Below are 144179 nucleotides of genomic sequence, written 5' to 3' on the forward strand. Positions count from 1 at the left end.
CTTCGCATTTGGTCCATAGGGATGTGTAAATGCTAACATAAATGCTGTGAAGAAGGATAATTTTTAATTTAACTCTCCTCAGTCCAGAAGCTTCCAAAATGAATAATCTTGCCTAATAACATTTTTAAGGCAGTTAGCCCAATGGCCTTACACTTGAGTGTTACTGTACTTTGTCCAGTTGGGAATGTGGACTTCTTCAATCATTCTGATAAGTAGTGCGTAACTGTTCCTCAGTGTTAAACTAATGGGCCTTATTTTTTCTTTGTTCTGCAGAGTTGAGTGATGCATTAAGATGATTATATTAGAATCTCATGTTTGGTTTTTAATCTTTGTAAAATGAACTGCACTACTTGTTTGGAACAAGTGTACTGGTGAATATGTTGTTGCTATTAAGGCTATAAACAGATCTCACCTTTGTCCCAGGAGAAAGTATTTTGTCCTACATCAAAGTGTGCACTTCCAAATATACAAGTCCACTATCCTGGGTTAACTCCCACCAAAGTAAGTGGCATAAAATTCTGTCTGCCTCACTTTCTCCCAGCACATTGTGGAGAGTGTCTGTGTGGTTATCCTCAGACAAACTGCATCCCACAATAATTTCCATTTGGAGAGGTGGAGAACCAGGAGGCACTTGTTCCAGCCACCATAATCAAGTAGTCTTCTAAAAGATTACTGCGTAAATGTCAGCCTTCAGGCACAAATGCCATGGGGAGCAGATGCTCAAAGTCTTAAGGCAGCAGTCCCTGAGGACCTATGACATCAGCTGTTTCTGGAGTGCCCAGAGTATTATGCACCTGCAACGAGGGGTTGTCCTGCATCCTCTCACTGAATGACACAGCTTTGTGATGGCCCTATTTTCACAGACTCAGACAGTGACTTGGATTTGCTGTGGCTGTGGGTTTTTACTGAGTTACACCCAGAAGACTACCATGATGCTGAGCCAGGCCAGGGACTCCCCACCTCTCTACGACCGTAGTGTAGATGTAGAGCTGAAGTGACTGGCCCCAGTCTTCTGCTTGTCACCAGGCTGCCAAAATGGGCTCTCAGCCCACCCATGCCTGTTCAAACTTTCCTGGCATAGTTCCTTTTCTCCCAGCCCCAGGGACCTTGCCAGTGACAAGGAACACACACAAGCTGGACCTTGCCTATATGCAAGTTTGCTCATGCCAAGGTGGGAAGCCCAGACTCTTGCCTTTGTTTACTGCTGCACGGTGGCTCGTCACCATGCGTGGTGAGTGTGAGGGGTTGGGCAAGGGTTCAAAAAAGGAACGAGACTTCATTCCTGGGAAGGGGGTGGGGGGCCATTCTGGTGTGCGTGTGCACAAAGCACCTCAGTTTAACTGGGCAATTAAGTACTGTCATTGTTTTATGGAGGCATGTCCACGATGGAGAGAGCTTTGCTTTTGTGTGCTGTGCATACCTCTCCTTTCACCTTCAGTTGAGCAGATATGATAATAGCCCAATTGACACTTTTGGCATTCTATGGTTGCTGTGATTGTGTGCCAGTCTATTGCAGACAGATAACTATAGTGCTTAATATATCTCATGGGTTGTGACCTCATGTTCCAGGGCAGAGCCTTCCTCCTTGAAGCGCTGTTGTAGGTGGCACAACTCTCCCATGATTCATAGCTATCTGGGGCCACCATGTCCTTCAGTAAAAGGACAGCAAATACTGGTGGGTTTTCTCAAAAGGTAATAAGATAGCTCTCGCCTTTGTCGTGGAATCAGGCTTATTAGTCACATTGGCCAGGTTGAACAGGTCTTTGAGCAAATGTGGGGGATAGGTCCTTGACCTCTCTCCTGCCTCTCCCACAGCCTGCTGATTACACTTGGTGGCATTGGAGCAAATGTACTGGTGAATATGTTGCTACTGAGGTTATAAATAGATGCCACCTTTGTCCCAGGAGGAAGTGTTTTGTCCTCTATCAAAGTGCACGCTTCCAGGTATTCTGGATTAACTCCCACCACGGTGTGTAGGATAAAATGCTAGCTGCCTCACTTCCTCACAGGATGTTGGCTTGCATGACTGGCTATTAACAGAGATCCAGGTGTTGATTTCCATGGCTTAGACTGGGTGTTGTTACCTGGCAGGCCCCCTTTGGATTCCTGGGGTAAGGCTCAGTCCTTGGACTGGTGCTATTCAATGTCTTTATCAGTGATTTGGACGAGGGTGTGGAGAGCACCTTGTCCAAGTTCGCAGTTGATGCCAAATTATGGGGCAAAGTTAACACACCAGAGGGTAGGGAATGGTTTCAGGTGGATTTGGACAGGTTGGAAAAATGAGCAAAATGAAATCGGATGCAGTTCAACAAAGACAAGGGCAAAGTGCTGCACCTGGGCAAAAAGAACCACCAACACACTTACAGGCTGGGGGATGACCTTCTCAGCAGCACTGCAGCAGAAAGGGATCTTGGAGTCATAGCTGACTCTAAGGTGAACACAAGTCATCAGTATGACAAAGTGATCAACAAGGCTAACTGCATTTTATCATTCATTAGCAGATGTGTGATGAGCAGGTCCAGGGAGGTGATGCTTCCCTGGCCAGTACTGGCCAGGCTGCAACTGGAGTACTGCATCCGGTTTTGGGTGCCACACTTCAAGAGAGATGCCGTGAATCTTGAGACAGTTCAGAGGAGAGCCACTTGTATGGTCAGAGGCCTGTAGGCAAGGTCCTATGAAGAGAGACCTAGATCTCTTCAGCTTTTGCAAGAGAAGGCTGAGAGGTGATCTTGTGGCTGCCTATAAATTCATCAGGGGATGGCAGCAGGGAAGAGGAGATGCTCTATTTACTATGGCACCCCCTGGAGTAACTAGGAACAATAGCCACAGATAGACAGAGAGCAGATTTAGGTTGGACATTAGAAAGAACTGCTTCACAGTAAGGGTTGCCAGAACCTGGAATGGGCTTCCAAAGGAGGTGGTGCTGTCTCCTACCCTGGGATTCTGTAAGAGGAGTCTAGATAAATACCTAGCTAGGGTCATCTGACCCCAGCGTTCTTTCCTGCCCAGGGCAGGGGTTTGGACTCAATGACCTACTGAGGTCCCTTCCAACCCTAACATGTATGGATCTATGTTTCGCCACAGTCTGTGGTGCTCTCAGTAGTTAGCCACTTGATAGGGGGCCAGCTCAATGCAGATCTCCGTGAAGGTAGGCTGGAACATGCTCATCATCCCAGATGGCCATCCCAGTGACTGCTCCCACCAGTTGCCATTCATCCACCTGGCTCAGAAATGGTCCCTCATGGTTTGGAGACACTCCCACAGTAGAGCAGATGTATTATATGTGCATTGTGGCCATCACCACTTCAGAGAAGTCAATGCTGGCAGCAAGAGAAAGCTGGGTATAGCTATGCTTCTGCCTTTCTGTGGACTCCAGCAAATTCATGGCCACTTTCCCATGAGATGCCTGTCCTTGTTCATTTCATAGACCGCCAAAGTCAACCTGGCCTTCCTGAGCCGGGACTGGCACCTTGCCACATAACTCAGACTGCAGCCTCCTGACACTGGGTGATGATGGCCTGCAAATCAAGGAACACGTACAGGTCCATTCAGGTAGTAGCACACAAACAGCACTTGTAGCACAGGACAATGGCAGTGGCTGAAACAATGGGCAGTCCTCGCACATGAATCTGGCCTGCTCCTACCCAGCTGGTCAGCTAATGGGCACTATCTGCTATATTGGGGAATCCCTAGGGAACCTCTGGAAGCTAGGCATGTGCGAAGTGGCTAGTATTCACTTTGGATTCGGAGTGGGCTGATTCGGGGGACAGTGATTCGATTCGGTGATTCAAATCACTGTCCCAAATCAGTTTGGTCAAATCTGATTCAGAGATTCGGCTGCTGCCGAATCTCCAAATCAGCCAGGCCCATCTTCTGCCTGCTCTCCCACCCCAGCAATGGCTGCCCCAGCTCCTGGCTCTGGGAAAAATAAAGCCCCGGTTCACTGGGTGCTTCTGAGTGTGAGGGGGGGGGTGATCCCCGCTATTCCTCACTGCCCCATGTTGCATGGGGGGCTCTGCATGAGCCCCCACGACCCCGCCTTGCTCCCCCAGGCCCCCCTATGGGTGCCCCGCCCAGGTCAGCTCTGGCCCTTAAAGAAGAAAAAAAAAAATGAGAAAACCCCCAAACTCACTACTCCTGCTGGCAGAGGGCAATCCCTGCTGCCCCATGCCACATGGGGGGTGCTGCACAAGCCCGCCCCTCCCCCCCAGATCACTGTAGGAGCGGTGAGTCCCAGGGCTTTTCCCTGTTTTTTTTCCTTAAAGGGCCAGAGCTGGCCTGGGCAGGGCACCCATGGCAGGGCTTGGGGAGCAAGGGGGGTCTGAGGGCTCATGCAGAGCTCCCCATGCAGCGTGGTGCAGTAGGGATCTCCCCTCCCCCCCAACCTGGCAGTACCTGGTGAGCACCGAGGCTTTTCTTTAAAGGGCTGGGAGCTAGGGTGTGCAGGGCAGCTGTGTGGGGGTGGGGAGAGGGGGCTGGCAGGGGTCCCCCCCATGGTTCCCTCTCCCCTTCCTTAGCTCCCCATCCCCCACCCCCTACTTACCAGCTCAGAGTCCAGCTGCAGCTCATGTCTGTAGCTGTGACAGCATATTTTCCAGCCATCAAAAAGAGACTTGAGATTTCAAAGATAAAAACAATGTAGAGGAAGAACTTCTGAAAGCTTTTATCTTTGCCCATCAGAGATCACTATTTGTTTAAAATTCTTTAGAGGCTACCTTTTAAAAACATACTTCATATGATGTGTGACCATGCTAAAGAGTACTATTTTACAGATGCTAAACTATTAACAATTTACAATTTGCATTTATGAGCTTCAGAGGCCTTTCTAGGAACATGCTTCACCTTTGCCACTGTTGCACAGTGTCACTGCAGATGTGACCTTCAGAGTGTGTGCATGGGTATGTGCATAAGTCAGTTATAGCTGAACTAATGTTTTAAACCTCCAATCTTGTTTGGAGGTTATTCAGGTCTGCAAGCTCTGCTGGCTCCCATTATCCTAGAGGGGACCAGGACTGTTGAACAGTAATAAAGTAATAAAGGTATGAGGAAGAGCTTCAGGAGAGCCTATAACTTTGTGGGGGCAGGGGATGGTATGTTCCTCAAAAGATAGACAAGCTTGCAGAGGAGAGAAACTATTAAGAAGCAAGTATGGTTGCTGTGAAGATGAGGATAGAGGCAGGAACAGTAGAGAGATGTAGTGACCAGCATTAATCTTAAGTCAGGAGGAACAAAGGCTAGATATGCACCTTGCGGAAGAAATCATCTGCAGGCTGGATTGTGTTAAGTATGGTTTAAACAGAGACTATGGATTCTTATCCCATTACCTGGATGAGCTTTTGTTCCTATGGATTCTTTGCTTGTTTTCCTCTCCCAGCACTGCCCTCTTTTCCCTTCTCACCTTTTGTATTCAAATCACTCGTTCCACTTTGTCAATGTTGTATTGTCCTTTCACAGCCCCTGAAGAAATGAGCTCCAATTCATAAAAGCTTATGCTATATATGTATCTTGTTTAGTTAGTCTATAGGGTGCATATCCACTCTGCCTTCTGCCTGAGACTAGAGCTAATGCCTTACTTATGTAAAAAGCTGAGGGGTGGGGAGAGGAAGAAAATAATACAGCCCTCATTTCCTTATTGCTATAGAGAAAGTAGGAGGGAAGTGATGGCAGGAGCTGTAGTAATTCTGGAACAAATCACCTATGTTAAGATCTACTCTCAAGGCTTGACTGCTGGTTTCCTTTTTTTCCTGCCTTAACAGCCCTTTGATGTCATCCAGAGGTGGGCAGCAGCCAGGTTCTAGAGGCCCTACTGCCCAGAGTCACACCTCAGAGAGAAATTTTAGAAATAGCACATACATTTGCAAGGCTCTGTTGCATTGCAGTAAGTTTTCCTCACCTGAATTCTATTTTCTGTATTGAATAACTGGCATTTTGAACTGGCATTTTCTAGGCTCGAAAATAATTTTGTCCACAAAATACCAGTGTGTGTTTGATGGGGGGGAGGGGGATCTCTTAATATGGGGGTGGGGGAAAGATTTTGTTTATAGAGGAGTATTGGTATGGCTTCTGGGCACAGAAGGAAATGACCAGCTTCTATTAAAGTAAATGTGAGTTGCATCAAGCCCTTAAATTCAAACCAGGTCATTAGTTTGACTCCATAACAGTAGTTCTCAACCTTTTTAGATTCAAGGCACCCCTCATTTGACTGGAGGCACCCCTTGGAAAATTTCAGCTCCTAGTTTTGACTCATTTTTTGAGTACCGAAAAATAATAGAGCAGTTTTTTGTTGCAAAGGATTCAGAAAGACCACAACAGGTCAGAATGTTTTTAAAACTATGAATTCCTGTTTGAAATCTCTGGGTTTATCTTGTGAATCTTGTTTGCACACCTCAGTGCTAACGTTGCATTGCATCCTGGAAAGGATTTCAAGGCATTCCAGGCTGCTGTAGTTCCTTGGCTGAGAATCGCTGCTCCATAGAAACAGATACCAACAGTGCTAGAGTTATCTTTGTCAAAGTACATTTGATGATAAATCCATCCACTGAAATAGAAAACTGCACTTTAAAAAGGGTCAACATCTGCTACTTTGAAAAGGAACATCCCTGCCTCAGCCGATAACACAAAAGGAATCTGTTAGTAATCTGTTACCTGTGAGTGAAAATAATTACAAAAGATTGACAGATGCTGGGCTGGACTCTGATCCTGTCCACTCTCTGGTCCATGGGCATCTTTCCTCAACTTCAACAAGCACTTAAATTAGTTGGAATAAGTGTAAGTATGGTATAAATGACCTACATTCGAGTTACCTGCTCCCAAGTTGGCCCTGCCTAAGTCAGAAAGGGCAGGCTGTAAAACATTCATTCCTCACTAAGTAGCTGGAGCCCCACTGGCCTGCTAGGGTAGGGCAAACATGGAGTCTTCTCCATATTTGACCTTCAGCCCATGTCCTCTGACTAGCAAGCAAACTAGGCATAAAGCTCCAGTGAACTTGAGGTAGAAGTATTCATGTGTGGCCAGGAACCAACACAGGGGCACTACTCAAATTACAGTCTGAGCTGTGTTGAATATAAACCCTAAGAATTACAGGGATGATTGGTTACTGTGCTAGGTGCTTTGTGGATGCAGTCCTTGCTCTGAAATATAATCCAAGGCCCTGATTCTGCGTACAGATCTCTCAGCTTCTTGCACTTGATATCAATGGGTGTTGTGAAAGAACAGGAACTTGTCCATCTCAAGTTGGTTGCAAAATCCAGGGCTGAAGCAAATAGCAGCTTGGAACTGCATTATCTTCCAGGGCTAGATTTTCTTCACATATATTTGGTCTATTTGCCCTTGGAAGAGTTTTTTTGAATACCTTATACAAACTTCTGCTTTGCTTAAACACCAGTACATGCAGAAACTTTATGTTAGTTTACAGGTGACTAACTATGGCTGTGTTGCTAGGGTTTTTAATGCCATTTCTTACTCTAGGATTTTCAGCTGTCATTGCTGAACGGTGGGGGGGGGAAATATTTACATGTCTGTTCAATTGCTGTCTACAGAATTGAATTGGTCATATCTGATTAAGTGAACCCAAGTTCACGAAAGCTTGTGTGATCTCTGTCTATCTTATTTAGTGCATCTGTAAGGTGCATATCTACTAGGTCTGTGCAAGGCTTCACACTGTGCTTCAGATCCAGAGAAGCTTCATACACTTCGGCATCCGAAGCAGCTTGTCTGGATCGAAGCGCTGACTCCGTTAGGCTTCCCAAAGCGATTTGGAGCTTCCGAACCACTTCAGAAAGCTTTGGAGCCACTTCAGAGATCTGTCCATAGGGTATAATGGGTATTCAATGAAATATCTATAACTTTGTTGTTTTTTAACTCACTGGTGTAACACATACACATGACATGAGTTTTGCTTTCAAGAATTTGGGGTGCAGTTCCCCTTGAACCCCTGCACCCATCTTCTTGAAACTTGGCAGGCTTCATGCTCTCAGCAGAGGCTACTATCCCTACATGTTTCACCCAAATCAGACAAAAAACCAACAACGTTATAGATATTTCATTGATTCCCCATTATACCCTATACCTGGATCTCCAAGGCAACTCCGAAGCTTCGGAGCTGCTTCACCCAGATTGAAGTGGGAACCCAGTCTGGAGCTCTGGATCGGATTGCTGGCATTCAAAGCAGCCGGATCCAAAGCTGGATTGAATAGCTGCTATTCGCACAGGCCTAATATCTACCCTGCCTGCTGCCAGGTTGTAATGGCTACAGTACAGCTGTTCTATTGAACTCGCAAATTCAGGACCCAATCCTGAGATGGTTCAATTTTAAGGGTGCAATCCAATTCACCTTGAAGGCAAGGGAAAGATCTCCATCACCTTCAAGCAGCTTCTGATCAGCTCATAAAGACAGCCTTGTGGCCACGAGCCCTTGTTCTCCTCTGATTTTATATTTAAGAGCTCCATGAACACTGTTGGCACTTGGTGAACAACACTCGGGCTGACAGCTTTCAAAGACACATCAGTGATGTTGGCAATCCCTCGACTCAAGGACAATCTCTATCACAGCTCATTAATGGGTCTTGAGGTGACTTGCGTCCAATCCTTGAGCCACAGATCTGCCCATAGAAGTTGCAGGTCTTTTTGCAGGTCTCTCTCCTTTGCCTTCTTCTGTTTTCTCTTCTCCACTACAAGGGCAAGATGCTTTACCTCAAAATGGGCTGCTACTTTTTTGAGGTTACGGTGCCACTGAAGTCAGCTGACAGCCAGTTCCTCCCAGTTTTTGATGTTGGCATCTGTTTTCTTGAGCTATGCCTTCAGTGTGTCCTTGTAGTATTTCCTGTAGCTGTTGTGAGATCTCTGGCCATTACTAAGCTGGGAGCAGAGCGCTTGCTCTGGGAATCTGGGCAACCATACACAATGTCTGGTCTGGCCAAGTTGGTGCTTGAGGATCACCAACTCAGTGCTGGTAACATTGGCTTCAAGGATGCTGGTGTTTGTGTGGCAATCTTCTCATTTGATGCCGAGGATTTTCCGGAGGCACCACTGGTGATACTTCTCCATGCTCTTGAGATGACAATGGTAGGTCACCTACATTTCACATCCATAGACAACTGACTTTTACCCAGACCTTGGTATCTTTCCAAAGATCTCAATGAATGAAGACAGGCTGAAGCAGTTTCTTAAAGGATGCTGGGTTTCTGGTCATGGCCGTTTTGGTCTAAGGGCATAGGCAGGCAAGGATCTTTGAGATGTGGTATCTTTTATTAGATCAACTGAGTGGTTGGAAAAACTGTTTTCCAACTACTCAGTTGGTCTAATAAAAGATACCACATCTGCTGAAAGAACGTTGCCTGCCTTTCTCAGGGGAGGCACTTGTGCACCTGATCCTGGACTGGAAGGGACCTCCAGAGGCCATTGAGTCCAACCCCCTGCCGGAGGCAGGATCATCCCTATCCAAACCATCCCATGCAAAACCATTGTCAAAACTCTACATAAGACAACCGCCTTCTGAATAAAAGCAAGGGCCTGCTGGGTCTGTGAGGTCCATCCTGAGGGGTTATTTCCCCCCTGGCCGGCCTCATGCCAGCCTTCTCCCTCATGCTAGTTCTTGTGATTTGGTGATCAGTTTATCTGTGAAGTGTAATGTTGTGATGCGCTGAGCACTGAGGGGCACAGGGTCAAAGGGCCCCTTAACAGTAGGGTTTTGCCATCCTCTGCACAAGAAATAAGACATTCAGGAAGACAAAGGCTTAGTTATGAAAATGGTACCTATGCACCGGGTGTCACAATGCAACTTGAAACACAGTTAGATAGAGCAGCACAGAAGGAGAGGAGTGTAAGCCCTTGCTCGCCTGTGAAGAGAGACTGTAGGAAAGGCTGCTGGGGTGCATGTACTAAACATGGCAGACGGGTCTAGCATGGAACAAAGCCTGCTCTCTTTCCCAGCGGTCACACATCAAAGATACACATGCTCCCTCCGGCAGGGTTTGGAGCGGCAATAGGACGGGTGTGCTCACAGAGCTCGCCCCTGTTTGCGGGGCTTGCCTGTTTATGGCACCCAGGCACGAAGCGGGGGGGGGCCTCTGGCTTTTGGCCCCTCGGTGCCAGACATTTCCTTGCGGGGCAGCTGAGTGCTGGCGGCTGCACGTGGCCGGGGCTGCCCCTTGGGCCCTTAACCCCGGCCCGGCGCGGGGGCGCGATGCCCGGCGGCCTGCGGGGCCGGAGGCCGGGAGCGGCAGGGCCCGCAGGGGTGACGGCAGAGGCGGGGCCGGGGCCGTGGCAGGGGCGGGCGACGGCTGCGGCCCGCCCCGGCCTGAGCTCAGTTCCTGCCGCCGGGCCCAGGCGTCCGGGGCGGCTGCAGCATGTCTTCCAACTCCAGCCTCGGCTACATGCAGCGCCTGGTGGAGCAGCTCAAGCTGGAGGCGGCGGTGGAGCGCATCAAGGTGGGCGGCTCTTCTCCTGCTCGGGCCCCGCCACCCCCATGCCCGGACCCGTCTTGTCCCCCCGGCTCGGCCCGAGCTCCGCAGAAGCCGCGCCCCGGGCCGCCACGTGGGTCGGGCCCGGCGGGGCGGCGGGAGGGAGGCAGGACCCCCACCCCCTGCGCCCCGCCTGCCACATGCCCTCCGGCCAGCTCGGGGGGTTTCTTCCCTCCCCCGAGAAGGACAAGCCGAGCCGAGCCCGGGCGAGCTTCTCCCGCCGCCCCCGCCTCGCCTCGCCGGGCCCTGGGTGTCCCCGGGCAGCGTGAGGAGACGTCGGGCAGGCCCCCCCGCCCGCACTGAGGCAGGGGCATCCCGGGCCCAGCCATCCCATCCCGCCCCCTAACCTCTGCCTGAGGTGCCTGTCAGCCCCGGCGCAAGGCAGACCTGGTGCCCTCCCGCCGGGCCAGGCCGGGGGACCGCCACAGCCAGCCTCCTGTTCCCGTCACAGCCCGGCAAGACGGACCCGGGCCATAGAAGCACAGAAAAGGGGGTTGGGAGGGACCTCCCCCCTGCTCAAGGCAGGACCAGCTCCAACTGGATCATTCCAGCCAGGCCTTAAAAACCTGCAAGGATGGAGAGCCCACCGCCTCTCTGGGTGACCTGTTCCAGTACTTTACCGCCCCCCTAGTGAGAAACTTCTTCCGTGTCCAGCCTAAGCCTCCCTTACTGTAACTTGAGACGGTTGCTCCTTGTCCTGTCATCTGCCACCACTGAGAACAGTCCAGCTCCATCTTCTTTGTAACCCCTCCAGGGAGTTGAAGGCTGCCATCAACCCCCCTCAGTCTTCTCTTCTGCAGAAGGTAGAGGGCCTTGCCCTGGCTCCTGAGGGAGGCGGAAGCCCCCCCAGTCCATACCAGTCTGACCATGGGGTACAGTTCCTTCCTGACCCCAAGGCTGGAGATTGGTCTGACCCTGAGTGGAGGGGCAAGACCCTCTAGCCAGGTACCTCTGGCTTCAGTCCCAGCAGGAGCATTGGCACAACCCAGGGGTGGACAAAATGCAGCCTGGGGGCCAGATGCGGCCCACCAGGCCCCTGGGCCCCCTAAAAATTTAGAAACTTAATATTTATCTGCCCCGACTGACTGCCTGTCATGTGGCCCTTGATGGGTTGCCAAAACTCAGTATGCGGCCATCCGCCCAAAATAACTGGCTACCCCTGGCACAGCCCCAGTCAGAGTCTCCAGACTTGGCTGTAGCCAACACCCAGTGCCTCAGGGAGGCTTAAAAACACCCTGACACGTACAAGAGAGGGAAGGAGCAACTAGCAAAGCCCAGAAGCATGGGAAATACCCATTGCAGAACATATGTCAGGACTCCCACCTGCTCCAGATTCCCATGTCTGTGCTTTTGTGTGGGGGAGTGTTTTTGTATAGCTCAAGTTCAGATGTCTGCATTCCTACCCGGTCCTCTGACAAGAGTCCCTGGGCCAGCTGAAGAGAGTTGAGAAGAAAGTAGGGAAACTAAGTCATGGCCCGTGACCATTGTTCTTTCCTAGGGTCGCCTTGTTAGTGTTGGGTGCCTGTGCAGCTCAGCTCCCTTGAAACTGTCCATCCCTTGCCACCCTGATTTCTCTCACTTGCTAGTCATGGGGATTCAGACTGAACTGCTTCTGTGATCCGAGTGTCTGGGAGCGGGAATGTAGGGACGCCCAGCACAGCAAAAAAAGGATAAGAGGTATTCAGGACCCCCCCAACATCCCAAGTGCCGCAGCCTCTGAGAGGGCCATAGCCAGGCTGACCCTAGGGCAGCGGTGCCCCACTCTTCAACCCCATCAGCCCAATGAGTGGTGCCAGGTCAGCTCACGGGCGTGGGGCTCAGTCTGGCCCAGCAGGGCAGGCACAACCAGGACCCAGTTTGTCTTTGCGGGGCCCATCCCTGCACTTGAAATTGTGGAGTGCTGCAGCTGCATGAATGGCCAGTGCTTCCTCACCACCACATTTCGGGACCCATTAGGGGTCCCATGGGCCGGATAGCATGGCTCTGTGGGCTGGGAATTGAGCACTCCTGCTCCAGGGGTTTTGATTTTTGCAGTTGTCCCTTGTGGATTCTCTGTCATGCTAGTCCTTGTGATTTGGACTGAATTGCTTCTGAGATCAGTTTATCTGTGAAGTGTAATGCTGTGATACACCCAGCACTGAGGGACACAGGGTCAAAGGGCCCCCTAACAATAGAGTTTTGCCATCTTCTGCAAAAGAAATAAGACATTCAGGAAGCCAGAGGCATAATCATGAAAATGGTACCTATGCACAGGGTGTCAGGAGTGGAGTGGCACATGCAGCTTGCACCTTTTGAAACAGTAGAATAGCACTGAAGGAGAGGAGTGCTGCCTGTAGAGTAAGACTGTAAGAAATGCTGCTGGGTGCATGTAGTAAACATGGCAGATCTATCATGGAACAAAGACTGCTCTCTTTCTCAGATGTTGCACATCAAAAATACACTTGTTCCCTCAGGCATGGTTTGGAGTAGCAATAGGGCATGTGTGCTCATAGACTGGCCCCAGAGTTTGACAAGTAACAGCAAAGATGGCAGAAGAGGGCTGCTGAGGTGTGGTGAGCATCATATATAACGTATCAGTAGGCGATGTCTGTTGCTGTTCACATAATGTCCCTATACACTAACTGATCACTCGGGGAATGAGTGGAAAGAGCCTGGCTTGCGCGTGTTGAGCCTGGTGCCAAAAGTGGAGTGACTTGTACTGTGGTCTGGGGAGTACTGGGACTGCCCCTGGGACAGGGGCTCAAGGTGGGTAAGGAACTCCTCAGTAACTCCATAGAGAGGCTCAGAGGCTGGGGAGTCATCTCCTGCAGAGAAGCAGATGTGGTTGTTGATGGTGTCACTTCAGCCACCTGTCTTGGGGAAGGTTTTCTGCAGCAACTCTGAGGTGTTGAAGGGTTCTTGGAGGGCAAGGAGCTCTGAAGAACGCCAGAGCTTGGTGGGTGGTGTTGGATAGATCTGCACAGAGGGCAGAGGGAAGCCACTCCTTGCTTGGGAATGCTGCTGGATCTAAGACCAGCATTAGCCTCAGTAGGACTCTGTAAACAGACTTTATATTGAAAACAAGAATAGACGTAGAAGACTTGGACCCTTAGGTCACCTTCTGCAGTCTAGCAAGTTTCTTGCTCCGGGAACGCTGGGCTGCTACATAGGCTTGGAAAGCTGTATTCCAGGCATGCATGGCAAGGCTTGTGGTGAAGCTTCAGGTGATAAGACATTCCAGTTACTGTTCCCCACTCTCCCTTTTATCACGTTGTCTTGGCAAACAGATGTCCTACCCTGACCAGTTCCCTCACGTCTGTGCAGCTGTTTGTATCCTCGGTTTGTGCAGTGCATATGGCTGTCCCTCACCTCCCTACCTTCTGTTCCTACCAAGCATTCTGGCAACAGAAGCAGCCATGTATAGACAAGGCCTATACTATCCAGCTTGCCACCCTCAGGAGAGACTGTACATACCTAAAACTCTTTCCTGCCTTGCTTCCCAGGGCTTGCTCCACACCTTTGAAGATTGGGCTACTTCGTCTTGATGCATATGGATTTTGGAATCTCACTAGGCCCCCAACCTTGATAAATTTTTAACATTTAATATAGGACCAGATTCAGCTTCAATCAGCTTACTGCCTCCTTGCTGTTACCATGAGTCTTGTCTACTAATTTTGTGGTATAATATTGTTTATAAGCTACATTTTAGCACTGTGACTCATACTCAAACACTCATCAATGTAAACCCTGGTGTGTGGATCATCAGGGCTTTGTGAGTCTTGAGTCTGTTATTTTAATCAGTATTTTAGCTACAGAAGCAAACTCAGTGCTCCCTCCCCCAGTTCTGTTAGTGTTTCTAAGAGGCAGTATCCAGCAAACAGGAGCAAATGCATTGGTTTCCCTTCTGGATGGATGTATTTCTTAAATTCTTTATTCTTTGTACAGGTCTCTCAGGCAGCTGCAGAGCTTCAGCAGTACTGCATGCAGAATGCCTGCAAAGATGCCTTGCTTGTTGGAGTCCCGGCTGGGAGCAACCCTTTCCGAGAGCCTCGATCCTGTGCCTTACTCTGAAGTCAGGTACACTATTTATAGACATTGAAACCCAGGCTCTAGAAGTGATATACTTCCACCGGGGTTTGTTCTGCTCACTCACGCACCCACAGCAATTTCTCTCTAGCAGGAGGCCTGCTGTTTTCTCTTGATAGGTTCTTCTAGTCCCTCTGGGTTCTAGAAATGAAATGCTGTTTCCAGATGTCTGCCCTATGTCCTTTTACATATTAGCATGTTTGGCATCTGTGGCTATTTTTTTCCCCCTATGGGTGCCTGATTCTTTGCACATCAGCTAATAGCTTTGTGCATTTTGGAGTCTAAGCAGCATTTGGAGATCAAAGGCAGCCGGCCCTGGGGTTTTGACTGCACCCTTTCAAGATGGCCTTTATTTGTTCTTTAGTTCTTCCTACCATCACTGTGGGTTGTTTCTGCTCAGAAGGACTCAGAATTCCAATTTCACTATTGTGTATGACCTATGAAGGGGCAGGAAACAGTCTTCCCTTGTGAGCAGAGCGCTGCTTTCTATTTACACCAGATACCAGTGGGTCACCTCAGCCGTGCTCATGCCTCCAAGTGCCTGCCATGTTAGTTTCCCAATGGTTCAGGAATTAATGTTGTTTAGGAAACAATTTTAGGAGGTGTTGCAGAAGTCCCTATTTCCTTTCTTCCCTTGGATGTTGTTTATAAAGCCAGGTTCCTTTTTATGTGGGGGAAGGGAGGCAGCTTGGAGGAAGAATGGCTGTACAGTAAACTGAAACACCAAGAAGTAAATATCTCTACATGCCTGATAAAATAAACCAGCAACAGAATATCCAGTTTCCGATGAACTAAAGTGAGACACTGAGCATACTTAGTGTCATTTTTAACCTTGCAAATGTTTTCAAACATTCTGTTTTCTTTGCTTTGCACTCTTCAAACCATCTGCAACCTTTGGGATATGGACCAAAATTACACATGAACTGGTTTAAGTGATCAGAAACTGGTTTAAACCTGTAACAGAACAGATGTTCAGTGCACATAAACCAATTTGAAAATGTCTGAAACCAGTTTGAGATAAACCTGGCTGAACGTAGTAATCAGACATAACTGATTTGGCTTAAACTGGTTTATGCAATGTCCATTTAAGATAAATCAGACTCCCTCAGCATCCCAGCATGCTCTCTGGGCTGGGCAGGGCTCTCTGCTCCGCAGCATGGCTAGCCCCTCCTCCCTGCTCCCTGGCTGCAGCTCCAGCAGGGACTGCAGGCTGCTCCCCCCTCACCAACACCACTCTGTGCTAAGCAGGAATTCCTTCCTCCCCTCTGCCTTGCTGAGGAGGTGTCTGTGTATTAGCTAGCAGACCACATGCTGACTATGGTCAGTGCTGAATCAACAGGTAGCTGGTAATGTCCCTTTGTTGTTTTTTTAATTGGGTGATAAACACTGAGTTAGGGGTGATAAACACTGTTATCAATTCCCTGATGGGCTAATCAGAGCATCCTGCTGGAGCCTGGCCACACCCCGCTCAGCTTAGTGCTGTTCGAGGGACAGGAGGGCTACTCTAGCACTCCCTGCTTCTAGCCTGAGCCACTGTAGGCATATGCCTGCATTTCTGGGATGTCTGTCTGGGTTACAGACTGATTTAGCCAGCCAGGTTAGACTAAGCTGCAAAGATTGAATCCATTCAGGCTCAGGCTTTTTGAATGTCTATCCCTAGCCTTGGGGACTGACCCAGCAGCTAACCAAATTAACCACCATCCTGCAGTAGTTTCTCAACTTAACCGACTTTCCAAAATAGGCTACATGCTGCTGGGCACACAGATTTGCTGTATTTCCGCTGACTTCAATGACTGAACATACCTGGAGGGAAGAATCTTACATGGCATGTTATTGCTTGTTAGGGTTTGGTCTACAGGTTTTCTCTGTCAGAAGCTCCCTTTTTCTACAGAGGGTGCAGCTCCACAAGTGGCAGAAGCTGTAACATACTAGTATAGACTGGAAACCATCCTCTAAACCCGTGGTTCTCAACCTTTTTTGTACCGGGACCCATTTGTAAGCATTGATAGCCAGTCCCCACCCAGTGCCCCTCACTCCCAACCCACTCTCCCCCTGACCCCAGCGTCACCTGCTGGTATGTAGGGCAGGGGAGGGCCCAAGCAACTCCTTGTAGGCTGGAACTCTGCCGGCTTGCAAGGGAAAAGCCATGGCTTCCCAAGGCTTCTTAAAGAAGAATCCATTTTTAAAGTTTGTTGATTCATTTTTGGTCACAACCCTTTCATATATTCTTGTGACCCATGGGTTGAGGAACACTGCTGTAAGCTAATTTTGCTGAGGGCAGGCTTCACCACAGTGATTACATTTTCCAGCAGCCCTTGAAGCTCTGTCTATATTACAGTTTCCTGCATTAGTGGTAACAACAGTGGGAAACTTTAAAAAGTCCACTGTAGACAAGTCTTTAGAGTCTAATCCACCCAAAGTTATTCTGATTCTCATGCTTGCTTCCATCTGTAGACAGGTTGATATCTTGTGGGACCACATGGAGGAAGCAAGAGTATGTATGAGTAATTTTCTTCAGAATCAAGTCCTAGCTCTGATCTAATCTTGTGTTTCTTATGGGTACTAAATATGAGTTGGCTGTGCTTTTGAGAAATGACCTTTCTGGTTAGTTCAAAGTGCTAAATAAGCAATAGCCTTTCACATGGAAAGTGAATGATGAATAGGACAGGAAGAACAACAACACTCCCTTATTTGTTCTTTGCTCAAGGACACTGTCTTCTTGATAACTAGTTAGTCTGAAGACAGGGGAAGTTCCTTGACACATGCTGTTGTTTTTACATTGATTTTTTTTTCCCGTTTTTCCCCCTCTCTGTTGCTGTCTGAAAGATCCACAAGCTGGAAACTGGGAAAAGAATGCAGTTGATTATATAAAATTCGTTGAATGTACATACTGAAAAAATAGAAACCTTTTTTTCTCTCTCCTTTCACTTACAATGACTTAGAGTAGTTCTTTAATTCTAGTAAAAAAAAAGTTCCAGCAGTTATGATGCTTCAGCTGATGCATCTTGCTGCTTATTTTGAAGCAGTCTTTTTACTTAGGTACATGTGTTACCTGAGTGGGAGTTTTGAAGTAAAGGATGCGATTGTATCTATTTGTCAGGATGTATTTTCTCCTAGTTGAAAAATAAGAGTTTGGTGGTTTCATCTATTGTAGTCATTCCAAGACGAGGTAACTGGATATTGGGTATTTGTTTTTTCTTGCTAGTAGATGCCTACCTAAATAGGATTTCTGTTATGTTCTGATAAGTGGCGGGGATGAATACTAAGCATTCAGGGAAGCCAGCCTTCAACACTAGGATGTATCAATACAAATTAATCCAGGGTGCAATTTTCTGTGCTACAGCTTGTTACAAGAATTTATTCTCTCCAGGGGAAGAAGCCTTTAATAAAGCATTTTGTTTGTTTGTTTTTTCCCCTTTTGTAGGGAAGGTCATCAGAGAGTGCTCTTCAAGCATGGAATGGATAACTGCCTTTCCTTCTCAAGAAAACACTCTGCCCTTACTTCTGTGTGGCCAAAGCAATCTAGATATTTATCAGTTTGTTCTAGTGTATCAGTAGTTCACTAGATCTTTTGCTAGTATTTGTAAAGTATTTTGTAACAAACTTTCTTTTCATAATTGAGTTACCATTGCTAGTACACTATGCTAACAGAACATGTTTATTTAATTATGAGGTGTTTACATTTTAGAAAGGAAAAACATTAATTCTACCAAATAACTTCACTTTTTTATTCTTTGTAATGGTTGTGCTTGGACTAAGACTTTTTTACACACTTAAATTACATCTTCCTCCCACCCCAAACTCTATATATACATGTTCTAAACCAAGGCATCTGTAAAATACATGTTAAAATACAGGACAGAACAATTTCAGTAAGAGGATGTTTCCAAATGGAAATATTTTTATTATTTTTATTTTTAAGACAGAATATAAGTCAGGCTCCTCTTCATTTGCCTTTAAGTCATATGTGACTTACACTCATCAAATAATCTCTGTACAACGTGATTTTATTATGTTCACTACAGAACCTCAGAAATGTTGATTTCCTGTTCCTGATTTGTTTGTATAAAGATACTGACTTGTCTGAATTTTTAAAAATGTTTAAAATGTGACCAAGCAAAATTCACAGAACACTAAAAGGGATTGCAAAAAATTGCTCACATCTAGATGTACAAGAGGCTTGAAATACACCCAAGTTATTAAATGTCTACAAGAGTATTATGGGGTGTGTGCCTTTGGTTTTATACAGAACACGTTTACAAGGACACTGCTAACTTTTTGTAATGGTTTTTGATTTTGTTTACTCTCCATCATTTGTATTAATCTTTTAGAAGTTTGAAAATAAAATCCTTTCCCTACTCACATTTGAATTTTCTTTTATTGTGTGAACACGGATAAACCTGGAAATCAAAAGACTATGTAGAATTAGAAGATTATTTGACTTTTAGGGAAATGCAGGTCACTCCCAGAGTCTAGAAAATGCTGGTAATTCAGCCAGGTTCAAAAGGGAATTGGACAAATTCATATTAGATAGGTGGTAAATTTGACAGAGGTGCACCTTCAAAATGAGGACTTCCTAGGACTCTTTCAGAAGTTTTAGGGGACTAGGGACGGGACAGATCAGCTTTGATATGCTGTTTAAATATTCTTCCCCTTGGCACTGACTTTGCTAGGAGACAGGATACTGGGCTTGAATGGACCTGTGGTCTGACCTAGTACGGTGTTTTGTATGTTCTTACCTGTTTTAATAAGGAAGTAAGCTTCTATAAAAAGCTTTTTTATGGGCTGGGAGTGTCTAACTCAGCAGTTGCCAAACTGTAGGTTGTGACCCCAAATGGGGCCACAACATCAATGGATGGGGTCATGGGGGAGCTAGGACATTTGCCAGTCCTCAAGTGTCATGTGTAAGAGCCATAAAACAGTATACACAGAAGTAATTTTCATCCAGTAGTCACCCTTGTGCTGGATTGAGGAGTGCTAGCTGCAAAGTGACAACTCAGAAAAGACGCAGTGTGGGGTCCAGAGGAAGGTGTTTTATGCATATGGGGGGAAATAGAGCCAATTGTTAAGGGTTTCCAAGAAAACAACCAAAAACTAAACAAGTGAATTATCTTGCCATCTAGGGCCAGATCCAGACATACAGGCACGTGCGTTTCCCCGGGGACGAACAGCAGTGGCACAATATGTGCCATTGCTACTTGTCCCCAGATAACGCCCGTGCACACGTCCTTTGGTGTGTGGCATGTTGCCCTGGGTAAAGTAAGGGAGGCTGGGGCCAGCAGTCCTACCTGGGGTTCTGGGGGCCTCCCGGGGATGTGGCAGTGGCGATCTGGCAGCAGGGAGCCTGGGTGGCAGCTGGAGTGTGACTCCAGCGGGCCAGGCTCTGATTTCAGGCAGTTTGTGCTGCGGCCACGTGCGCCGCCCCACTTTTTTCTGCTGCAGGTTTTTTTGACACTGGGATCTCCTGATGTCAGTCTCCCCCCAGTGTGCTGCAAATTAGCCGTGCAGGGAATGCTTGCATGTGTGGTGTGAAGCACTGCAGACAGCTCTGCAGCACCGCATAACATGCGTGTCCCATCATCTGCATGTGCTCTAGGAGTCTATTTTTAAATGTAGCTATTTTAGAAATTAAAAGTACTTATAATAGTGCATGACTAATTTACCTTACTGTTACATCGATAAAAAAATCAACATGTATACGAGTAATCCACTTTGTAGATATCTATGGGGAAAGAAAGCAACAGAATTGAAGGTAAATAGTTTAGCAGTGGTGATTGTAGTTTTTCCTTTGTTATCTAAGATGTTGCAGCAGTTAGCTTGTTACTAGCTTTTTCTGACTAAAATAAAATTCAGTAGAGACAGCAATTAAGCTTCCTTCACAACTAGCCTACTTTGTCTGCATCTGTTTTTTAAGTTATCCACTACTCGTTCTCTATCAGATTTCTGGGCTGTCTCACTTTCCATGTATTTTCACACTGAAGCTTTGATCCAATCCGTCTGTTTAAAAAAAAAAAAAAAAAAAAAAAAAAAAAAAGACCTCCATGCAGGCTGGGTAGTGGCAGCAGTATTTTTTCTCCTGTTCATGACTGGGTTTTTGCAGAGTGGTGCTCTTATGTGGGAGGCACATGTTCCTGAGCTTAGGAATTGAGGCAGAGGTTTGCAAAAACACAGCCAAATCTGTGATGGAAAGAGAAGGCAAGTGGTCAGGTCAAGTAACCACAAAAATGAGCCAGAAATAGTGACTGGCCTGCAATTTAAATATAAAACCACTACTTACTCTGAGTCAAGTAGGGGAAAAGTTCTTTGTTTGCAGTTCTGCAGAAGAGTAACTAAGTATTATATATGAATGTTGCACAAAAGCTGGTTTCCACAAGCTCCTTACAAGTAGCTTGGATGAAAGCAATTTTGGATATTGTTTTAAGTTAAAGGGTACCATTAGTGTTATTCAGCATGTTTAGTTTTAGGAGTTCTCTTTTTAAAGTCAGGCTTATGTTTTATGCCAGAAAACCAAACTTCTCTCCCTGTGATGTTAGATTTCTTTTGTCCCAGATATACAATATGTATATGGAAAAAGTGTAATGTCAAAATGAATTTTAAGTTTAACTGCAAACTCATCCTATAACATTGTGGGGGGAGGGGAGGTCTGATTACATTTTAGAGTTTGGAAAAATGTCTAGAGGCTGCAGAGCATCACTAGTATTCTGGAGTCAATATACGTTCCTTTGCAAGCCATGTATGACCCTCCCATGCCTGCAGCAGAAGGAAACTACACTTTACAGATCTATTCTAGCATTATTGCTGTTTTAATCATGAACTGTTTTCAGATGAAGAATGGAAGCCAGTTTTCCTTGTTTTTCCACTGCTCTTTAGTTTCCATCCAGGCTGGCTCTTTAGCTGTGCAGTGTACTGTAGCTGGAGCAAACTAGGACAGGCCGGTACTTCTGACAGAAACCCATTTCCCTGCTGACCAGTGTGTTGGTAGCAGGAACATACAGACCATTAGGAGTCTGGTTGCTGTGGGCGCTGACTGACTGAGGGATTCGAATGGTTGGTTGACTTATGTGTTCAAGATTCTTTGCAAAATCAAAACTGGGATTAGCCTTGACAGGCAGAGTAACAAGATGTCTGTTAACTGTAACAGGTAGTGACACACCGTTTGTTACATCCCATTCCCTTTTCCAAATTTATTCATTAGCTATTAGGGCTACGTTTCTATTCGGTTTTGGATTTGGTCATTTCAGAGGGACAGTGATTCATAATCACCGAATCTCTCCCAATTGATTCAGAGGGTTTAATTTGGAAAGATTAAAGGGTCCTTTGATTCAATTCAGATTAGAAGATTTGGCCACCAAATCGGGCCAAATCTCTACCAAGTCGAATCAAGGACTGAAGTTTCGCACAGCCCTACTAACCACTCCTCAGAGTAACCTCCTTATGAAATGATCCAGGGATGTCCGTAGGTTTTAGTGTATGGTTTGGTCAAATGCACATGGCTTTTTTATAATGAAGATCCTTTGTCATTGATTTATATTAGCTATGGGCACATATTGGGAGGCCATATATTTAAGTGAAAACATTCTTTTAAAATTATCTTTTATTTATCACTAAGAACAGACATTTCTTCCTAGTAGTTGTCCAGGTTTAAGCAACTAACTTGTTTGGTAAAATATTTAAAAAATAACATTAATAATGCAAATCCTTAACCAAATAACTTCTCAGCATATGAAAATTACCAGAAAACTGGGGCAAAAGTGATTATTAAATTATTTAAAATGGCTCCCTTAAAATATTCCATGCTTTTTAAAAAACATCTGTTATATCTAATTCTCAGTTTGCCTCAAAAGAATTTAAGACGTGTTTGTCCATCACTTCTTCCAGGGACTTTTTCAAATGTAAGTCGCTTTTTCTTAAGCTGTGGTACCTGTACAAGTCCTAAACCTGGAAAAGGGAGGAAAAAAGAAAGGTGTCATTTATCTAGCAAAGTGTCATAGGTATGTTTTGCTCTGTAGTAATACAGAGGCGACATCTTTACAACTAAGGAATGAGAAGACTGACCCAGACTCCTTACTACTAACAGTCTTTGCTGCACATGCATTTTGCAACTTTGAAATGGAAATTAATTTACAAAAGTCATAAATCAGTCTAAGATACTGTACTTAAAAACTGCTACGTTTCAGGGGCTTTTCGTGTTTGCTTCTGTTAGGTTAATACTGTATTTGGGATAGTCTAATAAATGTGAAACTAGACATTTTTCAGCAGAGACAAAACACTGTGTTGTTCTCCAGGTAGTAAAAGGGGGAAGCACTTGAAATTACAAATACTTTTAAAAAAAAAATATTTCTGTCTGTTCCTTCATGTCACAATACAGAAATGCCGAGTATAGCATGCTGGATACCCCTTGCAAGAGATAAAAATCAAGCAACTTTAATACAGAGCTAGAAATTTGAGCAGCTGCAGTGGAAATACTTACTTGGTGCACTGTCCTGAGGTATGACACATTTAATAAAAACATCACCTGGTTTCTGAATTGCAGATACCCTTACTGGCTCTCAACTGATTTTTTAAGACCTATCTTGAGCTTTTACAAACTCTGAAACAAAAGTTGAATGAAATTTCATGCAACTGGACCATTCTTTGCGACTATGCACAACTGTCTAATACGTGAGTTTGTCTTTACCAGTTTTCTTTTGGCTTCTAAGTACTGAACTAGAATGAGCCCATTCTACCAAAAGCCAAGACAAAAAACAAAGCCTGTATCTTTGCTGCTTTAATCAGTTTTCATCTTTGTGTATGCATGTGCTGTAACAGTCTTGGGATTCTGCAGTTTATTGAATAGGAGATCACCTGCTTCTCAGCACAGTGGGATGCCTGGTGGCAGGTGATTGATTCCTATACAATTGCTTATTGAAGGGAAAACTTCCATTTCCATTTGCTGCAGTATTATTATCCACCAAGCAGTGCCTCACACCTCCCAAGGGAGTGACAGCCAGTTTGTTTGCAGGTCCCTCATTATCACCTTAATTCCCAACCTCCCCCCCCCATTTAAAATTACAAGCAGCACACCATATTTCAACTGACTCTGCCAGCTTGTCTTAATCCTTGAGACAGGATGATATCAATTAGTTATTGGTGTTTTCATAAAGGGTTCTCCTACAATTAGTGAAAGTTCTTGGGCATTTCATAAGCTTCTCTGTAGAGTGAAGAGATTAAAATGAGAGCAGTGACTGAGAAAATATGAAAGAATTTTAAATCAATTACTAAATTTGAGTATACAATGGAACACTGCTCACATTTCCTGAATATACTAGGAATATAACCAAGATTAAACATTCAAATGTTAAAGGATAATAATAAGGGCAACATGCAAGGGTGCATCCCTTTCTGGAATATAAAGGTTCAACTGACATGCACAGATTATTTAATTTATTTACAACTGATTTAATTTATAATTTATAACCTGTTTCTCCAAAGATCTTGTCTTCTTTCTAGATATTTCTGTTTTTAGTATAGATAAAGACTGATCTCAGCAGATTTTCTCAGGCAGATTTAACTATACCTGTTAAAACATCTTTTTCCTTAAGGTTTAATAAAGATTCACCAGGTCGCCTCTTTCTTGAAGATTCTCTAGCTTTTGGGTAAAAATTTAGATTTTTTTGTTCATTTGGATTAGCAAATGAATCACAGAGACTGAAGTCAGGTGCAGATGAATCCAATGTGTGATCATATGGATACTTAGGCCAGAGAGACCCCTTATACTGAACTCCTGCACTGCTGTCTGCCATCCCTGCAAATTTTTCTAGAAAATTCTTGGAACTTCTCTGGAATGGAAACTCATTAAAGTTTGCAAAAAAATCATCTTTTTTAGAGACAAGATACCATTCCTGCTTGGAAGCCTGATCAGAGTTACAATGCATTGTCAGTGGTTGTGTCTGTACATGAAATAAATGATTGTTAATATCCTGATGAACAAAGGTCTCAGAGTTCTTTGGAAGGACCAAGGAATCAGAGGTAACCAGCTTGCTGCCTACTGCTGCATTTGAAGCATGAAAGTCTTTTTGCAGGTAACTTGAAAAGTTGGAGTCAGTGACATCTTGGCTGTGACTCAGTGGTGGGATTCTGGCTTCATAATTCACATGAACTGAAGGAGTAAATATATTTGAATTGTTCTGTTTTAAAAATGAGGGACTAACTGCTCTCTCTGTTGCTACATATCTCAGAGAAGGAAGATAATGTTGACTATTTTCACTACCATCTGTTTCTTCAGGACAACTGACCCATCCATAATAAGGTAGTGAAGATGCTAAAATTCTTTGGCTTTCACTTGATTTCAGTGGAGAACCAGATCCGTTTTTGTAAAAATCCCAAGACTGATTTATGGTGTTCTGTACATTATCAGGCAATTCTGAACACTGATCCTTCTGGTTTCCTTGAATGCTGGAGATCAAAGACTTGGGAAATGAAGCTGGAGAAAAGGTGTTAGACACGTTCCAGTTTTCTTGGGGAGATACAGTCCTCACTAGTGTTGTGGTGGGAATGGAAGAATTTAGGTTGTGTAGAGATGTGATATCACTAAAAAGCTGAAATGAAAGAAATAGGTTAAAGGAATGTTAGTATCCAGTTCCATAATATAAAATCCAAAAATAAAATCAGTTGTCAAGTTTCCAAAGTGTACGTATGTAGTTTTCTTTACAAAGAAAAAAGAAAATGGTGCCCTACCAGTTATTAGAGAAGAGCTAAAAACAGTCTGTTACTAGGGGCCACTGATTAACTGGCTTTCTAGAACAAGCCAAATGATGAGCACAGGTAATACCCAGGTAAGTGACAGGGGCCAAGGCAGACTAAGGAACAAGGGGGTGGCACAGGCACCTACAGGAGGCCTCAAATGCTTCTACACAAATGCTCGAAGCATGGGGAATAAGCAGGAGGAACTTGCCCTCCCTGTAGCTAGCAAAAACTCAGAACTAGTGGGGCTCACGGAAACCTGGTGGGATTCTACCCACGACTGGGCAGTTGACATCCAGAGATACAGGCTGTACAGGAAAGACAGAGCAGGGATAAGGGTGGGGATGTAGCACTATATGTCAAAAAGCAATACACGTCCTCAATGATCAGGATGGGGTCAGAGGAGGGGCAAAATCAGGCGCTCTGGGTAAGAATGCAAGGGGGGCATAGGGAAAGGAACTTGTTAGTGGGCATGTACTACAGACCGCCTCACCAGGGGGATGAGCTGGACCTGGAATTCTCAGGTCAGCTCACAGAGGCTGTAAAGCCAAGGAATGTGGTTGTCACAGGTGACCTAAACTACCCAGATATCTGCTGGGAGGAGAAGTCGGACTGCTCACGTGGGTTCCTAACTGGGATACAGGACCTCCACCTAACCCAGGAGGTGCATAGTCTCACAAGGGGAAATGCCTTGCTGGACTTGGTGCTTGCCACACGCAACGACCTGGTGAGGGGTCTGGGGGTACTTTACCACCTAGGTGAGTGATCATCGCCTACTGGAATTTACTATCCAGCGCAGGGTGGTGAAAGCAAGCAGCAAGGCAGGGGTCCTCAACTTCAGGAGGGCTGACTTCTGTAAGCTAAGAAGGCTGGTAGGAGAGGCATTGGGGTCTCAGATGGGGGTCCAAGATGGGTGGTTGTTCCTCAAGGAGACAATCCTCCAAGCTCAAAGGGAGTCAGTCCCAATGCGCATCAAGGGGGGCAGGAGTGCTAAGAAGCCTCCATGGCTCAGCAAAGGCATCCAGAGATGCCTAAGGGCAAGAAAGGAGGTGTACAAACAGTGGAAGCAAGGGGCTAACACCAAGGAGGATTACACCTGTTGGTCGGGACTGCAGGGAGGCAGTTAGGAAGGCCAAGGCAGAGATGGAGCTAGGGCTAGCAACCAGAAATAAAGATAATAAAAAGTCCATTCTCAAATACATAGGGAGTAAGAAGAAGGCACCAGGTAACGTGGGGCCCCTACAGGATAGGCGTGGCAATCTAGTGATTGCAGCAAATGAAAAAGCTGACCTCTTTAATGAATTTTTTTGCCACCATATTCCTGAACACAGAACGAGACATTTCCCCTACCAGAATTGCAGATGGAACCAGGGGCAGCACCGCCATGTCTAGGGTCAGGGACGACCTAGTTAGGGAGCTGTTGGAGGGGCTGGATGTATTTAAATCAGTAGATTCAGATGCTCTTCACCCGAGGGTGCTGAGGAAATTGGCGGGGGTCATAGAGGGACCCCTGGCATGGATCTATGAGCACTCGTGGGGCACTGGCCAGGTACCAGAGGATTGGAAAAGGGCTAATGTGGTCCCCATTTACAAAAAGGGGAGGAAGGAGGACCCCAGAAATTATAGGCCAGTCAGTCTTACCTCGGTCTTTGGGAAGACCTTTGAGAAAATTATCAAGGAGCACATCTGCAAGGGTCCAGCAGGGGATGTAATGCTCAGATGTTACCGCTCAGCTCCATGTTCTTGGGGAACCCTGACACAGGGTACAGACTGTCTTGATTCACAAAGAATCCCCCCCCTCCTCTCCTCTACCTAAACAGAAACTGATTAAGATGCAATGAGAGACACACCTAAAACCCTCCAGATAAGGGTGACAAAAGTGAAACAACTGCCCTAGGTCTCGTTTGCATCTGAGGTGGGACCAGATGACCATTCATTTACATGAGAGATGGAGAACAGAAAGCCTGAAGCAGAGACTGCAGTGAATTCTGGGATCAGCAAAGCAGGGGAGCACTGCATGATGGGGCATCTGTGCTCCAAATGCTAATCAACCCACATTTACATACACCCAGCTCAGCATTTATCAGACCAGTTCTAATCTGGATTTACAAAGGACCCCCCCCCCCCCCCCCCCCCCCCCCCACACACACACACACACACCTCTAAGCAGAAGTAAGTTTAATAGGCATCTGGGGCCGTACGTTCCCCAGTCCCACTACGGGAGGCCTATGTAAACTTAATTGGCTAAAACTCGGTTTTCGGGTTAGGGAATGCTGAGGCAATAGACCGAGTCAGTGAGGTATGGACAACATTTGAACAATGGTACAGGGTTCATCCCAGCGTCCAGCCCATTGGAGCCCTGTCCACAAGTGTTGTCATACTTTTCCCAAGATGACTGGTGGAAGTCCTCTCCACAACAGGTTATGAACACTCCAATAATTGCCTTAAGTCTGTTAAAAGACTATAGTAAGATCTGGAAAAGTCATGCTACACCAGGCGATGTCCCATCAAGTGTATCTGCTATCCATAGGAATGTCAAGCTGGCTCCTAAGTGTGTGTTTCCTGAGTATCAATCAGTTTCCTGAGATGTTTCAACCACATAACCCCTTGTCAATAGAAAAGACAATTTGATTTACACTATTGAGAATGATTGAAAGAAGCTGAACTGAGGGTATAACAATCTGTAAAAAAAGCAGCAGTATGTGTGCTGACACCACCCGCTTTCTTCTCGAGAGGCTGAAAGAAACAGATTGTCTCCCTTCAAGGACTGTGCTGAGAACTTTGACCTGTCAGCTTTGCAACCCAAGTGCCTTGGACTGGTGAGATCCCAGCTCTCTCTCTAAGCATAGATTTCAGAACCTGAACTGTATTAATTAAGCTTGAGTTAAGTTTCCCCAAATACTTAGTGAAACCAGGGTATACTGTGACTGTTTGTGTTTGTTTTTCCTTTCCATGTCTATTACTACTAGTGCCATTATATATTTCATCTACTTAGCAATAAATGACTTTTATAGCCAAACTGGTGGTAACTGGGTATATTTTTCCTTCTTTACTTCTCTTTCCCCACTTGCTCTGCAGCAACGCTCCTTTTACCTAAGCTAAAGATCCCTGTGAAGCCCAGAAATACTGTGGGGTCTGCTCATCAAGAGGCTAAAAGATTGGGATGTGCTGAGTTTGAAACACATATAGGGATCAGCTTGTACAGGCTGATTGACCCAGTTTGGCTCAGATGTGCCCTAATGAACTGAACGCTGGCCCATGAGGGTGTCATCTGGACACCCAGCCGGATTCAGAGGTATTTTGCTTAAGTGTATGCTTGTGTCTGACCGTAGTTATTGTTGCTCTGATGAACTGATTCTTGGCATATGAGGGTATCAGCTTGTCCATGCTGATCAACCCAGCCAGGTCAGGCATATCACGTTAATCTGTATGTGTGTGTATGACTGATTTGGGGACTGGAGGAACCCAGCCCCACTGAACTGAGTCCTGCAAGATAGCTCCATTGGGGGTGAGGACTTGCAGGGGGAGAGATACAGCTCCGTATAGAAACACCAGTAACACAAGCAGCACATTAACAGAATTACCAAGACCCTAGCCCTAATAAATGAGCACACCCCAAAGTAGCGGGTAAATCTGGTAACACGGAGGCAGTCAGCATGGGTTCATTTAGTGCAGATCCTGCCTGACTAACTTGGTTTCTTTTTACGGTCAGGTCACAAAGTCCCGAAGGATGAAGGTGTCAGGGTGGATGTCATCTTCCTGGACTTTAAGAAGGCCCCTGACATCGTTTCTCACCACATTCTCTTAAAAACACTAGGTGACTGTGGCATTGATACCTACACAGTCAGATGGGTGGCAAATTGGCTAGATGGTCGCACCCAGAGAGTGGTGGTAGACGGGTCACTTTCAACCTGGAGGGATGTGGGCAGTGGACTCCCCCAGGGCTTGGTCCTGGGGCCTGTACTGTGCAACATCTTTATCAGTGATCTGGATGTGGGTGTGGAATGCATCCTGTCCACATTCGCTGATGACACCAAGTTGTGGGGCGAGGTAGGCACACTGGAGGGGAGGGACAGAATCCCGCTAGATCTAGACAGGTTGTAGAGATGGGCAGATGAGAATAGGATGGAGTTCAATGCAGACAAGTGCAAGGTACTGCATCTAGGGAGAAGGAACCTGCAACATACCTATAGGCTGGGAAACATCCTTCTTGTCAATACGGTGGCAGAAAGGGATCTTGGAGTCATTGTTGACTCCAGGATGAACATGAGTCACCAATGTGAAGAAGCGGTCAATAAGGCTAACCGCACCTTGTCATGCAGCTACAGAGGCATCACAAGCAGGTCCAGGGAGGTGATCCTTCCCCTAGATGTGGCTTTGGTCAGGCCACAGTTGGAGTATTGCCTCCAGTTCTGGGTGCCTCACTTCAAGAGGAGTGTGGCCAGCAATGAGAGGGTCCAGAAGAGGGCCACTTGTATGGTCAAAGGACAGCAGGGCAGGCCGAGGAGAGGCTAAAGGGCCTGAACCTATTCAGTCTCCATAAGAGAAGGCTGAGAAGGGAACTGGTAGCTGTTTACAAACTCACCAGGGGGAACCAGTGAGAATTTGGGGATACTCTGTTGCCCCGGGCACCACCCGGGGTTACTAGGAATAACGGCCACAGATTGTTAGAAAGAAGGTTCAGGCTGGACATCAGGGAACATTACTTTACAGTCAGAGCTGCCAGGCTCTGGGAGTCTTCAAGAGGAGGCTGTACAGATATTTGCCTGGGGTGATATGATTTTGCTGGGGTGATATGACCATGACACCCATTCCTGCCCAGGGCAGGGGGTCGGACCTAATGATCTGTTTAGGTCCCTTCTGACCCTAAGCATATGAAACTATAAGATTAATATCTAATAGGGCATTTGTCTTAAATATAAATATACTAAGTAATGCAGTTGGCTCTCAGCTTAGGAAAATCAATTTAATAATTTATTATTTGATTTGTTAAATATCCCAAGAAGTTTTGGCATAAGTTAGTTTGCATCCTGTGTCATACTGAAGTAAAGAATTGATCAGTATAACCCCTTTTTTCTGTCATTCAGATTGGTAGGTCTAATGATGCTTAAACATTGGTATGTGTATATATAATTACCATGACTGTGTTCAGATGGGTATTTAAATCACAGAATCACAGAAAGTGAGGGTTGGCAGGGACCTCAGGAGGTCATCTAGTCCAACCCCCTGCTCAAAGCAGGACCATCCCCAACTAAATCATCCTGGCCAAGGCTTTATCTAGCTGGGTCTTAAAAACCTCCAAGGATGGAGATTCCTCTACCTCTCTGGGTAACCTGTTCCAGTGCTTTACTTCACTGCTTGTGAAAGAGTTTTCCTAGTATCTAACCTAAATTTCCCTTGCTGCAACTTGAGACCATTGCTCCCTGTTCTGTCATCTGCCATCACTGAGAACAGTCTAGCTTCATCCTTTCTGGAACCCCCCTTTTACATCCCCTTTCAGTCTTCTCTTCTCCAGACTAAATAAGCCTATGAGGAGTTCCCTCAGCCTTTCCTTATAAGTCATCTGCCTCAGCCCCTAACCATTTTTGTTGCCCTTTGCTGAACTGTCTCCGATTTGTCCCCATCCTTTCTGTAATGGGGGGCCCAATACCAGACACCGTACTCCAGGTGTGGCCTCACTAGGGCTGAAGAGGGGAAGAATCACTTCCCTTGATCTGCTGGCAACACTCCTACTAATGAAGCCCAGTATGCTGTTAGCCTTCTTTGCAACAAAGGTTACTTTGAAACCTCATGACAACAATTACAGATGGAAAAGCAGGAGTGGAAGAAACAGCATGTTGCGGACCAATCAAGAATCCAGCACCACCTACCCCACACAAAAATACATGTCCAAGCTGCAATAGATAAACACATATCAACCCTGGATTGGCCTAATCAGCCATCTTTGGACAACAGATAAGACAATCGTGGAAGAAAATCATCCTTGACTGCAAGGGAACGCTGAAGAAGAAAAGCCTTCTCCGCAACAAGGGCACACTATTGGTTCGTATTCAGTTTATTGCCCACTGTAACCTTTGGGTCCTTTTGTGCTGAGCCACTGCTTAGCCAGTCAGTCCCTAGCCTGTACCAGTTGTTCTGCCCTAAGTTCAGGAATTTTCACTTATTGAACCTCATAAGATTTCTTTTGGTCCAATCCTAGTCCTACTCTCTGGCATATGTACTGCTCCCCCTTTCAGCCTGAGCATCCAGCCAGTTTTCTATCCATCTTACAGCTCATTCATCCAACCCACAATTCCTTAGCTTGCTTGCAAGACTGTTGAGGGAGACCCTATCAAAAGCCTTGCTGAAGTCAAGATATACCACATCCACTGGTCTCCCCCATCTGCAGAGCCATTTCATCATAGCTGGCTATCAGGTTGGTCAGGCATCTATGAATCTATGAATCTATGCTGACCATTCCTAATCACCTTCTTAGAAATGGATTTCTTGAAGACCTGTTTTATGATTTTTCCAGGGACTGAGGTAAGGCTCACTGGTCTGTAGTTCCCCCAATCCTCCTCCTTCCTTTCTTAAAGAAGGACACTATATTTCCCATTTCCAATCAGCTGGGACCTCTCCCAATTGCTACAAGTTTTCAAAGCCAATGGCCAATGGCTCTTCAATCACATCAGCCAATTCCCTCAGCATCCTTGGATCTATCACATCTGGCCCCATGGACTTGTACACATCCAACTTTTTTAAGTAGTCCTTAATCTTTCCCCACTTCTTTCCCCACTGAGGGCTGCTCACCTCCTCCCCAGACTGTGCTGCCAGGTGCGGTAGTCTGGAAGCTGACCTTGCCTGTGAAGACTGAGGTGAAAAAGGCATTGAGTACTTCATCCTTTTCCACATCATCTGTCACTTAGTTGCCTCCCCCATTCAGAAATGTACCCACTTTCCCTGATTTTGCTCTTCTTGCTGATGTACTTATAGAAACCCTTCTTGTTACCCTTCATGTCCCTTGCTAAGTGCTACTCCAACTGTGCTTTGGCCTTCCTGATTTCATTCCTGCATTCTCAAGCAGTGCTTGTATACTCCTCCCTAGTAGTTTGTCCAAGTTTCCATTTCTTGTAAGCTTCCTTTTTGTGTTTTAGCTCACTGAAGATATCCCTGCTAAGCCAAGCTGGTTTTCTGCCATACTTGCTAGTCTTCCTGAGCATCTGAAAATATGTGAACATCTATTTACTAGTTTCTTTGTAGTAACTCAGTCACATTTTTGTGCACGGTTGGTCTGAATCTACTGAAATTTTGCTCCTTTGTATTGTTACATGAATTGCATACATATGGGGTAGGTGCATTTCATCTCACAAAAAAATCCAGTTAAAAAAGAAACATTATTTTTTAATGGCCATACATTTGTGAAAAGCTGTTTTGACGAGGAGCTAGATCATTTGTAAGGAAAATCATAACAGCTTTTTGACATGTTATATCTGCCTGGCCACAGATTCTGGAGGTGTTTCTGCAATCTCATGGAGAGTTGCTGCTGAAAACAGAGCAGTGAGCAAGATCATTATGTGTGCTTGTTTACTGTGACCAGAATCATCCGCTACAACACTGCTGTTATGCATAAAGGCATGAGGGATGTAAACAGGCTAGGGTGTGGTGGGTATAATGTTGGAGGAGGTGTATACACAGGTCCACTTGTAATTTGGAGAAGGACTGAGCACTCTGTGTATGTTTCATCTATTCAGCTGAGCTTGACTGTTTTTTGTGTCTCTTTTATATTGGGTTGTTATCTAGCTGGGTTTGGCCTCAAGTTTAACAGTGGGAGCTCACCGATTCACCTCCTATATAAACTACCAGACTCCCAGGGGGCACCTAGTCATGCCTCTTTGTTTCTTTTTAAAGATCAAATCACACTATCCAGTTCAAATGCCTACATTCAAGATAAACAGGCAGGTAGCTATTGCATGGTCTTCTGTGGAAGAAGGCCTTCACCACAGTTGCCATCTCTCTAGGCTAGCCTCTCAGCATTAAATATTGGGCATTTCAGGCAGTGAAAAGGTTCATTGGTATGGGATACCCAGGGTAAAAGCAAGGCCATTTAAAAGAAAAAGAAGGTTTGGAAATATTTAATTGAAAAAGTCACTAAATTAGAGAAACGCACACACTGTGGTTGATAAAACCCCTAGTACCCAGCTTCCTAGACAGGAAGTGTAGGGTGGATCACCCTACACACTATCCTGATTGCATAACAGCTCTCAGAGCTTCCATCATATAAAGGGAACTTAGCATAGTTGGAGAACCTGTCCAGTTAGATATGAATAAAGAATACACCAAAGCAATAAAGGCTAATGCAGTGGGCAACTGATAAAAGACTTAGAATAAAATGTTGTTTTATTACCTCTTGTCTATGGGATGCTGGGGTACTGGGTGAGAGGAGGGAATGATGAGGACCCTGGCTGAGAATCACTGGTATAGATGGACATAAGTGTATCTATATATGAGTTTTCTGCAGTGATACAATTGTTCCCATTTTAACATTGTCTCATTCAAGGTCAAAAGGTAGATTTAAGTAACTTGGATCACTACAGAATCATGATAATTCATAACAGCTGCTGCTTATTTCTGAGCAGTCACATTCCTATCTTCTTTAAAGTGGCTAAAATGTGTTTTTTCACCCTTGTAGACCTCAGAAAGCATTTTGTTTGACCTTATTTTTCAGACAATCAGCTGGTCCACCAATTAAATATGTAATTTCATGATGACCAACCTTTAACACCTTTTCTGGAACCTCAGGCAGGAGTTCCTGAAGTTGGTCAAAAGTTGCTGACAAAAGCCTGTTCAGTGAATACCCTCTTTTCAACATGAGCTGAGCTACTAGAGGGTTCAGGCACGGAAAAGCAAGTAAGTGCTTCTCTGCCTAGAGGAAAAAGAAGTCAGTTTATAAATGTTCAAAATGATCCACTTAAGAGATTCAGCTTGCCCTGTCTGTAGAAGGTGAAGAGAATGGCATCATTTTGATGTCTCTGTATACAGAATCCATCACAGAACCAGGATTTTGATCTGGTTACACCCTGAATCTGTGCATTTCTAATGTGCATGTCACCATAACCACAATATCCTGCTAGTGGGAAAACAAATTACATAGAGTAAGAAGGATGTAATATGAACGGCAAGTAACAGTTCCACAATTATGGTTGAAATCGGTGATCCATATAAATTCAATTTTCAATACAGACTCCTGATTTTACCAAAAATCTTAATTTGGTTTCAATATGTCACGTTTACTCTTTAGAGCAGATTTTTTTTAATGTTCAAGAGAAACTGCCCAAGCTGTGCTTGTATTACAGAGCAGTTATATTTTAGAGTGTTTCTAACATTCACATAAATTATATATTGTTGAGCTACTTCTTCAAGTTTTTGGCTTTTGAAGAGTTTGCATTTTACACATTGGCAGGCAAAGTTTTTTGGGTAGATGTGATATCTTTTATTAAACTAACTGAGTAGTCAGAACAAAATTCTTTGCAAGCTTTGCTTGTGCCTCAAGAATTCAAGCCCCTTACATTTATATTTTAGAACAAACCATGAAAACAAACAAAGCAATGAAAACACCCTAGATGGTAAAGAATCTTAGAAAAAGAAAGAAAACTGTTTTTTCTTAAAGCAGTTCACTTTTTGTTAAAGCCCATGCACACAAACCTCAGTTGGCAAGACAGAAAGCCATGATCTGTCCAGCCACTCATGGGGATTTGTCTGGGAAGATACCAGAATGTTGTTAGCAATCTGACGAATTAACAATGCTGTCTCTTCAATCCCTGGTGCAAGAGCCATCTAAAAATAAAGTAAAATTGTATTAGGAATAAATGCTTGTATGTCAATTGTCTGTAGTAGGCAACCAACTAAAAAATTTAGAAGTGGTGGTATAACCTCAAGCCATTAAAATTGCTCCATGAAAATATTATGGAGCAGCTACAAACTCTTACCCTTAAGCCCTACGTGTTAGCCCTGAAGTATTCATGTTCTAAGTGAAGTAAATATTAGATGTGATCAAGTGTATAGATAAAACAATGATTTTCTTTCAAATAAGTAATTCTTGAGAATGTAAAGTTGGTACATTGTAGTAAAGGTGTAATGAATTTGTGGAATTCAGGATAGTTAGCACTTTGAATGGCTACATATTTCCTAATAAGGCACCCATCAAATATATGTTAAAGTCTACAAGGATTGACTGTCAGCTTTGTCTTTCCCTGAAGCTAACTTTCCTGGAAGAACACCTTTGCAACATATTTTAATGTCAGTTTAATAGAAAATCATTTTGTATTTGCAAATTATTTTACGTTACAGATTAAGCACAGAGACCAACTTGGTGAACCACACACATTTATTTTCCCTCCAGTTCCCACTTCCAGTTTTCACTACTAGAAATATTGTTTTCTCCATCCATTTTCTGAAGGAAAAAGCATTTTTATAAACATTTTTTCTTCACATACAATGAAAACATGCAGTAAAATGGTACTCAGAGAGAAAAGTAATGCTTTCTTTTGTTTTTTAAAGCCGTAACGTAATTAGTATCATGAGAGTAATCTGACATTAACTTCTACAAAAATGTGATTTTAATTTAAGAAAAACAAACTCAGACTAGTACAGCAGGGTTCTTGTGCATACCAACAGATTGAAACAATTATATTATCTCAGTATTATGATCTCTGGTGCATTGGATATATGCCTGATTCAATGCCTGTTGAAATCATACACGGGAGTCTTTTTATTGCCTTCACTGGGCATTAGCTCAGTCTCCTACATCCTGTTTTAATCAGGTGTTTAAACTTTTGGTATTCCATAACTTTCACTTTGTTTCCAAAATGTTTTGGCAATGTAATAGTAGTGACACTGGAGATAAAAGCAGGCTTGTAAACTTCCCACCAAAAAATTACCTTCACTTCAAAGTCTTCAGATTTCTGTGCAAATGAAATCAAACCTGCATATATTAAGGCTAGATGATGCAGAGTCTTTCCTGTTAGACTGTACCTGAAACAGAGTTGCATTATAATATCACACGGTTCTAACATCTGCATAAAGGAACTTGAAGACATCTGACAAAGACAAATTCTTCTGCAGCTATATAGTTTATCTAACTAGAACTAAAGCTCCAAAAACATCAATTTAACACGTGACCCTGCGAGAACACACTGAAAAGCAGGAGGGAAAGATGCACTAAGAGAGAAAAACAGTATTTGCCTCCAGTACAAATGAAGTGTTGTGAAGCAAAAGCATGTGAAGAGAACTAAATTAATAAAAGATAGATGTCAGAGATGGCACCTAGAGTGGGAAGAGTTTGTCACTCATCACTGTCTTACAGCACAAGGCACTGGAAATGAAAATGGTAGTTATATTAGAGAGCAGAATTAGAGATTGAAGGACAGTTTTTTCCCATGCTTCTGGGCTTTGCCGGTTCCTGCATGGGGCTGGGAAGGAATTTTTCCCCTCTCCTGCTGCTATGGGCATCAGGGTTCTTTTTTTTCACCTTCCTCAGAAGCACTGGGTGTTGGCTGTCACCAAGGCTGGGGATCTTGGAGTGTGCTGATGCTTCTCCTGGGATTAAAATACCTGAAGGTTCCTGGTAACAGGGTCTTGCCCCTCTGCTGATGGTCAGACCAACTGCCACACTTGGGATCAGGAAGGAATTTTACCTCACAGTCAGACTGATGTCGACCGGGGAAGCGGGGTGAGCAAGGAAGTTTGCTTTCTCTGCAGTGGGGAGGCATAGTCCTCTCCCTTGGATCGCTCACATATATTTTAACAACCACTTTTTAATCTTTGAAGTGGCAGGACATTAACAGCGCCCTCACCCCCTTGCTTTATATGTGGCAGGTCAGGGTATTGATAGTGTTTTGGGACAATGCTTAGTAGCTGTAAGACAGAATTCTTTGTGTAGTTTTAGACAAGCCCTTGTTTAGATAGGGATGATCCTGCCTTGGGCAGGGGGTTGGACTAGATCTGTGGTTCTCAACCTTTCTTGTACCAGGACCCATTGGTAAACACTGATGGCCAGTCCTGGCCCAGTAAATAGTTTAAGTAGAAAACAGCCCCCTGGCCTGGCTGGTGCCCCTCACTCCTGACCTGCTGTCCCCCACTCCAGCCCCCCAGTGTATGGGGCAGGGGGTGGGTGTATGGGGTAAGGGGCAGGAGGGGCAAGCAGCCCCTGGTAGGCTGGAACTCTGCCAGCATGCAAGGAAAAAGCCATGGTTTTCCACATTTTTCGCCTTTAAAGGAGAATCCATTTTTTAAGTTTTTAAAATCATTTTAAAAGTTTGTTCACGACCCTTTCATATATTCTTGTGACCCATTTTTTGGGTCACGACCCATGGGTTGAGAAACACTGGAGTAGATGACTTCCTGAGGGCCCTTCCAGCCCTATTTTCCTGTCATTCTATGACCACTAATGAGCTTGTCAGAGTAGGAAAAGCTTATGGAGCAAAAGCCGAAGAATGACTGGCAGTGACTAACAGACCAGGAGAATACCGACCTACTTGCTGGACAGGCTAGAACGTGATGCAATCATTAATGTACAGGTAATGTGGTAACTTATTTCAACCTATTACAATATAGACTTCCGCTAAGTATTGTTGTCAAGCTGGAGTATGTTCTTTGGGTTAGTTTTTAATTTATCAAAAACAAAGTTGTCTGACCTAAGTATTAAGCTCCTGGAAAATTAATTTCTTAAAACTCAGTTGTTCCATCTCTTCAACATGAGCAAGAATAATCTAAAAACTGAAAATATACCTCTACTGGCTCTATAGATACCCAGATTTCACTGTAATGTAAATTACTCAACTGAGTCCCAGCCTGAAAGCATGATAACACAGAATTTGTGGAAGAAGCCCAACTAAACAAACAAGCTTGTTTGTAGCTATTTATGCTGTTGTAAAAGCAACACACAACTTACCTTGCAATTTGAATGGGGAAATTTTGTTAGACTACCTTGTTATAATAAACCATCTTGTATAGCAGCAATACTGTTTTAGAATATTGCATTTGCAAAATGAATGTTTAACTTACTCTGAACTCAGTCTCTCTCTGGAGTATAAAATGATCCAGCAACAGCTGTACTGGAGAGACAGTGCTATAAGTCTCAGTATGATATTATCGGCAGATTTCTCACAGCTTAGTTCTTCCACATTCTACACAAAAAAAGAGGAAATAAATATTTGAAATGTATTTACAAGGTCAATGAAAAAATCTAAGGGTTCACCACAGCAATATACACATTTGAGAACTAGCATTATTATGTAGACAAGGCACAGGACCAGGAGTTATGAGACTTAGATTCCCCTCCTGACTTTTATTCTGTAGAACCTTCGGAAAGTTATTTGATGTCTCTGTTCCTCAATTATCCCCTCCATAAAATGGGGATAGAATTTATATATTTTGTTAGCATGTTCTAAGGTTTACTGAAAAGTATGACATGAACTGTTATTATTAATCATTACAATATCTTAACCAACCTGTACAAATCACAATATGGATAAATACGAATATAATAGGTTTATGAAGCACAATATGACTAAAAATTACTGTGTAGGAGTTATGTTCTGTTGTAAATATTGATTCATAATTTTATACTCTACCTTTCAATAGCTGTTTTGCTACCTGTAAAGTTTCAGTCCCATCTGTGAATAGACCATTTGATTATAAGGAATCTAAGGAACTTTAATATAGTACTAAACAACATAAATTGTATATGATCTTGTTTTGTGATGTAACTATTACTCTAGTGCAAGGTCTTGTCTAGACTACTTCCTTTCATATCAGGAAGTTATGTAAATTAATCTTCTGGAAGGGTGTTTCACATGACTTATTACATAGACACACAGGGATGCCCCTTGCTGCTCTAGAAGTGGTTAAGGATGGGATGATGATGATGCACGTCTGGATCTACCCAGACCAGGGATGTAATAGCTGGAAAGCTGGTTGTAAGAGTCAGTTACAGGTTGGCTGCTGAATGCAGTGCTTTCATCTATTGTCCTAGACTGGGAAGGGAAAGCAAGACATCTCCCAGCAGAAAGAAAAGAGCTGGTTTCCACAGAGAACTAAGACTGGAAGGCCTGGAGAGTGCTAGTGACTACTAAGGGCCTGGAGTGGTGAAAGGTAGAAGTGAAGAAGGCTTGTGGATGGGAGGGCTGGAGCGTACAGAGAAAAACAACTAAGAACACTGGAGCTGATAATGGGCAGTTGAGAGATGCCTAGATAGCATAATGGCTGACTGTGGGCCCCTGTTGATGGGAGGAAGGAAGTGGGCTTGGGAAGCTGATTAGTGCTGCTGGGTGAATGTGGTCAGGTTAGGTCAGGTTTGTGTCAGGTCAGGTTCACCTGCTACCATACTTTACAGTAGACAGTACTACCTGCAACTGTTAACACCAAGTGCTGGGCAGCGGTTAAATAGCCTAGCCTCCTCTAGGGCAGGGGTGGGCAAAATGTGGCCTGTGGGCCAGATGCGGCCTGCCAGGCCATTCTATCTGGCCTGTGGGGCCCCTAAATAATTTAGAGAATTAATATTTATCTGCCCCTAGCTACTTGTCATGAGGCCCTCGATGGCTTGCCAAAACTCACTAAGTGGCCCTCTGCCCAAAATAATTGCCCGCCCCTGCTCTAGGGCCACTTGTACACATGACAGGGGTTTAGTTCCCCCTAAGTTGAAACAGTGGGTTTTTAATTGTTACAATTAAATACCCACCATTTCAATTTAGGGGCTTCCATCACTATTACTGAAATGGTTTTTTGTTTTTGTGGAGCTGGCCTGCGGCCAAGGGGAGGGAGTGTGGAGGGCAAGCTGCTAGCAGGCCTTGAAGTGCTCAGCATCTGCCTGGGCAGCCCTGGGGGGCGCCACCACTGCAGATGGGAAGACCAGGCCCCCCGCAGCTCAGACACTGCTGGCAGCTTGCCCCACATGGGCAGGCTGTCAGATTTAACTAAAAAAGAAAAAAAAGATCAGGCCTCTCTCTGCTTTTTTTTTCCCTGTTGCACCCTGTGCACTGTCCCCGCTGCATTCCCACTGCCTGGGACCACCCAGGAGTGGGTTGGCTTGCTTCTGGGGCAGTGCAGGAAGGCGGCAGGAGGGCTGTTGGGTATGCTGGAGGCTGGAGAAGGCAGCAGGGACTGTACACAGGGTGTTGGAAACCTGCCAAGCCCAAGCTTCCCTGAGCACACTTGATCTTCCAATGCCCTATGCAGGGTCCCTGCCACCTTCTGTGGCCGCCAGCATACCCACTTTCCTGCTGCCTCCCCGTGCTGCCCTGGGTGTGCTGGTGGCTGCAGAAGGCAGTGGGGACAGTGCATGGGCTACTGGAAGCCCAGGTGGGCTTGAGGATGTATTGCTGTACTTTGTTAGGTAGTAAACTAAAATACATCATCATGTGTTTTAGTTTGTTACATAACAAAGTCATTTATATGTCAATATGCCACTGCATATGTATGACGTGACAAAATTAAATCGCAATATGCTGCCACATCTGTAATGTGTGATGCAATTAAACTGCTAAAAAGGGCAATTTCATCACATGTGCAAGCGTTCTAGGGTGCAAATGGCTTCAGACAGAAGAGCCACTTAGAAAGGGGAGGTACTAGTCTCATCCCTGGCAGTGAAAATGCCGCCAACAGGTTGTGAAGCTAATCTAGGAATGGTGGCCTGAGATGGACAAATGGATGATTTCCTTTGCTCCAGCAGCTCCTGTAGCCAAGGTGGTTTTAAACACACTGGCACCTGACTTTCCTTTGGATTAAATCAGCAAGGCTGAGAGGGGGGTACTGGTGTGTGGGTAGCTCAATGTCTCCATATAAACATCCCACGCTTTTGCACCCTGAAGAGGTCACTTCAGCTTTGCTCTATCTTTCAAGATGTTCAGCGAGGTGATGCCTCATTTGGCTAATTCTTTTGTCTTGCAAGACATACAAATACCTACTATGGGGTTATGGGATGAAGCACAGTAGGCAACCCCATAACTAGACAGTGTGGGGTATAAGAGAGCAGGATGTGCCTGGATTCTTCTACAGAACCCCAGTCAGCATAAAAGATATTTGAGGGCTGCCTAGTGGTGATGTGAGGTCTTGGTGGAGACTGAATGAGGAGTGGCATGCACTGTAAGAGATAAGGACTGCTGGGGTGTTGTGCACCTATGTAAAAAAGCAGTTAAACAGAAACGACTGTGAGAAAGATAATAGCCCGGTAAGACTGTGAAAGGTCAGAGCCTGGGAAGATACCATATACAAAGGGCCATAGACTAGACAAGCAGGAACATCTGTCTGTCAAAATGTGACAAATGCACATCAAAGAGAGGAGCTAACAAATTGGATGGGCCACAACATGCTTTTAATATAAATCTATTTTTAAATGCATGCATTTAAATGCTGTTCAATTTGATTAAAACAATCACTTCAGGGACTGAAGAGCAGAACCGCCAACCCAGGTAAGCAGGGTAAGCATGCTGCAGGTAAGCATGCTGTTGGTCACCTAAAAAGCATGTGCATTGAAAGAAGATGCAACCTACAAATATGGACTTCCTAGCCCTCTGAAAGTTGGAAGCTGTAATATCAACATTAAATCAACCAATGGATACATTGATGGCATAGGTAGAATTTGGATTCACAGAACTTGGGAAATAACTTCTTTGCAGAAGTGTTTGCTTGACACTGTCTGGGCTTGCAACTTACACAGTTTAAACAGGAACAACTGAACAAGTTAGAAGGTTACAGAGAGAGACCTAAAGGGAAAGATTACAACTTGTGTAAATGTAACTGAGTGTAGAACCTGGCCATATTAGTTGCATTTCCAATTTATAGTTGCATAGTCTGTTTTATACCTGCAAAACTATAGCAGTGTGTTCATCTATTGTCAACACAACATATCGATCTGTATCTCCAAAGAGCTGTAATGACTCACTGCAACATCTTTCAACAAAAGTGATCTTATGCCTGCAGAAGTGATACAATTACTCGATATTATTTAAATGAAATTTTGAAATTTTCCTAAAAAGGGAAGGGTTAAATGGAACATGTTATATAGCATGCTTATTAGATTCTTCAGATAAATAATATGAATCCATCTTTTTGCACTTTCCTGAATCCTCAGCTACATTTTAAATTATGGCATATTCAGATAACAGGAATCATCCAGTTTGATATTACCTTGATGCAGTGGCACAGCCTGTGAGAAAGACTACTTTTTCATGACAAAAATAGCATGCAATGTTGAGGCTGAGATTAGTAAGTTAAAAAAAATCACAAGTCCTTTCACAGCATCTGATGAAGTGAGCTTTTGCTCACGAAAGTTTATGCATCTGTGATTTAGTTAGTCTATAAGATGCATCTCTACTATGCCCAATGCTGATATTCATGATGCAGCAAATTAAAAATCCTTAACACCTGCTTAATAGTTGTAACTGTATTACATTGTTCTTGAAATCCAGAAGAAAAACCTTTCAACAACATGCTGTCCTGATCAATTGCTATTTCCACCTGATTTGGTGCTGTCTATACTCCTTTTCTTTATCTTCTTTACCACGTACAGCACAGAGGGAATGAAAGGAATGGAATTCCTCATTAATGACCTTAAATTATCAGGGTGAGGGAAGTGAGCCAACACAATATCCCTCTTTTCCAGTGGCAATGAAAAGCTCTGAGTGAAAAGCAGTAACGGGTCCCTGATTACTCTGCTTGCAGTGAAAACGAACACTAACAGTACAGTCACAAAGTAATAAAACTTTAAGTATGCTCAGGATTATGAAGGAGTCAGGGTAGACCAGTGGCCTCCAACCAGCAGATCCTGATCTACAGGTAGATCCCAGAGCCTTTTTCAGTAGATCTTAGGCTGGGGGAGAGATGGACGCATGTGCATGCACCTACCGCCCCTTTGTTCCCCCAGCTCTAACAGGTCAACAGGGGGAGGGAAGGGGCAAGGACTGACCAAGTGGCTTAGCCAGGAGCAGGGAAAGGTAAGTGGGACCCCAGCCTGGCAGGGTGGTCAGAAGATTGGAGTCTTGCAGACCCAGGAGCCGGGGTGCAATGCCACATTCATCTGGCCACGGGGCAGGTGCTGCTCAGTGCAGCCATGGCACAGAAGCGGGATTGGCACAGCCTGGTGGAGGCCTCAGGGGCCTGTGCCCCTCTCCTCCCCTCCGCCTGTGCTCTGGATGCCTGGGGGGTGGGGCAGGGGTCAGGGCAGGGGGTGGAGCGGAGGGCAGTGCGGTAGATCCTGTGGTGCCCTTTACTTCCAAAAAGTGATCTTCACCATAAAAAGGTTGGAGACCACTGGGGTAGACTATTAGGGTAACAGGCAGAGAAAAACTATTCTTGGCATTGCCTTCCAGGAGATGCAGGGGATCTGAAGTTGACTCTGTCAGCACTGAAGCCCATAGAAAGATGCATCATCTGATATCCAGCACAAAAATCTTATAAAGAACTGAATACTTCATATCTGCTCATTTAAGGCAATGTGACTGGTAAGATGCTGTGAAATTAGAGTTCTTTGTTTATCAGTTTAATTCCCTCAGTAGCAAGAAGACTGTAGGCAAAAGCAGTAACGGGTCCCTGATTACTCTGCTTGCAGTGAAAACGAACACTAACAGTACAGTCACAAAGTAATAAAACTTTAAGTATTAAACATTACATTTATTTCTCTGGACTATTAAACTATTGTTAAAGGCAGCAGATAGGTACAGTTTCACCATTTGCTTTCATTTTACTTCACAGTGTCAAAATTGGCAATGGTTTTCAGTAAGATGGTTAACTCTTACACAATGCTTAGATGGACTACCTTCAATCAGACTTGCAAAAATCATACTTTATTTGTTCTGCCAAACCATGATCAAAAGTCTCTTTTTATGTGTGAGCTTTTTAGACTGTTGAGAAAAACAAATGAATATGATTTCTGATAATGAAAATTGTACACTCGTACAGTGCACTAGTTGCAAAAATTCACATTTTTTCCATTTCCAAAACAAAGATATTCAAACACTCATTCAGAATGATATGAACACCAAGTCTTAGCTTCACAAACAAAGCAGGCACTGACTTATTCAATTACAGAAATACCATAATAAAAATTGGTAACATTAGAAAACATGTAATCTTTTCTTTACTATTGTTTTGAGGCGCATAGTTCTTTTTTTTTTAAAGCAAAAACCTTATGAAAAATTAAGAGACAGACAAACCTCCCTTCTAGCCAATACCCATTTATGAAGTTGTACAGCCCAAAAGATAATTCTTTTTTTTGTGTGTGTGTATGAAACGTTTGGCCTCAAGAAAGAACTGAGAATAAAACTATGGTCTCAGTATTAATCTCAGACTCTGCTTTGATGTACTATTCCACTAACTGAAGAAAGCCATGTATGTGACCATAAAATTTGTTGTATTTCCTTTATTAGATTGTGAACTCTCTAACTTTGTGAATAAATAACCTCATTGCTAATGAAACTATAGATACCTTAGAAATACCCACAGTGAAAAGAACGGATTAACAGATGCATCATAAATAAGGTCAGTTTCACTTACTTGGATTCCAGAAGCTGAAGGATTTCTGGTGAGTTAAGAAGTCCCTCAGATGTAAAAAATACATAGGGAATCTGAGTCTCCAGAAGGAAGGAGCCGAAGTCATTACCTGAAACATTTTCTAAACAAAGAACAGCTTCAAAAATAGGGAGGCCAGGAAGAGTCAGTTTTAAGCATTCACAGTGATCTGCCATCTTGACGGTGCATAACTTTATATATACCCATTAAAATGCTCCTTCTCCCTGTGGGAGTAGGATTTGGGGTTACTTTTTTAAACCAAGAATTGGGGATTTTTTTAAATCAGAGAAGACCAGGATCCCTGGTCATGAGCCAATCTGGCCCACAAAGCTAAACTGTAGCCATTATTCTTTACTAGTCTCTTTCATGAACATACATACACAAATATTTTAAAGAATAAATTCCTTTTTTCAAATGAAAGACCAACCTTTCAGTGGAATTCTAGAAGCTTTTACTTACTCATTACAACAGTTTCTGGGAGAGTAGTTTTAAAAGTTATATAAGGAATGTTCAGATTTTTGCAGAGCTTGTTCCAGCAAGAGTTCTCTGTATAATCAAACTCCACCACTAGAGAGAAATGCGTCCATGGGAAGTCAGCTCGGATATGCTGATAATTTACAATAGCACAGGAGCATTTATTTAAACTGAAGGAGAAACAGCAAAAGAAAAAAAAAATTCTGTTTTAGTGCAACTACTTTCAGTACAAAATTAAAATGGTTACATTTTGAATAAGAAGAGCCAGTCATTTAAATGCCTATTATGAAATTAGATTTTGCTTTCTCTGTATTAAAACATTTAAGTATCTTTTTCTAACTATTTTGTCCATTGCAGTCATCTACAGTAAGGGCTTTCTATTTCCCGCTATCATCAGCTGGATATTGGGGTCTTCTGAATTAGATTTTCATGAAAACTTTGTGCATTGTCACAATCCTATTTCCTTTTTGTCCCCAGCGGATCCTGCATCTGAGAAATGTCAGTGGTTGTTATGGGAGCATTCATGTGCCTAAAGTTAAGCCTGTACTTAAGTGTCGACTTGGGGCCAATATGTTAATCACCTTGCAGAAGAAGGCTGACAAGGCCTAATCCTGAAATTCATACTCTAGACTTAGACAAAACTCCCACTGAAATGAACAGGAGTTTCAATGACATTACCCTAGGGAGGGGTCTTTATGATATGAACTGCGAAAACTATGAATTCTACACACCTGCTAATGACACTTTTGCACTCTAACAAAGCTCCTCTCTTCTCAGGATTCAAATCCATGGTTTTTAAACCTGTTTAGAAGGAATGAAAAACTCAAGAGACTGAGCAGATATTCTACTGGTATGAACTGACAGGTGACAACAAGCAGCAAATGCAGACCAAGTCAGAATGTGATAATCCTCAGGAGTACTGTCTGGGCAACACAGGCAGTTGTCAATCGTCTCAAGTTTTGCTGGTCTAGCAAACACAGTGACCTATTTTTGGAGCCTTGCAAATCTGTGCCTGTGCTGGAGTGTATTCTAGAGTCTCATAATACCTGGAGCAAGCATGCTGCTTAGCTAAGAAATGTTTCTCATTGACTTAAAATAAGCAAGCAGAGCCTTGTGGAAAGCAAAGGTATTTTATTCTGTTCCTCTTTCATTCCTCTCATGGATATAGAAATATAACCAAAGATGTAGCTAACAAGCTGCAGAGGATGAGACACAATGTGTATTCCATATAAAATTCCTCTTTAGTCAGTGTCTCTAGCACATATATTTAACCAATTTGCATCAAGAAGCAAGTGTTTATTATTATACTATGGCAAATATACCCTCAGCTTTTTGTTAAAAGGCAGCAGTCTTTTTCTAAAGAATTTATTATATAAGACAAAACAAGTAAGAACAATTCAATAGAATGGCATGGTGAGGGTGGTGTGCAGACCAACCAAGAAACATTTTATGTGAAAAATGGGTTTTAAAGAGTATTACTGAAAGAAGCCCCTGGTAGGCTGTTCTGAGGACAAGCAATGTCAAAGGAGGCACAGAAACAGGAGTGGAAAAGAGAATAGAAGGAAGAATGATATTCATGTATGAAAGGAGGCAAGTGGGATGAGATGTACTCAAAGATATAAGAAAGATCAGACTGGGGAACAGTTTTGATGTCTTAACTATTATACACAAGAACACGCACATGCAGCATTTACCTTCTATTGAAGTAAGCATGTCAATGAGGGCAGCCTTTTCACTATCTGAGTCCATTCTTGTTATTATTAAAACCTGTCATAAGGAAGGAAATGAAGATTTTAAAAGCTGCCTTTTCAGTTAGTACACTCCTCCCACCCCACTACCTTGCATATATTCTCCAAAGTAGGCTCCATAAAAATGTACCCTGTAGAAATTTTCTGAAGGATAGTTATGGGCCTGCCACTAAAAAACACTGCCTGGATGGGGCTCTGAAAGGAGACTCAGAACCAGGAATAAACATATGTTGGGAAAAAATCACGAACTTGAATATTCAAACACGAAGAAAGAGCAGTGAAAGATATTACCTGAATTGCAGTTAAGGAAACTGATCCTCACTACAACAACTGGATGGACCATTAAAGGGGATGAGAGCTTCAGACCAGTCCTAAACTTCACACTGAACACTTTGGAAGTTTTGCAGTGGATTTTAAGGGACTCCTGGGAACTCTTTCCCCAAAAAATGTCATCTCTAAACTGATGAACTGTTTGGGAAGATTTCCCTGGCTTATAATGGAGTGCATATTAAATGATCTTTGTCTAAGATAACTTATCCCTTATGAAATAATGCTGAAGACCAAATCTTTTTACTTTCCAAAGGCCCAAAATGCACCAATGGCAGATATTTTTTAATGATTTACAGTTGGAGAAGAGATTAATCTTCATTCCCTGGTCCAAATTGCCCAAGTTGAACCCTGTGCTATGTAGCCAAAATATAATTTTCAACATGAATGCTGTGTGCCCCTGGCAGCTGCGAAGGCATGGCAGTGCTGGTGGCAGGAGCGCGGCAGTGGTAAGTGGGGAGACGCTGCTGGCACTATCGGCGGCACAAGGGGGCGGGGGGAGGCGGGGTGGTAAGCACTGATCAGGGGTCGGCAACAACCCGTTGGCACTGTCGACAGTGTCAGTGCCGCCTCTTTGTAGGGGCTGCAGTGCCATGCTCGGGGGTGTACGTGCACCTGCATACATCCCTTACATGTCGCCACTGATTTTCAGGAATCAGCTGTAAAGATTGTCAAATACAGCAGCAATGGAAGCACCACACATTAAGCTGTAGACAGGATGATCCTAGTAGCTCAGCAGATCTTAGAGGTTCTCCTTGGTGCACTTTATAGACCTGATTTTTAAGAGGGTCTCAACTGTTCCTCCACTTTTGTACCCAAAAATCAACTAGAGGAACTAGTGATAATATTTGCATATCTATCTCTGATTTATGGGCACAGTAAAGTAGCTGGATGTGTCAGTGTTGTCACTGTGTTAAATACTTCCATAAGAACTTATAATTTTTCAGGCCTATAACACATCAGGGTTCTAGAGGTGGCCGTGACATCCCCTGGTGGCTCTGCAACCATGCCCTACTCCACCCTTAGGGTACTTTGGTGTTATTTGTAATATATAGGGAAGCTGCCCACAGGCCTTTGCTAGGCCTCAGTCCCACTGGACCCCGTCAGTCTGTGCTTGTGCCCAGGCCCTTGCTGAGTTTCACTTCAATACACTGTGTCCAGCAGGACACCCAGAGCTTTAAAGGCTAAATGCATGGCTCCAATGCTTCTCCTTTACGAAACCCAATGCTTCACAGGTGTTACGTAGATGTTATTCCACGTGTGGGGCTTCAGCCTCCTCAGCCTCTGTCCCTTTAATCTCACTAGGCCATCTAGCCTGGGCCCACTGAATCGGACCTGGCTTTGAGGCTCTAGTTCTGTTTGTCCCTTCTGTCACCAGGCCCTTGGTCCCTGCCTGCTGGGCCCCAGGCCCCTGTGTGGTTGTGCCCTGGCTCTGGGCCCCTGGCCTCTGTGTGCTTGAGCCTGCCCCTGGCAAGGCTCAGGGCAGTTGAGTGCCCCCTGGGCACTAATGAAGCTCCCCTTCCAGTTTCATCCCAAACCACGGGCAGAAACAGTAACATAAATCATAAGCTCCCGGGATAGAACATAAACAACAAAGTAGCAGCCCTCTGTCCCTTAACAGGACAAACCTTTACCCTTAATATATATAGCATTCCTCCTAACCAGGGTACTTCACAAGTTCCCTGAGCCTCCTTGTTCCTGTAGGCAGTAAAATGGTCAGTTCAACACCCCTGGCTGGCTCCCCTAGGCAGGAGCTCCTTTCCCTGTGGCAGCCATGGAGAGACTCCCCTTTCAGGCCCAGCCTTGGGCTTATATGCTCCCAGGGCCCCGCCTACATCCAGTCAGCTGACCGCTTGCAGGTGTCTGCTGACTGCCTCCTTTGCCCTGTTGTATAGGCCACCGGCAGCTGCGGTGCCCTGGCTGGGCTGCCTTTATCTTCAAGTAACAGAGAGCCCTGTTACAAGGCCCTGTGGTTAAGTTTGTTTTTTTAATGGGTTCTTAATATTTGGCTTTTCAAACCTGAGAGCACCCATGCACTCTTACTGACTATACTAGGAACTTCTGAGGATTTGTCATTATTATACTTAAATCTGCATTTACATGACTAAATCAATTACCTAATTTTCAAAAGCTGAGACTCAATAGCTCCCTTTAAAGTCAAAGGCCCTAATTTTGGGAAATGATTTTTTGAAATCTTGGTCTTCTTTTTTTCTTGCCTTCCAGTATGGTCTCATTCATTACCACATCAAGTGCTGACCTAAATTATGTTTTTAGTGATATCATACTGCTGCTGAGCAATCATAAATACAAATGATAATGCAAAAGAGACAGTAACATTAATAAACTCATCTGTAGCAGGTCCATCATAGTCTATTAGGAATGTTTTGCTTACCAGGCAACTTTCAATTATATCTTGCATCAATATAAATTTTCACTAATACAATACAGAAATATAACAAGATTATCATATTTTCCATGGCATTAGCCAATACTAATGATACAACAGAAGAGTGCTTATGTATTGTAACTTTCATATATCTTTAATACAGGAATACGCTGGGACACACTAAACACTCTAAAATGAATGCAAGTAAAGAGTATATTTTTATTCTAAACATAAACAAGATCATATACACACCTATACTGCACAAATTAACATGCATATATCCTAGTCTTGTTTAAGGGCTATCACAGGCAAGTCAAACCCCAGATATAGCTGAACACTTTTTAAGACTTTAAAACCCAAACCCAGTAAAGAACAGAAATGATGCCAAGTATTGTTCAGTAGCTTAGTGAAGGAGATTAAGGGCTGATATGATGACAACAACATTCTCCCACAATTTCTACTGGCCAGTAACTAATATAGGAGAAACCCTGGTTTCAGAAGGCAAATGTGCATTATACCCTCCTAAGTAAGGGAACAGTCAACTTAGAGAAAGCATTTAGAGAGAAAGAGGCCAGCCTCAAAATGATTAACAAAGTTTTGGTCATAATCTGATGCCTTACCACAGACTGGGTGCATCTACATGTGCAAATAATCTGGGAGCAGTTTACTCTAAAGTACTCTACAGTAAACTCTCCCAGGCACACATCTACACATGCAGGAATGCAGGAGCAGATTTGCTGTTGCTAGCAGCAGACTGCTGTCACTCCCTGTGGCTCTGCAGCCGGGGGAGTGCTAGGCTCCCCCTGGGTCCTAGCCCAGGGGTTGGCGGGGAGCAGGGGGCGAGGAGACATCTGTCTCCTGGTGGGGGCTGGGACATTGTTGCTGTCCCCACAATGTCCTCCTGCCCCATCAGCAGGGAGCTGCCAGTCCCTGATCTGCAATAATCGCAGGGCCAGGGTTGGGAGATAAGGATCTCCCAGTGCTGGCCCTATGACTGCAGAGCTGATGCTGGGCTAAAAGAATCTCCCAGCACCAGCCCCACAACCACAGGGCTTGAGCTGGGAGATCAGGATCTCACTGGCCCCATGACTGCAGAGCTCAGGCTGGAAGATAAGACTCTCCCAGCCTGGGTTTGCGGGGCGTGGAATTTAGGCACAAGCTAAGTAAGCTACAGTTTAGGGCCTCATATTATGAGGGGCCTCTAAATACGAAAAAAAAATACAGTGAAACCTCACAAGTCTGGCATGCTCAGGACTGAGCACGTGCTGGAAATTTGAAAATGCCAGTTTTTTTTAAACCAGCACTGTAGCTGGTCGTGGAGCTGGGAAGGGTTGCGGGGGTAGTGGCTGCTGGTCCAAAAGCACCAGCCACATGCAGAGTAGTGGTGCAGGGTGCTTAATGGAGGTGGCAGCACCCATGTGCAAACTTCTCCTGCCACTTCTGGGCTGGCAGTGGGGAGCGGCAGCTGGTCCTGAAGCAGTAGGGCCAGATTCTTGAGGTTATACTGTAATATGAAGTTTCAAGTTTTACATAATCAGTTGTTAAAAATGAAGAGGGCTTTTGAAAGTGGATGTCAGAAGGGAAAAAAGAAGCAGCTGATTGAAGGGCAGCTAAAACAATTACTGAAAGTTGACAGTGATTTCACTGTAATAAAGGAAGAACCTCATACGCAAGAGAGTAATCCAGGACCACAGGAACCACAGGCATCCACCTTTTCTGCTAGGACAGATTATACAGATGTGAATGTGACTACTACACCTGAGAATGTTACAGAGCCTGAAATCCCAGCTGAAAAAAGTAGATACACAAAGTCCAATGATCTTGGTCTCTGGGGTGTCTTGACCGAGGGGGGTATTTCATTCTGGATACAGAAAGGTCCCCCAGAGTGTTGACATTGGAACAGCCCATTTGAGAACTCGAAGCGGTCACTCAAAAACCAAATTAGATATTGTTCAAATGGTCTATTTCTTTCAACAAAAGTTAAGGGTGAAAAATACAATCAGTAGTGGCTGTTATACTCTCCAACAGCTGGTTGTGTTTACTGTTTTGTCTGCAAGCTCTTCTCAACATCATCGACAGCACCGGCTAGTGATGGGTTTAATGACTGACGAAACCCTGTCGGAATTCAAAATCATGAGAACTCTGAGGATCATAGAACAGCATTGCTTACATATTTGATGAGGCAATGTGGGTTAACCTTGGATTCACACCTGGAGGAACTGATGAAAAAGGATCAAGAGTACTGGAAGCATGTACTTGAATGTGTTATTGCAGTTGTATGCATGTTAGCAGAATGTGGATTAGCTTTTAGGGGAGGGGGAGGCAATGAAGTTTGGCTCACAGCATAACAGGAATTTTCTTGGCTTGATAGAACTCACAGTTGCTGCCACACGATGCTACTGCACAGTAGTCTCAGGCTACTGAGCAGTCAGTGTCTTGTGTAGGTGAGGCCAGTGACTGCAAAATGATAGAGTTCAAGATCTTAAGGGGAGGAGAGCAGCAGGATAAAGATACTGGACATCAGAAAACAGATTTTAGCAAATTAAGGGAACTGGTGGGCAGGATCTCTGGTTGGCAAGTCTGAGGGTGTGGTGACAAGAAGCCCTCACAGGCACCAAGGAGGGCTGGGACAGACCCAGGTGTTCCTGGGGGGAGTGAGCAAGCCCTCTGTACCCCAGCAAACTTACCGCCAAGATGAGTGGGAGCAGAGCAGGAGCTGCGTGAGCCAGTGTTGCGCTGGCTCTTCAAGGCATCATCAGGGCTGGAAGGGACCTCGAGAGATCATCGAGTCCAGCCCCCTGCCCAAAGGGCAGGAAGTCAGCTGGGGTCATAGGATCCCAGCAAGATAAGCATCCAATTTACTCTTGAAGGTGTTCAATGTAGGTGCTTGAACCACCTCCACTGGCAGACTGTTCCAGACCTTGGGGGCTCGGACAGTAAAGAAATTCTTCCTTATGTCCAGCCTGAAACGGTCTTGCAGGAGTTTGTGACCATTCGACCTCGTCATCTCTTGGCGCGCTCTGGTGAACAAACGTTCCCCCAGATCCTGGTGGTCACCCCTGATAAACCTATAGGCGGCCATCAGATCACCCCTGAGCCTACGCTTTTCCAGGCTAAAGAGTCCCATGTCTCTCAGCCTATCATCGTAAGATCTGTTTTCCTGACCTCTGATCATGTGCGTGGCTCTCCTCTGGACTCTCTCAAGCTTCTCCACATCCTTTTTGAATTGTGGAGCCCAAAACTGGACGCAGTACTCCAGCTGCGGCCTCACTAAGGCCGAGTACAAGGGGAGAATGACGTCCCGGGATTTGCTCGAGAAGCATCTATGGATGCAAGCCAGCATTTTGGTCACTTTATTAGCCGCAGCATCGCATTGCAGGCTCATGTTCATCTTGTGGTCAATGATGACCCCCAAGTCTCTTTCTTCTGTAGTGCTATCCAACGTAGCACTGCTGAGCCTATAAGGGTGCTGCAGGTTTTTCCTCCCAAGGTGGAGAACCTTGCATTTTTTGGTGTTAAACACCATGAGGTTCTCGTCTGCCCATTTGCTGAGCTTGTCCAGGTCAGCCTGGATCACCCGCCTATCTTCTGGCGTGGATGCTTTGCCCCAACGTTTGGTGTCATCGGCGAACTTGGCCAGTCCACTCCTGACTCCAATGCCCACATCATTAATGAAGATGTTGAACAGTATGGGTCCAAGGACAAAGCCTTGAGGGACCCCACTGGTCACAGGGCACCACGATGAGTGACTGCCATCAATTACAACCCTCTGGGTCCGACCACGGAGCCAATTTCCCAGCCAGTGGATCGTGGTGGAGCCAAGGCCACAACTGGCCAGTTTGGCCAAGAGGTGATCATGGGATACCAAGCGGCTGTTTCCTGGGCAGGGAGGTGGCCAGCTGATTGCAGCAGCTGCTGCTGCTGCTACTGCTGCTGCTGCAGAGACTGTAAAAACCCTGCCAGAAGCTGGCAGAAAGAGGGGAGAGAAAGCCAGCTGGGAGCACGCCTTGCAGGCAGTGGCTCCAGAGGCTGGTAGTGACGGCCCTGAAGACAATGCCCCACATCAAAGGAAGTGGAGCAGTGTCAGGCATTAGGCTGGGGACAGACAATCCCCAGCCCCTCAATTATGAGGCTTATATAAGCATGTCTCTCTCAGAGGGGAGAGGATGCTAAACACCCGGGGCTTGGCCCTTTGAGATCAGGGACTGAGGCTCCAGAGGCATTAACATCCAGGCGACCGGCTGGTTTGCCGAAGCTGATGCCAGATCCCATAGTAAAGGGGTGTATAGAGATCAGTGGAGCAATGAGCGGAAGACCCAAGTGGTTGGTGAGTGCATGGGGTGTAGGGGAGGCGGAGCCCTGAGGAACACTGTGGCAGTCCTGTGAGTACCCCATCTTTGGGTCAATAGGGGAAGAAGAACACCACTGAACCCACACCTTCTCTTCAGGTACCAAGTTGTGCCACGCGAGTTGGGAGATCCTGACCAAGGGGGCGGTGGTACTCACAGCATCCACTAGAGATGCCATAGAGGGGAAAAGACGTCCAGGAGAGCTGGCTGTACTTTAAGGAGGCCCTCTTATGGGCACAGGAGCAACCTATCCTGATGTGATGGAAGAATGAAAAGTGCAATAGGAGACCAGCCAGGCTAGACAGCAATATCTTCAATGAGTTGGAACTCAAAAAGGAAATGAACAAAAAGTAGAAACTAGATCATATTACAAGGGAAGAGTAGAAGAATATCATATCAATGTGCAGGGAGAAAATTAGGACAGCCAAGACACAATTTGGGAAGCAGCTGGCAACAAAAATAAAAGGCAATAAATAGGTATTCTACAAGTATGTCCAGAGGAAGACCAGAAAAACAACAGGTCTCCTACAGAATGTGGAAGGCAGCAGAAAAAGCCAAAGTATTTAATACCTTTTATACATCAGTCTTCACAAAGTATGTACCTGATGATGAGTGCAATTGGCAGCAAAGTTAGGGAAGGAGACAATCAGTTTAGAGCAATGGCAGACCAGTTTAGGGATTACTTAGGGAAGCTAGATGTTTTCAAGTCATCAGGGCCAGACAGAATGTGCCCAAGGGTGCTGAAGGAATTGGCTGAGGTAATTTCATAGCTATTGGCTATCCTCTTTGAGAACTCATACAAGTCAGTGAGGTCCTGGATGACTGGAAAAGGGCAAATATTGTGCCCATCTTTATGAAAGGGAAAAGGAGGAACTAGGAAACTACAGACCATGCAGCCTGACTTCAATACTTGGAAAGATCACGGAGCACGCCTTTAAGGAATCTATTCTGAAGCATCTAGAAGAGTACAAAGTGATGAGAAACAGCCAGCATGGATTCGCCATGAGCAAGTCGTGCCTGATCAACCTGATTTTCTTCTATGATAAAGTGACAGGCTCTGTGGATGGGGGGAGAGCAGTTGATGTGATATACCTTGACTGTAGCAAGGGTGTTGGTTGTAGCCATGTCGGTTTAAGGATGTAGGCAGACAAAGTTCTTTGGATAAATCTGATATCTTTTATTAGACCAACTCAAATAGTTGGAAAAATTCTTCTTTGAAAGTTTGCAAAGAAGACATTTGCCAACTATTTTAGTTGGTATAATAAAAGATATCAGATTTACCCAAAGAACCTTGCCTTGACTATAGCAAGGCTTTTGACACTGTTTCTCATGAAATTTTCCTTTAATGAGCTAAGGAAATACCTACTAGACAAAAGTACTATGAGGTGAATATGTAACTGGTTAGATCATCAACCTCAATGAGTAGTCTTCAATGGCTCAATGTCTAGTCGGAAGGAGGTATCAAGTGGGGTTCTCCAGGAGTCTGTCCTGGGTCCATTGTTTAATATCTTAATTCGTCATTTGATTGATGATATTGAGTGCACATGTTGTGTGGTTTTGCAAATGCTCTAAGGCAGGGAACCAGAATGACTGGGATAGCTTGGAGAAATGGTCCACAATCAGATGAGATACAGCAAGGACAAGTGCAAAGTTCTGCACTTGGGATGGAATAATTGCATGTAAAAATATAGTTTTGGGAATGATGGGCTAGGCTGCAGTACTGCAGTGAGCAGTTTGGGGCCACAATGGACCATAAGCTGAATATGAGTCAACAGTATGCTCTTGTTGCCAAAAAAAATCAACAGTATACTAGGCTGTGTTAACGGAAGTGTCACTTGCTAATCAAGGGAGATGATTCTTCCACTCTGTTTAGCGTTGGTGAGGCCTCACCTCTGGGCCCCACACTTCAAGAAAGATGTGGAAAGAGTCCAGTGTAGAGCAACAAAATGATTAGGGACCTGGGAGGCAGAATTTATGGGGAAAGGCTGAAAGAACTGGGGCTCTTTAATCTGAAGAAGAGAAGACTGAAGGAGTATACCCTTGGTTTGATAAGAGTCTTCAAATACCTGAAGAGTGATTACAGACAGAATAGAGATGGACTTTTCTTTGTGACTATAGGGAACAGGACTAAGAGCAATGGCCTCAAGCTGCAATAGGGAAAATTTAGGTTGAAGATGAGGAAGAACTTTATTGTGGAAAGCTCTCAGTTTACTTTTTTCCAAAATAAATGAAAAGCTACAATCATTCTGGTAAGTGTTGAGGCAGGAGAAGGTAAGAAAGGAAAGCAAATCAACAAGCTTTGGTTTCATTTACAAGTAGTCCTCCAAAGATCAAGTACCATACAAAACAATAGTCTAAAATATTTTTCTGTCTTGTTCCTTCCACCCACTTTTATTATGTGATATGCATTATGTAAATAACCTGATCAAAGATCTGGTGATAAGGATAGTAGTTTGCAGCTGCTTATGGGTAACTGGTGCCTCTTGAGTCAGTGACCAGGGGGTGGGGGTGGGGGGGTCCCTTAGCTGTCAGTTGCACTCACCAAAAAGTGGCTGTGCCACTTCCAGAAGTCCCACAGCCAGTGCTCGCAGGGGAGGCACTGGTGCTCCTGCCTGCCCCCCTGCCTAAACATGGAGCATGGCCTAACAGGGACTGCACCAGTGCTTTCAGGGGGTGCATGTGCACCCCCATATACCCCCTACACATTGCCACTGCATCTGCTCTTGCTGGGGGATTTACATATAGATAAGATCAACAAGAACAACCATATTGTAAGATGAACGTATCTTGGATAGTTAGGTTCAAATTTTTCCATGTTCCTATGCCCCAATTAGCTGCAGTTGCTATAACAATCTCTTTATGGCTATTTGCTAATGATCTCAATTACAGTAACCTGAAGACTGTTAAATTATGCCTGGGGACTGGGCTGGTGCTCACATATCCCAGAAACAGGGAAGTGTAAAATGTGGCTTAAAGCCAGCATTTGCACACATATCTCATCCAGTGCCCCATGGCTACAGATAAGGTTTGGGGCCTTCAATGTCTAAAACCAGATTGTAATTTTCAACAAGAGATACACAAGACAAAGAAAACTATAGTGCTGTGCACTCAGAAAAAAAAGAGCAAAACCCTCTAGGTTGAAATGGAGCCTTGTTTGGGACCACTTCATTTTCAGTACTGATGACTAATTACATATTCACTTTGGTTGATGAACCTGTATGCAGGTGGGTGGGCAATATATGGATCTCTTATCTATGCTAGCTGGGGGCAGAGACAAGCAGACATGAAGGGAGAAGGTACTTGTGCATGATAAAAGCATTGTGCAAATTATATCATTCTCAGAGCAAGGGGGGATTCAGTGAAGGAATCACTAGAGCTCCTGAAGGTGTGCAGTTTTATATCCTTTACATGGAGGCATTCTAAATTAGAAAGACAAATACACAATTTCCTGTTGTAAGCCAACTCCAACTTAATAAGATTTTTTTATAATCATGGCTGTAGTCTAAAGTAATTTTATTTGTCTGAATTTTTAACCTTATGCTCCTGTTCCTCTGTATTACTCTGCATCCAGTTTAACATATGATGGTGAAGTGCTATTAATTTGGGGTTGGTTTCATGCTTTTTCTGCCTGCTAAACTGTATGATCTCCAGCTGTCTCCAAATGTTATCCAAACAAGAACCAAAGATGCTTTTATAGATATCCCTTGCCTTGGACAAATACCCTGTTTAAAAAGAGACAAGTAATTATTTAAATCTGACATTTCACAAACTTTGCAATAGCAAAAGGGGGAAAAAAAGAAAACTGTTCTGATTTCCTTACTCTACACAACCTTTTCCTTCATTTAAAGGTGACGTATAAAGGAAAGCTGAACATTTGGCCATGCAGAATACTCCCATTACTTGGGTCCTGGACTTTTTAAGCATACAAAAAACTTCTTAAAAATCCATCTAGCTCTTCCTCTATTGGCTGATTGCAGACTGCCTCTGGATATTCCAGAACATAGCATTATGGAATTTCAGATACTGGACAATTAAGCTGTGATACTGAAGCAGCCTGTAGGGATTTTTCTTATATGCCACTTCCTTCAGAGCTCTGTGCTTTCACTTACAATACACTAAAAAGTTTAAATTATCTGCATCCCAACTGTTGGCTCATTATTACAGTTATTTTTAATACCTGTAATGTGTCTGAGAGATGCACTTCATGTATCAACAATTAAATTGAAGCAGATCAGGAGACTTCAAGTTATAATACGAGAGTATTTAATAAAGTAATGGCAATTTTGAAATAAAGCATTCTTCTCCTCCTGATATTTATTCTCCACTTGAACACTGACTTTTGGGACTGTGAATCTTCATAATGGAGGCCATGTGTGTATTCTGATAAATCTGTGCATGAACTCATATTACACTGTAGTGGAAATGAACACCTGAAATAGGACCTTGTGATTTCAGGTGTGAAATAAGAAGGAAATCAACTCTTATATCCTGATCCTTAATTTTACCAGAGCGGGCGAAACAGATGTAGAAACTGATGTTGTCTTTGTGCCACTATAAGCACTGGCACAAAGGCTAAGCAAACATATCCATACCTCTTGTCATGCTACAAATACCCAAAATTTGTGGCTGTGACAGGCAATATCAATTTCTGCTGCTTTATTGTGGCTAGAGGTGCGCGAAGCGGGCTGTATTCGATTTGGATTTGGATTTGGATTCAGCCCGATTCAGGGGACAGTGATTCTAGTCACTGATTTGGATCACTGTTTCAATTTGATTCAGCCGAATCCAAATCTGAAGATTCGATTCTGATTCGGAGAATCAGCGATTCAGCCATAGACACAGCTTTATATGTTTTTTCTATGTACCTTGAGGTACCAGGCACAGCTTGTGAACGCTGAGATGATGGGGCAGGTGGAATGTCCCATTGGAGCATGGGGGCCCCCTCATGCTTGGTGGCAGACCCCCCCCTTCTGTGTCTCCCAGCTCAGTGATCAGCTGTGGGGGGACTCTGGGTGCCCCTCCAGACCCAGGAGGCACCAGCTGCTGAGCCAGGGGGCGGGTCCCCGGTGCGCTCTGCAGCGGACTCGGAAGTGGACCGGAAGTACTTCTGGTCACCTTAAGGTCTGCCGCTGAACGCACTGAGGACCCCCCATGGTCCTGTGGGATGCTCCATCTGCCCCACCATCACAGTGTTCACGAGCTGTGCCTGGTACCTGGAGGTATATAGGTGTCTGAATCGTCAAATCTCTCTGAATTGAATCGGAGGCTTAATGGGTCTCCTGATTCGATTCTGATTCAGAGATACGGTAGCTGAACTGGGCTGAATCCTCTCCGAATCGAATTGGCAACTGAAGCTTCGCACAGCCTTAATTGTGGCAGACATTTGTAGGTTTATGGTGGGAGAGCACTGTCAGCCTAGAGCCACCTGCACTCTCCAGCCACCCCAGGCTAGTGGTCTTGGGGCTTCAGGGGCCTGATCCTGCATGCCCTGGGAATTTCTGCACAGGATCAGGCTCCTTGAGACTTGTGGGTGCCTGCCCAGCTCTTCCCTCTTCCAGAGGCAGATCCTGAGGGCATGTCTCAGTAAGTGGGGAAACCCCAACTTTCCCCACTTACCAAGATATGATCAGGAGACTGGTAAGTAAGAAAAGCTGGCCAGGTGCTCCCAGGGCTTGAGAGCTCCAATCCTGCTCAGGAGTTCTCAGGGAGCACAGGATTGGGACCCTCAAGTACCCAGAGTACTTGTCTGGAGTGGCTGGACAGCGCGGGCTGTGACAATATGGATGTCTGTTTCCTTGGCTTTAGTGCTTCCATAACATTTTTTATGGCAGCACAAAGGTGATGAAAGGCAATGTCTAATTTCACAGGTAGGGTCTGTTTGTTTCCCCAGTGGATTGAGACCCCTGCAGAGAAGCTGGTCCTGTCTACAGAAGACTGCGCTACAGGAAATGACAGGATAAAGCTAGGTGAGGCACCCACCATTGCCAGTTTCAACCACACCAGAAGCAGAGATCTTAAGAGCAGCAGCAGGGGGTGCTCCCTACATGACTTTACCAACTCTTCCTGTGTTTGGTGCCTGCATCATGGAAGCAGGTGCACAAGGCCACACATATCACTGATGTTCTCTGGGGTACCTGGGAAGCAGTACAGACATACCTTTAGTCACAAAAGAATATATGAATTCCAACTGGGTGTACACTATTCTGAACACTAAACATTGAACAAAGCACTCATTGTTGATAGTCATTTGCTTACGTCATTTTTTCATGTTTCCCAGTTAACTCAGAGATAACAATGCAAAATTCAGTATTCAGGGAGTTTGAGCAAAACCAGATATAATGCAACTGTGTGAAATTGTCTTAGCTGTTTCTTGGCTAAATCTGTGCTGTACTAGCACTTTTGCTGCTAAACAGCATTTTTGTTACATGTCAGTCATACCTGCCAAAGAAAGGCAACTTGCCCTGAACTGGTGTTTAATGAGTGTACGAAAGCAATGAAGCAGAAATAGGTTGAAGCTGTAAGATGAGATGTGATAAGAGTCTAATGATAGATATCCCAGAGTCAAGACTGAAACAAAGATTGGAGGACTCCATGGCATATTGCAGGAATGGCCAGCCTGCAGCATGAGTACCACAAGTGGCACAGGTAGACTGTGTGGCACCTGGCAGATTAGGAAGCAGACAGACAGCACAGCAGCCAACAGAACAGAAAGCAGAGGAAGGGATCAGGCAGGGAGCCCACAATAAGAAGCAGAAAGCAAAGGAGAGGGCTGGGCAGAGAATACAGAATAGGGAGCAGAAAGCAGAGCAGCAGACTGGCATTCGGGGTGGGGTTGGGTTAATTTGTTATATACCTACCAGAAAGGTTGACCGACACCCACCCTCCTCCCCACCCTGCCCCCAGCATACTGAATATCAGAGAGAGGTATGGCATCAAGCTCAGCTATACTGAATATCAGCCAGCAACATTTTGGTGGTAACCTACCAAGCTGCAGAGATAATAAAGAGGGAATACACTTGTTTGTTGTTAATACTAACCTAATGCTCTGTCCAATTCACACATTAACAGGAGATCTCTAACTGTTACCAGTAGGTGTATTTGGGCAGCATGTTTGAACAGCTTTAATTCCTTCTCACTTGTTTTTCCTGTACAAAATAAACTTTTTTTAATCCATGCATGGTTTGCATAGAAACTCCAGAAACTATATTGCTTAAATTAAATTATACAAAGGAAGCCGATGTCTCAGAATAAGTCCCTCACAATTACATTCATATGAATTCAAACATGTTCTTCCTGTGGATCTTAGCAATGCAAACACAGTTATGTATGTAGATGAAGCAAACATTTTACCTCAGTTAAACTACCTGTGTGAGATCTGTAGTAGTCTAACTGCTTGGATTATGTTCATTCTCATCCACCAGAAGGAGACAGATTATTAAATACTTTAATTATATTATACCTCTACTTAAATACAAAGATCTATCCTTTCAGACTTCAACTGTAGTTCCCAAGAAATCTGGCTGACTTCATTCTTTGACATTCAGTAAACAACCTCAAACTACCAATGGTAACCTGAATTCACACTTTTCAGAGAAAATATGCATTAAAATTTGAACCATTAAAATTCTATTCCTAATGGAAGATGGTCTGGATTGGTATAGTATATTAAAAGAAAGAAAAGGAACATTTAAAGAAAAGAGGGAATTTCCTCTTCAGTTTTTAATACAAATCCAGACATACAAGAACTCCCAATCTGGAATCTCAAAGCAGCTCATATATTAGACTACAGGAGGGATTTGGATTTAATATCTGTTCAGTCCACCCTCATGCCAAAGGCTACCCTTAGTGGAAGCCTGAATATATTTCTGTAATATTTGGGCAAAGGTACATCCAGGTGTCAGTCTGATTTTCAAAACTTTAACAAAAATACTGACTTAATTTTTCTGATTCCATTTTCCTTGCAGTAACATAAACTTTCCTGATTAACACCTTATCCACTTTGATTGAGTAGATTTAGACATTACTCATCTTTTCTTTGGCCCTTGGATCAAAACAGATCTTCACTGAACTCTGTTACTTGCTCTGGGAAAATCTGCAAGGAGCTATGTATGACCTAGCAAAGAATCCTTCTTCCTTTCATATTTGTTACTTATAAGCAGAATGTAAGTAAAGAAATTTGCCTAATTCAGATAAAATGCAAATGGTATTTTAGTCTTAAATTTGGTGTAAATGGAGTTTTTGAACCTTCTCCCTAGTGGCAGAATTCTGGGCCTGGGTTGTTACACACCAGGCTACCTATTTAAAACCTGAAAGAGCTTCCTGGCAGATGTTGCCTCTAATGTGGACAAACATAGCTAGAATATTTGAAACTTCTTCTCTTGTCAGTTTGGCATTGATCTGATTTTCAGTCTGGGTGGCAAACAAATGCAACCTCTAAGTCAGGTCCTTTTGAGCTGTAGTCCAGATATCCACAGATCTCATGAGCCAATCATGAAAACATAGAATCATAGAAGTAGGGTCCGAAGTCCGGCCCCCTGCCTGGGCGGGAGAAAAAAATGGACTCAAATGATCGCAGCTAGGTAGGTATCAAGCCTCCTCTTAAAGACCCCCAGAGTAGGAGCCAGCCCCACTTCCCTTGGAAGTTGGTTCCAGATCCTAGCAGCCCCAACGGTGAAGTAGTTCTTGTGGATGTCTAATCTAAACCTACTCTCCAACAACTTCTGGCCGTTATTCCTTGTTATGCCAGGGGGTGCTAGGGGAAACAAGGTCTCTCTCAAAGCCTTCTGGACCCCCCTAGGGGACCAGATCAGACAGGGAGTAGTAAGCCTTGTCCACTACTCCAAAGAATAGCTTGGCTATGAAGGATTTTGTTTTACTGCCCACTATTTCAGTCAGAAAAACCTGTTCACTGACATAGGTAATGCTGCAAACCAAATAACGTGGACAAAAATAGGAAGACTATTGTTAGGCTGGAATGTCATATCTGGTTTCTGATGTTTTGCTCATTTTCTCTAACCATTCAACTGAGTGTGGAGAAACATAGACTTCCTTTAAAATTACTCTTAATTTAAACTAAAGACTGACAAAGATCTCTCAATCCTTTAAGGGGGTCTGATAATGCTCTACCCACTTCTCTGTAACTTGATGCAGTATTTGTGAGTCCTTTGATGGAAGTATATAGCTATAGTTCTCTCTCAGCATATGTGTTTGTTCTCTGAAACAACTCTGTTAACAATTTGCTTCACTGGCCATTGTGAAAAATGAAGTGAACTTTGATATATCCTTTATTTAGTTTTTCTCTTGATCCCAGTGTACTAAAAAATGTTATTTTCTTCACAGTCTTCCTCACTAACATTTTCCAGTATATGTTGCTTTTTGTATTTTGAAAAACACATTAAACAAACACATTTGCTTCAACCATAACCTACAGAAGTTCATAACTTACTTTGCTGATTTTTTAAAATTAAGAACCTTTTTATTGATAGGGTGGCAAGTTCTTTACCCATGTCAGAAGATAAATTAGAATTAGACAAACTACATGTACTATAGTCCATCTCAGAGTTTATAAGCAACCTTAGTCATTCTTCATTTAGCTCCCATCTAGTCAAGCAGACATGACAAAAATAGCCACCAAACACAAAGAAAAAGACAACAAAAATACATACTGGTATATTACAGTGTGTGGGAATACGAATTAAAACATTTCTTCAGTGTATAATTAACCAGGACCAAATATTTTATACACATCTAAAATGTCCTTAAATTAGATTTGGACTAATGTGTTCTTAATATTAAGGCCTGTGCATTAGTAAAACAATATGGAAAATAAAGTTTGTGTGAAAGGGGCAAACTCCCAGGCCTGGTCCAATACTAGCCTGCCACCTGTCTATGGGCAAAATGCCCGCCTCACTCCCCTGCCATGCCTTCATTGTTAGATAAGTAAAAAAGATGGTTTTAGATGGGAGGCTGCCCTTTGAGCACTGTGACCATGACAAAGGGTGGTTCCTACCTCCCCCTACTATCCCCCATGCATCACTGATGACATACAGTTTGTTATACCTCCAGTCTGAGGTCAGGCCAAACTCAGTACATAGTTAGGCCTCTAGCATACTGCCCTATTCAGGGCCTCATACACACCACCCCACTCTTACTGGGGCCTCTGACACCCTGCTGCTCTCACCAGACCTCTCTCACACTGCCCTGTCATGGGCTGCATACACCCTGCCCTGCTCCCTTATGTCATGAGTGACCATGTGGGCCATCAGGCTCATCTCTTCACTCCTCGGCCAGCCCTGGTGCAGCCTTTTGGGATTCTCCCGTGACCCTCATCTGAATGATGGATGGGCAATTAGCCAAACTCTGGGCTAACTTCTCCCCTAGCCCCTCACTGGGCCACTTCGCCTCTTTCTTGGGCTGTCACTCTGCCCCTGTACTGGGGCCCAGGGTCTTATAAGCCTGCAGGCTCAGGTGCCTCTCAATAGGTGTGCCTGGCCCCAACTCCTGAGTCTTATAGCCGTATAGGCTCAGGTGCCTCATAGTAAGTGTGCCTAGCCCCACTCTGCCACCAATAACCCACCAGATAGTAGGGGCTGGGGTTAAGATGCCACTACCTACCTTTCACCAGAGAGGTAACTGACCTGGCATTTCTTGGTGACTCCCTTGCCACTAGGACTCCCACCAGGCCACCCTTCCCCAGCAGTTTCAGGTCGTGCCAAGGACCAGGAGCCTCCTGCCACCCCCATAGCCCCAGCCCTTACCCCCAAGATGTTCCAGGAGCAGCAGCTCAGCCAGGTGGTGTTACTCCCTTGGTGGGTAGCTGCAAATAGCTGCTCCGGCTCTAAAATGACCACTCTCATCAAGCACCTGCTGGCTGCTTGCTCCAGTCCTTAAAGTGATAGGCACCCAAAAGGTGCTCTGTCACAGTCTGTATTAATGAAGCTCTTTTGGGAAAGAAAAGTCAGTTACCATCATCCCATAAAATAAGAAACTGTTGAAAACCCTGTCAGTGATTTGTTAAATTCACTCAAACCCATTACAAATGAAACCTCATTATTACCGATGAAGAACACACTGCATTTTGAGAGGTGTTAATAGCCACATCAATCCTACCTTGTTTAAAATCATCACAGATCACTTTCTCCTGCTGTCTTAAGAAGAATCTAGTGTGGTCAAATTTAATGGCAGCAAACCTCCAACTCTCTGAGGCAAGCATGCCAAGATCCATCAATGCTTTTAGAACAGGAGTGGCGGCAGCTGCTAAGATGTGGTATGCCTGGCACTGGCCCTCTAGTTAACACAAATTAAAAAAAGGTGATGCAGTTTGGTTACCCCGATGCTGTTGAATAAAGTAGTCAAAATGTCTTCCATAACAACAACAAAAAAGATGTCTTCAAGAAATCTGCAACCCTTGCTAAACTTTTAACTTTTTAATAGTTTCTTAATGACTGTTTCAGAAGACACAACTTTTTATGGCAACTGACATACATTCATTTAATGGCACAATGGGAGCTGATCCCTGATCCCAACAACTGTGCCTCCTGCCATGCCACATGTGCATGGAAGGGTGCATGATTTCAGGATCAGGGATCAGATCCCAATGGTGCCATTATTACCTCCCAGTGCAGGGGGAGCTGGACTCCCTCTGAATTGGCAAGTTGAAAGCTGGTTGTCTACAGCCCAGATTAACTCAAACCATCATGGGGCCAGAACCAACAATCAGCTGATTTTTGGTCTAGTCTCAGGACTGAACTGAGGCCAATTCAACAATCTGGTGCAGTCTCAAGGCTAAGACAATCAGCTGACTGTTGGTCCCAGCCCTGGGACTGCACAAGAACCAGTTGCAGACCCCAATGCCTTTCCAGGGCTAGGACCAGCAAGGGACCACATTAGGGCTGGCTCAAGACTCTGTGGTCCCAGGACCGGGACTGCACCAGTCTTAAGCCACCTCTAGTTACCCGCCATATGTTCAATTTAAAGAGCAATGGAAATCAGCCACAGAAATGTTATACCTATTTTATGAAATATTTTTGTGGCTGGTTTCTGGTTTTGTTGCATCATTACTTCCTTGAATATGTAGCAGAATTACTATTTATGAGGTGGTTAACAGGGTAATCACAACTTAATTGTAACACCTGCCAGGGGCTTAAGATACAACCAAGCTTTCATAGCATCAGGTTTCAGTAAGGTAACAGAAAAAGTGAAGAATTTCAATCTACTGCTGATGTTGAATTAGCTAGATGTTATTAGGTGGTCATTACCTAATGTGATTGTTCAGTTGATCACAAGGACAACTTGTCATTTTTTTACTTTTCAGGGTTTATCATTTCATTGTAAAAATACCTCAAACTGACTTGCCAGGTTTGACACATTTCAGTAGCTGATACTCTTTTTTGCTATCGTGTGGTCTCATTATGATTAGTTAGTATTTGTTAACACTTTAAAGAAGTGGAACATTATGATAAGTATTCATTATCAGCAACTCTAGTTCTGTATTCTTTGTGGTCAAATGCTGTGTTTTTGCTAGTCAACACAATATAATTTAATTAATTCATTAATGTATTAACCAAACATTTTCTTTTTAAAGTGCTCTAATATTTCCAGTAATGCACCATTAATGTTTCATTGTTTTTACAAATGTGGTTGTGTGTGGCTTTCTATTCTCTCTTGCATTGGATCAAGTTTGCTTCTGACTGAAGAACTGCTTTATGTATAATGGCACTATGTCAAAATGTCACCATATTTCAGAGACTAGCATGTAACAGTCCATCATATTTTATAGCACCTGAGGATAATTAGGTTGTTTCTGCTGATTGATGAAGGCTTTATTTTCAGTTGCATTGAAAACTTTTGTTTCCTGACTTACAAAGAAAAAGCATCTGGTTTTAGGTCCTGCTTCATCACTGATTATCAAATTTTACATCAAACAAGTCATTGGGTAAAACCAGAAATTATCTTGAGAGTTGTGATTAGCATCCAAGCTCCCCACTTGCAATTAATGTGCAGCAATAAACTCCAGTGAATATTGTTCCAGAGTTTGTTGCTCCTGGGTGCTGTGTTTGAACATGCTCCAAGGCCTGCAGGACATTGATCTGGGTTGCAGCAGTCCCAGCAGGTGGGGGACCCGCAGAGGTCAGCCTGATAGCTTGCGGCTGCTTTCACCTGACTCAGTGTGCTGCAGAGAGGGAAGCTGAGGTACAAGGGTGCTTCACTGTATGGCTAGCTAGTAGGCAGTCCCTGTACTGAAGAACCCTTGTGCCTCAGCCAGCCCTGTAAGCATCTACATGTGCACTGCCGTGGAGCAAGAAACTGCGCTATAGGGCAGTACTTGTGTTTACAAGTACTAACCTATTGTGGAGTTAATTAGTTTTACTGCACAAGTAGATGCCAAGAAATTTACTGCAGAGCTAATTAGTCTACTCTGCAGTAAACATCTCATGTAGAGGCACTCACAGTCATGTTCCTTCCTGCTTGCACTCTTTCTAGTCCCTGGAATCTTGCATTCTTTTCTACCCAATAACAGAGCTCCACAGCAGGGTCAGAGACTGCTTCTCCCAACCCACCTAAGCCTACAGCCTGGTGGTTACTCAGATCCTGAGATGTTTTTAGCTATGTATTATATGCCCTCCTGACATGCAAACCTATGCATATGCCATTGTTTTAAGGACATTTTCTATTGAGATTAGTCCTAGCTTTCTTTCATTTTCCCTTTTTCTTCTCAAACATCCAAGCAAAGAATAGATGCAAAACTAATACATTTGTGTTTGTTCCTCAGTGTTTCAATATACAATATGGGGACTCTTACTTTTAGTTTGACTTCTAGTATCAGAATTTTCTCAGTTCTGGCATCATTCAAAACTATTTATTTTTCAAATGTTGTTATTATCTGCCAGGCTTGCAATGGAACTTTGTTGGATGGACTCCCATGCACAAAATGGCAGAAGGAACCACCCACATAAACTTCTGCAGCATAAGGACTTGAACACAGAATGAAACTGGTTTCCACATTAGTTTTGTACAGGTAGAAATTATTTTATATAAATCTGTATTCCAATAAAAATAATTTAACAGCTTAAATCAAAAATTTGATACCTGAGGCTTGAACTTGGATTGAAACTCTGTCTTGAGTCTCCTGTTCTGGTTTCTTTTTCAGCACAGCCTTACAAGCAGCCGGAACGTCTTGTTTAAGAATTTGTGAACGCTCTTCTTCAATTTCGAGAACTAAAGCATTGACCATAACATTGATACCTAATTATCACAACAGCCCAAAGAATTAACTATATTTCTTAACATGTATCTCTACTTGCTAATAAGCTCAGGTACCACAGAGCAATAATTTTTGTTTTTACTCTTGAAAAAAGACAATAGTTTATTTTTACCCTTTATACCCCCCAGGTGTTCCTACTTCTTGGCTGCAGTCACTTGCTACAGGGGCCAGATTATGTTTAAAGAAAGTGGGTTCTGTCAGATCTAAAATGCAGTTATTTTTTGTTTGTTACAGAGATCCTGACCCTGGAAAACTTTGGGAAGCTGCCTCTACAATTCTATTGTTTCCACAGAGAAACACTCCTTAATGAGCATTAGGTCAAGAAAGCTGTGGAGTGGAAGGACATTTGTGCAACCACTCATTTATTCAGTGTATGGCATGGCGGGTCTGACTAAAGTCATAAGGAAGTTAGAAATATGAGGGAAGAGAAGGATAATACAAAGGTTGGAAAAAACTTATTTAAAGGAGTCTGTTCTGAAGGAGTCCCTTCATTTCCACTTCTTTGCAGCTGTTCCCTTAGTGTCTTTAGCACCTCAGTACCTCATTTTTTTCTTTTTCTCCTGCTCATCCCTCTATAAATATTATATGCAAATAACATTCTAAATTAAAAAAAAAAATTACAAGGGGAATGCAAGGGGGTTTATTTATTGGGGGACAGTAGATCTTCAATCAATATAGCCACTTTTTAAAAGGGACTTTACTGATCATGTGACGCAATAGCATCAAATACTATTAGTACTTAGTATTAAAAACACTGTTAGTATTTAGCATGAAATATTGTTGTATTATTTCTACATGAATGATACAAAATTTCCAGTTTCCCAAGAGCCTATACATTCAGGTATCAGTAATACACAACACTTCAGCTAAATTATAAGCATTTACTACTTCATGATACATTTAATTTAGCTAACCTCCACAACTATTAACAAGGATTTACATCTACAGTTATTCTGGACACTGTAACACACCCAGAACATCTGCTTAGAGATGTAGTTCCAGGTAGAGTTCACTAGATGGTAACATTGGACCTCAGTTCAGATGCCTTCATTTCGTATGTTTAGGACAGGGATTAACATTTTTATAAGCTCTGAAAGGATTCTGTATGTGTATCAAAGGAAAACAAGAAGAGATTATTTTACTTTAAAATTTGTACCCAAGTTCTTAGAAATAATTAGTTTTCTAAAATTATGTAAGGGTTCAATTAAAATCTGTATTAAGGACTTAACATCCTAGGCCCATTTTATGGTATTATAATGATGACTGAAAAGATTTGCATCACTACCTTTTTTTTTTGCCCAGTGTATAACACTCACATGTAGGTATGTAAATTTTATTAAAGCTTTGCTAAACCAGACACTTGCAGCATTTTATTTTCAGTGTGATTTTACTTTGAAAAGTGATTGTATATACATGCCATTGCCTTTCAATGACTTCTTTTGCAAAAGTGCTCAATTAACAAATTAGACTTACTTTCTACCTATTAATCTCATGCTCAGCCTGCAACCTGGGCTTCCTTCTCATGCATCAACTCCCAGCAAACCATATTCTGCCTCTTCGACTCCTGTTCAGCCTCACTGAGTCATTAGGTTTGCACAAGTTTAAGTGATTGGAACAATTTTGTTGGCAGAAGGGTTGGGGAGGGAGGCAAGAAGGGAAGAAGGACAATCTAACTCACTCTTTGAGATCTACTGGTTCTGTAGGACTAAAAAATAGAAAGCAGCAGAAACTTTATCATAGAAAATAATGGACTGGACAGAACACACACAGGGAGCCAAGCTTGTGAGCAAAGGTACTATTTTCACAATCACCTTTCATAGTTGAGCCTAACTTTAATATATTATTAAGGCAATAAATAAAAGGGTACCACCATAGATGAAATATCACACGAATAGAAATTTCACCAAGTGTTCATCCCATGTAATTCCACTGACTTTGGTATAGTTACACCCAATTTACAGTTATGTAAGACAGAAGAATCAGGCTCAGAATAATGACTGGACAGAACAGTTCACCTACCCTGTTTTTGACCAGCCACATTATTCTTTTCTTCATTTTCGATAAGTACATGCTTAGATCTCAGCATAATGAAGTTGCTCAAAAGGTCAGAACCATCATCACATTTTCTGGTCAGTTCAGCTGGTATATTCCTTTCATTTCTCGAAGAGCTGTTTGGTTCAAAAGATACTTCCTTACAGCTGAGGGATTCAAGGTTATTCTTGTCTTCTTTCTCTTGGTTTAGGAAATGTGTTGGTCTTTCTGTCTTATTTTGCTCTATCTCTTCTCTTGTTAGCTTTTCAGCAGGTATACTTACATCATGTATGACACCACATTGTGCTGCCTTCATATGTAATGGAGAGCACTGGTTTTTCTTTTGAGGTGTGAAATGTAGATTTGTTGTTTTGTCCTTGTGATGTGCACCAGCAGAAAACAATCCTTGGTTACTAATGGAATTATTTTCTTCAAGCAATCCTGAAAGAAAATAAAATATTTCCCTGTAGTTTTGAATTCTCCTAGTAAGGAACCACACCTTTGAAGAACTTATAACTCATGATAGTGGACTTGCTCTTGGTACGATTGTACTGATTACTCTATTGTACTGATCATGTTATCTCCAGGTAACAACAAACTTGGAAGAACAGAAAGCAAGAATTCCATTATAGAAAATAATGTAAGTGCTTTCAAACATTTTCTCCACTGGTATCTGTGCCGTTTAGGCTCCTGGCATGCATTCATTTAAAGACACAATGGGCACATCTACATGTCACCTTATGTTGCTGTCATGGATGGAGGGAGAAAATATTATTGGGGGTGAGAGGGTGGGAAGGGCTGAGTGCATGTGTCAGGGTGAGAACTACAACTCCCTTTGGGCAAAGCACGGTATGACACATATGGTTAGCCCCTTCCTCAGCCTCACAGAGCTGAGGGTATGTGGGGCACTGCCCTGGTTGCATGCTGAGTGGCATTGTGGTGCTACTGGTGTTGCCAGCCACCGCAAAATTAGTTTTGGGGGGAAGGGCTAAGCCCCCACCAAGCCCTAGCCTTGTGCCACCTATGGCTGGCATAACAATGCGCTCAATCACCATATGATGTACTACGGCGACTTAGCGATCATATGACTCTACATGCGACTGGCGGCTACTTTGCCACAGTGGTGTGCTCCCCCATTTTAGTGCATTGCTATGGTGAAGTAGCAGCTAAAACTAACTGTGTGAATGGCACAGTATGGGCAGTTAATACACCATGCTTTAGTACTTCCAAAGTACTTTCTGAAGTACTAAAGCACAGTGCAGTAACAATATCACCATAGGGCAATGAGTAGATGTGCCCAATGACATCTAATCCTCAATCCTAAATTGTACCTCTTGCCATGCCACACATGCTCCTCCTGATCACAATCCCGACTTCCCCTGCACTGGCAAGGGTGAAGGTCCGAGACCCAGGATGTCAATCAGCTGATTGTTGGCTCTAGTCAGGGGCCACCCTGGGGTCTTAAACTGGCCCCAGTGTGGTCTGTAGTCAACAATCAGCCTACTGTCAGCCCCAGCCCCTGACTGCCTCAGAGGACGTTCCAAGACCCTGTATGGTTCCTGGCTGGAGCTGAGAGTCAACTGATTGTTGGCCTTGGACCTCATCAGATCCCATTGTTCATTTAAATGAATGTCCCCCAGATTTACAGGGCATTTATACATGTGCTCCAGGAGGCAGGGAGGGAGGGTTTGCTTTAAGTAGAGCAGCCCCAAGAGCTACTCTAATTAAAATGCCAGGAGCTTTATGTGTCTGTGCTGAAAAATGGTGGTGGGGGTGCTTTAACTAAATCTTGTCAAATGAGCTTTAGTTAAAGTACCCACACCACCATTTTTCAGTGTGGGGAGGCCAATACACATGACACTGGTATCTGCTGGAGTGCAGTAATTATCACACTCCAGCAGACTCGATTTATCAAGTCTGCTCCAATGCACTGTAATTACAGCACATCAGAGCAGCCTCAATGAATAGGCACCCCAAAATGCTTAAAATTTAAGGTGCAATACAATGTAGAATATTTTTATGGCTGGTTTGCCATTTTATGGAACCTTAAGTTGAATGCATATGTAGCATCCTTGCTGTTTATGCTATGATTAATATGTTAATCATGGCATAAATGTAATGTGTAGAGGGGTCTTAAAGTCTTGTCATTTGGGGTGGGAAGCAATTTGGTTATGGATATGGTAACCATGTTCATTGGAAACATTTTATATTTACGGATATATATATATAGAAAGCGTATAGCTTCCTGCTATATATGTATGTTTATAATGTTATAGCCAAATATTTTGCAATATGACGTGCCCCTAGAATGTTGCCAAAGGTAGGTGCCAGGGTTCTTCCATGTGGCATACAGTCATGCTCCATATAGTTGGGGATGGTCCTGCTTTGAGCAGGGGGTTGGACTAGATGATCTTCTGAGGTCCTTTTCAACCCTAATTTTCTGATTTTATGACTCTACATGTCACCATAGTGAGAAAACTCCAGCTGATCAATGAGTTTTCACTACCACACAAGCAGCTGAATTTGCTACAAGTCCTGGACCACTGAGCTATCCTTGAAAAAACCAGAACTCTATGAAAGTCTGATAAACAGATTATAGGATAGAGATGGGCATTTCTTTGTGACTGTAGGGGATAGGACTGAAAGCAATGGCCTCAAGCTGCAGCCGGGAGAATTTAGGCTGGAGATAAAAAGGTACTTTCTGACTATGAGGGTGGTCAAGCATTGGAACAGGTTACCTACAGAAGTTGTGGAATCTCCAACACATGAAATTGTCCAAAGCCAGTTAGACAGACACTTGGCTGGGATTGTTTAATCAGGGATGATCCTTCCTTGAGCAGGTGACTGCATTAGATGACCTTGTGAGGTCCCTTCCAGCCCAACTTTCCTATGATCTTACTGTTCAGTATTATAGCAATACCAATGAATAATAGAAATTTATATTTATTTGAAATTATTTATTACCTTTCATTCAAGAATTCTCCTGTCATTATGTATTTTACTGAAAATATGAAGGGCCTGATATGGCTAATTTTCAGACTTCAACCTGTTGTAATTATTTTGCACTTGCTAAGTGCTATAGGTGGCCATGTTCGCATGTGTTTAGTGTTTATGTAACAAGTGCTGGGTGGATGGGAGACTCTGGGGCTGCAGCGTGGAAGCACCATGCAGCTGGAATTTTCCGCACGGGGTCTCTCAAGGGGAAGTCCAGGGCCTGTCAATAATGTGACAGTTGCCGCTTCGGGCCAATAAGAAAGCGCCACATGTAATTAGACCACCCTGCATCACAGAGAGTATAAAAAACATTGCGCTGTGAACTTTGGGGTCTTTGCGCGCCCGACGGAACATACGGACTGAATTGACTCGGAGCGACCTTCGGCCTGGCCAGCCGGAGGGGAGGACGCCAGACCCGCCTGATCCCGGCGACCCTTCCCGGAGATACAACACCAGTGTGAGTGGGTGCTCACTGGTGCACCCAGCATAGTTGATTTTGTTTTGTTTAACCCTTATTAATAAAATTAAGCCTGACCTTTAAAGCGAGCGTGATCTGCGTAAGCCCAACTATCAAAAGATCCTGTCCACATGGCGTCACGAACAGGATGGTCGGCTGCAGATCATGACAGGGATGATCAGTCCCGCTGTCAGGCATGTCCTTGGGCGTCCAGCTGCAGGCAGCTTGTGGACGCTCATGAACTTTGGCGCCATCTGCAATTTCATCAGGCTCCCAGCCACACCAATAATGACGGGACCCAAGTATTTTGTGTGTGGCTTGGGGAAGACCCCAGGAGACCTTGGGAAGCCCGTCTTACAGGCCACGCTCTCGGCTGCATATTAAGAGATCCCGCAGTCGCTTTCTCTATCCCGTTGGCCCAAGGGGAGCAGGTTGCCGCAGCCAGCGAGTTCCCCCCTCCCGAATGGGATGCCACCCCCTCCCAAGAGTGGGACGGTTGTGTGGAGGCGATCGCGGTGCTTGCAGGTGACAAGGGGTGCTTGCAAGGAATCGCTCCCCCCTCTCCATCCACGATCCCTGGCGGCGTCAGTCACCGGCGGCTGCACGCCCTAGCTGAAGATCTCGGGGTGTTAAAAGAAGGGAAAAAGAAGGGAAAGAAAGTCGCATGCTTGCGTGCTTGTCTTGAAACCCTTGTATCCACCCTTAACCGCTTGAATGATTATGAAGTGGCGGTCGTTACCATGAGCCGTGCCAGCAAAGATGGCACCCTTCAACAACGGCCGAGCGGCGGAGACAAGCCAGAGCCCCTGCCCCCTGCTCCGCCTACTGTCCCACCACCATATTTGGGAGACAAGGCACCGCCTCCACCGGTGACGCCGCTATATCCGCCACTCCTTGAAGGGCGGGGCAAGACTCGTCCTCCTCCTTCAGCGCCTCCTCCTCCAGAGCCTCTTCCTCCAGCGCCTCTTTCTCCAGCGCCTCCTCCGTCAGCGCCCAACTCCGTGCCAACCCCCCCGCTTCAGGTTCATCCTATTGAGATTGTGAAAACCCGCCAGGACAACGACGGCAACATTATCACCGAGCGAACCACTAGAGACCGTGATCGTGGTGAAATGAATGAACTCATAAGCAGGACAGCCCGCCAAAGCGATGAGACGCCAACCCAGTGGCTAGGACGTCTGGTTTTGGAATGTGGTCATGAAACGCTCAGCCACCGGGAGGCTGTAGTTTTGACCACACATGGAAGTTACAGCTTAGGACTCCTACCCGGATCCAATGTCCTAGAAATTGCACGTACCCCGTGGCCTATTTCGCTTCCTGCTCTAGTGGCAGGAGCCATTCACGAGAAGCCACATCAAGCACACGAGGGGGCCCAACCGATGCACGCTCTGCATTCACAGCCATTTGCTAACGCATTAGCTGGCACAGTGTATTTCTCTATCCCGAAGAGACGTTCCACGATTGATGCCAGCATATCTGTTTTCACCCGATCAGGAAACAAGGGCAATAGCGACGATGGCGACGACAATGATGGGGACAAACATCACTCCAGTGATGACATACCTACCTCTTCCAGGCCACCGGATTCCACATTCACCGGACCAGGGGCATCACCCAATCGACCAACACAACAGCCTCGTCATGGTTATGACCCATGGCCTCAGCGACATTGCAAGGACCCTCTTCAACTTCAGATTTCCCCGGCGATTTTACAAGCCATGATCGACATCTATGCAGATAATCCAGAGCTCGCAGAGCTTCAAGCTAGCTCTCTTCATCATCAGCCAATTGTAGCGTTGTACCAGTTCCAACACAGATGACGACAACGACAGCATAAGCACGGAGTACCAACACACCCTGCACAAGCCCTGCTAGCCAAAATCACCAACTTCATCCGTGAAGCACCACGTCGGTATCCCGAACATACCCCGGAGGAACGCGCCTGTTTTGGGTTCCTCCTAAATCACGCTGGCATGAAGAAGGAGATACTTCGTAACCTAGATGAGGAGACTCAGAGACAGTTAGTGGTTAAGCTTGGCTTCCAGTTTACCCCCAAGCCAAAAAACTAGTATGGGCGGACGCTGATACTGGGGATCCAAGCGCCCGCCGGTGCAGTGATATTAGCGATCCTCAGCAGCCACAAGACATCCCCAACTTGGAAAAGCCTCCTTACCAAGTGCTTAACAACGCCACCTTGGAGTCCCACCCCTACGCAGTCGTACCAGTCGTCCACCCCATCACGAGACAACAACTGCCAATTCGTTTCTTGTTAGATACTGGTGCAGAGATTACCGTCATCGATCCTGCCACCACCCCCCATACTCCCACTCGACACACCATTCATGTTGCTGGCGTTAATGCTACCTCTACAGTCCCACTAGCCAAGGTACGTCTCGGCAATCCAATAATAACCGTAGTCGCCGCATTGGGACATCTCAATCTGCTTGGTGTATCGGAGTTACGAGCACTATACATGAAAGATCTCATGTGCAGCACCCTCCCAGTTACCGGGGCTGTATCTCGCCTGCCACCTCCGTTCACACCGTGACTGAAAGACCCGACAGCCCCTCCGTGGCGGTTCACCCCTATCCATACCAAACCTCATCTGATCCCATCTCTGCTTGCTCTCCTCGATAGCCTTATGGCGGAGGGAAAAATCGAGCCGGTGCAGTACAGCCATTATGTATCCCCTGGTTGGGGAATACCTAAACCGAAAAATCCCTCTAAAGCTCGCCTGGTTGTCGACTACCGTCAAGCCAATAAACACTCAGACTTAGTCCAGCTTGTCCCAGTTGTAACACTACCGGACCTCCAGGCGGAACTCTTACAGGTCATGACCCAAAGCTCTTGGACTGCTACCACCATTGACCTGTCGAATATGTTCTTCACCCTTCCTCTTTTTGATCCTGAGGGAGTCCTGTGTATGGGTATCCAAGGCCGCATATTCCGCTGGAGGGTTTGCCCTCAGGGATATTGTAACTCACCTGTGCTTGCTACGGCCGCCATGAATCAATCCCTTCAGTGTTTTCCTAACTCCCATTGCAACGTGAAATTCTTCAACTATGTAGATGACATCTTGGTCATGGGGACTCCACCAGAATCCAAGCTGCCACTTCCACACCCCTAGTAAAGTGCTTTTGCAAACCCTGCTCAACCTCAACAGTGGAAAAAACCTCTGGGCAGAAGGACCTCTTCAGGCTCGAGGGGGATGGGACCCAGACTTTAAACCTGGGGACCCTGTATGGGTTGCCTTCCCAACCTCGACCCCCACTAAGTATCCACCCACATTTCCTGGCATGGTCGTTGAACCCACAGCTTTAGCCCATACCTACAAGCTCTGTTTAATTGACTCAGTCGATGATCATGAGCATTTAGTATATTTCAACTGGCTAAAGCCTCGCAGTGTTTTGTTAAGCTAACAACTGTTTGTTTTCTAAGTCAGGTAACCCCTCCCGATGTCTGCCTGTCGACAGGACGAGGAGGCCGATACCGAACCTCTCATCCGCCCATCCATTGCACTGCCACTGCGAGACCCACAGGCACTGCCCCTGTCATTTGTGGGGCTATGGGTGAGACTTGTGGGGAGACCAAGGGGATCGGGAGCAACTGCCCCCACATTGGGACTGAGTGTAATCCCACGCCGACGTCGGAAGCTATGGTTACTGTTTTTGATCTATTTCTTGTTGTTAACTAATGTCATTGTAATGCTTTCCTTTACAAAACGCGCGAAGCGAAGTTTAGATTTATCCCCATTACCCGTTGCGGATAACTTATTCCTCCGCACCTCACGGGAGTGGATGTTACTTACTGGACACACCTCAGGCTCAGTTTGTGCCCATGCACCCACCTCAGCTGCAGATAGCCCTTTTCGTATAGCTGTTATCCCTGTTAATTACACGGAGTTATTTTTGAGTTTTACACGTAATTCTTCCGGTAACGAAACTATCCACTATTTAGCATGCAGAACGACTTGTTCTGTTAAAACCCTTACTTATGCATAGAAGTGGAATGGTACCCACCCGATTAATTGCATGGTCCAAGATGTGCCACAGGGTTGCTTTAATCTTACCCATGGGCCACCTTGGGGAGCACCGCACTCCATCGTGCCCGACCCCAATAATGTCACTCTTTCTATCCCGTCACTTCCTCAAGCCGTTTTACAAACAGTAAAGGTTAAACTTTCTACCCTTGACACCCAGTGTTTTTGGCCAGGGTGTCACACTATTCCGTGTACCTTCAAAACGTCCATGTCCAGGAGGGCTTTTGAAGATGTTACAGTATTCCGTTTGTTTTCCACAAAAGCTTTTATGACAATAGGGAGCAATTTTGGTTTATCTGCTCACCGTAAGGCATTCAAAACCTTTACCAACCACTTTAGCCAGGATCTCAAGTCATTATTAGCCCTTTACGACACAAAACACCCCCCCACTAGTGGGGCTAATTCCAGCTCCCCATGACACCATGTTTTATTGCCAACGGGATGAAAATTCAGCCCAGGCCATTTTATATAGTCATTTTCCATATCACTTGAACGTTTGTTGTATCTTGGTGCAGGTTACCCTATGCCCTTATCAGTTTTCCAATGTCACTCATTGGACTGCCCCGCTTACACTCACAAATAACGCTCGGGAATGCCGCAACGTAGTTTCCACTGACCAAATCACAGGTGTCATGGGAGAACCAAAATTCTGGTCCAATATGACCCACACTGAGCGTAGGAAGTTTGCTACTGGATGGACTTTGTATGGTATGTTCGTCCCTGGTGCTTCTGCCTCTGCTTTAGCCATTCAGCAGTTACAGACTTTAGAACTGTTGGCAAGACTCGCCAATGGTATGGCAGATGCTTTAGAAGTGTTTAATCGCCAGCTGCAGGACACCTCCAAAAAGGCGTTCCAAAACCGTCTTGTACTGGATTTTATGTTAGCTAAAGAGGGTGGGTTCTGTGCGACATTGAACCTCACTGCACCACATGAGACTTGCTGTCTCGTCATTTATAATGCCTCAGAACCCCTCTCCAAAGCTATCAACCAAATCCGCAAGGTAGCAGAAGACACACGCACAATCGTTCAGACCCCTTTTAATTGGTTAACAAGCACATTTGAATCACTATTTAACCTTCGGCTTTCACCATGGTTAGTAAATCTGTTAACCCCCCTGTTTACAATCTTGATTGTGAATTTAGTTGGGTCTTGTATTGGCCTAGTTGCCCATTGTATCCGACGTCAGGTTACATCTGTCATGCTTATTGCACATCACAAGCACTTTCCCCAGACAAATGTTAACCCCCAAGAAATGAGGCGAAGCGCATTATAGAGCTAGTTCAGTAGCCAAGTTCCATTTCTGTTTAACTAGTTAAATTTAATGGTAATACTTACCTTGAACTGAACTAGACATGTTAAGGTTCCTGTTCAACTGCGCTTTGAGTGTTTGGGTCGTTGCCCCATTTTCCCTCTAAAGTTTAGAGTGTGTTAAGTAAAGGAAGCAACTCCAATGTTCACAGCTGTTTGACGTTCCTTTTGTTATCTTATTATTGTAGTAGTTCGTTTACCTTTTTGTTGTAAGCCACTTGGCTCACATGGCCAGGGGGGCATGTTGTAATTATTTTGCACTTGCTAAGTGCTATAGGTGGCCATGTTCGCATGTGTTTAGTGTTTATGTAACAAGTGCTGGGTGGATGGGAGACTCTGGGGCTGCAGCGTGGAAGCACCATGCAGCTGGAATTTTCCGCACGGGGTCTCTCAAGGGGAAGTCCAGGGCCTGTCAATAATGTGACAGTCGCCGCTTCGGGCCAATTAGAAAGCACCACATGTAATTGGACCGCCTTGCATCACAGAGAGTATAAAAAACATCGCGCTGTGAACTTTGGGGTCTTTGCGTGCCCAACGGAACGTACGGACTGAATCGACTCGGAGCGACCTTCGGCCTGGCCAGCCGGAGGGGAGGACGCCAGACCCGCCTGATCCCGGCGACCCTTCCCGGAGATACAATACCAGTGTGAGTGGGTGCTCACTGGTGCACCCAGCATAGTTGATTTTGTTTTGTTTAACCCTTATTAATAAAATTAAGCCTGACCTTTAAAGCGAGCGTGATCTGCGTAAGCCCGACTATCAAAAGATCCTGTCCACACAACCTTATGGTAAGATTGCTTAATAACTTATGCTGTTTTAATTTCTTTCATTATTTAGGGTGAGAAATTTTCTGAGGGGCAGTACTGTTGAATCTGTTAATGAACCAAGTGATTCTCTGCTCTTTTCTGTGTCATTTTCATCATTGAACATTTTTAACAAAAAACAAATATACTTACTTTCTAACTGAGTTGATGTAATTCGTGAGAATGTTTCCACCTGAGTAGGAAGCAGGCTATTTGCACTAGTCAAATCTATATTTACTAATTGCTCTAAAACATCTGGTGATACCAGATTTAATCCCGAGTAAAGCCACCAGTCTGCTTTCAATGGGCTAAACACTAGTGTTTCTACTTTAACGGACAGTAACTTCTTCAGTTCTGTAACTGAACGATGTTGGCATGTATGTTCAGCAGCTGGATGCTCTAAAAAGAGAAAATATTCTGTATTAAAAAACTAGTAATGTGAGAAAAAAACAAAGCTTGGAAAACAAAACCCCTTCTAAATATTTATGGCTTAGATTATGTATCTCTTTTTGGATATACTTCTCATAACAATTCAGGATCCTAAATTGGATATAAGAAAAAAAACAACTATTTTACCCACATTAACACAAAAGACAAAGTATGAAAGAGCTGATTTTACTAAACTCTCTACCTGTGATTTTAACTCTAGTGTCTATACACCTGCATCTGTGCTTTACACACGATGCAATATTTGTTCATTCTGTGGGTTTAACTGCTGTGCTTACAAGCAGCTATTATAGTCAATACTTGGAGAGAAAACCCTAAATAGTAACTAGATTATTTTACAAAGGAATTAGATGACATCAATTGCTAATCTGATCTGGAACTATCAGAGGACAATGGGGGACAATGAAATGTGTGAACAGTGGCAATGGGTTTTTGGCTGCTGTTTCATAACTCGCATGCTGGGTTCAGAAATAATATATGGTTTATTGGTTTTGCTTCTGCACTTCACTCCCTAATGTGTTCTTTTGACATTAGAAACTTAAACTCCCCATAATTATGATCACATTATGGAGGCTATTAACAAGGACTTTCAAACAATAGTCGCACATAAATTACATTCACTTACAAAAACTACCATTTCCATTAAAAGTAATTAGCAGCAGGTGAACTGAAGTTTTTCCAACAAGAGCATGACTAGTTGTTTTATGCTATGTGTTCTATTTAGCACTAGTATGATCTCCCACCTGGAGAACGGTTTTGTTTTGGCAGAATACATTAAGAAATATGTAGACAAACTGCAGAGGGTCCATAGAAGAGCAAGAAAAATTATCAGAGATCTAGGAAACATGACAGAAGGAAAGGCTCAAAGAATCAGGATTATTTCAGCTGGAGAAGAGAAGACTGATGGAGAACCTGATAAATCATCAAACCCACACAAACTTTGTTATAGAGATGGAAATTATTTTATATGTCCACCGGGGACAGGACAAGTAGAAATGGGTCCAAACTACAAGGGAGTCCTAGGTTAAACATTAGTATGAACTTTCTGATGACAAGACTGTTTAAGCACAAATTACTCAAAGAGGTTATGTAATCGCCTTCACTGAGTCAGGCAGGGATGATCCTGCCTTCAGCAGAGGGTTGCCCTAGACAATTTTTGAGGTCTCATTCAGTCCTATTTTTCAGTGATTCTCTGAAATTATTACTGTGGAAGATGAATATTAGGCGAGCTAATTAGTTGCCTCATGAAAGGTTCTTAGCCAGCAGGGTCAAACTGATTTGGGTCAGAAAGGAGCATTTCCCCTTGGTCACATGGAATGGACTGTGGGAGTTGTTGCCTTCCACTATAGCAGGTATGTCAAACATGCCTGTGGGCCACATCTGGCCCAGGGAGCTTCTCATGGGCTGAACCACTCACCTTCATGGGTTGGATTCAGCCTGAAGGGATCCCTGCTGTGGCTGATGGAACGCCTGAGGCTGCAGTAATAATCTCCACTATTTTGGCGTGGCTCAGGGAGTTACCTCCCCTCACTTTATCCCTCTTACTTGCTCCTGAAATCAAGGGTTTTAGTTGCCTCTGATAACCAAGACCAGTAGCAAGGAAAAAGTGGGGAGGGGTGTGGTATTAACTCCGGATTCCAGACTTGTGCTGCAACTTCAACTTTGGCTGCCATGGGAATTAATGCCACTGCTCCCACCGCTCATGCACTATCCAGTCTGCAAAAAGTCCCACAGTCTGGATCCAGCCTGTGGGGCCTAATGAACTTGACACCCCTCTTTATAGCATTGGACATGGTCTTTTCCCTAGGATCATCTGAGCATATATAAATCCATAGGCGACTGGTGCTGCCTTAGTAAGGGAGGAGCATGTGCCCCCCCAGCAACCAGTCAGAGTCTGGGGGGGGTGCCCCCTGTGGCCAATCAGGCTGACTGGGGGGGCTGCCCCCGCAGCAAATCTTACCGGCCAGTGAGAGGCCACGCTGCTTCTGAAAATGGCTGCAGCTTACATCAAGTGCTTGCGCTCCCCATCTGGCACTCATGGGGGGGCACCAGCAATCCCACCTGCCCCCCCCCGCCCATCACCTGAGCAGGGAGTGCTGGCTGACAGGGGGTGCACCGGCACTCTCAGGGGGTGCATGTCACCACTGTATAAATCAACTACATTCTAGTTGTTGCAGTGGCAAGACATTTGATCCCTAGCTGTACCTTTGTCATCCTAGGGCTCTTGTGGTGTTTCAGATTTTGTTAGACTCAGACTTAGATTCTAACTTAGACTCAGTGGAATGCATTTTCAGCACGTGAACAGGAGAGGTACTTATGAATTCTTTTATAAAACATAGCAGCCACATCTAGATGTTCATGAATGCACAATGCCAACTAAGCATTACATTTAGCACTTGCAAAAGGAAATACAATTTAAATGTGCAGTAGGCTTGATTGCACACTTTTTTCATGACGGTTAATGCACAGTCAATTACTGCACATTAAGAATCTTGTGTAAATGTGCCCATTCTCATTACATTTTCTTGAGCACTTTCCAGGCCAATTTCAATGGTTCCGTGGTCCATTTTCATATAAACCTCTTCACTATCAATTCAGTATAATAGAACTTATATCCCTTTACCTTCAAGCAAAAGAGAATTCATGGCATTTTGATATTTCTCCGACTGCCACACCAAGCACTCTAAGTATTCTTTATTTGACTCTGTAATCAAAATACTAAAAGGAACACACAAAAAAAGACACATCAGGCAAGAAACTTAACATCATGCCTTTGGATTTCCAAACTGATTTTCTATTAATAGATTTAGGGAAAGCAATTTTGCAAATGAATTTACTGTGTTGGGGGAGGACGAGAATGGAAATTTTCCTTTAAAAATGATACTTGAGTCTTAAGGGTAGCAAGACTGAAGAGGATGGATACGCCAACATGCAACAGCTCTGCTGCCACTTCATAGCTTGATTGGAAAAGATTTACTTTCTGTCCTCATGTTATGATTGTCAATACTCAGTTTCACTACTGAATACTTGGGTGAAATGATTCCTATGCAAGTATAAAGGATGAAGCTGCATTGTCAAGCTATTTAGCCTTCTAGAAGGAGGAAGATAACAAAAAGTGACTCTTATGGTCTGTTAAGCTCCCTTCATGAAGACCATGCATATGAAATATCTCCTGGGGGAAAGCATCTCTTCAGAGTAAAATATCTAATAGACATAATCATCAAAGTGGCATATTTTGTACAAGAAAGCCATAATTTAAGAGAATCCAGTAGAGTTATTGTTGCACTAATTTAGAATATTTTGTACCAGTGTTGTTCCTATTAAAGTTTTAATTACCTGTTACTAACAGGAGAAATAGGTTCTGCCTGAAGTCCAGCACACAGTGAATTCAGTTGTGATCTTTGTGATTTGCATGGAGGAGTTAGAGTTATTTCCAGCTCATTTTGAGGACATAAAGTGTAACTAACTAGAAATTACAGAAAAATCACATCACAATGTTAAAAAAAAGAAATGTAAATATTTATGTACCGTATAACCCTAACATTAACAGTATTATATATTAAAATATCTTCCTAATCATTTTAATCACTTACACAATAAAAACAAATTGCTTTTAGGTAGCCAGGGGAATAGTAATGCATAAGACATTTCCTCCCCCTCCTTCACATTTCTACTATTCAGTTTTAGAAATATGTTCACAGTTAGAACTATCCATAATTAAAATAATTATTTATTCTTGTTTTAGGTTTTTTAATATAAAGTTGAGGAGGTGTGACCCTATCTTATAGCCCACCGTGACAATTATGTGGTTGTGTTGTTTGTATGGGTGTTATATGTTGAAAGGTTTTCTTCAAATGAGTTTTGTTCTGGCAGGGAAAAATTTTAAGGCTGGATTGCAGAGGGCTTTGGTGTGGCCTGGCTAATTGCATTCTGCCCTCTGGATGGTGCTGGAAGGATTCCTTTTCTGAGAACTCTGGGTGTCTTTACACATGCTCTGGGGCAGAGGAGGCGGGGGGAAGGGACATTTTAATTATAGCGGCTCTCAGGAGCCGCTCTAATTAAACTGCCTGCAGCAACTCATGTATTCAGTGTCCCACACTTCAAAATGGCAGTGGGAGCCACTGTTATATTCTGTCTTCCTCAGTTCTGTGGTAATGTTTTCCCTAATTATTAAAGTTGGGATTTTTTATCGCTAAATTTCCTGTAATTGAGTATCTCACTTTGCAGGAAGTTTGTATTTTCAAGGCCTTGGCTGACTCAGGGTCCCATCATACCCACACTTAAAATTACAGATTATCCTTGCTGTGTTTGTAAGGCCTCTCCTATTGATAATGGGAACCAGAAAATGTGCAACTCAGACACCTCAGGGTTTGAGAGAGAGGTTTATTGCTTCAAGTGTAATTAATAGTCTAGTCTAGTCTTGTAAATTCTCCTGACAAGAGGATGTCCACTGAAATCAATTCAATCCCAGATGGGCCCCTAGCAGATGTTACACTTAAGATGCAATTAACCTGTCAATCACACTATAAGTAGTAACCTGGCCACATGTTTAGGCAATTAATGGCATGACAAAATGAGAAACCAGCCTTAAAAATATTTCACAAAATAAACTAACCATGTCACAGGGTATCCCCTCCATACATTCTGATGCCTGCAGCTTCCTCCACGTTTGGCAGGCTGACAGCTCATCAGCTGGGTTGCATCCAGGTTGCAAGGGGTTGCAGGGCTCAGTGTGACCCAGAATGGTGCTTGCATTGTCTCATAGCTCCAGCTGGGGCTGAGCATCAAGTTGCATTCTGGTGCTGGGTCATGGGGAGCTTCAGGGTGCCTGTAATCCAGCAGGCTGACTATTTTTCCCTGCCATTCCCAGGAAGCTGGGAAGCATGGCACTTGACATCCCAACCACATGGACCCCAAGGTCATGATAGATTCCCTGATCCCAACATCCCTGTCCTTTTCTAGTTTATTAACTTTATCCCATTGCAATTAGTTTCCTACCATTTATTTTGTTAATAGAACTAAAGAGGTGTTATCAGGGCAGCAAAAGTTTCTGTCATTATTGAAACAATTACTGTAGAATTACTGTATTATCCCTATGTATTCCACTCTTGGAATACCTGTGTTTAATATCTGAAACTTGTGACCAATGATATGTATTGGCCCATGTCTGCAGCTCATGAATAAGACATTCTAAAGTAACAGTGGAGCAGAGGCAACTGTTCATTAGTTCTTTCATGCAGGTGTTTTTTGGGCTAGTACGGAAGGAGGCCAGGTCATGGAGTATATATAGAAAATACATCTTGAAAAGCACAGTTAACTTGAAGTAATGGTTCTTTTTTCTTCGAGTGATAGCCCATAAGTATTCCATTTTTGCTGATTCACAAACAGTAATCTTAAGTACAGGAAGTGAAAATTCAGAATCTAACTAAATAATGACAGTGAGACAGCTGTGCCAAAGCAGCTGTCTGATTTAGATACTTCAAGCAGTGGAGCCAAAGCGGAATGAAGCACTGTCAGTAGAAGTTTTATCTACAACCAGAGTATCCTTACTGCCTGAATCTAAAGTAGGTCTCACCAGTCTATTGTAAAAGAGAAGCTACAAGTGAATTCTCCTCAGCTTCTGCATTTATTTTGAAAGCTGCCTATGAACTAAATATTTGTTAGTTTTAGATATATATAATAGGATTCTAAATATCCATCCATGAAGGGCATAGCTGCCTTACAAACACAACAAATGGGATGGTTGGTTCAGTTATGACTGAAACCCCGTATCAGGTATGAAAAATGGGAAGAATATGTGAATAAAACCCCATCAGCAGACCAAAGCCACCTAGTTAACCAGAGAACTACTGTGAATACCAGACTTTTCTACATGGGGACACCCAGGAGAATTAATATGAATCAACTAAAAGTGCAAAGTCAATGTATGCAATTTAGTATGGCAAGGATTAAGCTATAAACAATTAAGGCACCTTCATAACTAAATGAGCAACCATGTAAGTATTTAACACGCTTTAACTTATGTGTGTTAATTGCACAACTTTATTTGATTTGCCTTAACTTTTCTGATTGTCCCTGTGTAGACAATCCCTTAAACTATTTATAAAGCTAAACAATAGGAAGAGACACAAATAGTGCATATAGTTCCATCTTAGTCATGAGTTGTTAAAAAGAACTGAGGAATAACTGGATTTGCTCTGCATTATTATTCTATAAAGGGGAAAACATGAGGGAACTTGGGGCATAACCTCAACCAATGGACACTGTTGGCTAAACCATTCCAATTCCAACAGCATGTGTAAGTGGAATGTGTATGAACAACTGCTTTAAAAGAATTATTCTTAAATGCCTATTACTGGATTTGCCCACTCCCTACCTGATTTGCTCCATTCCACTGTATTTTGGCCTGGAGTGAAACATGCCACTTCCACTGTAGGACAATATTTGGAAATCTGTATTTCACTTGTAATTTTTGCAGTAAGATCTAAAGAAAAAAAATGCTACAAATAGTAACCATCTAATTTTATTTCTCTCTCAAAACCTTGAATGTTTCTTTATTGACCTCTGTTGTTAATTGACTTCACCACGATGAAGGACTGCAATTACCATTTGTTACCAGGTAAACAGTAGGTTTTTATAAGTGACAATTGCCATAAAAGACTAGATGGACCTCTGGCCTGATCAGGTACCTGTGTGGCAATGATTAGTACCAGAAGCTTCAGAAGAAGATGGAAGAAACTCTGTATAATTTAGATGTGGCTGATTTGACATTTTTCTGACTCACTGCTAAAACAAGAACCTGGCTGGGATGTATTCATGAGCATAATGGTGCTGGGAAAACCTTCAGATGCTTGGCTGGTAGGCATCACACATGTGCTCAGGGTTAAAGTGATTGCCACATTTGGGATCAGGAAGATTCCTGCAGGTCAGATTAGCAAGGGCCACTGGGTTTGCTTGTTGTTGTTTTTTGCCTTTACTACTATAACCTTTAAATATTCTTATTATTGATATAAATGTATACTGCTTTTTAGAAATATGGACTAAATAATGAACTAAATATAAAATAAATAAATAATACCCTATGACAATAAATTCTGCAAGCTCATTTTGTTTTGTGTGGCTAATTATTAGCTTTGGATTTGTCACCTCCTTGATTTCATTTAATGTTTTCCTGTCCTTACATTTTTATAAACTGCCAACGCAAGTGTTTTAAACTACCAATCCAGAACTTAGACTGATCTTGTTGATTTCTGTAATAGTCCCATATCACAAGATGAGTTTGAATCAGTTGTGCAAATTATTCTACCCGAGTTTCAAGACTGACTATATATTAGCTCGCAGCAGGACAAGTCTGTTAACTCAGAAAAGGACAGATTGTTGATCTTGAAAGTGGTGGTGACGAGGGAGTTCCAGTCTTGTATGACTAGGGTAGGAATGAAATGGACCACTGAGTCAGGTGCTATGGATTACTGACAGAGATGCTAGTTCGGTTCTCTCTTCTCTTCCCCCCGCCCCAAACAGGAGGCCACAGGCAACATCATGTGGCACATGAACCACTGGAGTCATAAACAAGGTCCAGAGTTGGGTGGAACCCAGCTCAGGTCAAGACCTGAGCAAAATTATGGAATTATGGAGCCTTCCATTGCTACAGCTATACTGATATTCCCAGTTACAGTATGGTCAGCTTGCTGTGACCGTGTTAAGTTCTTTTAACAGGCTGCCAAACTTTTCGTAAAGAATGAAGGTTAGAGATGAAAATGGTAATTTCTAATACTTTAATAGTAAAAGCTGAATAGAATTTCAAGGAAAAAGGAAAAGATACTTCTATAGCCTGAGGGTCATTCTCCTTCTGATTATCAAAGGCCCATTGTAAAAGCTGGCAGTAAGAAAGCTTTCTAAAGAATAACTCACAAGAAACTGTAATTGAAAGTATCAGGCAATCTAAATAAAGTAGGTGCAATCAGCTCCCCTTTTAACTGCACGGCATCAGCAATATATGTGCTGCGACTGTGCTGCATATATTATTGTAACCTAGTTTGGGATGTCTTTCAGAGTAAAATTAATCTCAGCTGGCTAACATATTCAATTCAATGCTCACAGTATTCATGAGAAAGCAGGGATTAGAATTACCCCTTCAACTCATTTAGCAATGTCTGCTTTGGAGATTACCACACAGGCCAGGATTGAAATATACTACCTACAAAAGATCACTTATTTTTGTTTGTTTATAGAGAACCTTTAATGCTTTGAAATTTTGATAAAGCATATTCCATAGTTTCATATACAGAATGGGACTTGCTCTCATTTGGTTTACACAAACATAAATCTTTAATTGAAGATAAAAGAGTGCGCAGTCTTTGTAAATTAAAGAAGAATCCAGCCCACCATTACCAAGAAACAAATCCTCACCTTTTCCAGTGCTCTCATTCACTATATCTTCTGGAGTTAAGTTTAATACATTTTTCAGTTCTAAGCATGATGGAATCTCAGCTTTCTCTCTAAAGTTGTTTGATTTGTTGGATTCTAACATAACTGGTAGCATTAGTGACTGAAAAAAATAATAAATAGAGTAGATCTGGTTAGGAAAGTTCTAAATTAGATCTTTTTGCCTTAACTATTTAATCCTGATTTTTTTATGTTTAAATAGTTTGCAGAATTTTAGACTGAAACTGATCAAAGATCTTTTAACAAAGAAAGCATGTTATATAAAAAATAGAATTCAGCTGGTGGCAAAACTATTCAAATTAAAATGAGTAACTGATTTGCATACTCTGTGGGGAAAAAAACTGAGTTGAGCCAGGTCAGAGCAGCCCTCAGCTGGCAGGCTGAGCACCCAGACCCTTGGCAGCTGGGGCTGCTCTGACCCAGTTTAATGTGCTGTGGTCCTGGGTGCACATTCAAATGGCACACCCAAGAGCAATAAATACTGGCACAATAAGCACTGAAATTTATTGCTCCGCATAAATTCTGTGTCCAGTTCTGTATACCACACTTTAACAAGGTTGTGGACAAGCTTGAGAGAGTCCAAAAAAGAACCACCCATATGATCAGAATCTTAAAAGGCAAGCCATACATGGAAAGGCTGAGGGATCTGGGACTCTTCAGCCTGAGGAAAAGAAGGCTGAGAGGGGACCTGGTAGCAGCTTACCGCTAGACTAGGGGAGTACATCAAGTGCTTGGTGAGCAACTGTTCATCAGGGCACCAAAGGGGAAAACCAGGAGTAATGCCCACAAACTCCTGGAAAACCAATTCAGACTCAACATTAGGAAAAACTTCTTCACAGTCAGGGTGTCCAGACTGTGGAATAAGTTCCCTCCAGAGGTGGTGCAATCACCTACCCTGGAAATCTTCAAGAGGAGACTGGACAGTCACCTTGCTGGGGTCACCTGACCCCCAGCTACCTTTCCTGTTTGGTGCAGGGGGTTGGACCTGATGATCTTCCAAGGTCCCTTCCATCTTTACAATCTATGAATAAACCGCATGTGTAGATCTACCGTCAGTGAAATTTTTTATAGTACATCTCAACACTGGTATGATTTCCTGTGGCAGGGGAATAGAATATGCTATATGTTTTGACAAATTTATACAGGCATACCTCGGAGATATTGTGGGTTCGGTTCCAGACCACCACAATAAAGCGAATATCACAATAAAGCAAGTCACACGAATTTTTTGGTTTCCCAGTGCATATAAAAGTTATGTTTACACTATACTGTAGTCTATTAAGTGTGCAATAGCATTATGTCTAAAAAAAAAATGTACAGACCTTAATTAAAAATACTTTATTGCTAAAAAATGCTAACCAATGGAAAAATGGCGCCAATGACTTGCTTGATGCAGGGTTGCCACAAACCTTCAATTTGTAAAAAATGCAATATCTGCGAAGCGCAATAAAGCGAATCGCAATAAAACGAGGTATGCCTGTATACACCTTTTCAAGTGTAAGAGTAAAGTGTTTCAGAAAATAAGTGTGCTCTATGTATCAAAAGCTTGCAAAATACTGGTCTAGGGCCTTAATCCTGATCTCCTGTCTGCCAAACCCCCACTGACATAAATGGGAATTTGCCAGAATAAGGACCATGGTTTTGGGAGTGTGGTTCTAGTATAAAAATAACATTTGACTTGCACATTTTTTCTTGCAACCAGCAAAACATATGCAAGTGTATCATATCATAGCTGAAATAGCTACTAGGCCTGTGCAAATGGGGAAGTATTCGATTGGGATTCTGTCGATCTGGAGGTGATTCGATCACTGTCTCTATTTGATTCAGCCAAATCAGAATCAGAGATTCGGCACCGATTTGGAGATTTGGATCAGCTGCACAGGAGCAGGCACAGTCGGGAGACTGCAGGCTCTCCCGCGGCTCCTCCAGCTGTGGCTGCCTTTGCCAGGGCAGGGGGGAGCTGCAGAAGCCCCCATAGCTGCCCTGCCCAGCTCCATCTCCCACCCAGCTGCAGTCTCCCAGCACTTAAACCCCCCCACAAAAATGCACTCACCAGCTCTGGCAGCAGCTGTGGGGGCTTTGGGACCACATGGTAGAGCCCCTCTCCCCTGCACAGCCCCTGCTTCCCATTGACCCTCCACCAAACCCTGCTCCCAATGGGTGCCCCGCCAGCCCCAGCAATTTAAAAAAAAAACAACCCCCCCCCAGCACTCACCAGCTGCAGGAGCAGCAATTGGAGCCTCCGAGGACTTGTGGCAGAGCCCCCACTGCATGGTGCAGGGTAGTGGGGGGCAGCGGGGATCACCCCTTCCACCTGGCAACCACACAGCAGCTGCCCCATTGTGAGGGTGCAGCATGACTTGCCAGGGCACCGTGTACTGTCTAGGAGCTGGGGCTGCTGGGGCTGAGTGGTGAAGGGCTCCGGCTGACATATAGAGTTGCCTCAGCTCCCAGACAGTGCATGGTGCCCTGCTGAGCCACTCTGCACCCACGCCATGGGGCAGCTGCGCAATCCCCGCTTTCCCACACTGCATAGGGGGGATCTGCCATGAGCCCTCAGACGCACTGATCGCTGCCATATCTGATGAGTGCGGGGCTTTTTATTTATTTATTTAATTGGGGGGGGAGGCAGGCAGCCATGGCAGGGAGATCAAGGAGCGGGGGCTGTACAGGGGGCGCTCTGCCACATGGCCCTAGAGCCTGCACAGTCACTGCCAATGAGTGTGGGTCTTTTTTGATTCCAGGACTGCTGGGGCTGGACGAGGGGCCATCAGGGGTGGGGGAGCTCTGCTAGGAGGCCCAAGAGCCTCCACAGACATTTTTTTAAGTTCCAGGCCTAGGCTGGGGCCGGGCAGGGGATGGGGCCAGGCAGGGCAGCCATGGGGGCTTCTCCCACAGCTCCCCCTGTCTGGGGAGAGGCACGCACATCTGGAGGAGCTGTGGGAGAACCTGCAGCTGCCCAGCTGTGCCTGCCTCTCCCTGGCCGATCTGAATCGCCGAATCTTTCCAAATCTATTCTGAATCAATTCGAAGGCTTCAGCTTCAATTCAGACTTTTAAATGGGTCTCCCCATTCAATTTGGATTTGGAGATTCGGCTGCTGATTTACAGTAAGAGTATGCTGAATAGACTTTTGACTTTGGATACCGGAGGTATTCAGTAAATTTTAAAAAATTAAAGGAATTCTATTAAAGTGAGCTTTAGGGGTGCCAATAGATGTGTTGCAGGGATGTTCCAACATGCTGGAATTACAGTGCATCAGAGCAGACTAAATTAATTGAATGTGGTAATTACTGTGGTACAACCAGCCTCCACGTCTCGTGTATTAGCATTCCCATGTTCAACAAGCTGTAATTCAAGTGCCCCCACTGCCATTTTGAAGTGCAGGGATGCCAATACACAAGACACTGCAATGCTTTAATTAAAGTGGCTTTTGGAGCTGCTCTAATGAAAGCACCCTCCACCTCTAGAACACACGTAAAAGTGCCCTAGGTCACCTTTAAGTAAAAATGCAGGTATAGATTCTAATTAGTATATTAGACAGCAATCATTAAAATCATAGGTGTAAAAGTAATTAGTAATACCTCTGCATCCTTTAAAGATACTTGACAAAAATGCTCTTTAACTGTGTGCAGTTCCTTTTCAATCTCATGAGTTTCCATGTCACTTTGAAACATAAAACGTTCCCTAAAAGGTCACCAAATTGGCATGAGTCATGCATGTAACATATTCCTGATACAAACTTTTAACAATAGCCTTAGTGACTAATACCCTAAGCAGGGCTGTCCCTAGGGGAGAGGCTGAATCAGGGCAACTGCCATGGACCCTGTGCTTTGGGGTCCTTGCGGAACTGGGTGGAGCAGCCATGGTGACTCTGTGTTACCGCTGGCTTCACATTCAGCTGCTCGGCACTCCCCCACTCCCGGCCCGCTGCTGAAACTGCCACTGGCTTCCTTGCATCTGGGGGTGGGGCCCTGCACCCTGCTCGGATCATCTCTGACCCTAAGTAAGTCAGAGTTGGTAGGAAGGGGTAGGTTGGCAGGATTGGAGGGGTTGGCAGGTCCATGGGTGGGGCAGGTTGGTGGGTCTGTTGATGGGGGAGGGTTGCCCGTCCACGGGTTGGGGGTGGAAAGGCTAAAAGCCCAGTCAGGGTTGGGGTAGGGGGTAGAAAGAGCAGAGCCCTGGAGCTGGGGCCAGCAACTGAGCTTTCCCAGCTCTAGGGCTGCTCTCCAAAGGTTGTACAGACGTTCACCTTCTTGGGTGAACTAATTTAGATCAGCCTGGCCATTTTTTGCCCAATCTAACCTCCCCAAGCATCAATACAGACTGGCACTTAAATGGACCTAGCCTTAGTTAGGTCAATCTAAGTGTAACAGGTGCAGATACCCTTTGACTCTATCACAGTTAAAACGCTGAAACTTTGCAATCATTTATATTACCTGTATATTACATAGTGTTAAGAGACTAATTTTCATTGAATAGTTTTCTAAAGTATAAAGCATTTTTATGATCTAGTAGTATTGAAAATTTCTTAAATCTTTCCTTTTATATAATTTTTTGTGAAACATTCTGCATTAAAAAAACAGTGATGGATTAAAATTAAATTAGAAAAAGTTCTTCAAAGGTGAACCGGCATTATTTTTAAATAGCAAAGAAACAAAATTAAGAATTATGCAGTTATGTTAGGAGCAAGAGTGGATGCAAAAAAACCTTTCTAAAACATGTAACCAGAAAGAATTCCCAATCTCCAGGATCTCAAAATGTATTACACCTGTGAAAGGGACCACTAAATAGGCGATCTTGCTCACCAACTCCTGACTCATTAGTGGAACGTATTTTAAAAGAGTATAGAAATTAAAAAAAAAAGAATTTCAGCATTTAAACCTTTAAATTTCATGGAAGTTTGTAAGAATAAGGTATAGTTACCACTAACTGTTCCACCGGCTTCCTAGAATTACTACCTAAATGCACGAATCAGCTAAAGGGCAAAGCCATCTGTTATGAAGGACTCCCTGTCATCTCTCATTAAAGATGCCATTCTCCTTCCCTCTCTTGCTGGCAGCACATTTTCATAGTTTCATAGTTTCTAGGATCGGAAGGGACCTGAGTAGATCATCTAGTCCAACCCCCTGCCATGGCAGGAAAAAGTACTGGGGGTCAAAGGACCCCAGCAAGGTGTTCATCTAGCCTCTTCTTAAAAACCATGAGGGTAGGAGCCTGCACCACTTCTCTTGGAAGTTGGTTCCAGATCCTAGCCGCCCTGACTGTGAAGTAGCGCCTCCTGATATCCAGCCTAAATCTGCCCTCCACCAGCTTGTGACCGTTATTCCTGGTCACTCCTGGCAGTGCTTGGGGGAACAGGGACTCCCTCAATGCCTGCTGGTCCCCCCTGACTAGTTTATAACAGGCCACTAGATCACCCCTCAGCCTTCTCTTGTGGAGGCTGAACAGGTTCAGGTCCCGTAGCCTCTCCTCATAGGGCCTGCCCTGTTGTCCCTGATCATGCGAGTGGCCCTCCTCTGGACCCTCTCCATGCTGTCAACATCCCTCTTGAAGTGTGGCGCCCAGAACTGGATGCAGTACTCCAGCTGCGGCCTGACCAGCGCCGCATAGAGGGGGAGTATCACCTCCTTGGATCTGCTCGAGATGCATCTGTGGATGCATGACAAGGTGTGGTTGGCCTTCCTGACTGCATCCCCACACCGCCGGCCCATGTTCATCTTGGGGTCAATGATGACTGTTTTCAGTGGAAACAGTTGAGAAAAAAACTGTAATAGGGGCAAATTATCTGAGATGCACATTGAGGAGCTCAGCTTGGAATGAGAGAGGATAACGCTGAAAATTCCTTCTAGTCAATATTTGGAAGAGAAAAGAAACCAGACAGAAACACTTTAAGGACTAGAACCAGGGCTCTTATAATTGCTCTTATAATTGAGAACAGGGCTCTTATAATTGCTCCCCACATGCAGACACTGCATTTTGCTGGGGTTTTATTAATATTTCTCAAAATATGGATTTTAAAATAAACTGCAGAAATTGCATTTTATCAAATTAATGCGGCCACACGCTGTGCATGAGTTCATGAAAACTAAACTGATTATCTTCAATGAGACTAATCAAGTTTATAACTCAAAACTGAATTATGCTGATGATTAGATTACATGTTGGGATTAGAAATTATACAAATGACAATTGAATTGTTACTAAATTATGTATACTTCTGCTACCCGATCATGTTCTCCTAAAAATAAAGGTGCCCTTACTTTGTAAAATAATATTATTTTGCAATATATATGCAAGTATACTATATTTACTCAAATATAAGATGATCCTGAATATAAGACAACCCCCAAATAATTAATTTTATATATGGAAAGTCTATAAATGTCTTATAAATTTTCTAGTACAGAATCTAATTATTGGAAGATTGCCTTGAATTTGTTCCACTCACACTGCTTTAGCAGGGAAGCTAAATCTGGGGGGCAGCCAGGTGGTCTCTTTGCCACCTCAATTTCTTCCCCCTACAGCCTCTTCCCCCACTTACTGTTAGAACCTATTCTTCCAGAGCACATAGAAGTGAGGGGCAAATTTGAAAAAAAACGATTTTGAAATAAACATGTCCATGAATTGATGTATTTTACTTTTTTTGAAGTTGTGGCAAACTTTTGCACAGGTACTCTATAAACATGCTTTTAAGAAGCACTTTTGTACTTACTTATACATAGTACAAATTATACATGATATTAGTCAAAAGGCTCATGATTTACCACATAGTTCATTGGACTGGGTACTAGAAGAGTCAACAGTGTTTAAAGTCATGGTGACCCCACAGCTGAGCACTGCTCTGTATGTGTGTGTCCCCCACAAAGGATCCATGTACTAATTTTCCCCCACTTGTATCTAGAACTGGGTGTTTTTGTCATGAGTCCTGGGATGCTCCAAAAATGTAAATGTAGATGAGGCACAGGGCAACCTAGTCCAGCTCCATCTCACGGCGGTTTGGGCCACACTAATCATATGCCACAGGCTGAAAGAGTGGGCAATAGAGGGATTCTGGGTGGACTGTTTGGGGCCCAACTGTTTTCTGATGTCTGCCAGACATTTAAGGCTGGTGAAGAAACAGGAATCACTGGACATACAAAAGAAAGGCACAGTTCAGCTCTAGGAATGAAGAAGTCAAAATGTATTCAATGTAGTAGCTCACTATGACTTTAAAAAGAGTTGGTGCTAAGCGGGCACTGAATGCAATGGGGAATGCCACATACTGTATTCAGACGGTCTGTCCTAACCTGTCCTTAGAGTAGCTTTCTATCAGTGGCATAGCTTCTTAGCCACCTTTAGCTAAGATCAAGTGCAGTGGCCATGCAAAGGCCTTGCATACTGCCTGAATGATGCCAGACGCACTGGGGGGATAGTGCTGGAGCACTGGGATGGAGAAGGAAGAAGAGTTCTCGGAACTTGGAACAGCATTGGTGGCGGTTTTGGGAAGGACAGTGACAGTTATGGAAGGGAAAGTGGACCAAGAGATGAGAAGTGAATTGAAGAATAAAAATGAAGATTCAGAGTCTGATGCAGGATGGACAAAGGTGGGGAAGACAGGACAGAAAAAGGTAGGAAAGAAAGGTGTGGTGGGATCAGTGGTTTTGAAGGAGGCTTTACTGAAGGAAGCAACGAGGGAAGAGCCCAGTGGGCAGCAAGAACAGGAGGAGAGGAGGTCATGAGAGAGAAACAAGGAATGAAACAGTCATTGAAGGGAAGAGGAAGACTAGTGGGAGGAATAAACTAGAACTGTAAAGAGAAAAGATGGGAGGAAGTGAGAGATGGAGTGGCAGGTAATCTGTGTCTGAGAATAAAAGAAGTACTAATAGGGACAGGAGAAAAGAGAAGATGGAGAATGAATAGATATGAATTTATAGAAAAATATTGTTTGAAATTTTGGATGTTAAAGCAAAACATTTGAATAGTCTGGTTGTCTTTCTTAACCAGAAGTCTTGAATTTCATATTGGAACTGAGAAGGTTATGAGGATTTTTGGAAGACGTATGTGGCAGTAGGTGAAAGAGAAGAACTTAAGGGGATAAGTTTTATTGCAGGAGAAGAGACAAGAGAATGGACAATAATTGTTTGAATGTAAATGGACATGCTTGAAATGGAGGAAATAGAGAAATGGTTGGAGAATTATGTACAAAAAATTTAAGTATGCTGAGAAGATATGTAATTAATATGGTATATGGATGGGATAATGAAGAGTTTGGGTGGTAATGAGGTTAGATAAGAGGAGGTCTGATGGGATAATGTACTTAATACCAGTAATCCAAGTAGGGCCACACTGGGGGTTTACAATGTATTTTGGACGCCTAAACTCTGTAACAAGCATGGGCACAAAGGACACCTGGATGCATACTGCTGGTATACAATTTTCTACAGATGTGAAGGGAAGGGCACAGGGTGGGGAACTGCCAAGAAATACTGAAATGTGTTATTTGCAGGGAAGAGGGACAGTTACAGTGTCGATGCCTGTGATCCTGCAGTCTGTGTGATGTTGTTCCTCTTGAATGAATTACCTAGGTGTTGTTCCTCACTAGGTGTAACTTCTGGCTCTGCTCCTAGGGCCTGGGCTTATACTGAGGCTGCCCAGCCCTCCTCCAATCCAGTGGGCCCCTTTCAGTCATGTGGCCATCTAATTGGGCAAGACCTCACCTGCTGGCTGCTCCACAGCTTGCTCAAGCCCCTTAAAGTGGCAGGTACTAAATAATCTCTGGATTATATTTAATACAATAAAATGTACGTGGGCAAACACCAGAAGAGTGACTGTTTAATTTTTGAAAGAACTGTGGGACACTGGTCTATGTCATCTGGGTTTGCTGACAACACTGTTGGGGATAAATTCCTGGTCTCCATTAATTCAATGTCAGTTTTGCCATTGGCTTCACTGGGCACTTTTCTATCTGCTCCAGAGCTGGCGGGGGGGGCTTTAATTAGAGAGGCTCTGTTCAATGAGCTTTAGTTCAAGTGTCCCTGCCACCATTTTCAAGCGCATGGATGCGGACATGCACAGTAATTACTATGCTCCAGTAGACTTGATTAATTACTGTGCATCAGAGCAGCCCCGCATTACATGTACAGGAAACAGCTGGGCTCAGGATTTTGTCCCTGGACTTTTGAGGGTGACAAATCCTGCCCACTGTACTCACAGGAAATTTTGACTGAGGAGGATTAGACTGTTTAAAAATGAACATTATTTCAACATTCCAAGCTGTAGTAAACCCCCCTCAGTACAATTAGACATTGAGAATGCCAAAAAATCATGTCAGTTGATTCTGTGTATTCTCTTTAATACAGGATGTAACCTCCATCCTACCCATTCTTACTTCTAATGAAAAGGAATTGGTTTTTTTTAAACTAATTAGATATCTTAATTCTTCGCCACTATAAAGGCATTTCAATTAATAAAAATGCATAATAAAATAACAGGAGTTAAGATGTTAAAGGATAATATTGATCACATTTGATTACAAATATATAGGTAAGTAAATTTTGAGGTCAAAAGTATGTAATAATTTGGTAATTACTTGAAAATGTCCTCTTCTGTGAAGTTCTCTTCTTTAGGATTTAAAAGAGGATCCTTGACTAAGAAAATTTTTAGTCTACTCAAAAGTACACGTAGAGTCGGAAGTTGTTTACAATACTTTTCCAAATTATCAACAAAAACAAGTTCATCGGCAATATATAAATCTTAAAAGAAATGAGAAAAATAATAATTCAACAACAAGCCATTCAAAATAATACATTATAAGAAAAATCTGAACAGTTGTTTAAAATTGTTTGCATTATAATTTTTCATTATTGGTAAAACTCTCAAAGAACCTTAAATCTACAACTTCTTGCTGATTGGCAAGCACTGATTTTTTCCTTCCTGGGAAAAAACATATTTTCAAGGTTCCTTTCTATTCATTTTCTCATTTGTGTATTAGTATCATCAATTAAGTCATAAACAGTTATGGGTGACTGGTGCTACCTTAGTTGTGGTGGGCACATGCCCCCTCAGCGATTCTTGAAATCGGGGCAGGGATGGGTCCCCCTGTTGCCAATCCCGCCAACTAGGGGGGGGATCCCCCCACAGCTGATTGCAAGATGGCCGATTGCTGCGGCCACTTCCAGAAGTGGCTGCGGCCACTTCTGGGAGCGCAATGGCACTCCACTCCCTGGCCAGCACTTGCAGGTGGGGGAAATGGTGCTTCTACCTGCCCTTCTGCCCATCGTCTAAGCAGTGAGCACGACCAGTGTGGGGGTACACTGGTGCTCTCAGGGGGTGCACATGCACCCTTACGCATCACCACTGTAAACAGTAGTGATAGTTTGGTTGGGTAATGTACACATATATCATATTTACTGAATTCTAAGATGAGGGTTTTTCCCCCCATTTAACATGTGAGAGAGAAAAGCCCCTTGTCTTAGAATTGTATAGGAAGGTGGGAAGTTGAGGGTGGTGGGGAGGGAAGAGGGGGAGGCAGGCAGCTGCTGTGGCTTGGGCTCCAGTCCCTACTCAGGGTTGGGGCCATAGCTACAGCTGCTACCTGCTTCCTCCCCCTCTCCTGCCACCTCTGTACCCTGCTGTCTCCCTCCTGAAACCTCTTATCCCCATCTCTTGCCCCCATGCAGCCTCTGATCCCCTGCCTGCCTCTTACTTTTGCTCCATGCCAGCAGGCTCTGTGTATATTGTAGTCTGGGCACTGAGCATAGTCCTAGCCTGGCCCCTGATGGCTCCAAAACTCATGCTAAGCTGAAGCATACTCAAAAAAGTTAAAATACACAATACTCATGCTAACTGCATAGTGCAAGAGGATGCAAGCTCATGGATAGGCCATCTGAGAAGAAATAATGAGGTATCACTTCCAGCTTATCTTACTATTCATGACGATTATAAGCAGGCTCCTAGTTGTCTGGTATGCAACTGTGTGAAATGTCTATCCTTGATTAATTAGTATGGTAAATATTTCTCTTGCAATTAATTCATGTTATGTACAAGAAGAGTCATTCTCCATATGTGATAAATGTCTCCACCTGATTTACTTCTGTTTTGCTGTTTCCTCCTGATTAAGTTTTGTTTTGTCTAGTGGTTTCCTTGATTTTCTAAGGACACTCCCCAAAACTGTGTTTTTCCTGGTTGTTAATCTGTTTCTTGATATGTTCTAAACTTAGTAGAAATGGATAACCACTTGTCACTTACGAAGGTAATTTATTCAAACTGGAATTTTCTGATAACCAATAACGAGCAGTTTGATTAACAGGATTTTCAAATACTGTTTGGAACTCTCTCTTGATTTACACAACTACAGGAATGCTTTGAAGATGCTGAACTAAGGGTATAAGAAAAATGTGGAACAGCTAACACCACGTGCTTCAAGAATGAAAGATCTCTCTGATAAGAACTGCTGCTGTACAGCAGCCATCTTGAGAAGCTGGAAGAAACAGACTGTCTCTCTTGTGGCCTATTTGGTGAGAAACCACCACCTTATAGCTAATTATTGGACTTTGCTTTGGTTTGGACTCATCTGACTTTGAATACTTGTAGTAAATAAAGCCTTTCTGTCACTCATTAAACAAAGTATTATGTCAATCCCTTAAGCTAGTCTGGAATCCTAGGTTTTATTTGCTAACACCCTACAACAGCAATGTGCAGCCCACACAGCTGCTACAGGGGCTGAACTGGGGGAAAACAGAGAGCAGAGGCTGGGGGAAAAGGAGAGTGCAGAGGCTGAGTGGGAAGTGGGGAGCAAAGGCTTGAAGGGAGAAGCCAGGGTTGTAGAAAAGGCAGGGGGCAGAGGTGGAAAGGGGGAAGGTACAAGCAGGAGGTAAGCTGCTTGACCTCCCCATGCCATCTGTCCCTCCACTGCCTGCCCCCCTGTGGTGAGGCGGGGGGGGATATAAATTAAAGGTGAACCTCCAATAATTAGATTCTATACATGGAAATGATAAGAAATGTATACATTTTCCATGTATAGAATCTAATTATTAGGGGATCATATTAAATTCAGGGTAATCTTAGATTCGAGTAAATATAATAAATGACACTAGTGTCTGGCTCCCATGTTTCCAGTGACAGTAATGAAGTATCTTCATCTTTATAGTAGTAATGTATTTGGACACAGAATACAAAATTTCCCCCCACTCTAAAAACTGAAAACAATGGTAGATGCATATTTTTTAAAAGTTAAAAAGTGGTGGTTACTAGACACCAAATCATGAACCTTATCTACTTGATAAGGTAGAATTACTCTTCCAAATGGAAGATCTGCCATGCTGTTACTCCTTTTTAGCCTGTGTGGCTAGATAACATTTGGTATCTTTCAGGTTGCTTTCAACTAATGATAGATGAATGTCTTAGATGCCTTCCTGTTTCTTTTCAAAGAATGTATATACAGTCCTAGTGTCCTGAACACAGTACAGTTTTTTGTCTTGAGATACTCCTATGTGCACTCTCATACAAAGACCAAATCAAATACTTGCCCCAACATTCAGCTTCAGTGTAATCTTTGGGCCATGGCTTTGTTGTTTCAGTTATCATTTGAAAAAAAAGGTTGTTTGTTTAGCCTAAATGAAAAGTTGTCAACAGTTTCAACAGTTTCAGTGAAGTTTGTGATTGCACAGAAATCAAAGACAAATGTGTCTGGAGTCATTGGCGATGTATAGGGGGTGCACACAGGTGCACATGCACTCCCTGGGCACCCCTCCTGGTTGGCGATCAACTGCTGGGGGACCCCTTCCCTGGTCGGCGATTGGCGGCTGGTGCCCCCCCAGACTTGGGAGGCACCAGTCACCCATGTCTGGGGTTACCTAACCCGTGAACTTCTAAAGTTGCTGTTAGATGTGTAAACATGGCTCACAAGATAAACCCAGAAATGTCAAATAGGAACCTATTGTGTTAGAAACAGCCTGACCGGTTGTGGTCTTTCTGAGTTATTTGCAACAGAAGAATTGTTCTATTTTCTGCAGTCAAAAAAGTAATGAAAATTAGGATGCCTTGAGCCTAAAAAGGTTGAAAACCACTATTCTAAAGAGAGAGATAACTTGTTTTGGACTGTTTTGCACTGGCAAAGCAGCACAAAGCACATACATTTTGGGCAAGTGCACACAAAATAGTTACCATAAGTTAAAAGAAGGGCCTTTATTGGTCAGCTACGCTTGTGTTAACTGCCTGTGGGCATGTCTACAGAAGATGCTTTACTTGAGATCAGAGCCAAGTGCTGCGCAGTAATTGTCACCATCTACAAGTGCAGACGTTAGTTTCGCAGTAATTGACTTTAATTGCGAGTAAATTTGCTACCTGTAAATACAAATAGCAAATTTGCTCCTGACTACTTACTGCACCCTATGCCATATGTAGAGGGCTGACCAGGAGCAAATCTGCAGGAGATGGCTGCTCATAGACCTGATTTCATGGCTTTTTCATGGTAAGCCAGGCACTCACTGCTAACTGGTTTAGAGGGTTTGTGGCCCCATCCCTTGCTGGTGATTGTCCAACATGGCTGTCCATTATGGGGCCCCATTCCCCATCACTGATTGGCCAAGAGGGGTGAGGCCATGCAATGTGCAGCCCTCCCAGCCATCAGTGGCAAAGGGTGTGGCTGCCACCTTGGCTGCTCCCCTTCAAGCCAGCATCTTCCCCCCGCCCCCCCGGTGGGCTGCAAGGCTGGGCTGCAGCTGCCATGAGGACCACTGGCTCCTGCTGGGGAGCCAGTATTTTATTTTTAATAAGGTTTTTGTTTTGTTTTGTTTTTTGATTTTGCAGACAATGCTCAATTTCACAGTTTCTGCAAAATCATGAATTAAGTAGGTTCCTACATATAAGCATAAGTCCAACTGCTTTCAATGGAACTTAATAGAACTTAAGCATGTGCTCAAGTGCTTTGCCAATTAAAGGCAGATTTAAAAACAAATTTAAATTGTTTACTGAACTTGGATCATTAGCGTAATTGTTGTGGAACTGGATCCTAACGGGGTGAATGGTGCAGAACTGAAAATCATCCCCATTATGACCTTGTGTTCAGAACAGACATTTTAAATGCAACAGGAAAGCTATTAACATTTTAGCTGAGAAGGTTTGATTATAAGCTCACTTACACAGAGGTAGACTGGGAGTAACTCCACTGAAATATGCAGAGCTATGCAGCTATGAAAGATGACACGAGTGTGAAGAGAATCAGGCAAATTGTGTGGTGCTAGACTGTAGTTTTTACCCAAACTCAATTTCACTTGTTTTCTTTTTATGTCAATTAAAATTGTGCTCCTTTAAATGATTATCTCAAGCTTTAATTTGTTTGTATTTTTCATTACTTTTGAATAAAAACAATTCACAAGTCAATGTCGATACATTTTTTAATTTCTGAGTAATTTGCCGTGCTTTGCATCATAATGCATTGATGTTGAAAATGTTTGTTTTAAGCAAGTATCTTCAAAACATGAATAAGCCTTTAACCAGTCTAAAAGATTATATGGATATTTTTCACATTACAACAGTTAAAATAAAATTATTAAAGAAACCCACGCTGGTTTATGAAAGGTGGAATAGGATTAGAAAGATATTGATAAATTTTAACACGCACAAATAGGTAGAGAAGGAATACTGTATTAAAGTAAGTTTTTTAGATATAAATCTTTGCCTTACTCTGTTTGAACTGCAAATTCAAAATGTCCATTCAAAATCCATCTCAGGTTCTTTTTTAATTTGGGACTGTGCATTTAAAAACCCAAATTAGGATAAATTATGTCATCTCAGCATAACAACTGTTACTATTACTGCTACTTATCAATATTCCTCTTTACTGGTTTTCACTATATGGCTCTAAAGTCTTGTAATGAATGCAAGACTGCACTGCAAGCATAGAATCATGTTATTTTCAACATTAGCAATCTCTTTAATAAGACAGTAATGAATTAGTTCGCAAATCTTTCCAATATTTGAAAAGGGCAAGGAAGGTTGTTTATTACAATGAGTCAGAAGGAAAAGGGTTTACTTCATAATTAACTGGCTTCTATTTAAGAATCTTTCTTAGAAACAGCAAAAACTGAGATTTTTGTTCTCTCTTTTGCAATAGTACTTAATTACTGGGTAGAGGTTACACATTGATAAATGCTGAACTGCTAATTCAGCAATTGATTCAAGAAAATATAGAAAAAAATTATGATCCTCTCTCTTTAGGCTCTATTCATTTTTGTATAAGTAAAGTCATCATTCTCCTATTCCATTTGCAGTTAAGAATAATTTAAAAATATTTTCTAAATCTAAAACTTCTTTTTTTTTCTTTTAGACAGTTATCTATGACAATCTAACACTATTAAAATCATTTTAACAGTCAAAGAAACAGCCAGGTAAAATTTTGTAAGTGACTATTTTGCAGAACAAGTGGGTAACCTCTTCTTACATTCCTATTAAGTATGTAATATATACTGAAATGTATGAGTAAATTAGACCTTAAACCACTCTAAATATCCTTGATATAGTATTTCTTATATATGTCATCTAACCTTAAGCAAATACCTATTTTTAAGTACACCTTCACAGTGTTTTAATTTTATCAGGAGAATTAAGATTAGTGTACTTTCAATTATTAACCACAACATGCTTGCATTATTGATAGAAATAGTATATTTCTTATTAAACTTTATCTAGTTATCTTGTACAATGCTGTACCAAGAGCTAGTCAAGTCCTATATGTGACTCTGGGTCAAAGCTCCTTGGAAGTGGTCAGATTGTTTAACTTTGCTAAAGTGGCAAAATTCCAGTTACTGGTTTGGGTTGTATTCAAAGGCAAAAAGCTGTGATAAAAAAAAAATTCTAGTCAGTCTGGAACTATGAAAGTTGTAATTTCAGATCAGTTAATTTAATGAAGCCCTTACTATAATATGTGGGATTTGCTAGACATGTATCTCATGATGCTTCAAGGAATAATGTACAATAGGGGTTGTCAGCAGGGGGTATGTGTACCTCTGGGGGTACTTGGGAAGGCCCCACAGGGTAAGCAGCAACGATGCAGAAAAGAAGGGGTCAGGGCTGCCAGCACTTTGTGTTGCTTGTGCTGTCACCAGCACTTTTGTTTTCACCAGCACTGTGCGCTGCCAGCATTTCCAGTTTCATCTACCCCCCCAACTCACTGATTGGCCACCAGGCCCCCTCCCCCTCTGCTTACTGACTGTCTGCTGGGGTTTCCCTGCTTCTCCACTGGCCGCCAGAGGTACATCAACCAAAAAAGTTTGAAAACTTCTGCTGTACAACATCATGTACCTTTAGTACCCTCCTGCCTCAGCCATGAGCCCCAGCCATGTTCTGGGAACCAGCAGGTGAGTTAAGAAGGAAGTGAATCTTCACAGGTCAATTACTGGCCTGTTCAATTATTGGTTTCTTGTGGGTGCCAATTAATGTGAATTTTAGTTACATTGATACCAACTGAATTGGATTGAAAGAGTGACTGTCAGCTCACTCACTACACATGGGACAACAAGCAGTGGCATCATCTTTCAGTCAGAAGAAGATGGCTGCAATTCTGAAAACATTTTGAGTTTTATATTACAGGGAATGGGGACTACTCACATGGTTGTGTATGATTAAATGTGTGTGTCTGCAAAATCAAAACCCTGAACTGGTTTAAAATCGGTGTCCTGGAAACAAAAAGCTATGAATCAATTAATCAATTTGTAATTAGCAAGTACATTAATTGCAATTAGTAAGTTAACTGCACACAATTTTGGAAAGCAATCAGTTAAACACTTTACCTTCAGCTTGTGGTTTAAGTGCTAGGAAGCAGTCAGGCAGTAAAAAATTGATTTGAGTGGAATCTTCTTTCCAGTCATTTTTCATAAGCAGATAGGCTTCTTCTATGCCAGTCTGTGAATAGGGATTTGAACTTGGAACAACTTCTAGAAGTTCATTATTAATATAGGGCTTGGTGTCATAAACTGGTTTCCTGAAAAAAAAGTTATTTTTTCAGTGTGTTCTGATCCTTACACAGCTCTTTGACAACAGATGTATGTAATATAAACCACTGAATGCTATCTTGACCCCCCATATATTAAATCTCATCATTATGCAGTAGTTTACCTTGTTAAAAGAATTGTTGTAACACTGAAAGTGAACATCTCTTCCTGTGACCAGAAGAATAAGATAAGGGCAAGAGGGGAATGCAGGGGAGGGACTGTGCTGCACACACAGACTGGAAGAGAGGGGGTGCTGAGAGTGGGGAAGGGAGGAGCTTCTTACTTAATTGGACTTAAAAGTCCCCCACCCTCTGCTTCCACAGCATGATCTGCCTGCAAAGTTAAGGTGGGGAGGGGAGGAAGGCTGGAAGCAGGGGGTGCAGTCACTCCTCCAGTGCTGCTGACTGCTACTGCACCCCCTTTCTAAAATCCTGGGTCCACACATCTATACAGTCTTTCATGAAATGTTTTTCTATAACTAGGAGATAAATGAATTAATACTTATGAATATATTGTTATATTCCAAACATCTCACAAACTGAATATGTATTTATTCTGTGCTTTCACCAAAATTCCAACTGACTTAGATATATTTTGTCTTCTACATGGCTTACTCAGTTCTCAAATCTTTTATTAGTGGTAAACTAATATACGTATAGCTAATATATTAAAATATGAGTAAACATACTTATATATTAGCTTACCACTATAGCTTGTGGGTGCCAATCAAACATTAGTTAACCTTCATGATGCCTATGTGAGGTGTTGGGATATTATTACTTCAATTTTACATACAGGAACTGAAGCAGAAAGCGTCTGAGGTAAAAAATGTCTTCTAATTTTGGGTGGCTAATTTGAGAAGTCTGATTTTTTTTCAGATACCATGTGATGTAAAAATAAGTTATGTCCAAAGTCTGACTCCTACATTGCATGTTGTTGGCACAGAATTGACATTTGTGACATGTGGCTATTGGAGAACTGAAGCTGTTGTGACGTGTGGACCTCTATGGAAGCATCCAGATGAGCATGCACAGTTGCTTCCCCGGGGCCAATTAGCAGTGGCACATTTGTTGTGCACAGCAAGTTGCCCCAGATCAGCCCCAGGTGGTAGTAGCCTTACCTGAGGTCCTGGGAACTTCCTGGGACTCTAATGGCAGTGATTTTGGGTGCATGGAGCCTGCCCAGCAACTAGAGTACGGCTTTGGCCGGCCAGACTCTGGTTTTGGGTAGTGTGTGCTGCTGCCAGGTGTGCCACCCTTTTTTCCACAAACTTTTTTTGATAGTGGGATCTCCCATGTTACCTCCCAACTCTGTGTTCCTGGGGAACCCTGACAGTGGAGCAGCCTGTCTGACTCATAAAGATTTCCCCCTGTGGCAGGGCTCTCAGGTGTCCTGCACTGAGAGTAGAAATGGCTCAGGAGAGACCCCTAGTGGTGGGAAAGGGGACGCACAGCTGCCAGTCACCAGGACTGTGCAGGTGTGGGTTGCCCTAGCAACCAGGGAAGCCTAGAGCCAGGAAAGGGCAGAGCTTAGCCCTTCTTAAGCCCAGGCAGAAGGCCAGGAGGGTAGTTCCCCTCCAGCAGCCGAAGGAGGAGGAACTTGGTCTGGGCAAGGGGAGAGCTTGGATGGTTGGAACACCCTAGTCCCTGCTGGGAGTGGATGAGTTCTCTCTCTCTCTTTGGTAAGGAGAGGTTTCTAATTTTTCGAACCAGAATGGTCTAGTTTTTATGTTGTAGCCCCGGGGGCTTTGTGTTTGTGTTTTGTTCCACCGGAGGACTGGATGAGGCTGTAGGGGTGTGAGGAGGCCTCATGGGAGCTCCCCAATAATCTGGGGGTTCCTGGTGCCCAGAGGCCACAGCAAGTGGTGCTGAAGAGGGCAGAGCTTTGTTTGGGGTATGTTGGCCTAGCCCCGGAGGTAGGGGGCAGCGTAGAGCCCTGACTAGGGGGCAGCGAAGAGCCCCGGAGTTAGGGGGCGGCGAGGGGCCCTGGCATTGAGGGGCAGTGAGGAGCTCAGAGTGAGGGGGCAGTGAGGGGCCCCGAGAGTGAGAAGGGGTGTTGAGGAGCCCCGAAAGCAAGCAAAGGGCCGGGACCTAATACCATGGCCCTAGAGAGATCACACCAGCACCAATGCACCATTGTAACAGGAGTGCCGCGCGTCCAGAGAGGCTCCAAAAGCGGCACTCCTGTTACACCCCCCCCCACCTGAATAAGAACTGATTACAAAAGACAATGAAGATGCAGTGGGAGACGGACCTAAAACCCTCCAAATAAGGGTGACAAGAATGAAACAACTGCCCTAGGTCTCATTTGCATGCAAGATGGAACCAGATGACAATTCATTTACATGGAAGATGGAGAACAGAACTCCCGAAGCAAAGACTGCAGTGAATTCTGGAATTGGAGAAGCAGAGGAGCACTGCACGATGGGGAATCTGTGCTCCAAATGCTAATCAACCCACATTTACACACACTCAGCTAAGCATTTATCAGACCAATTCTAATCTGGATTTACAAAGGAACCCCTCCCCCCCGCCCACACACACCACATCTAAGTAGAAGTGAAAGTTTAATAGGCATCTTGGGCTGTACATTCCCCAGTCCCACTATGGGAGTACTACTTAAACTTGATTGACTAAAACTCGGTTGCCGGGTTGGGGAATGCTGAGGCAAAGAGACCGAGTCAGAGCGGGTATAGGCAACATTTGAACAAAGGTAAAGGGTTCATCACAGCGTCCAGCCCATTGGAACCCTGACCACAAGTGTTGTCATACTTTTTCTGGGATGACTAGTGGAAGTCCTCCCCACAAAAGTTATGAAAAGTCATGCTAGGCTGAGGCTTGTTCACAACAGGTAAAAATCCCAAACCCTGATGCTGCAAGCTATCTATTGTTTCTGATGAAACCATGAGATATCCCATCCAGTATACCTGCCATCCATAGGAATTTAAAGCTGGCTCCCAAGTGTCTCTGGTTACTCCTTAACCTTAAGTTTTTCCTGGTTATTAATCAGTTTCTTGAGATGTTCCAAACCAGATAACCTCTTGTCAAAGAAAAGACAATTATTTGCACTATTAAGAATGCTTTGAAGCGGCTGAACTAAGGGTATACATTTTTTTTAAAAAAACATAAGGCAGCAAATGTGTGCTTCAAGAGGAGAAATCTCCCTGACATCATCCACTGTTGTTCTCGAAAAGCTGAAAGAAACAGATCATCTCCCTTCAAGGATTGTGTTAAGAACTTTACTTGTCAGCATTAGAACCTGAGTGCCTTGGACTGGTGAGATCCCAGCTCTCTCTCTCTTTTTCTCTTTAGGCATAGATTTCTGAACCTGAATTGTGTTAGATAAGCTTGAGCTAAGTTTTCCCAAATACTTAGTGAAACCAGGGTAGTATTGTAATTGTTTGTGTTTGTTTTCCTTTGCATGTCTATTACTACTAGTACCATTATATAGTTCCTATACTTAGCAATAAATAACTTTTATAGTCAAACTGGTAGTAACCGGGTATATTTTTCCTTCTCTATTTCTCCTTTCCCACTTGCTCTGTAGCAATGCTTCTTTTACCTAAGCTAAAGATCCCTGTGAAGCCCAAAAATACTGTGGAATCTCTCATCAAGAGGCTAAAGATTGGGTTGTGCTGAGTTTGAAACACACAAAGGGATCTGCTTGTACAGGCTGATTGACCCAGTTTGGCCCTAATGAACTGAATGCTGGCCCATGAGGGTGTCAGCTGGACACCCAGCCAGATTCAGAAGTATTCTGTTTACCTGTGTGCTTGTGTCTGACTGCAGTTTATTTTTGCTCTGATGAACCGGTTCTTGGCACATGAGGGTATCAGCCTGTCCATGCTGATTAACCCGGCCAGGTCAGGCGTGTCATGTTAGTGTGTGTGTGTGTGTGAGAGAGAGAGAGAGAGAGACTGATTTGGTGCCTGGATGAACCCAGCCCCATTGAAATTGAGTCCTGCAAGATAGCTCCATTGGGGTGAGGACTTGCAGAAGGGAGATGTACAGCTCCATATAGAAGCACAAACAACACAAGCAGCACATTAATAGAATTACAAAGACCCTAGAAATGTATCCGCAATAAATGAGCACACCCCAAAGTGATGGGCAAATCTGGTAACACACAGTAGTTAAATTTGGCACCACACTGTAAATATGCAAGTCAGAGCACCAAATCACATTTGTGGGGTGCATTTTGTGGTGCCTCAAAAATCTCTGAAGCACTGCTAAACACACGTGCTTGCTCCTGTGGATACAGCCTATGTGTATGTGACTCAGTAAACAGACAAGTTAGAGTATCAGGCTGATTTTGCATAACAGAAGCCTGCATTTGGATCTCAAGGGGAGCCAATATCCTATGCTGAAATCTGTCCAGAACCAGATGCAGCAAGCTGCACTGGCAAATGCACGAAGTATTGAATGCATTGTTATTAGAATGTTTAGAGAAATTGAAAGACACAGTAGTGTAAAAGAAAGAAAATAAGGAAGTATCCTACTGCTAAAGAGTATGCATTAGGGCTGTGCGAAGCTTTGGGTGATGATTCTGCCTGATTCGGTGGTCGAATCTCCGAATCCAAATTGAATCAGGGGACCAATTAAAAGATATGAATCAATTCAAAGCTCTCTGAATCTTCAGAAAAGATTCGGAGAGCTTTGATGATTCAGACAGTCCCCAGTCCTGGCTGTAGCAGGGAGCTGTAGCTGGTAAGTACTAGGGACAGGGGAGGAGGTCTGGGGGAAGTTTCCTGCCAGCCCCCATCCTCTGCCTGCTCCCCTAGACCCCCTGACCCCCACCTGCTCCCTCAGACTCTCCATGGCTGCCCGCCCTCCCCAGCTCCTGGTGCTTTAAAAAAAGGCTCTCACTCATGAAGTGCTGGCAGGCAGGCAGTGATCCCTGCTGCCTCCCACTGCATGGGGGCCTCTGCATGAGTCCCCTGACCCCCCCTTGCTCCCCCAGCACCCCCCCAAGGCTGTCCCACCTGCCCCAGCTCTGGCCCTTTAAGAAATGCCCCCCCAGCCCGAGAAAATCCCCAGGACTTAATGCCCCTGCAGCAGCTTTGGGGGGAGGGGGGAGCAGCAGGATGCAGTGGGATTGCCCCCCACTGGCAGGAACTGTGACTGCAGGGTTTTTCTCATTTTTATTTTTTTTAAAGGGCCAGAACCATGGCGGGCAGGGCAGCCATGGGAGTGCTGGAGGAGCGGAGGGCTTGTGCAGAGCCCCCCATGCAGCATGAAGCAGTGAGGGGCAGCAGGGATCACCCCCCACCCGGCAGCATCCGCTGAGTTGGGGCTTTTTTTTTTTTTAAAGTGCCAGGAGCTGGGGTGGGCAGAGCAGCCACTGCTGGGCTGGGAGAGCGGGTGGGGGATGGGCCTGGCTAATTCGGAGATTCAGCCAAATTGATTCAGGGCAGTTATTTTGAATCACTGAATCAAATCACTGTCCCCCTGAATCGTCTGAATCCGGAGCGAATACTAGCTGCCTCGCACAGGCCTAGTATGCATCCCTAATTAAGTGACACCTTTCATATCTACAAAGAAGAATCTAGTCTGATCCAGCTCTGAAATCTTCAGTGAAACAAAGAAATTTAAATAAAGCCAATCTGGGACTTTTGATTAAAATTATTAAGATCTTGTTTACCACCCATCCATAAATAGGTGATGTGACTGGAAGGAAGTTGGAGGGTAACTCTTCTAACAACAACTTCTGTGGGACTGCTGTGCGTACCAAGATTCTTGCCTGATGAAACGCTGAGTGAAGACTTCCCCCCCCTGCTGTGGAGACTGCTGGTTAAGACTCTTCCACAAGATTATACATAACCTTGGCAATTATATGTAACCTCTGCCTTGTTCTTATCAATTAATCAATAAACTTCTCATATTGGTTGGAATGACCCAAGGGTCTGTTTAAATTATTTTTCACTCTTCCCACCTAGCACAAAATTTGTTAACAATGTGTGTGTGCCTGTGTGTGCCCATGTAACTTCCTAGGGGCTTTTAAAGAAAACAAACTGAACAGAAACACAGTTTTGTGTGGCTTCATGTTGGCACTTCCAAGGTTCATCAAGAAGGTTGAAGTGTTTTTTAAATCTGTATCAATTCAACTGATATTGTGACTGACAGAAAAAGTTATTTTTCTCCATGTGGATCAACACTACAAGGAGAGAAGACTGTCAGCTTGCCAGTTGATTTCATAGATCCTGCTGACAGCAAGCAGTGGGGAGATTCCAGAATCTTGGGTTCCATTCCAGGCACCGGAGAGCATGCTACTTGAGTGGTCACAGACTCTTCTGACCCTTATCTCCTTTTGCACTGTTCCTGCAACCTTCCTTTGTCTCAATCTGTCTCTTTCCCACCCTTGTCTCCTACTTACCGTCCTGTTCTCCTCAGCTGTCCAGTCTCAGTCTCTACTCTTCAGACTTTTTATCCTAGTCTCCTTGCCAGGACAGCCCTAATCGTCCCTTCTGGACTCTCTATTCCAGTCCCAAGCTACTGGTACTTCCAGATGTTGCCAGTCTCCTTCTGAAATATTCCAAGTGCCTGTCTCCTTGCGTAGCTTATCTCAGTTTCCCTCCTCATTCCCACTTTCTTTACCATGCTAGTTCCAGTTTCCTCTTCCTTACTTCTTGTCTAGTGTTTCTTCTCTCCCACTCTGGTTCTTAGCCTTCCCCCAGGGGATTCCAATATTAGTCCCCTCCAAACTCTCCCCCAAATGCAGACCCTGACCTCGGTCATTAATAATTCCAGTCTTTTTATCCAGCAACCCCACTTCTCCCTTCATATTCCAATTCCTCCTTAGATCTAGTCTCTCTCCCTGTTCCTAGTGTCTTTGTCCAGTCCATTACAGTCTTTCCCCCTTGCCTCCAGCTCTTTCTCTGATCTCAGTGTTCACTCCATTTTCAATTTTATTCCCAGTACTTGCCACCTCATTTTCTTCATTGGATTCCAGTGCCAAGTCTCCTCCTCTAGCTCCAAATCCCTGACTACCTTCTCCTTCCACAGCTCCTAGTCTCAATCTGCCTCCTCTCAGACCCAGTTTCTCCACCTCAGCTTCTAGTCAGTTTCTCTCTCACTCCAATTCCAAACTTACCAGATTCCTTTTCCCAGTCTATTAATTCCCCTTACCTGGCCTGGATTTTTACTCCCCTGTATTTGAGTAAGGCTTTTTCCTTCTCTTCTCTGTGCAGGTGGGTCATAAAACACAGGTGAGATGGGCCCTTTTACTGTCAGTTGTGGTGCCTACTCCCACCTTAGTCCAGAGCAGCCTGGAGCAGCAGTTACAGACAAACCTGAACTTTGCTCCTGCTGTACTGGAACATGCTCAGTTACTCTGTGGGCACAGCATTGTGCTCTGCAACGGCACAAAGAAGGTGTTGTAATGAACTGTGATATAGCATCAGGAACTAGTTTCCAGAAGGATGCTAGGAAAACAGTTAGAAAGTAGAGGGGGAGCTGGGATTCCATGTGAAGAAATGGCTTGGTTGGAAGAGGAAAAGAGAGAGAGAGAGAAACATCAGCTGGTGAGATGCATGCTGAGACTTAGGACTGCAGTGGGGCTGACTCTGCAGGCCACATCAGCTGGACTCAGATGGGGAATTCAGGTACACATTAATTGAGTCTTCTGTAAGACTAAAGACTTATTTGAGAGCCCTTCGGAGTTAAAAGTGGGTTTAAGTTTTCTTCAGTGTATTGCATGTCACTGGGCACATCTACACGAGATGTCTACTCCCCCAGCCTTGTACTTGAATCCAGCAGAAGGGCTTTCCCCCCCATGATGAATGGGGGGAAAAACCTTGTCTTAGATTTGAGTAAATGCAGTACTCTTAAAAAGGAGTCAGTAATTCTCAGAAATGTGATTTTAAATTTACTTTTACCATAAGGAGTTATTGGAACCTATAGATAAGTATGTCTGACACTTCGAGGTATAAGGCCCTATCTTCAGCTGTTTATATGCCAACTGTTCACACTGACATTTTCCATGCCATGGGTCTGCTTCAGACTACAAATTTTGGGAAAGTTTCAACAAATGTGGTACTATAATTTTTTAGAACAAAATTAGAGAAAAATAAAATGGAAAAGGAAACTGTTAAAGAAGGGACAGGAAAGGACTAAAAGAAGGAATTGGATGGGTGTACAGGGAATACCACAAGGAAATGTGAGAAGCAGAACCCAAAAGGAGCAGAGGATAGCCTGAGAGGCAGGGAGAGAGACAAGCTGATGGAGGAAGAATGCTGGGCAGAAAGGTCTACAACTAAAATGACACACATCCCATCAAAAATACAGAAATGAACTGAAAAGTCCAAAGTTTCTACTCTCTTCTTCTGTCACTAGGAAACCCATTTGCTAAGTACATATCTCCTCCTATACAGTGTCTGATCCACAAATTCTACCTCCTATTACATTAAAATGGTAGCGATTTGCACTGTGGAGCTACAGGTATGAACCCTGGCAACAACTAAGTTTGGGGACAAGGAAGGGGGTGTTAGTGTGCTGGAATTTCAGGGTTTTTTCAGTTGTTCTTCAAAAAAACCCAATGTTTAAAGAATGTTAAATTTACCAAGCAAAGTACTCAAAAGTGAAGCCATGCCAGATCTAAGGTTGCCTATGAAACCTCCATTTGGGTCCTTTGTGCATTACAGTATATTTTTGTATAATATTTTCATAGCACCATTCATAACATCTAACTTATGAAAGATCATTATCTAATATTTCTGTCTACTTTCTTCATTTGCTGTGTAGCCCCAGGCATATTTAGTAACCCTGCACTGAACACAAAAATATTTCTGCTTAGCTTGTACTCTCATCACAGTATCTGAGTGCTTCACAAAATATGAATTAATCTTCATGACAGTCCGTTGAGAATAGCTGATATTATTCTCTCTGCTTTAAGAAAAAGGAATTGAGGCACACAGAGATTAAGTGTAAAGCTATCTAAAGTGCCTACTTATTTTAGGTGCCAATTTGAGATGCTGTGGTGCTGACTTTCTAGAGTACGTAGCCTTTTTTACCACATATTATATGTGCAAAGTACAACTCCAATCAACTTCAGTTACACCCATAAGCATGCAGGTTCTGCAAACTGGCCTCAAGTGTCTCAAGATGGGCAACTAGAAAATGAAGAAAACACAATTATCAGCCAACTGTGGACATTTTGGCTGGGAACAGAAGTTTCACATAATCCAGTTTCAGTGATCAGAAACTGGCTTAAACCTGTAACAAAACAGAAGCTCAGTGCACAGAAACCAGTTTCAAAATCGTTGAAACTGGTGTAAGATAAACATGGTTGAATGTAGTAATCAGATATAACTGATTTGGGTCAAACTGGTTTATGAAACTTCTGCCCCAGACCCCTTTCTGGTTCAAGTTATATCAGAGTCCCCCACAATCCCCGCATGCCTTCACAGCCCTGAGCCAAACTGTGCTGTCTATTCCAGAAAGCAGGGCTGGCCCCTCCCCTCTGTTCCCTACCTGGAGCAGTAAGGGGTGGCTGACAAAGAGGTGTGGGGGGGCAAGCTGGGCTGGGGATTCAGCCCAGTCTATGGGGCGGGGGGAAGGGGAGGGAGCAGGGACTGCTCCAGGCAAACCCTAGCTGGGAGCTGGGGCAGGGAGAGGGGCTAAACACTCCTTCTCTTGCTCAAACTTACTGCTGAATGCAACTGTGGACTACAAATCCTAGAGACACCTGGAAGCAAAAAGAGGAAGTAATGAGAAACCCTGCAGAATCCTGATGCTGTAATTTTGGAGTGCAAATCCAAGACCCCGGGGGCAGCAGGAAGAGGAAGTGAACACACAGCCAGAGAGCTGTGTTCTAGTATCCCCTAGCTTCTGGCCTGAGCCACTGCAGCATGTGGATGCATTTCCTGATTCAAAGGTAAAAAGCATGTTCACTTCTGTTTCAATTTAATCTGTGCATCTTAGACTAACCTGTAAAGACTGAATCGATTCAGACTCATGCTTTTTGACTGTCTGTACTTAGCCTTTGGCTCAAGTGACTTGCCCAGTAACTCTGACATTGGCAAGAATAGAAACTGGCTTTCTAGGCAGTATTTCATCTTATTTAACCATGAGGCCATGCTTTGTCTTTCTTCATTTCCTTGCTTACTCACTGTTTAACCATTCCATTTCTACAACAAATGAGGTAAGGGTTGTTACAGGCAACAGCCTCATTTACTATACGATCTTGATTTATCCCTTCAGTATTGTTCAACCTGTGTGTTGACTGAAACAGGGGTTCTCTGGAAAAATCATATACAGTTATGTAATTAAAGACTGGGTTATACTACGCACAAGCAAAGGGAACAAATTTATTTTCTACTGGAAACAGTTTTAAATTTTGTGTGCTTGACTGCAGCCTTAATATTCTTTTAACATGGGTTATTTTGTAATCATAAAGGTAACACAAACATGAATCTGGTCTCACTTAATACATTTTACATTGGTGTAATTATTTAAGGTAGTTATTTGAGATTTACGGTGCCTTTGAAGCAGAACCAGGCATAATTTATCTCTTTGTTATGATCCATGCTTCCCCTTTCAAGCCCTATGCAAACTACAATGTCTACATTGCAAATACGTCTAAAAAAGGAACTCTGTATTTCAGAGATAACATGTTTCACATGTAAGATATGACTGCCCATACACAAGACATTGTTATTGCTATTAACTGACTTCTGGAATAAATATTTCTGAACCTATCTGTAAAATGCAAACTGGGTCTCTTCTACCTCCGTCTCATGTATTTTTAAAGATTTACAGTTAGCCCTTTCTGAATTGGCTCATTCTGGTTTTCTGAGCTATAATTGCTATTTCTGAGCGGATAAAAGCCCTGACTTTTGCCTTTTATGATCATACACAAATTTATGGGGCTTTGTTGAATAGAAGGCAGAAGACAGATTTTATGGGTTGTTGTTGCACTATTTTTCATGTTTAGTGGGAAAACAGAAACTTTTGTATAAATGCACCGGAACTTCTACAAAGTCTCAGGTAGATAAAAGTAAGCTGCAAAATGAATGCACTTTATATAGGTAACAGTAGATAACTTTTCCATATTCTGCTATCATTATGAAATTATGTTTCAAGAATTACTCAGGTCAACAGAAATAAATTAACTTTTCTTATAAATGAAGGGTACAGACCTTTCCAGGAAATCCTCGACACAAAAACTTTTCTTCCATTGATCCAGCACTGAAATATCCACCATTTCTTGCATCAAAGCAATTGAAACTATAACAGAAAAATAAATTAATAAAAGAAAGCCTCAGAGAAGTCATATTAAAATTAGCTTTACTTTTACAGGTAAACATATCCTTCCAGAGCCCAGTAATATGGTAGTTAGTACAGAATGAAAAAGAACTGCTCTTGGTTTCCTTTAAGGGACAAAAAGTGAAGAGAAACACACGGGAAATTATAAACACTGGCATATTTATTTTTAAGTCACCTCTTAGCATAGAATATACTCCTCCTTATTGGTTGTGGCTACATGAGATGCTGGCTGCATAGTAGCTCACTACTGTGTAGTAGCATCACATGGCACAAAGTGTGATGTGATGCTACTGTGCAGTAATAACAAGTTACTGTGCAGTCAGCCGCACCTAAAAGCTGTTCGGCAACACTACCACACAGTAACTCTGGCTATTGCGCAGTCATTTAGTATTTGTGCATGCAAGTACTAAATGACTGCACAGAAACAACTGTGCAATTAGCATCTGTGTATTAAATTTCACTATTTTCAAATCCCCCACAAATCTCAGTTTTTAACTTTCACTTATTTTCTACTGTTATTCTCCTTTCAAGAGTCAGAGGCATAACAACACAGCTCTGCAACACGAGGGCCTCAGTGACTTCTGCCTGCCACCATGCCACTGGCATATTCGGGCAGCAGTGTTGGCAGTGTTTTTTTTTTTTCTTCCAACCCTCCCAACCCCCACAAATTAGCGACCAGGATGGCTGCCCTGATTGCCCTGCCCCTAGTTATGCTGCTGTTAGAACTGTTTGCATCCTGTTTATACTGGATGATCTGTTATGTTTCTCTGCCCAATTAATTTGTAAGATCCTCAGATTTTCCCACAAGTAAAACAAGATGCTTATGTATTGTGATCTATATAATTGAATATGCATTATATCCATGCACTTGTTACTTCAGTAGTATATGCAACATTATCTTCAGATATTGTGCGAGTCAGCACACTGTGAACACCAGAACTAGTACTTCAACCAGGAGCATCAATTCTGATTGTTGTAGCTTCCAGTTTTTCATCATGTTCAAAATGAATCTGAACTAAAAATTAGAGATAATTATAACCTACTTCTAGTCCAAGGCCTCCTATACTTGTCATCAGCAAAGACTCCACTATGGTAATAATTCTCCTCATGATGTAAACAGGGAGGAATGTAAAGTGATAATCGATCAATGAAAAATTTCTGCCTTGCCGTATTCTGCAGAAAAAATAATAAGATACAATTATGAAATATACTGTTCTATCATTTCTTCTTTTGAATAGTACATCTCAAAACAGTCCCAATGGTTTGAACTGCACAATACTGTAAATGTGGAAGAGTCTGGCCCAGGAGAAAATCTTTAATTTGCTGAGCCAGGTGGTTAGCTACTAATTTTCACGTGAGCATGTGCAAAACTGCACATCCAACTTGTTGTGTCTGCCCATTAGAGGTTCAGTTACTCTAACATTCAGCAACACTAGTATAAATCTGTTGAACAAACTAGGACATGCACATGCCTACAAGCCATTTTAAGGATTCCTATCATGTCTGTGGTCAATACTCCAATTTTTAAAAATAGCAGTTGTCTTATGCCAATATGAGCTCACTATGTCTTTCTGTCTTCTTAAATTGTAATAGGTATTTAGTTACATTTTAATTCTGCAGACCCAATGTAAAACTCTACAGGCTACTGTTACTGCTTACAAGCCTACTAAATAGTCTACTATTTAATGCTGAGGTTGGTACTGATGTAAATTTCCATTTAAGACCAGATTTCATGAACTGTCCCTACTCCTGTGCCACAAAGACCTGTCATGGAAATTTTTGAGAGTATGCTGCCAGTACAGAAGAGGTTAAACTGACATGCGCAGTTTGAAGCTGTGAGTGGAAATTTCCAAGGCTCACCCAGTCCTTGCCCCCTGGGTGACCTGCGGAGCTGTCAATCATTGCTGACCTACTTTCCCCACAGACGCATGCTCAGATTGTGTCAGCTTCTGACTGAGAGCATGCTCAGTCAGAACCTGACATGAGGTAATCGGACTAGAAATTTCTCTGCGGAGAGCACGTTGATTGGCTACTAAATTGATATAAAAGTTCTGTGAGCCCCTCCCTCGGGGGGAGATCGCGTGGACCAGAGACAGAGGCTGCTGCTGCAGGGACTGTTCTCTGAGTCAGGCTTCAGGGCCTATTGATCTCCTCCTTCGGTGGCTTATTGCTTATTGTATTACGGTTTTGACTACGTTCATCTGGCTTCCTGACTTACCTTTCGAACTGATTAACGGCTTACGATTTCGGATCACCCTCTGGACTTTGTTTAACCCGGTTCCGGACCATCGACCTCGGCTTTTCTTCACCAACTACGACTCTGCTCACCCCTCCAACTGACGTCTCCGCTGCATCACCTTCTGGCTCCTGACCTCGGCTTTTCATACGACCACCCGATTTGTCCATTGCTGTGGACTGGCGTCACGCGGTTCATCATCACCGTGTTACAGTTCGTTTTTGTTGTTTGTGATCCCCATTTATGAGCTGTTGACCAGCCCTGGGACTAGGTCTTTGGACTGAACCTCGTGGGCCAACAGACCCCTTTGTTGTTAATTGTTTGTTTGTGTTCAAACTGTAACTGAAGACCTTTCTGCCTACGCCTGAAGCGTAAGTCAAATAAATTCACCTGTTCTTCCTAAATCCGCTCCGAGTCCCTAACTCCAGACTCTACGCCGCTAATCCCACCTGTCCGTATCTAATTGCCACCCCGGCCCACCGTGACCTTGGGGCCCGATCCTTCGGTTTTCCCCGACATGGCGTCATGAACAGGATCAATGGGAGGTGTATTGGAGTCGGAGATTATAAGGAGTTGCCCATGGAGCAACCGAGTCCGGCAGACCATCGGTGCCGAGGACTTATGGGACCACATCGCGTTCCATCAGGCCGCACCGGCTGAAGGAACTGTGAGCGGGTACCTGTCCCTCCGGGGAGAAAGTGGGGAAGAATGGGCCGTTCGGCTCACCCCAAGTGCGCTGGGTTGTATTATCCAGGACCCTCGGGCCGTTTACCGCCCAAGGGGGGAGACCGGGACTGTAGCCCTGGCCCATAAGAAACCTTCGGGCATGGCAACCTCAGGCCCGGACCGAGAATTCGCCCGGTGTATAAAGTATGTGAAGGAGGGTGGTGAGGATACCCCTCCTGACGGGTTTAACTGCCCGACCCTTGCTATCGGGTCTAGGGGGCATGAACTCTTGGTCCAGCTACGAGAGTGCCTGGAGAAGGACGGCAGAAAAATAAAATGGTCGGGACCCCGGTGGAAGAAAGGCCGTATAATAAATGTTCTTTTTCGGGAGTACGTTGTCTTACTGAGGGAGCTTACTGACACTAGGGCCCAGCTCATGGCAGCAACCAGAGCTGTGACACAAAAATTGGCCGAGCGGCCATTACAAGATGGCGCCGACCAAACTGTCAGCGCGCCAAAACCAATGCTGACGTCACGACGCCCAGCTCCACCCATCCCAAGCCCGCCTTCCGGAAAAACCCCGTCTATGGTTCTGCCCACTGAGAGCCGGCCTCCCGCAACAGCGCCACCTGCTGTACGCAAGCCACCACCTCCGTACGTCAGCCAGCGCCACCAGGAGGACGTACGGGAGAATTACACCCAAACAGATAACGAAGACTGCAACAAAGTAATTAAGTACAGCACAGGAACGGAAACAACTGAAACAACAAGCGAAGATAAGACTAACAACGTAACCATAAGGAAATCAAGAGTAAGCACGAATACTATTGGAACCGATACGAATGATGTAACAACAAGAAGCTTAACGATTAAGACGAGTACCATCGGAACAAACACATGCAACGGATTAATAGAAATGACTAAACCAGTAACCAAGATGAATTATACAAACGAAACCATAAGTGCTGATGAAGCTGAGAACGACTTCATAAGAGTAACACGAAATAAACCAAGCCAACAACACAACGATTACACCGAAGAATTAGTGTCTGCTTTTCCCATTGCAGTCCAAAAATGGGTAACTGATCCTCAGGGTCAGACAAGATAGACCATCACGACACGAACCAGAACGCGTTCTGAGATGAATGAGTTGAAGAAGGAAACCGGCATACGAAACGATGAAACACCGATTGCCTGGTTGGGATGTCTAGTAGCAGAAGCAGGGGGTGAGACAATCAACCAAGATGAAGCCTTGCAGCTCGTGCGCAATTCAGCTTGGAGCCGAGCTAAAGTAGTGGACCTGGTGCCAGTGCTGGCCAACTATTATTGGCCAATACCCATTCCAGCTCTGGTTACTGAGGCACTTCAGAGGAAGATCCACACCTGGCACGAGGGACATGCGGGTCGTGCAAGTGCTACCTCACTGGTGTATACAGTGATTGGAGCGTCATACGCCATGTGGAACCCAGCCCACCAAGCTTTGAATTTGACACCTGCTCAGGTGCAGGGGGCATGGCCACACAGATATGTACTGTCATCTGGGGATGTACCTTGTTTACAAGAAGCGGTCGATGCCGCCACTGAAATCTACGGTGGGAACCAAAGTATTACCGCGAGGTTATTACTAAGCACATCAGTAAATGGACCGGTGATACACACTCTGGGACAGCTTGACCAGTTAAGAGGAGCCATGGAGAAGCAACGACATCAAAAGAGTGTAAGCTTTGACAGGGATGAGAAACGGGAATCAAGATATGTACACATGATTGAGCCCAATCAAAAAACTACTGATAAGAACCAACGGAAACCACCTCGAGTGTCACCACAGGAAACAAGAAAATATTACTCTCGATCTTCTCCGCCGCCAGCCCGTACAAGTTATTCACCGCCCCAGAGGACCCCTCTAGAAAGAGCAATGTTTGGGTTCCTTCTGGAAAAATCTGGCCTAAATAAGGAACAACTGAGAGCCCTAAGAGATGAAGGACAGCGAGCTCTCGCCAGAGCTTTAGGGTTCATTGAGAGACAGAAGCCAAAAAACGAGTAATCGCCATCGGCGTAAGTCCGGCGATCGATGGCTTGACCGGCTCAGAAAAGCGACAAACGGACTCAAAAATCAAAGTAACACAAAGCGAACATAAGCGAAACGAACCTAAACCGAACTCAAACGAGGAAACGATTAACGAATTGAAACGAAGCGAACTTAAACGTGATGAAGCAAAACTAAGCGGACAAACCGAACTGAAACGGCGTAACCCAGAACGAAACGAACCAAAGCGTAACGACTCTACACGGAGCGAAACTCAAAGCGAATCCAAACGACGAAATGAAAAAACTGAAGTAAAGCGAAGAACACAAACCGAACTTGAAGAAACCGTGATAACTGAACCAAAACGTACCAAAACGAAACAAAGTCTGAAGCGTAACGAAACCACACGAAACGAATCGAAACAAAACCAAGAAAACCCAAGCGTATTGAACATGAAACTTACCGTAACGGAAACTATTTTGACTGAAGGAGTACAAGAAGCCGAAGAGTATCCAAATACTTACCTAATAGAACTTGAAGACAGCGGGAAGAAAGTGTTGGCCCATCACAATTGGCTAACCAGAAGGGCAGTCACTAATAGCGCAGATTAGGCCCGTAGTATTGAGTGTATATAGTTCCTTTTGAAAGAACCTGTTCTGCCGATTTGTTTATTATTGTTTCAGATTCGTGACCATTTGCGACCCTCATATTTCATTGGAGATGAGATCACCAGACACCATTAGAGCTGACGGACACCATGGCAACCAGACCCAAGGATTTTGGACTAATTATTGTATATTGTATATATTTCGGATTTGTCATTGTAAAATTGTCAGCCTATGTATATACTACCGTTCCCACGCATGAAAGATTTGGGAACGATGGTTCCTTCGGGGAGGAGGTATAATTCGGTCATCTAGCTTCTGTGCTGACAGCAAGGGGGCATGTCATGGAAATTTTTGAGAGTATGCTGCCAGTACAGAAGAGGTTAAACTGACATGCGCAGTTTGAAGCTGTGAGTGGAAATTTCCAAGGCTCACCCAGTCCTTGCCCCCTGGGTGACCTGCGGAGCTGTCAATCATTGCTGACCTACTTTCCCCACAGACGCATGCTCAGATTGTGTCAGCTTCTGACTGAGAGCATGCTCAGTCAGAACCTGACATGAGGTAATCGGACTAGAAATTTCTCTGCGGAGAGCACGTTGATTGGCTACTAAATTGATATAAAAGTTCTGTGAGCCCCTCCCTCGGGGGGAGATCGCGTGGACCAGAGACAGAGGCTGCTGCTGCAGGGACTGTTCTCTGAGTCAGGCTTCAGGGCCTATTGATCTCCTCCTTCGGTGGCTTATTGCTTATTGTATTACGGTTTTGACTACGTTCATCTGGCTTCCTGACTTACCTTTCGAACTGATTAACGGCTTACGATTTCGGATCACCCTCTGGACTTTGTTTAACCCGGTTCCGGACCATCGACCTCGGCTTTTCTTCACCAACTACGACTCTGCTCACCCCTCCAACTGACGTCTCCGCTGCATCACCTTCTGGCTCCTGACCTCGGCTTTTCATACGACCACCCGATTTGTCCATTGCTGTGGACTGGCGTCACGCGGTTCATCATCACCGTGTTACAGTTCGTTTTTGTTGTTTGTGATCCCCATTTATGAGCTGTTGACCAGCCCTGGGACTAGGTCTTTGGACTGAACCTCGTGGGCCAACAGACCCCTTTGTTGTTAATTGTTTGTTTGTGTTCAAACTGTAACTGAAGACCTTTCTGCCTACGCCTGAAGCGTAAGTCAAATAAATTCACCTGTTCTTCCTAAATCCGCTCCGAGTCCCTAACTCCAGACTCTACGCCGCTAATCCCACCTGTCCGTATCTAATTGCCACCCCGGCCCACCGTGACCTTGGGGCCCGATCCTTCGGTTTTCCCCGACAAGACCCACAAACAACAGCACAAAAATAAGGAGGATGAGAGGACTACTGAGGAGCCTAAGGAGGAATGGGTAGCATGCAGAGAAAGAAAAAAAGAAATCTGAAAAAGGAGCGCAGAGTAATGAGTAGGATACTAACTGACAGTATAAAGATGATAATTTGGGAGGAGGGAGATTTCCATGACCTGGAACTAGGACAGATGTTTGGAAAAGGCAAAGGTAGATAGCAGAAACACATACTGGAGAATATTACTGAGGAGGCTAGACCTATTTGTTACCACAGCCATGCTCCCTGTCCCACTTAGAGATGTCTCTCAGATCTGGGACAAAAGTTCAATAAAGTGATTTAATCTAAATCAGCTAAGCCTGATACTACATCCATACAGGTTTCTCTTAAACCAGTTTCTGCCATTTTGAAAGCAGTTTATGTGCACTGAATTTCCAGTGTGTTACCGATTTGAACAATTTCTAATCACTTATATCAGTTTATATGTAATTTGTCCCTGGCCTCAGTTTCTAGAACTTTAGCAATGCATTGCCAGCCTCACTGCCACTACTCAGTTAGAGGATCTGGCCCTGGTTTGTAATGATGGAACTCAGCTGACAAACCAGAGATGTTTGTTAACTGGGGAGGCTGGCAGAGGAACATAGCTGGTTAGTTGCATTCCTGACAGCTCTTTGGAGTCAATGAGCTCTCCTGTGCTAGCTGCAATAAAATGGAAAAGAAAGGAATGCAAAGCAAAAGGCACTAGCATGGATGCCTCCTCTGAAAGGACCTAATTACTGACATATAACCAACTCAGTCATGTCAACCCCCTACAGTAGAACACACAAGCCTTCTCCTACTACAATTGCCTGCTCCTTTCAAGCAGAGAGCAAAAAATGCTCCCCTGTGTATTTTTTCCCCCAAAAAGGATCCATCAAAATCCAACAAAACATGTTACTGATTGAATGCACTCTCTCATGTGCATGACAGACAAAGTATGCGAGTTCCACAGACCTCCCCTTTTCTACCAGCTCTAAGAGCAAATGGTAGAAACTGGAAACTGAACCAAGGTTTGCTGTATGTTGCTGAAGAGACAGAGGACTTCTGGCTGCACACTAGACCTAACTAATTCAAACTTATTCCTACCCACCTGCATGTACTGTAAAAGAAAATTTTTAATGAAATTTCAAGCAGAAATAAAAAAAGTTATAAAACAACGATACAAATTTCTTGTCCTAACACTTGTATATTCTGATGATATAATTCCTAAAATGTACTGCACAGACTACATGATAATGTGCATTTAGATAATTTACCAGCTGGTGATAAAATGTAAATTACTAGCAAAATAAATGCCAGCAGTAAAGTGACAAAGTTCAGCAAGAAAATGTAAACATGGGTGTGCAGTTTTCTGAGAATTATGTTAGCCTAATTATTTAGAATTAAACTGATTTTCAATCAAAAAAGTTTGGAAATGGGAACAAATATATCCTACGGGTATGTTAACATATGGTGGCTTGAAAAAAAGGAAAATGTACATTTTTTGTAAAATTTAAAAAAATAAAATATTACTGTGACTGTATGGTTTAAGGTAATCCATTTTAGAAAATTAATTAGCATATACCACATATTGCTTTTCTGTCAGATTTGTAAATGTCTTTCTTATGTTTAAGGACTAATGCTGACATATACATGATTTTTAGCCAACATAAACAAATGATTACTTTTCTATAATATTCCCATTGTCATCAAAAACACTGTGAATTTTACAGTTCCATTACAATCTATTAGCTCTTCTCCACGATAAGCTAAAGAGAAGTCTGGAGGTCTAGAAAGGTCAGTTTGCAATCTCCTATAAGAACAGTTTTATTAGTACAGAGAATATGATTAACAGATAAAGTTATACTATGTGAAACATCAAGCCTACTTCATAATTCAGTTGGATAAGACAACATGGAAAGTCAGAACAAGGCCATGAAAGGAACAAGAAATGAGTACATTAAGAATACAACTCCCTACAAAAGTGGACCACTAGAATGAGCAAGAGCCAGAGAAAGGGATTTAGAGTAAAATCTGATTAATTTGTCTCTTGAAGGGGTATTGGTAATGATGACTAATTACCCTTGAGTAATTTTGAGAAGCTAGTCATTCTCAACTTTTTCCAAGATATATTTTCCATCCGATATGGAAATACAGTAAATAATTATTTTTGACATTTATAATGAAGAAAAGATAGATTGCCAAAATTCTAAGGGCAAACTGTGCACATCTAGCTTGCCATATGAGAACAGCAAAACCTCAAATACAAGATAAGTTTTTTTCCCTTAATTGGCATGGGGGAAAAGGCCCCTCATCTTGTAATTGCATACAAAGAAATCTCACTTAATACATTATCTATCATTAAACTGCTGCCAGCAGCAGTGTTTGTTCAGCACTGGACACCAACTATTGATTAAATGCAGCCAACACTGAGCATGACTATTAGAACATATGGCCCACAATGGGCAAACATACTGATGGGAACCTACCACAAGAATAGGTTAATGTAGACCACTTGAATAAAACATATGGTAGTGCCTATGAAGCACAGTCCCCCTCAGCAATGTCTCAAGGACAACAAAAAGTCCTCCTTCAGATATGTGGGAAGTTGGAAACAGAACAAAGACAGCATTGGACCCCTGCAAGATCCAGTGGGGCAACTGACATCTGACACCCAAGAAAGGGCCAATCTCCTAAATGACTTTTTTGCACAGGTTTTTCACCCTCTCAGGATCACACTGTCAGGAATTGCAGAAACCAATCTGGGAGCAGGCGACGGGCCCAAAATCGAGTGGACCAGGTGAGGGAACACCTTGAGAAATTGGACATTCACAATGCACCAGTCCAGATGGAATGCACCTAAAAGTCTTGAAGGAGCTGGCAGACATCATTGCATCCCCCTTGGCAGAGATATTTAAAAATTCGTGATGCTCGGGTGAGGTCCCTGATGACTGGAAAAGAGCCAACATGGCCCCTATCTACAAGAAAGGGAGGAGGAATGACCCGGGGAACAATAGACCAATCAGTCTGACATTTGTCCCTGGAAAATTGTCAAGCAATCCGTCAACGCCAGACTAACAGAAGACAAGCTTCTAAATGCCAGCCAACATGGCTTTGTGACTGGCAGGTCTTGCCTGACCAACCTCATCACCTTCTATGACCAGGTAACATGTGTCCTGAACAAGGGAGATGATGTGGACATCATGTAACTGGATTTCAAGAAAGCCTTTGACCTAGTTCTCCATGATGTCCTCATGGTTAAGCTGTGGAACTGTGGCCTTGATCATCATATAGTACAATGGCTAGGCAACTGGCTACGCTACTGGGTTGGACCCAAAGAGTACTAGTTGAAGGGAGAAAATCAACGTGGCACAGGGTGATCAGTGGAGTCTCTCAGGGCTCGGTACTTGGGCCAGTACTCTTTAACATTTTCATCAGTGATCTGGATTCAGGAGTCAGATGTGAACTGGCCAAGTTGCCAGATTATACCAAATTATGGGGAAGGGCGGTCACACCACAGGACAGGCTAGGGATACAAGCTGACTTGGACATGCTCTCAAGGTTGGCTGACCCAAAACTGATGGCCTTCAATGCAGAGAAGTGTAAGGTGCTCAACCTCAGTAGGAAGAATCTCCAACATACTTACAGGCTCACTAGCACCATGATCTAAAGGGACTTGGGAGTCTTGATTGACCACAAGATGAATATGAGAGACCAATGTGATGCTGTGGCTGGCAAAGCTAACCAAACTCTGGCGTGCATCCATCAATGCATCTCAAGCAAAACAAGGGAAGTCATCCTCCCACTTTACTCGGCCCTGGTGAGACCGCAGCTGGAGTACTGTGTGCAGTTTTCGGCCCCCCACTTCAGGAAGGATGTGGAGAAGCTTGAGAGAGTCCAGAGGAAAGCCACTTGTATGATCCAAGGCTCACACTTCAGCCTTTTGCAGGCATTGTAGTAGCAACAGAAGGTCAAATCATCTATTGGAGACTACTGAAGGAATGTATGCATACTAGGGCTGGATATCAGCTTGAGCTTCCCAGCTTATCTAACTGGAGCTGCAGAGTGAAGTACTAGAAATTCAGTGAAACACTAGAAAGATACTCTGCCATACAGCATAGTTGCACTATGGACTACTTTCTGCCTGCTGAAGAAAGGAATGTGGGCAGGGTATTTATGGCTATGGTCCTCTGTGTACCCTTAGGTATTTGCAGTGGAAGCAATACAGGCTACATCTTTTTAAAGATGCTGCTTAATGCACTTGCAATGAACTCTTAGAGGTACTACATATCAATGCCTCTCTTTGCTGCTCATACACCAGAACTGATACTCCAAGCCCAAAGGAAGGTAATCCCAATGAGGATCAAAGGGAGCAGGAGGGCACACAAGCCTCCATGGCTCACCAAAAGCATCCGGGAATGTCTCCTTGCTAAAAGGGTGGAGTACACCCAATGGAAAGTAGTGGACATCACCAGGGACGACTATACTGCAGTCGTTCGGGGATGTAGGGGGGCAGTCAGGAAGGCCAAGGCAGAAATGGAATTAGGGCTAGCTTCCCAGATTAAGGACAATAAAAAGTCCTTTAAATACATAGGGGGGTAAAAAGAAGATTCCGGGTAACATGGGGCCCCTGCAGGACACGTTGGGAAATCTGATCCTCACACCAGACGACAAAGCTAACATGTTTAACGATTTCTTTGCCTCTGTCTTCTTAAGTAGGAACCAGGACAGTTACCTCCCTGCTGGGCCCCCTTCGGGCCCCAGGGGAGGCACATCTGGGCCAAGGGTTAGTGAGGAACTAGTTAGGGAACTTCTGGAGGGACTGGACGTATTCAAGTCAGCCGGTCCGGGTGATCTCCACCCTAGTGTTCTAAAGGAATTGGCTGAGGTCATTGCAGGACCCCTGGCATGGCTTTACGAGCACTTGTGGTGCTCTGGTGTGGTGCCGGAGGACTGGAAGAGGGCCAACATGGTTGCCATCTTCAAAAAGGGGAAGAAGGAGGACCCAGGAAATTATAGGCCAGTTAGTCTTACCTCAATCCTAGGCAAGCTGTTTGAGAAAATTATTCTGGCACACATCCACAAGGGGCCAGCTGTGGACTGCATGCTTAGGGGCAACCAACATGGGTTCATCAGTGGTAGGTCCTGTCAGACCAAGCCTTTTACGATCAGATCACCAAATCATTAGATGCAGGGGTAGCAGTGGACATAGTCTTCCTGGACTTTCAGAAGGCCTTCGACACTGTCTCTCACCCCGTTCTCATTAAGAAACTGGGGGACTGCGGTGTCGACACCAACACAGTCAAATGGGTCGCCAACTGGCTGGAGGGCCGCACCCAGAGGGTGGTAGTGGATGGGTCCTTCTCAACCTGGAAGGACGTGGGCAGTGGGGTTCCGCAGGGCTCCGGCCCGCACTGTTCAACATCTTCATCAGTGACTTGGACGAGGGGGTAAAAAGCACCCTGTTCAAATTTGCTGATGACACTAAGATGTGGGGGGATGTGGGCATGCTAGAAGGAAGCAACAGACTACAATCAGACCTAGACAGGTTACAAGGGTGGGCGGACGAGAATAGGATGGGATTCAACACAGACAAGTGCAAAGTGATGCACCTGGGGAGGAACAACCGGCACCATACCTACAGGTTGGGGAACTCCCCTCTTGTCAGCGCAGAGGCGGAAAAGGATCTTGGAGTCATCATTGACTCCAAGATGAACATGGGCCGGCAGTGTGGGGAGGCAGTTAGGAAGGCCAATTGTACCTTGTCATGCATGCATCCACAGATGCATCTTGAGCAGGTCCAAGGAGGTGATTCTCCCCCTCTATGTGGTGCTGGTCAGGCTGCAGTTGGAGTACTGCGTCCATTTCTGGGCGCCGCACTTCAAGAGGGATGTGGACAACATGGAGAGGGTCCAGAGGAGGGCCGCTTGCATGATCAGGGGACAGCAGGGCAGGCCCTACGAGGAGAGGCTCAGGGACCCGAACCTGTTCAGCCTCCACAAGAGAAGGCTGAGGGGGGATCTAGTGGCCTGTTATAAACTAGTCAGAGGGGATCGGCAGGCATTGGGAGAGTCCCTGTTCCCCCGAGCACTGCCAGGAGTGACCAGGAATAACGGTCACAAGCTGGGAGAGGGTAGATTTAGGCTGGATATCAGGAGGCGCTACTTCATGGTCAGGGCGACTAGGATCTGGAACCAACTTCCAAGAGAAGTGGTGCAGGCTCCTACCCTGGTGGTTTTTAAGAAGAGGCTAGATGAACACCTTGCTGGGGTCCTTTGACCCCCAGTACTCTTTCCTGCCATGGCAGAGGGTCGGACTAGATGATCTGCTCAGGTCTCTTCTGACCCTAGAAACTATGAAACTATTGCCATTAGGTATGGAACTTCACAGGAGGACTAGTTTGTGATTTGGCCTGCAGTTTTTAGAAAATTTGAAATGAGAGAAACTTATATTACAGTGGGACAATGTGCTTCAGTAGCAAGCAACTGAAACTTAATAACAAGAGGCAAGGATTTTTTGGGGGTGATATCTTTTCTTGGACCAGCTACATGGTCTTCAGGTCTGGGGAAGAAAGCTAGCACAGCAACTGTTAAGATTGTGCATGCTTCCTTCACAACCATGCAGTCGGTCCAATAAAAGATATCACCCCTCAAAATCTTTGTTTCTTGCATAATTCCATTAATTGTGGATGAATTAAGTTGGATGATGACAGCTACAGTGTCACTCTAACACTATTTTATAACATGCACAACTGAAGACCGGAGGAGATCAAGACTTTATGAGGTTTCTGTGTCTTAATTCAGGCATGTCAAGCTCATCTGACCCCACAGGCTAGAGGGGGGATGTGGGACCGGTCTCCAGGCTGGATCTGGTCCACAGTCTGGCCATGCATGCTGGAGCTAGTCTACAGGGCCTTTCTGGTGCAGGCACTGCATTAAGCATGCGCCCTGGACCAGCCCCATGTGCTGCTTGCAGCATGTTAACACTGGCTCCAGCCCCCGACACTGCATCCAGCTTGCCCTGGCCCTGCGCATGGCACATGGCATGTAGGGTAGGTTGTGAATTGCATACTTCACAAAGTTCATGGGGCCAGTCTGGAGTGCTTGCTGCATATGGCCCCCATGGGTCTGATGTGGACAAGCCTGGGATCCAGCCAGCAGGGCCAGTTTAATACAAGCACTGCATGTCTCTGTGGCCCAGCCTGGCCATACACACTGCATGCAGCATGTGCTGGCCCCAGACCGGTGCAGCACTTGGTGTACAGGGCCAATCTAGAACTCATGCAACATATGGCATCAACACTAAATTTGGCCTATATGCTGCATCCAGAACAGTGAGTCTGTGGGCCCAATCTGGATCAGCCCTGGATCCAGCATGCAGGACTGGTCGTCAGAGTGCATGTCTGAGACCCACAGGCAGCACTGTGGGTTAGGTGATAGGGCTCTGGATCTTTGACTTCCCTGTCTTAACTGATAAACATCTACAGAACTAAAATGCTCCTTGCAGCTAAAATGATGTCAACAAATATGTGCATTCCATAGCCCCAAATTTCATTTAAAACACGAAGTAGCAAATGCCTTTCCTAACTTCAGAGCATCAAGGGAGAATAAAATATTGAGAGATACCATTATACTGCATATTGAAGTAGAAAGAAAATTGGATTCATTCTCCAAAATAGGTAATTAAACAATTTTTATGCTTTAAAAGCCACAGTACACTCTCTAAACTGAGCTACAAACAGGAACCCGGCTTTAAAACACTATCATAAGTGCAGCAGACCATCAAAGAGTATGTTCTTCAGTTTTGGCAAATTCTACTTTGACTTGTATTAAAATGTCCACAATTGCTTCACCTTGATATGCCACTGAGAGAATTATAGTCTTGTGTATTGCAACAATGCTGTAAAAAAGAGCTCATTTAAATTTAATCCTTAAGTGATTTCTTCCTTCATATGATTTTTAAGATGTATACTAAGTGCTGCATGCAATTATTTCCAACACATTTCCTACAGAATGAGAAAAGCAAAACAATAAAACTGTACCTCATATAAATAGTCTACTGCACAATATTTAAAAGCTGCAAACATCATCTTTGTCATTCTGCAATGTAGTCAAGACTTCACTTCTCTGAAACAAATGTAAGAGAAAAAATTCTCATAAAGCTTTAGCAGAACACCAAACCTTCACAACCAAGTGCTGTTATCTTATTTCAGTAAGACATTAACTTCTTAAGTCCTGTACATGGGGGTGGATCTAGAATTTTGGAAAAGGGGTGCATGGAGAAAGGTGCCTCATCACATATGAAACAACACATATTTTTCTTCAGTTAAGAAATAAACTAGAAGCTTTACTAATATGCCAGGAGCCTAAGACAGTGTTATTTAGTTTACGATTGAAACAAAAACAAATATAACTTCATTGGAATGAGTTAAAAAAACAATCTACGGGGCTGTGAAATAGGAGCTTCATTACAGGAGCAGCTAACAGTGGAACTGCAGAGCAAAGGCTAGCTTTTGTGTGAGGCAATATCATACCATTAAAAAGAAGAGAGAGGGTCCTTAACACCGCTGGAAGGCAGAGTTTAGGAGAGGCCAGGTAGATTACAATGAGCCATGAAGACAGCTGACCCCCTCAACACTGCCTGACTAGAAAGGCTGTTGCCTCTGTCAGGCAGTTAGTTGGCTTAAAATCTGGCTGGGGCAGGAATCAAAGGGAGGTGCCACTGCATCAGTGCACCCCCCTTCCTGCCATCCACCCTTGGTTCTGTACATGCTGCAAACTCCAAGAGCCGTTCCCTTTCGTCTCTGCCCCCTTTTTTAATCATGCTTCTAGCTGATAAGGTTTCCAACGAGACATTTAGATTTTGGAAGACCTTTAAATTCCGATAAGACATTTCCAGTAAGACTCAAGGCAAACCTAGAGGCATCTGCCTGGCTTTTCAGAGAGCCTGAAATACTATGTCTGAGGTTTGAACAGGCTCATTCATTTCAGTGGATGTTAGCTCAAAACATTGAGAGTGTCAGTACTGTCGGCTATTTCCTTGCTCCTTCTTCACCTAAGGAAGTACCTTGTGGGATGCCCCTGCCCTGGAGCTTTCCTAGCTGTCTCTGCTCAGGCTGCTAAGCATCTCTGAGGATGACAGTATGTGAGATCAAGTACTTCTCAGGGCGTCTGTGTGTGACAGCATGAGAGAAGGGGGAGGGGGGTGTCACATAGGGCTACCCAACGGAGGGAGACCTGGGAAGGGCAGAAGCAAGCTTGCTTGGCCCGCTAGCTGGGCAGAGTCACTGCAGAGGGCGATTCCTGTTGCTGGAGGGCAGCGAGGGCCGCCAACACTGCAGGACCCCCGTACCTCAGGAGGGGCTTTTGCATGAAGAAGACCAAGCGCTTCCACTGCCCGAGAAGCTTCAAAAGGCGCCTGACTGAAGTTAAAGGACAGCGGCGCCGCACGGCCTACAACACCGGCTCAACCGGCGCCGCCCGCCTCACGCCCAGCCTCGCTCAGATTGGCTGCGTCTCACCCACACTCCGCACCGCCACCGCCTGTCTCACCCCCGCCTCACCCTGCAGCCGCCAATCAAAGGAAGGTAGGGGGCGGGGCGAAGCAGAGGGGCCTCCGTTGCTCCAGGGCTGCCAGGAGGCGTGCAAAATGCGGGGCATAGCTGCTTTGGCACCTTTCTGGTCTGTCTCTCCTCAGCCTGGGGCTGCTCCAGGGCGTAAAGCAGTCAGCCCCCCTGCTCCAGGGCTGCTCAGGGCATCCCTTAAATGAGCAGGAGCTGGGCAAGGCCTGGTGGGTGCAGTGGTGCTGTGTGCAGTGGGTGGCCCCAGTCAGGGGGTTGCCTGGAGCCAACGTGGGGCCCAGCTTCTAAATTCAGGACGCAGGTTTTTAGGGTCTCTCCTCTGGGAGATTATGGTGTGGTCCTGAAACCCCTGCTTCTCTGAGGATGCAGGACAGTTGGTGTCCACCTTCCCCTCCCTAAAGGGCAGATCTAGCTCAGTCCTGGCAATCTGCTGCCAAGCAGCTGCAGCTACACACCTTCCAGCTCCAGGCCCCAGAGCCCACACTGTGCCCAGGCTGGCCTTCCCAGAGCTGTAGGGACGCAGGGCAGCATTTGACTGGTTTCTTCACAGGTGCAGCTCCAGGGATGGGGGCAGTTGCCTCCCACAAAATCCCACTCCATCGGCAGTTTCCCCTGCAGTGTGCATGCAGGACAGAAATTTTTTTAGTTTCTGTCACCCTAACTCAAAGGAGGAAAAGAATCTTAATTTGATTAGAATCCTGATGGTCAATACAGGAATTGAAAGGGAGAAAGAGGTAGAAAGATGAAGAACTGAAGTAAGAAGGTAAGAAAGAGGGAAATTAGGAAAAGATTTGCACAAAGGGGCAAGAACATTGATACTAATGGGGAGAGGGGAGAGGAAGAGACCAGGTGAAGGAGGTTTAAACAAAGGCAACAGAAGGGGAAAATAGAATAAAAGGATGACATTTTAATAAAGCAGCATAATTAAAAAGGGAAAGGACAATATTTAACAGAGAAAATAGGAGGTGGAGAGTGTTGAGAGATGAAAACTGAAGAGAAAAGAGGCAGTGTTATAAAGAAATGTCTTGAAAGACAGTGAAAAACAGTGCTGGGGTGGAATGTTGTTGTAAAACCATGATGGTGCAGGAAATGGGAAAGAAGCAAGGTTTTTTAGAACAATATCTTTTATTAAACCAATTGTATAGTAAGGAGAAATTTTAAAACTTTTCTACCATTTCTCCTTACTATACAGTTGACCTAATAAAAGACATTACCAACCCCCCCCAAAAAACCTTTGCTTTTTCAAGAGACAGGATATTAAGATTGTGAGGCTTTAAGAAAACCTAAACTGACCACCTAAAAAACTAACAAACAAGTTAGGAAAATTAATATAGCAAAAATACATCACTCAGACTTCACTGAGCCAAATTTTGATTTTTGTTACACTGCTATAAAGCTTCAATAACTCATAGAAACTCAATGGGTTTACTTCAGAATAACACCAGTGCAAAATCAACCAGAATCTGACCTTTGAAGAGTTAAAATGTAGAAGGAAAGAAAATGCATAAATATTTGTAGCCAGTGCTTCAAGTTAAATTTTATTGGATGTTTTCTTCAAATGACAAAATACTTCTATGAATAATATGTTTACCTGTAAACATTTTTCTTATATATTTTGTAACATCACAAGATACATCCATCTCACATTTAGTCCTGTCTGCTTTTCCTTTATTCCTTTATCCTGAGGAGTTTTGCATATGGACCAGGCCCTCAGTGTGCAGTATCAGGGGGAATAAAAAAAAGAAAAGGTTCATACCCCAAAGAGCTATCCATCTATGAAAAAGACAACAGGAGAGAGAGAGGTACTGACAGATGGTAAATACAAGCAATCAATGAGAAATTATTGCTCATCGCACTAAGCAGTGATTTCAGTCTATCAGCAGCGTAACAGCTAAGATTTTTATGGGCTTCAGGGCAAGGGAAAGATATAAGGAAAGATTTGGAAGAAGATGATTAGTGGCAAAAGTCAGTCCCTGGATGTTGCATAAGACAAGTAAGATTGTGAAGAGTCTTGAAGATGAAGACAACATATAGCTTATATTTGATGCCACTTTCTAAAAACACTGGTACGCTTTTAGAGATTTATTAGAATTCATAGATGTTAGGGCTGGAAGGGACCTTGCAAGATCATTGGGTTCAGCCCCCTGCCCAAAGGGCAGGCTGTCAGCAGGGTTCGAATGATCCCAGCCAGATAAGCATCCAAGAGTTTCTTAAAGGAATCCAGAGTAGGTGCTTGCACCACCTCTGGGGGGAGTCTGTTCTAGGCCTTGGGGGCTTGGACAGTAAAGAAGTTCTTCCTTATGTCCAGCCTAAAATGGTCTTCCAAGAGTTTGTGACTGTTGGACCTAGTCTTCCTTTGGGGTGCCCTGGTGAACAGATGTTCTCCCAGTTCATGGTGCACACCCCTTATATACATATAGGTTGTACACTTTTCCAGGCTGAAGAGTCCCATGTCTCTCAGCCTCTCCTCATAACGCCTGCTTTCTCATCCTGTAATCATTTGTGTGGCTCTCCTCTGGACACTCTCAAACTTTCCACATCCTTTCTGAATTGCAGAGTCCAAAACTGGACACAGTATTCCACCTGTGGTCTCACCAAGGCTGAGTAAAGCAGGAGGATGACTTCCTGGGTCTTGTCTGAGATGCATCGAAAGATGCAGGGCAGAGTTTTGTTTGCTTTGCCAGCTGCAGCATCACACTGGTAGCTCATGTTCATCCTGTGGTCAATCATGGGCCCCAAGTCTTGTTCAGATATAGGCTCAGCAGTCCTACACTAGCTAGCACCACAAGTGTGGTGTGGGTTCTTTCTCCCAAGGTGGAGCACGTTGGATTTCTCAGCATTGAATGCTATCAGGTTCTGATCTGCCCACCTTGCAAGCCTGTTAAGGTTGGCCTGGATTGGCAGTCTGTCCTTTAGGGTGGCTGCGCTTCCCCATACTTTGGTGTTGTCAGCAAATTTAGCCAGTCTGCTTATAACACCCAAGTCCAGATCATTTATAACACTGTTTATAACACCCAAGTCCAGACGCATTGAAGCATACAGGTCCGAGAACGGAGCCCTGGGGGACGCCACTGGTTACAGTGTGCCGAGTTGATTTGGTTCTATCAACTATCACTCTCTGTGTCCATCCATGGAGCCAGTACCCCAGCCTTTGGACCATGAAATTGTCTGGGCTACAATTCCCCAATTTCTCCATGAGGACATGGAGAAACCAAAAAAAAAGGAAGGCTGAGAAAGGACTTGGTAGTAGCTTAGTGTTACATCAGGGGAGTATATCAAGGGTTCAGCAAATCTTTTCTCTTTCTGGGCCATTAAAAAAAAATGACTGCCTTAATGGCTGTCCTAGGGTTTGTATAGATAACCTGTTGTGTTTTGCTGCCAGATAGGTTTGCATTACATTTCCCATTGTGGTCTAGATTGTAACTAGCCCCTAAATTGGCGTGCAAGGTACAGACAAGGTGCATCAACTCTTATCACTCAAATCTCTCCTAGCATTTTTGCCAGCACAAGAAAGCAGTGAGTCAGATTCCAAATGAAACCTACCTCCTTGTTGTCTTTCAGATATGCCACCTACTGCATTATTCTGTGAGATACTAGGCATTTGTATTTGCCTGTATACTTTGGGATTGTGATAAGGCACAGCCCCTCTTGAAACTCCCCGTGGGTTGATTCAGGCAAATTTTGTACAGTAACTAAAAGCCAAAACCACATTCTTCATGTGTATTAATTCTACAGGGTAATTTAAGTGATCACTTTGCACATTTTGTCCCTATGAGCATTAACGTCAGTTGTATTTTATGAGGGATGGTATCAGATGGATAGATATTGGTCCAGTACTGCCACCATTACAGATTGTTTTGCCAAAACACCCATGCATTCCAAATTTGTGTTAGACAATAATATTCTTCCTTCACAATGCCTATGTTCTAACTTAGTAGGTAACCTGGGGAAAAGAAGTGATGGCCCATTCAGGAGAGATTCTCACATTGGACCATTAGTAGCATAGGAATGTAGCTATCTATATGAGCCATCATAAAAAAAATGACATTCTATTAGGATAATGATGGGATTCTATTCCAGCAAATGTTGAAGAGTAATATAGACATGGATTCATAGATTGTAAGGCTGGAAGGGAGCTCAGCAAACTGTGTGTCTGCCTCCTCTCCTCCTGCAAGAGATAGGTTTGCCCTGGTTTAAGGGCTTTTTGTGTAGTGGTGGGCTGTCCCTTTTCCAAGTCCCACCGAGGGGGATGGGGGGCCCCCTGTCTCCTGGTGGCTGTCCAGGGACACACTTCACTGAGTGAGTAGAAGAATTCTGGTAATAGTTCATGTTTTGTTGTTTCTTTCTTACTGAAAATCCATGGATCTTATCATATGAGTACATATACATTTTGTATCAGATGAGCTGTTTCATTAAGAGTTGATTTTCTACAGAAATAGTTAGATGGGTAGAGCTCCTAGTGTGGATGCAGTTACATTTGTATAAAGGTTCAGTGCCTTATACTAGGATAGCTTATTTTCTCCCATAGAGCTATGCTGGTAGGGAGAGTTTTGTTCACTCCAGGGAGGTGTATTGCTTCACATATGTACTGTTGTATATTTGTATAAATATACTTAGGGTAGTAAGCATAGAAATTTTCATCAACATTTTTCCTTGATTTTTTTGGCCTTTCATTCCCCCCCCCCCCCCCCCCCCCCAAAAAAAAAAATTGGCGCTTTTTTTCATGGAATTTTTGCAGGGTCAAAAGGTGATTTTTCACTGACAGAGATTTATATGGGTGATATCTTTTATTGGACCAATTGTGTAGTTCGGAGCGATATAGACAAAGGGACGTGGTACCCAAAAGGTTGTCTGTATCCCTCTTAATTATACAGTTAGTCCAATAAAATATATCACCCACAAAAATCCTTGTCTCTAACATTTTTCCTGGAGTATCTCAGCTACAACATTATCCTAACACTACTACATTTTCAGTAGAAACATTTGTATCTTTTCTTCCCAGATATTTATGCTGTCTGCCTTGTAGGGAGAGCACATTTTCCCCTCCCTTGGAGTGTAGCCCTTTAAAACCTTCCCAAACTGTTTGCAAAATAAGTGCAGGAGTGAACCTCCAGAGTGTCCTATATCATGCCATGGGTGTAGTCTTTCTGGACTTCAGCAAGGCCTTTGCCACCATCTCCCACCCCATCCTCATTAAGAAATCGGGTGACTGTGGCATTGATGCCTACACAGTCAGATGGATTGCAGATTGGCTGAAGGGTCGCACTCAGAGGGTGGTGGTGGATGGGTCATATTCAACCTGGGGGGAAGTGGGCAGCAGAGCCCCCCAGGGCTCGGTCCTTGGGCCCGCACTGTTCAGTCTCTTTATCAGCGATTTGGATGACGGGGTGAAAAGCACCCTGTTTAAATTCGCTGATGATACCAAAATTTGGGGTGAGGTGAGCACACTAGTAGGGAGGGAAAGACTGCAGCAAGACTTGGATAGGTTACAGGAGTGGGCTAGCAAAAACAGGATGCGCTTCAATACTGACAAGTGCAGGGTGCTGCACTTGGGCAGTAGTAACCAGCAGCACATTTATAAGATGGGGAACTCTCTTCTTGAGAGCATGGAGGCAGAAAGGGATCTTGGAGTCATTATTGACTCCAAGATGAACATGGGCCGACAATGCGAGGTCACGGTTGGCAGAGCTAACTGGACCTTGTCGTGCATCCACAGGTGCATCTCTAGCAGGGCCAAGGAGGTGATCCTCCCCCTCTATGCAATGCTGGTCAGGCCGCAACTGGAGTACTGCATCCAGTTCTGTGCGCCCCACTTCAGGAGGGATGTGGACAACATTGAGAGGGTCCAGAGGAGGGCCACCTGAATGATCTAGGGACTACAGGGCAGACCCTACAATGAGAGACTGCGGGACCTGAACCTGTTCAGCCTTCACAAGAGAAGGCTGAGGGGGGACCTGGTGATAGTCTGTAAACTCACTAGGGGGGGACCAGAAGGGTTTGGGGGAGACCTTGTTTCCCCTAGTGCCCCCTGGCATAACAAGGAATAACGGCCACAAGTTGTTGGAGAGTAGGTTTAGATTAGACATCCGCAAGAACTACTTCACAGTTAGGGCGGCTAGGAGCTGGAACCAACTTCCAAGCGAAGTGGGGCTGGCTCCTACCCTGGGGGTCTTTAAGAGGAGGCTTGATGCCTACCTAACTGGGATCATTTGAGCCCAGTTTTTTGGGTTTTTTGTTTTTTTTTTCACCTGCCCTGGCAGTGGGTCAGACTTGAAGATCTTTAAGGTGCCTTCCGACCCTACTTCTATGATTCTATGAACTTAGTAGTAGAAGGATTTGCCCCTCAGAATGCAATTATTTATAAAGCACTCACAAGTGTAGTATCAAAGCTCTAATTGTTTATCTGGAATTTCTTCTTATGCCCTTGTCTAGGTATGCAGTACAGTTTTAACCTGGCAGCTATTTATTTTTTCTTTTACTAACGATAAGATTAAGGTTTTGACAATATAGTTGGTGTAGTGTGGGGAGAGTTGAGTCAGTACTGAAAGGCTGTTTCTTGTGGATAAGTAATCTGTGGGTGCATCTACTTCAGAAGTTTAATGCGGACTTGTCTAGCCACATGGCTTAGCAGCTGCAGGAGCCTCATGGCCCAGCCAGCTCCTTCGCTGTCTGAGGCAGCCACCAGCTGCCCAGTCCTGACTGGTCCCCCCATACCCTCTGTCAGCCCAGGGCTGCACCCTGGAAATTGGGCAACATTTCTGTAGCCAGCCAGAGCCCAGGGCTGAGTCCCAGACCCTCTACCAACCCAGAGCTGACACCTGGGCAGCTGTGGCTGGAGCCTGGCGCTCCCTTGGCTGCTACATGGGGAAAGAGCAGGGCAGGAGCAGCTCTCATCTAAACTCCTCCTGGACTCAATTTGTTGCTGTACCAGACTCATGGGTAGGCTTGTAGCAATTTGCTCCAGTTTCTTTAGTTTCATTAACTGCATGTGTAGATGTGCTCTGTGATTCAAAAAGCACATATTGTTTATACTGCATGGTACCTAGGATTTTCTCTCAATATTTTAGAAAAGGAAGAGAAGCTAAAAGTATGTACATCAAAAGAGGGATTTGTGTACAGCAGGATGTAAATAGAGAAGGGAAGAAATTGCTTGCTGGTATTATCTGGTAGTCCTAAAGCTATTTCCAGGGATTTGGGCTCTATTTATGGCCAACATTGGCTGCATCTACACAAGTCACTACAAGTGCAGTAGACTAATTCTACTGAGCATTAGTGTGGCAGGCAAAAACTGTGTTATTATGCAGTAGAATTAGTGTCTCAAAAAAAGTATGTGCCGGTGCTACTGTGCAGTAGCGCCAATTGCAGCACATTAAATTACTACCTGTCAGGTACTAATCTTAAAGTATCATAATTGCAGTTTATTAATGGACATGTAGATGTGCCCACTGAAATAGATTAAGAAGCTTCTGCAACCAAATGCTTCTCAAAAGGGGCAGAAAAGCCATATGATACAAAGATGTCTCTGACAATATATGCATTCAGGCTGGATCTGGAAAAGATTCATCCACCTGGTTAAGGTTACGCTTAATGTGAAGTCAGTACCTTCAGGTTCACAAGTTCCCATAGGGATGCAATGCAAGGAAAATATCATTTTTCCACAATTTCTACAACCTTGTGTGACTGTAAGTAATATTTGAATACAGAACTTATTTTTCCACTTCCCTGCCTTGAAGAGAGCTACGTTGGTATTTGCAAATAATCTGCTGTTTAACTATAGGAAACCATCTTGTATTGATATAGAGGGTGAAACAAAAGTTGCAGGAAGGGAAATGTTTGACAGCGGGACCAAGAAGTCAGTCTGAATGCACATGGCTAGAACACTAACTACAGCTGCAACAGCTACATAAATAAAGTTTTTAAATAAAGGACTACTGTAGTTGATTTTACAAGCTTTGAGACCTTTCATGGTATGACCTAGGTTGTGGTACATAAAGTGTAACAGTCAGCATAGAAAGATCCACAGCCAGGAGGAAAGTTTGAATTACACTCTGACTCTTGGGAGAGTCTGCAGCAGTGGAAGCTGGAAGGAGCCCCACTGCCTGAGATGCTTAGAAAGGTGTGGGGTGGGCTGGGGGCTCTCGTCTCTTATGGGGAGGCTCTAGTTTCTTTTGGCGGGACTTGCCCCTCCCCCCCCCAGTCCTCCTGTATTTTGAACCCTGGTGTCATTATCAGGAAAACAGCAATGCTTAGAAACAGTGCAGACAGATGGCATGGAGAGACCCAGGGGACAGAGAGACCTAGAGCAGTAGGAATCCCGGCTTTATAGCCAAAAACCTTGCATTGGAAACATCTATGATTGCATTTATATACAGAGCTAGCTACAAGGGATGAAGTTCTGAAATTAACATAAATCTTTTTTACAATGTCATGGAGAAGAAAAGGATGAGAAAATTTAAAGAAACACGGTGCGTCTACACATGCAATTAATTCAAAGAAATAAACTCTGGAGCAGTTTGAGTTGGAGTAAACTACCCCCCAGCGCAGTGTCTCCATGTGTTTAATTGTAAATTACCCTGGTGTAAGATAGCACTGTCCCTGACTACTATTTTACTGTGGCATTAATTACAGTTTACTGCAGCCTAATACTGTTGCACATGTAGATAGTGACACTTTACTCCACAGCTAGTCTACTCTGCAGTTAAGCACATATAGGTGTGCCCACTGTTACTAAGACTAATGCTGGAAACACTGGAGGAACTGGTAGAAATATTTAACGAGTACTATAACCCTAACAGGAGTCTATATTTTTACTTGGAATCTAGAAGCAGAAGAATAAACTGATACACTGCAGAACTACCAATTAACAATGGCTTTCTCCTACCCTGTGGCATTCCTGCAGGGGAGTTCAGTTTAGTAAAGTAAGGGGAGTTCCTGGCAGTGCTGGGAACTCAGAGCTTCCATGGCTCGGTTATGCTCCCAGTGTTTTCCAAGCCCCTGCTTAGGGTTTCCCCTGCCAGATGCAGCATGTGGTCTGTCCTTGATTCTGGCATGCATGTCTGGGTCAGCGCCAAAGTGCACGGCATTCCTGCGGTGCCAGCAGCTGCGGAGGCAGTCCCTTGCTCCCCATTCTGGTAAGGGGAAGGGTGCAAATGGGGTCATTCTCCTCCCTCTCACCCTGTTACAGGAGCACTCAGGCCAGAACTGTGATCAGTACAATGAGGCACATTTTGCAAGGAATGGCATAATTGCCATAATTTGCTCAAACAATGGGCAATATAGCACAGCAGCAGTATTCAAGTGAGCTAGATCCACAGCAAGGAAGAAATGAGAATATGAACTATTCATTCCCCTGGGTTCCTAATGAAATAATAGGAAGACAAAGCTGGTAGTAAATACAGTCAAGAGATGATGGGAAATGCAAACAGACAATAAGGAATCTCTACCTGGAAATATTGGACCATCATTATATAGCCTTCCATGGACTAGACTAGTATTCTGACTGATATTTTGGAGAACCAAGATTCTGTTTCCCATGAAGGAGGACTTTCTGAAGTAGACTGGCAGAGGAACTTAGGACAGAAGAAAAAGGCATTAAAATACTAAGCTAAGGCAGCAACCTTCCCCAACAAAGGAGCCAAGGGCCTGTGTCTAACTATCAGACGACCAGAGAGGAACAAAGAGCAACTGTCCAACTTTTCATGGCTATAGCTATGCATGACATAGTTAGAAATTCAAAACAACAGTGGAGATGGAATTGCAGGCTTTTTGTAGGTCACAGCATTAGTAGTTGAATTCTTCAGTGGGTAGAAATTATTCATACACAGCTAGGTCTAGAAATTCACAGGAGAAAAGTTTGGCAAGTGTATGTGCAGACTCAGAGTATCCTGTCTGCTTGGACAGATTCGACAATATGCCTGACTTAACTCCCCACTTACATAAGTTCCGTCTTGACTGCATTCAGAAATGATCAAAAAATAAAAACAAGTGCCTGCTCTGCACTGCAGATAATTTCTCATATTGTATGAGCTGACTTTGATTTTAAGGAGTATTTTTTACATCTTTCCAGAATAAATTTTCACCAGTTGTGAACAACCTGGAATCTGGGTAAGACATACCAGAACATTCTTTGGGTGAAGCTTTTCTTCAGTAAATGATAGCACACTTCATGAAATTAGATGTTCAGGTAGCCAACAAAACTGAAACTGGAAGGAAGACGCAAAACAATGAGAGCTGTGATAGAGGAGAAAGCCTAATATGCTTAGGAAAAAATTTGAGGAGCAAAATCAACACAGTATCATAAAATTATTTCCAGAATATCTCTGCATTGCAATGCAGCATGTGGTAAAAATATTCAAAATGTTGACAATTAGAGGGCTATTTTAGCTGAATTTTCCAGCAGAAATACTGCATCTCTTTAGAGAATTATTCCATGCTTCAAGAATAAAATCTGTATAATGCCTCAGTGATAAGCACAAGAAAAACTTCAATATTCTAACTGAACATAATCTGGAGAATCATGCCTTTGCTGATGAGTGAGTCTTCATTGCTCCGTTACACTGAAAGTCTTTTAACTTGAATTCATCAGTGTCATCCAATGTTCCTTTAACAGTCATATGATTGAT

General features: G+C 43.9%; 3 protein-coding genes across 3 annotated transcripts in view; 2 read left to right on the top strand and 1 right to left on the bottom strand.

The window, feature by feature from the left end:
- DNAJC25 (DnaJ heat shock protein family (Hsp40) member C25) overlaps positions 1-417 on the top strand; it is a 9984-nt gene extending 9567 nt beyond the window's left edge. The window contains exon 4 of the mRNA XM_090038851.1: positions 1-417. This exon is cut by the window's left edge and continues 448 nt beyond it. The gene's annotated coding sequence lies outside the window, so the exon portion shown is untranslated.
- Positions 418-10131: 9714 nt separating this feature from the next.
- GNG10 (G protein subunit gamma 10) lies at positions 10132-18887 on the top strand. Its single transcript, XM_090038852.1, has 3 exons — positions 10132-10427; positions 14385-14516; positions 17950-18887. Exons 1-2 carry the CDS (start codon positions 10347-10349, stop codon positions 14508-14510), a joined length of 207 nt encoding a protein of 68 aa, XP_089894978.1. The 5' UTR covers positions 10132-10346; the 3' UTR covers positions 14511-14516; positions 17950-18887.
- A 3043-nt stretch (positions 18888-21930) lies between these two features.
- On the bottom strand, positions 21931-121454 carry SHOC1 (shortage in chiasmata 1). Its single transcript, XM_090037653.1, has 31 exons — positions 121416-121454; positions 118138-118267; positions 116968-117055; positions 105633-105823; positions 98432-98594; positions 92445-92547; positions 88826-88964; positions 86793-86900; positions 83753-83882; positions 83040-83134; positions 80123-80368; positions 77575-77703; positions 75746-75815; positions 75433-75547; positions 74645-74847; positions 70356-70849; positions 68162-68317; positions 65183-65359; positions 61111-61218; positions 57608-57795; positions 46958-47030; positions 45995-46064; positions 45249-45433; positions 44775-44880; positions 42086-42197; positions 38289-38410; positions 36164-36257; positions 34929-35060; positions 34000-34149; positions 24082-25102; positions 21931-22463 (listed from the first exon to the last, which is right to left on the bottom strand). Exons 1-31 carry the CDS (start codon positions 121452-121454, stop codon positions 22363-22365), a joined length of 5238 nt encoding a protein of 1745 aa, XP_089893779.1. The 3' UTR covers positions 21931-22362.
- Positions 121455-144179: the final 22725 nt, after the last annotated feature.

This window comes from Crocodylus siamensis, chromosome 3 (assembly GCF_052110815.1).
Source record: "Crocodylus siamensis isolate JL-2025a chromosome 3, ASM5211081v1, whole genome shotgun sequence".
Classification (NCBI taxonomy): Eukaryota; Metazoa; Chordata; order Crocodylia; family Crocodylidae; genus Crocodylus; species Crocodylus siamensis.

Coding starts and splice junctions, on each gene's coding strand:
- SHOC1 (XM_090037653.1), bottom strand. CDS start 121,454: ATGGCGTATGACGCTCCAATCACTGTATACACCAGTGAG. Junction 88,965..92,444: donor TATCTTTAAAGGATGCAGAG/GTATTACTAATT, acceptor TATTTTTTTCAG/TCACTAATGCTACCAGTTAT. Junction 65,360..68,161: donor AATCCAAGTTCAAGCCTCAG/GTATCAAATTTT, acceptor TGTGTTAACTAG/AGGGCCAGTGCCAGGCATAC.
- GNG10 (XM_090038852.1), top strand. CDS start 10,347: ATGTCTTCCAACTCCAGCCTCGGCTACATGCAGCGCCTGGTGGAGCAG. Junction 10,428..14,384: donor CGGCGGTGGAGCGCATCAAG/GTGGGCGGCTCT, acceptor TTCTTTGTACAG/GTCTCTCAGGCAGCTGCAGA.